Source organism: Tauraco erythrolophus, chromosome 3, assembly GCF_009769465.1.
Source record: "Tauraco erythrolophus isolate bTauEry1 chromosome 3, bTauEry1.pri, whole genome shotgun sequence".
In the NCBI taxonomy this organism is placed as follows: domain Eukaryota; kingdom Metazoa; phylum Chordata; class Aves; order Musophagiformes; family Musophagidae; genus Tauraco; species Tauraco erythrolophus.
The window spans coordinates 32,721,102-32,834,052 of record NC_141467.1 but is presented as its reverse complement, the minus strand read 5'-3'; the positions used below and the strand labels follow the sequence as shown (position 1 = coordinate 32,834,052).

General features: G+C 41.4%; 7 protein-coding genes and 1 non-coding gene across 13 annotated transcripts in view; 5 read left to right on the top strand and 3 right to left on the bottom strand.

The window, feature by feature from the left end:
• Positions 1-668: 668 nt before the first annotated feature.
• Positions 669-741, bottom strand: TRNAK-CUU (transfer RNA lysine (anticodon CUU)). The gene has a single exon. It is a non-coding gene; the product is annotated as a tRNA-Lys (tRNA).
• Positions 742-1,802: 1,061 nt separating this feature from the next.
• On the bottom strand, positions 1,803-4,959 carry CCDC127 (coiled-coil domain containing 127). Of its 2 annotated transcripts, none has more exons than XM_086609124.1 (3): positions 4,787-4,959; positions 4,123-4,251; positions 1,803-3,440 (listed from the first exon to the last, which is right to left on the bottom strand). In XM_086609124.1, exons 2-3 carry the CDS (start codon positions 4,241-4,243, stop codon positions 2,767-2,769), a joined length of 795 nt encoding a protein of 264 aa, XP_086465250.1. In that variant the 5' UTR covers positions 4,244-4,251; positions 4,787-4,959; the 3' UTR covers positions 1,803-2,766. The 2 variants fall into 2 exon arrangements, with proteins under 2 accessions (XP_086465250.1, XP_086465249.1); XM_086609123.1 differs by lacking the exon at positions 4,787-4,959 and adding an exon at positions 4,739-4,769.
• A 133-nt stretch (positions 4,960-5,092) lies between these two features.
• Positions 5,093-20,421, top strand: SDHA (succinate dehydrogenase complex flavoprotein subunit A). Of its 2 annotated transcripts, none has more exons than XM_086608503.1 (15): positions 5,093-5,159; positions 8,376-8,462; positions 8,772-8,933; positions 9,342-9,485; positions 9,623-9,787; positions 10,806-10,954; positions 12,245-12,369; positions 13,401-13,569; positions 14,163-14,358; positions 15,164-15,335; positions 16,546-16,664; positions 17,045-17,156; positions 18,263-18,393; positions 18,913-19,026; positions 19,916-20,421. In XM_086608503.1, the coding sequence occupies exons 1-15, from the start codon at positions 5,097-5,099 to the stop codon at positions 20,000-20,002; spliced, it is 1,995 nt and encodes a 664-aa protein (XP_086464629.1). In that variant the 5' UTR covers positions 5,093-5,096; the 3' UTR covers positions 20,003-20,421. The 2 variants fall into 2 exon arrangements, with proteins under 2 accessions (XP_086464629.1, XP_086464628.1); XM_086608502.1 differs by having other exon boundaries at positions 5,093-5,162.
• A 1,071-nt stretch (positions 20,422-21,492) lies between these two features.
• On the top strand, positions 21,493-39,542 carry FH (fumarate hydratase). The gene is made up of 10 exons (XM_086609122.1): positions 21,493-21,612; positions 27,630-27,764; positions 28,524-28,634; positions 31,923-32,099; positions 32,948-33,130; positions 34,120-34,285; positions 36,101-36,304; positions 37,158-37,285; positions 38,608-38,761; positions 39,327-39,542. The coding sequence occupies exons 1-10, from the start codon at positions 21,493-21,495 to the stop codon at positions 39,467-39,469; spliced, it is 1,521 nt and encodes a 506-aa protein (XP_086465248.1). The 3' UTR covers positions 39,470-39,542.
• Positions 39,543-39,761: 219 nt separating this feature from the next.
• Positions 39,762-50,444, top strand: CHMP5 (charged multivesicular body protein 5). Its single transcript, XM_086609120.1, has 8 exons — positions 39,762-39,848; positions 44,953-45,057; positions 45,824-45,870; positions 47,453-47,546; positions 47,628-47,699; positions 48,786-48,894; positions 49,275-49,387; positions 49,880-50,444. The coding sequence occupies exons 1-8, from the start codon at positions 39,780-39,782 to the stop codon at positions 49,928-49,930; spliced, it is 660 nt and encodes a 219-aa protein (XP_086465246.1). The 5' UTR covers positions 39,762-39,779; the 3' UTR covers positions 49,931-50,444.
• A 404-nt stretch (positions 50,445-50,848) lies between these two features.
• On the top strand, positions 50,849-71,791 carry BAG1 (BAG cochaperone 1). Of its 3 annotated transcripts, XR_015222073.1 has the most exons (8): positions 50,849-50,907; positions 54,048-54,176; positions 54,325-54,407; positions 55,050-55,163; positions 55,668-55,775; positions 55,934-56,070; positions 61,206-61,271; positions 67,889-67,926. XR_015222073.1 is itself a non-coding variant. In XM_009983237.2 (7 exons), the coding sequence occupies exons 1-7, from the start codon at positions 50,865-50,867 to the stop codon at positions 70,452-70,454; spliced, it is 630 nt and encodes a 209-aa protein (XP_009981539.1). In that variant the 5' UTR covers positions 50,849-50,864; the 3' UTR covers positions 70,455-71,791. The 3 variants fall into 3 exon arrangements, 2 of the variants coding, with proteins under 2 accessions (XP_009981539.1, XP_086464627.1); XM_009983237.2 differs by lacking the exons at positions 55,934-56,070; positions 61,206-61,271 and adding an exon at positions 70,365-71,791 and having other exon boundaries at positions 67,889-67,951; XM_086608501.1 differs by lacking the exons at positions 55,934-56,070; positions 61,206-61,271 and adding an exon at positions 68,868-69,045 and having other exon boundaries at positions 67,889-67,951.
• A 2,828-nt stretch (positions 71,792-74,619) lies between these two features.
• On the top strand, positions 74,620-86,628 carry ZNF830 (zinc finger protein 830). The gene is made up of 10 exons (XM_086609119.1): positions 74,620-74,741; positions 74,872-74,971; positions 76,122-76,242; positions 76,770-76,803; positions 78,144-78,358; positions 78,709-78,799; positions 79,481-79,544; positions 82,542-82,622; positions 83,976-84,052; positions 85,944-86,628. Exons 1-10 carry the CDS (start codon positions 74,620-74,622, stop codon positions 86,125-86,127), a joined length of 1,089 nt encoding a protein of 362 aa, XP_086465245.1. The 3' UTR covers positions 86,128-86,628.
• Positions 86,629-95,691: 9,063 nt separating this feature from the next.
• The window catches only part of LOC104380555 (poly(rC)-binding protein 3), a 53,795-nt gene continuing 36,535 nt past the window's right edge, over positions 95,692-112,951 (bottom strand). Inside the window, exons 11-12 of one of the 2 annotated variants that reach the window (XM_086609117.1) lie at positions 101,913-102,082; positions 95,692-96,040 (exon numbers count right to left, since the gene is read on the bottom strand). In XM_086609117.1, coding sequence (XP_086465243.1) covers positions 95,692-96,040; positions 101,913-102,082 — 519 coding nt within the window. Of the gene's footprint in view, positions 96,041-100,533; positions 100,631-101,912; positions 102,083-112,951 lie in introns of those variants that run through there. The other variant, XM_086609118.1, reaches the window with a different exon arrangement.

Below are 112,951 nucleotides of genomic sequence, written 5' to 3'. Positions count from 1 at the left end.
GCTAACCAGGTACCAGCCAGTGGGCTGGGAGGCAGTGGCAGTAGCACAGTGACATCTATAATGGAGTGTCCTGGTTTTAGCTGGGACTGGGTTAGCTCTTCTTTTTAGCAGCTAGAAGAGCTCCGTGTTTTGGTTTTACTCAGAGGCTTGCTCTGAGAAGAATGCTGATAGCAAGTTGATGTTTGTGGTTGGAAGTGAAACTCCAAGGACTTTTCAGTGTGCCAGAGTGCAGAAGCACGGCGGGATAAGGGGGGAGCATAGCTGGGACAAGGGGGCCACAATTCCCCTTGTGATTTGTGGTGAAAGTTAAGATTGAGGGCCAAACTGGCCAATTAGTATTCCATATCATGCAGCGTCATGCCCAGTATAAAAGTGAGGGTCAGCCGGGAGGAAGGGCTTTTGCGCTTTGGCTCTTTCGCCGCTTCTGCTCTTTTGCACTTCTGCGCTTTTGCTCTATTGCCTTTTTTTTTTTTTTTTTTTTTCTCTTTCTCCCTCTTCCAGTACTCCCACTCTCGGAGTACTATCTCTCTCTCTGCCCCTCGCATCCAGGATCGCAGCTTCGGGACGAGACGGGCTGTGGATAAGAGGGGGTGGTGAGCATCTACACTGTGTATTAAATCACCTGTGTTAAATTGTTCTTATCTCAACCCACGACAGTCTTTAATAGGCGCCCAACGTGGGGCACGAACCCACAACCCTGAGATTAAGAGTCTCATGCTCTACCGACTGAGCTAGCCGGGCTCAAGCGATTAAAGACTGTCGTGGGTTAGGCCGCTCCGGCAACCAAACCCCACACAGCTGCTCACTCACTCTCCCCCACCCCCAGGGATGAGGGAGAGAATTAAAGGAGAAACGGGAAACCCATGGGTTGAGATGATGTGAAGGGCTGGAGCACCTCTGCTATGAAGACAGGCTGAGAGAGTTGGGGCTGTTCAGCCTGGAGAAAAGAAGGCTCCAGGGTGTCTTATAGCAGCTTTCCAGTACCTAAAGGGGGCCTACAGGAAAGTTGGAGAGGGACTTTTGACAAGGGAGTGTAGTGATAGGACAAGGGGCAATGGATTTAAACTGAAAGAGGGGAGATTTCCATTAGATATAAGGAAGAAATTTTTTACATTGAGGGTGGTGAGGTACTGGAACAGGTTGCCCAGAGAAGTTCTGGATGCCCCATCCCTGGAAGTGTTCAAGGCCAGGTTGGATGAGGCTTTGGGCAACCTGGTGTAGTGGAGGATTTCTCTGCCCATGGCAGGGGGGTTGGATCTAGATGATCTTTAAGGTCCCTCCAACCCTAACCATTCTATGATTCTATGAGATAAGAACAATTTAATACAGATGATTTAATACACAGTGTAGATGCTCACCACCCCCTCTTATCCGCAGCCCGTCTCGTCCCGAAGCTGCGATCCCGGACGAATGCGAGGTCCCAAAATAGAGAGGGGCAGAGAAAGAGATAGTACTCTGAGAGTGGGAGTACGGGAAGAGGGAGAAAGAAAGAAAAAAAAAAAGGCAATAGAGCAAAAGCACAGAAGCGCAAAAGAGCAGAAGCGGCGAAAGAGCCAAAGCGCAAAAGCCCTTCTGTCCGGCTGACCCTCACTTTTATACTGGGCATGACGCTGCATGATATGGAATACTAATTGGCCAGTTTGGCCCTCAATCTTAAGTTCCACCACAAATCACAAGGGGAATCGTGTCCCCCTTGTCCCAGCTATGCTCCCCCCTTATCCCGCCGTGCTTCTGCACTCCGGCACACTGAAAAGTCCTTGGAGTTTCACTTCCAACCACAAACATCAACTTGCTATCAACATTCTTCTCAGAGCGAGCCTCTGAGTAAAACCAAAACACGGAGCTCTTCTAGCTGCTAAAAAGAAGAGCTAACACTGTCCCAGCTAAAATCAGGACACGGAGGCACACTGTTGGGTTACAACCAAAACCTCGACTGAAGAAAACATATTTTTAACATGTCTCCAGTATGATGAGAATATAACTTTGAGTTTATACACTCTCTAGTATTCCAGCATGGATCCCTAGCTCCAATGAGACTTTCACTGATCTGTTTCTTTATGTGTTATTTTAATTAGTGTCTCTCAGATATTTCATTCGTAAAGTACTGTTTGTAAATAAAGCTGGAAGACAATGCAAGACTGATGAATTTGAAACATGATCATACTATTCCCTCCCTCAGAATATTAATAGGTACATTTATACACACATATTCACACATATATATTTATATAAATGTACGTATATACACATAAGATTTATGTGACAAGCCGCTTGCTCAAACACAGTTTCTTCCAAACATCTGTCTCAAAATCAGTCTTGCTTAAATAAACAAACAAAATAAAAAAAAGATAGCATTGATACACCAGGTAAAACATCAGGGATAAGGAGCACAATGTGCTACCCCACTTGGGAGAGACACACCACACTTCTCTGTTGACAGAATATGACCATCAACTAGGTCAATCAGTCTAAATGGAGTTCTGTTTTGCTGTTTCTGATACCTATGGAAGCTGGCGTATCTCTATACTACACTGCAGTCTGCAATACAAACAGACTCACAGAGTTTAAGAGCATGCATAGCTCACTGGAGCATGTTGTTAGACAGTAAAAGGAAAGGCACCAACACTGCACATGTCCCATGCAAATATAAGTGCAATAAGGAGGAGAATCGGAAACACAGTTGGAGAATTTAGCAGCTTCAGACTACAACTGTGATTGTCTCTACTGTGCACGGTGGATCACATAAAATCCCACTACTTCCCCTACTTATCGTTTTCCTAACATGGCCTTTTCTGCCCTCTTGAACTTCTGTAGTTCAATAGCTAGTTCCCAGTGTCTCAGATACAGCCACATAAGTCTTCCATTTTGACTTTTGTTTCTGTTCAGCAGATTGCCACAGTAGTTATCATGTCTGAAAATATCTTTTAAGCCACTTTCCATATGTAGAGCCATAGCAACAGGATCAGTTGCTGCTTTAACTAGCAGATTTTTCTCTATTTCTAGTCTCTGGCTTCTAGGTACAACAAGACTGCAGTAGATGTCCTGTCTTTCTTTAAGTCCCTCTTCAAATTCCTTTAGTAAAATATTGGCTTTCTTTTGCCACTCTTCTTCCTTTGCCAGACAACTCTGGTACAAGTTACCTGCTGCTCCTGAGTGCAAAAGGACTTGTTTTTCTTGCTCTAATTTCTCCTTCTCCTGTTCTAAGATCCTTCTTTCCTCTACTAGTTTCCGACTCTGGGACACGAGGGCTTCACGGTAACTCAGGGTTCTGTTGCGTTCCTTTTCAAGCTCCAACTCCAAATGAGCAACTGTGCGACGATTTTCTGTGATTATATCCCGGTATTTGGCTTCCAGGTCTTTTTGTAAAGATGAACGTTTTTTATCATATTCTTTTTTTTCTCTTTCTATTTCTTTTTGACATTCTCTGGTCCAGATCCAACCTATCATATATAAGTAAGATGTCAGACATGAGCATCACACATATAACATTGATGGGTATGATTAATTAACTATGCCTCTGAAGAAGCTATTAGGTGGTAAAAAACTTTCTTTCCTGCCCTTCCCAGTGATACACACTTCTATTCACATGTGTATTCACAAAATTTATTTCTGTGGGTCCATGTTTTACAGTAAGTCACTTTAAATAATAATGTTTGCTTTGAAGTAAAATCTCCCCTAGTCTTTTACTGCTAATACATACGCTTCTTGGATTAAAGAAGTAAAATAAAGTTATGGGGAAACAAACTGCAGGTTTGCAATGCAGGAACTGCACTGAGAATTTTTCAGGTCCAGCAAATAAATATACATCAGCAGCTCCTTGGGCTGTTACCTCTGGGCTCTCTAGCCCACTCTTTTGTCCACCCATATGTCCAATCTTTTCAGAGAGCTTTCTAAATTGGAGATGAGGAAATATGGACTTGATTCCATGCGTAAAAAATGGCCGTTGCCTTAATACTATGAACGGTGCTTACTGTTTATAACATCATAAATGAGCAGACCAGAGGAAACACCTAGATGGGGTATCACTGTACTGCTTCAGAGATTCCCCTTGGACTGGTGGGCGAGATGCCTGTGCGCAGCCACTCTCTCCAGCTCCAGCAGACAGGCCTGGGCGCTACTTACGGAAGGCGGCCAAGCCCAGCATGGGGACCAGCAAGGCGTAGTTCCATCTGCTGCCTTCATCCCCAGGCTCTCGTTGATTTGGCAGGATGTTCCAGTTAGGAGGGTCATTTAAATTGTTCATGAAGACACCTTAGATTTGCAGGAGAGAAACACGGCTTTAGCAGCACGCAGACCAGGGCCGCTCCCACAGCCACCCTCTCGCCCTGACCACAGCCAACTCCGGGACAGGTATTTCTGCCCGAGGCCCTCAAACGGCGGCCTCGTCACTTGGGAACTTTGCACGGACGCGCTTTGGTCCAGGGAGAGGCTCCCCGGCCTACCAGCCTCGACGCGGCTGGCACCGCACCGCAGTGTCCTCCCCCCCACCCCACCCCAAGCCCCGAGCCCCCGGCTCTATCGCGGCTACCGCCCACCCCCTCGGCCGGCCGGCGGCACGTTAGCTGATGCTGCCGCCGCCGCCAAGGCCTCCAGGTCCCTCTGCCCTGCAGGCCCCGGCCCCGCCACTCGCCCAGCGCCGACCCGGGGCGAGGGATCGGGCCTGGCATGGGGGGGAGGGAGGGCGGGGGCGGCGAGGCAGGGCAGAGCGACGGGGCCGTGGAGCGGGACAGCGACCTACCAGCCCGACAGCGCGGAGCCGCGGCGGAACGTTGTCGCTGTCACTCACCTGCCGGCCCCGGGCTAGCCCATTAGCCTAGAGAAACAGGGGGAGAGCCCGGAGGAACAACAAACGGACTCGCCCGAGTCCCAAGGGCTCCAGGTCGCCTGGCCCCATCCCAGCCCGCTCCGGTGGCAGGACGAGGGGGAGGTTCGGGAAGAGACCTCGCGGACAAGCACACGGACGCGCACAACACACTCGCCCCGTAACTCCCCTCTCCCAACACAACTGGCATCTCCCGCTGAGCCTCGCGGGCAGCGCCGCCGTTAGCAGCGGTCCCGCGCATGCGCCCTCGTTCGCGCCTCCGGGCCCGTGTGAAATGGCGGCGACGGTAGCGGCTTCGCGGAGTTTGGCGAAGCGCTGGCTGCGGCCGGCGGTGCGGGCGGTGAGTGCCTGCCCTCGGCTCGCTCTGCCCTCCCGGCGGAGGGGAAAGGGTCAGGCCGTGGGGCTGGGGGGAGAGCTCCTTGGGGACGGAGGCGGGCCGGGGGACCCCGCGCGTCTCCTGACCTTCCCCTCAGCCGTGGCGAGGGAGCGCGCCGGGCTCTGGCCTGGCCGGGCACGCTCTCTGCCGCGGCGTCGTCCTTGGCGGCCCGTACGGGCTGCCTCCCCGTGACCTTGGCAGCGAGCAGCTCTGCCCTGGGGCGGGTCCGCGGCCGGGCTGCGGGAGCGAGGCGGCGAGGGCCGTGCGGGGCTGGCTCGGTCCCTCCGGTTCTTTCTGCGGAGCGGGGCTGTCCGTGCTGCTTGGCTTCTGGAGCAGCTTACCGGGAGGTAACTGGCTGTGGGCATGGCTGGGCCGCTTCTCCAGCCTTGGGAAGGGAGCGCCGTAGTCTCAGGCTGTGAGCAGGCTCCCTGAGGGACGGAGGAACGCAGCGGGTGCGGGATGTGCTCGGGAAAGGCTCTGGAAGAGTCTGGCATTTGCGGCACTTTCCAGTTACCAGTACCTGGGTAGGAAGCTTACCGCTTACCTCCCGGAGCTGGGAGGCAAGCCAGTGTGTCTCTGCATGTTGCTTAGATCTGGCTAGCGATTGTTTCCAGGACGTGCTGCTTACACGTTTGATGGTTTTGTTGTAGCCGATCTGTAAGTGGCCCTTAGTGAAGGCTTGTTTCTCTCCGTGGTGAAGTGCGAGTTTTCAGTTTCTTCCCGCTCTTCTCACCGTGTGTCCATGAGCTTGGGATTACAAAGCTAAATGCCCAGGAAAAGGAACTTTTAAATGCAGCTGTGGTTGTTCCTGTCTTATAAAGCAAGTGCAAAAAAGACAACCCACTGAGAGGGAGAAAGGTGTGAAGAGTGGCATTATGGTTTAGGTGGCAGTGAACTGGCACTGATTTGACCTTTAATTTTGTAAAGGCCATAATATTCCTGGTAGCATAACAACTCAGGATTTGTGTGATCAGTGTTTCTTTCAGGTTTAGTGTAATGTCTCTTTCAGTTTGTGGACTTCTGTTGAGAAGTCCACAAACCGAACAAAGCTTAGTGGCCGCAGAAATTTTTCTGTATAAATCTAACAAAAACGTATATGTGGATGGGCATAGCAGTTCTGAAAACTTTTGCAGAAGCTTAGATGTGAAAAGAAAAACAATCTACTTTGTGTGGGTTTTTTTTAATAATATTTTGCATCAGAGAACTATGGAAACATATATTTGATATTTATATTGACTTCAGAAAATAACAAAGTTTTTTAAAAGGAAGTTAGTTGCAAGACATTGTGGCAGAGTTCTGACTGGAAATTGCAGCAAGCTATTTACTTTGAGAAGAGGGAAAAAAGGGGTCAATTTCTTTTAGAGCTTTAGGGCATAACCACAGTTTATAGCTCATGGGGGTTTTTGTGGTGGTGTCTTTTTCCCCTCAGTCATTCGCACTTTCTTTAAGCAATACTAAGTATGTACAAATCTATTTGTTGTGAGCTGCCTTTACATACAGTACAAATATTGTTTGAATTGCTTTATGCAATAATCAAATGTATTCTTCATCTATGAGAAGTAATCTGTTGCAGTAAAAAGACCTGTACTGTTGCTGGAACAGTATTTTGGAAACAAGGAGTAGTAGTATATACTAGAGAATGCATGACTGATAAATCTAAAGTGTGTGGTGTAGCCTGCCATGTCAATTAAGAGTTCTGCTAGTCTAACTTCAGTTGCGCTCAGGCCTGTGAAAGCACTTTTGCTGCAGAGAGGACACCCCATTTTAGCTTGATCTGTGATTGTTGGGAGAGCCGGTTTGGAGATCAACTACATCTGATACTTAGCTTTCATCTGGTTGTCAGTGAGCTAGTTGATCTGATTCTGTATGTGAAGTATTAATGAAGATGATTACTACTGGAATTAAGATGGGCATGGAGTTGCCCCAAAGCATCATAACACAGCAGGGTGGAAGGGGGAGAGTAACTGCCCAGAGGAGGTTACTGGTAGAACTCCTTATAAATTAGGTATTAAGATTGGTCCTATTTAAAAATGGCTGTAAAAAACAGAAGTGTGTCAGCAAATATGATGACGCATTAGATTCACTGTTATGCAAGAAGATAATTTGAAGAACCTGGTATAAGAGATAATGAAACTAGGTCAAGGAAAGTGGATGACATTTTGAACTGATAAGGAGGGAAGACCTGCTTGTTAGCGTATTATAGGGTGATTGAACCATGAATATAACAGTTGCTGGAAAAGGCAGATACCACTCTAGTGCATTTTAGGATATATTTCAAATAGCGAAGTGCTGATGTCACTGCACAGGTCGCTAGTATGGCTTTGTGTTGCTGTTCTCATCAATCATACGTAATCAGTTAGGTGTGTTTTTTCTGAACAGTGTAAACAAGGAATACTAGGTTCTAAAACTTGGATATTCACACTGTGGAAACTTGAATTCTGACTATTTTAACCTATGAAAGCAAAGACTGGATGCTGGGTGGGTTTGCATGGTGGAGTTTTTTGTTTTGGTTTTGATTTTGAACATGCCAGGGGAGAGGGAATAGCATTACAGAAGGGGGAAACTATGCCCTTATGCTTCATTTATGTATTAATAAATGGTTCTAAATTGGCCCCTAATTAATAGAGAATGAGAAAAAGAGAAATCTCTCTGACTTCTGAAGCAATGATGAGCTGGAACAGCTTTCCCTACCACCTAATTTTTATCTTCATTACTCTTGACCACCTGAAATAATTCAAATTCTGAGCATTGCCTGACACGAGAGGTACTTTATTAATTCCTGTGGTTCCCATAAAGCTCTCTCCATCTTTGTTTACTTATGAAAAAACTGTAAGAATACTACAGCTTTAATTGCAAACATATTCTTTTGCCAGTGCAGCCTCAGATTGAGTCTGGTTAGTTTTAGTGATGTAAATAACAGTATGTGACACACTGTTACTTGCATCCAGTTCTCATCCAGTCAAAGCTTTTTTTTTCCCTTTTTTTTTCTGGATATGAATATAGCAAAGTCAGAACTTGATTGCATGTAGCTCTAAAATACGTTGATACAATATTCTTGTATATGTGGTACCAGTGGTAAGCAGAAGTTTGTTACAGACGTAGGGTAGCTGAGAATGCTGAAAGTCTTCCTTGTGGAAACATTTGTTCCATAATAGTTTTCTTGGCTTCTTTCCGTAGTGGCCAGCGGCATGCCAGGCTCTCGCGCGCAACTTGCACTTCACAGTCTATGGAAAGAAAAACGCTTCTACAAAAGTTTCTGATTCGGTATGTTTGTGCTTCTTTGTATTTTAAATAACAGGTTAAACAATGCATGTAATGGTTGAGGGACGTGAAACAACCAGATATTTGGCTTTTAGTGGAGTTTTGTATTCCAGTACGTAGTGAGATTGAGTTGCTGTAACGGATTGCTTTTTGAAATGAGAGTTTCCACTCAAGAGAGTATATAACGGATGTAGCATTCGCTACAAGAGTCTGTTAAGGACATTAAGCCTATGCTGCTTGTGTCTCCATGAAACTGAAGTTTGACCTAGCATGAAATACTTGTGATCATAACAGGCTGATTTATTTTTCCAGATTTCTACACAATATCCTGTCGTGGATCATGAATTTGATGCCGTCGTCGTGGGTGCAGGAGGCGCAGGTCTGCGGGCTGCATTTGGTTTGTCAGAGGCTGGATTTAACACAGCATGTGTTACAAAGCTGTTTCCGACCAGGTCTCATACTGTTGCTGCACAGGTGAGAAATGAGGTAGAACAATTGTTTAAAAAATTCCTGCTGTCAGAAAGCCGATTTGGATATGCACATGAACATCACGTTTCAAGGCCATGTTTCCTTTTATAAATATTACATGTGTAGTTGAAACTGTTTTGGAGGGCGATATATGTTTAGAGTCTATTCAGTGCTTTTTCACAGCATTCAGTGTAACTCTACAGTGTCTCGTTATGCAAAGCTGAACAAAAGAGCTATTGTGAAACTGATAAATTGCACGGGTTTTTCACAGCCGTGTTAAATCTGACTTTACTGTGCTTCTTGTACAGAGGCATAAATGGTATGTGATTTATTTTTTTTTTACAGAAATGAGGAAAACCTACTAAAACTGTACTTTAGTAATATAATTGCAAGAAAACGCATTTTCATTTTCAGGGAGGAATCAATGCTGCTCTGGGAAACATGGAGGACGATAACTGGAGGTGGCATTTCTATGACACAGTGAAAGGGTCCGATTGGCTGGGTGACCAGGATGCCATACACTACATGACCGAGCAAGCCCCAGCCGCGGTCATAGAGGTGAGAGTCACTGGAATTGATGCCGGCTATGAGTATTTATAACACAGACTAGCTTCCAAAGAGATCTTCTTACTGGGAACATAGTAAAGTAAAGTAACTTGTTGGATATTTCTGATGCTTGTATTTGGGTTCAACAGCTTGAAAATTATGGGATGCCATTCAGCAGAACTGAAGAAGGAAAGATCTATCAGCGTGCATTTGGTGGACAGAGTCTTCAGTTTGGAAAAGGAGGACAGGCTCACAGATGCTGTTGTGTTGCAGACAGGACAGGACACTCACTGTTACATACTCTGTATGGCAGGGTAAGGAGCTGTGAAGTAAACTTAGTTTGGGTTTTTTGTATTTGCACTTAATGATTTTTTTTTTTTTTCTTCCTTCCCCCCTGGAGTTTGGAAAACAAACAAACAAAATTTGTAGCTGGTCACACATGAATGAGGAATCCATGGGAATGACTGGTAACAGTTATGGATTTCCCGCCTTCCTGAAGCAATATGGAAGCATGTAGCCTAGATGATGCCTGTTTTTTGTCAGGAGTACACAGAAATAGAATAAACTGAAAGATCATGATTATGATGGCTCTTGTGAAGACAGTGGGTGTTAGTGTACACAATTCTTCAGTGTAAATACTTTTGTGTCTGCTAACTAGACCCAAAGAGAATTTATGTAAATCTTCGCCAAAAAACGTTCTTCAAACAATCTGACACAGCAGCACTGGAAAACTCTGAAAAGAGATACAAGGCAGCATTTTCTTTCACTCTTCTCCAAAGCAACTAGTGTTCTTGCATCTGTTCCTATCAATTCTACAAACCACAATTGAAGAAAGATTCGGTTCTTTTAAAATGGTAGTAAGCTACTTGAAACCTGAAATTAAGTACTTAGTAGCTAATGTTTTTTTTATTTACTTAGTAGCTAGCTCTCCTTCAGGAGCTATGTAAGTGCTCAGTGCTGCCAAACACTGTTCTGATCCTTGAGGGCATGAAAGAATGTTTGACTTGACGCCTGCTGCGTCTGCTGGTATACTGTGCTCCGGGAGATGTATTCTGCTTCTCTGTGAGAGATTAAGTAACACGTGCTCGTACATGCATTGAGCACCACAGCTGAGTAAAGTGTTGCCAAGCGAGTAGGGAAATAACAAGTCTTGCTGACTAGCTATGACTTCTCATACTTACCAAACCACTTAATTCCAAGAAGTATGGTGGGGGTAGTTTTTACATGGATACAGCCCATATGCATTGACAGTTTTGAAGAGAGGTTACTTTGGTTTCTGTATTTTTCTTAAAGTTCTTTTGTTTTGTTTTGTTTTTTTAAATTTTCCTACAGTCTCTAAGATATGATACAAGCTACTTTGTTGAATATTTTGCTTTGGACCTACTTATGGAAAATGGAGAATGTCGTGGTGTTATTGCCCTTTGCATAGAAGATGGCACTATACATCGTTTTAGAGCAAAGAACACTGTCATTGCCACTGGGTAATGTAATGTTTAGAATGGCCAGAAACCTGAGAGTGCTACTAGTTGGAAGTCTGTGTGTTTGTGCATGTATTTGAATCCATTGTGTTGAGATGACACATTAGCTTGAAAAACATAATTTGTATGTTTATCTCCCCCCCCCCCCCCCCCCCCTTTGATCAAAAGCAATATAACTGAATTCAGTTGTTCCCTCTGAAAGAAGGCAGCTAGTAGTTTTGTAACCAAGTATAAATTTAATGTGAGGTCTAACTTTGAATTTTAGAGCAAAGACATAAAATTGAAATGTGTAAGAGCTATATGTGTGATCCAAATGGTCTGAGGCTTTTAAAATGTGCTATTTTAAAGCAGATGTTGTCGCAACACTGCCAACGTGTAGGTATCTGTAAGGTTCTGAGTTTCTTGTAGGAAACAACTTTTTTCAAAATTCAGGAGAAATGTTACATTAAGATACCAAAATTGTAAGTCTGATTGTTGTAGGATGGGATTACTGGATGAGTGTAACTTAACATTACTTGGTTGTAAAAGTTAGTATACCTTTATTGGAATGCTCTCCGCACTAGACAGCAATAAGCAGCAGAAGTCTCTTACCTGTTTCACTACAACAGATGCATTTGTAAATATCTTGCATAGCAAAAGATTGAGTTTGGTTGTCTATATAATTTGACTTTATTAAAGCCAAGGCTGTTTTCATACTTAAGTACATTGAGGTACATAAAACATGTAGATTGGTACTTCTTCTGAGAGTTTGTCCTGAAACTGGGGGTATTTCCAGTGCTCAATAACATTGGAAGCTAACGTGTTTGTTTTAGGCATGAGAATTAACTTTTAATATGTAATTTTGGGCAACTAAGTTTTGAAATCTGAGAATATAAAATTAGGGCCATATTGAGGATTTAAACTATTATTATATGCTGTTTTTGATAAAACTGCTAGTAGTAGTTCAAATGGAGTCTAATGCTGTTGGATCGTATTGAGAGAACTTTCTCAAGTAACTCTGGCAAAAGGCTTCTGATAGTAACCGAACGATCCTGCTTTGGAATTGTTACTCTTTTTCTTGGACCTTATGTCACCAACCATTTTTCAAATATGGTTGAGCATAACAGAGTAATACCCATTTTGTGTTCTTTTGTTTGAGCTTGGTACAGGAGATGGCAAAACTTGCACATTAACTTGTTAACCCTTTGCTCTATTTCGACTATTGTACAAAGAGCATAGTTGAGTGGTATGTTCTGGTGATTTTCTTAAATTTTTTTTTTGACTGCTAATTCTGTTAACTTTTGTGTCCTGTAGTGGGTACGGCCGCACTTACTTCAGTTGTACATCTGCTCATACTAGTACGGGTGATGGCACTGCTATGGTCACGCGAGCTGGTCTTCCTTGCCAGGACTTGGAATTTGTACAGTTTCACCCTACAGGTACAGAATATGAAATAATGCTTACAACTTTACTTTTAATTAGTTAAACGGATTTTTTCTTTGTCGTTTGAAAATGTGCTGGGGTCAGTTCACACTTTCCTGCAGCACTTCATTAGTTCATTAGTTGCTTGTGACTGGTGTTCAGGCTTGTCTGTAACTGCCATGGAATATAAATCTGAGAGTAAGACTTACAATACAAGACAGGTCTCAGCTGTTTTAATTTAAAGACCAGTTTTAAATATTTTAAGGTTCTGTCTTTACTAACAGATTTTATGAGTTCCAAGTTGAAACTTCACCTCTTAAACTTATGTTTCCTCTTGCCCCTAAAATATTAAAGGGTTTGATATTAGCTATAGGAGCAATGGGATAGATGCAAATGTTAGGGAGTTGTATACTATATAATCTTTTGTGGAAGTGAGGTAGGTGACCTAAAGGTATATATTTAGAACTGTAGCCTTATAGCACAGGATCAGTGTCTAAACAGGACAACAATGGTCACAGACTAAAAAGTGAAGATCTGCTTTTTTTGATTGCCACTAAATAAATGCGGAGTTTTCACTTTTGAGAAGCAGTGAATTTTTCTAATTGTTCACTTAATTTTACAATGTAATAATTGTTTTATCATAGAGATCCAATGGTTATTTGACTTAGCTAAGGTAAGATAACTAACTAAGGTGAGATAACTAACTTGTAGTCTACTTCAAAATCTTGAATAAAAGAATTGCTCGAAGTCTACAAAATGTTTGTAAAATTCTCATTACGTATTGATGGCTGCAGATCTCTTCTAGTTCTAGTAATTTAGATACCATGAGTGTTGAAAATCAACTTGCTCACCTTCCAGGAAGAGTGTTTGAAAGGAGTAACAGTAGCTGTTTCTGAACAGCCTTGGGGGACAGTTATTAGTGGAATAAAATCTACCCCTGTGACTTGTGTGCATTATTTTAAGATTACCTTGTTATTCAATCTTGGTCATCCTGATCATGAAACTGTCTTGAGAATATCTCACTTGATGTTATTTTCTTTTTTTACAGGTATCTATGGGGCTGGCTGCCTTATAACGGAAGGATGTCGCGGAGAGGGAGGTATTCTAATTAACAGTGAAGGTGAAAGATTTATGGAGAGATACGCACCTGTTGCTAAGGATCTGGCTTCCAGGGATGTAGTGTCTCGTTCTATGACCATAGAAATCCGTGAAGGAAGGTTAGTTAAATATTCCAGTAAAGCTGCAGAATAAATACTTAATCATACTAGGCTATATCAGTACAATAGTTCATTCAGATAAACACCTGATAATTCATGGGAGTGAGCTTTAATGACTGTTAGCTGAACACTGTGTGTGTAGGGCAAAAGTTTTGTTCGTTAATTCCTAATGATACTAAAAGGGAACACAAGATGTTAGGGGTCTCCTGTTTGAATTCAATGCACCTAAGAGACAGTTGCTCAAACAAGTTTAATGTCTATGCTTTTAACTGCAAACAATGGAAAGAATTTGGTGCTCTGTTCCCTTGATTAATCATCTTCAATTTTTACATGTTTCTGCAGTGATATAGTGGTTTTAGAGTCTTAAATACTGTGAATTCTTGTGAAAAGAAAGCTGGGAGGTAAAAGTAAATGTAAATTCTGCCAGGTTCAGTAATCTTCTCAAATATGCTAAATACTTATTTTTGTGAGATAACCTTTGAAAAAAATTAAAAGTTAAAATTTTTCACAAATGAAACAAATTGGATTAGAAATATTACTGGTGTTTGCAGAATTCCTGTTATGTATTCCGGTGCTGACTTCTTTTTTGGTAGGGGTTGTGGTCCTGAAAAAGACCATGTATACTTGCAGTTGCACCACTTGCCACCGCAGCAACTAGCAACTCGTCTCCCAGGAATTTCAGAAACAGCTATGATATTTGCTGGAGTTGATGTCACTAAAGAGCCTATTCCTGTTCTGCCTACTGTGCATTATAATATGGGAGGTATTCCTACTAACTACAAAGGACAGGTAAGTAATAGATCGCTTTTAGTTGTGTGTTTTTTTTTTTTCTTTCCAGTATGATAATAGGAAATGATTTTCCAAATATAAAAGCATTAACAGTGTTTTTCATAAATGTAGGGATGCTGATTAACATTAGCTTAATATTAATGATATCAGAGTACTTAAAACACTCAATCTGGTTTGTTTTTGTAAATAACTTGAGAACTATGTTCCAGTCCATCTGGAGATGGGAGTTCCAAGAAACATCTAAAATGAAGTTACCGTCATTTCTGGCAAGAATTCTCTGTTTATCAAGCTGAGGATATATAGTTGATCAGGAATCAAACTAGGGCTCTGTTACAATCTATAACTCAAGTTAATGTGTATTAATTCTCTGTACCTTATGTGATCTCTACACCAAAGCAGATTCTTCTAACTTACACTAATTAGAAGTCAATGCGATGGTGTCAGCTCAATTCTTCTGTTTCACTATATTGTACTTGCTATCTTTTTAATGTGAAATTTTCCCTAAGAAATGTGTGCAGATTAGATTTTCTTCCTGTGCCTTCCTGACTTGCTGCAGAACTGCAAGGAAGAAGAGTACATGGTTCTGTTTCATAAGCATAACTAAAGAAATCTTAGGTTTTACTGCCATCTGTATTTACATAGCATTACTATTTACCCTTTAGGACCAAAGTATTTATGGTTTTAGTGTTGGAGAAAACTTTTAGATTGCTGTTTCATCCTTACATGCACATGGCCTTTGCAAATAAGGAGGCTTGCACTGTTATAATCTGTTCAAGAAATGAATACTAATTGACTGAAACAACAGGTGATTACACACGTGAACGGCGAGGATAAAGTGGTACCTGGTTTATACGCTTGTGGGGAAGCAGCCTCTGCATCTGTCCATGGCGCAAATCGACTTGGAGCAAACTCACTCCTGGATTTGGTCGTCTTCGGTCGTGCTTGTGCTCTTACAATTGCGGAGACATGCAAGCCTGGTAAGTCTCACAGTTTGACTCACTTTTATAGAGATGTTTGCCTTTATGATTTCACTTTTGCCCAACAAAAGAGTTGTTTCTACCTAATTCAAATTTAAAATGCTAGACGTACGTTCTTAGTTGTTAGAAAAGGCAGAAATCAGTGCTGCTGCTTTTTACAGGCATTTTCTTTGCAATGCAAATGATTGACATTAACATTTGCTTTGTGAGTTGATCTTAAAACTAGAATTGGGTCAGTGCTACTGGCAAAAACAGTTTTTCACAAAAGCAAAACAGAATATTGAAGACTGACTTCTCTATATCCTGCGCTGTGTTTTCTAAATCAAAATGGGCTCTGTCTTACACTTGGCACTTTATTATAGTGGAATTTGTTGCCACCTTGTTGATTTACAAGGTGGACTGCATATGTAAATGATAGATACTAAAAATCATAACATCTCATCCCCTGTATGTGGATTAGCACTGCTGAATGTTAGTTTTAAATAATTGGTTCAGTAACAGTTACTGAGCTGAAGAAAAAAAACCTGACCAATCAACAAAATACTGTAAGAGGCCGTTATATTGCCAGAGCAGCTGAAGTCCAGAAGTAGTCATCTGTCATCTTGCTGCTTAATGTCCAAGTTAATAAGACTGTGCATAGTCAGACTGAAAAAACAAAGTGCAGAGTGATGGTTCCTGACAGAATCAGCTTGGATCTAGCAATGCCTGGCTCTGGCTTTTTACAAACATTTATTTGAATCAGTCTTTCTGTGGTTCCTTCCAAGTTTGAAGCTGCAGGAAGGACTTTATTAGTCTGAATGCAATGCTACATGAGAGATGAAGTGTGCTGGTAAGCTGCTTAACAGGTCCAAGAGAAGGTGGGACGTTTGGGGGTGAGTAGACAAGGAAAGTATAGAAGAGCTTATTCCATAGTTTAGAAGAATTTGCATCAAGTGCTGTTTTCAAGGAATTAACAGCAGAATTTAGCCAAACCTATGAATTCCCTACTGTCACAGGAAACAATGTGATTCCAATATTCCACTGAGAACTCTATTTCTAAGTGTAGGGATACTGTTGGTGGGAGTTCAGGAAAGGTACAGTTAACTTGTACCTCAGAGGAACAAAACAGATTGCGTTTTAGTCAAATCTGACTTTTAGTAGTTACTTATCTATGAAACTGCCAGAAACCAAAACCAGTCACCTACTAACCTTACTGAAATTTTCTTACTAGGAGAGTCAGTTCCTTCCATCAAACCAAATGCTGGTGAAGAGTCAGTTGCTAATCTTGACAAATTAAGATTTGCTAATGGAACCATAAGAACTTCAGAAGTGCGACTTAACATGCAGAAGGTGAGCCTGGTGAAGTGCTCAAGCGTAAGGTGGGAGAAGCTGAAAGCAAAGGAGGTGGTTTGGTCACTTTGTGAAGTACACTTAAGAATTTTCTTTGCAAAAGTAAAAAGCCGTGTGAGAAGATTTGTGCACAGTAAAGGCTGTATCAGTTTTGTTAGTTTCCTTTCCTTCATGGTTATTCCTCTTGGGTAGTTTACCCACTGTACAATAGAGTGGGGTTTCCTCTGTTTGGGGTGAACAGAAGAATGTTTTTTCTTCAGGCTGCAGACATGTCTGAAATCAAAACAGCTGTATGTCAAGCTCTGTTGGAACTACTGAAGCTACCTAGGATATTATGCATATTCAGCATGTGAAACTGATGTTGTTTTACTGTCTTGCAGACAATGCAAAACCATGCTGCTGTATTTCGTACTGGTTCCGTGCTCCAAGAAGGCTGTGAAAAACTTAGCCAAATTTATAGTGATCTGGCTCATCTAAAGACATTTGACAGAGGTAATTTGATAGCAAAGAATAGACCTTTGCCAGAGTACTCTCTGAGAAAAGTGGCTTTTTTTCTTCTCTAAACTTTCTTACATGTTTATGGAAACTTTTGGCTGAAGACTTTTGACCATTTTGAATCTTTGAAAATACTTTGTAGAGCCCCACTTGCTAAACATGGTAATCAGTAAAGCGCTTGATCTTACTAGTCGGGTACTCTTTTCAAATAATCAGAGACTAAAATCAGATTTAACTGTATAAGATACTAACTGCTCTTCTTTCAGAACATTATGTGTAGTTGTTTGAGTACTTTGTAATTATCTTCTGAAAAGGCCAGGGAGTTGCAAAAGGTGGAAAGATGATTCATAGGCTGAAACATTCAGTTTTCCTTCTTCAGCTGAGCAGATAGTGCTGCATACAGATACTGCCATGTCTTGCAGTGTATCTTAGGAGACCTTGTTTGATTAAGTACAACTGATGATGCACCTTTTGTTCACTGACATTGTGTATTTCTCTCCAACAACTGCTGTTGGACACGTATCCTAACACTGAAAGTAGAACTGGCTTTCTTGGACAGCTCTCACCAAGCATCAAGAAAAGTGTTACGATAGCTTAGAATGTAGGGGTCAAAATGAAGATACATTCATGTAAGTGAACTTGGGTCTACCTTGGAGATACTTAAATGAAGAACGACCTTGTATAACTTGCAGGTGTTTTTTTCCTCTCTCTGAAGGTGGGAAGGAAGGGAAAGCCCTGTTGTCTGGATCTGCTAGGGGTCTACTTAGAGCTACTATCTAGCTAGATCTTGAAATCCAAAATGAGGTATGGGGACTGAGTTGTAGGTAAGCATGTATGATGTCATTTTGTCTCAGTAATATACACGCAACAGGGACACCTGGTAGAACTACTGAATTATTCTAAGATTCATTAGATTGTTGGGGTGTAGGTATTGCTACTGAGCCTCACAGGCAATAGTGAATGGTTCAGTATTGCAGAGCACTGTGACTGCAGTAGGTGGAGCATTGGCTAGTTCAATTCTCAGTACCAGCAATAGGACAGAAGTAAACTGAGGAATAACTTGTTTGTAGAACATCTTCCATAGTATTTTAATATTTTACTAGGTATTGTGTGGAACACTGACTTGGTGGAGACTCTTGAACTACAAAACCTGATGCTTTGTGCTCTGCAAACCATTTATGGTGCTGAGGCTCGCAAAGAGTCACGGGGTGCTCATGCCCGAGAGGACTATAAGGTAAAAATATATTCTGTGACCTGGCTGTGGGATTGAATTTCCTTGTTATGCATTCTCAGATGGATTATGTAAAAGTTGTAATTTCTTCAAAGTACAGTCTTCAGAGTCTTGAGTTAAGATAGTGTAGTATTTGTTCGGGGTCGCATCTGCTCTGTTTTGTCTGTTCTTATATATATAATGACCAAAACGTGCAACATTGGGTAACGATCTTGAGAGAAGAGTAGGTCCATGTGTGCATTGCAATGATTAGAGAGGTCTAAACCAGGACTATAGTATGAATAAGGTCATGAATGCATACAGGACTTCAAGCAGAAAAATTGTTCAATGCAAGGAACGTTACCTTAAATACCAAGGCTTAATAAGGGCTTTAAAATTTGACATGGGCAGTGTTAAGGTAAAGCTTGCTGGCTATTAGGAGTCACATTCTATTACAGCTGTAATTGGAATGCAACTAATCGTGGTCATAAAGTGGTTTGCAGATGCAATTTTTGGTCTATACTGACCTAATTTTCTCCTTAGTTACGGGTAGATGAGTTTGACTATTCTAAGCCACTCCAAGGCCAACAGCGAAAGCCGTTTGAAGAGCACTGGAGAAAGCACACGCTTTCGTATGTGGATGTCCCGTCTGGGAAGGTACGTTGAACCTGATGCTTGAGGGTCTTTCTCACTGTCAGCAGACAGCTGCTCTCAGAGACAGCTCTTGATATCATGATAATACTGCAAATGATTGTCACTCTGAAGTACCTGATAGAGTTTAATGTATTTAGAGCAAAAAAAAATTGAACATTTATTCTGTTGTTGAACAGTAGGACGTAACTGGGAGAAGCTACTGTGGATCTTTGGGAAGTGACTTCACGATTTCAGCTGGAATTTTTTTTCCCCTTGTATCAGACTAGTTCAAAGGCTTTTTTCTTTTCCTCTGATGGTGGCAAAACCTGTTGGTGGTGTTTAGCGTACAGTTTTTATGGTATTTCAAAGATAGAACTGAAATCTGACTATAAAAATGTGAGCATTGTTTTTTTGTATCACTTTGTCTGCATCCTCTTTGTTTCATTTCCCCGACTTCCAGCTTCCTTAAATCTAGTTTGAGGACAAGCACAAACACTTCACTTGCTGAACTGCTGCTGTGGCCAGATAGTGGCACAGTTCAGTCTCCTAACTGATCCATTGTGGTCTCAATCTCCAAGACTTTCCTAAAAGAACTAAGAACTAGCAATCTTTAGCCAAAATGTTACTTTTGTCCAAAAGGCCTTTTTAAAGTAGTAGTATTCTGATACCATTTCTGGTCAGGCTTTGCTTTTAATGAATTCAGTCAATGGTAACTTGGTGGAATTCAAATGTTCTTTGTAGGTTACTAACTGGTCTTTTTCTATGGAAGGAGATGAATAACGGAGAAATTGGGTTAACAGCAATGAAGTCATTGTGTTACCTGTGTCATTCACTCATTCCTGTTAGCTAGGCTGTCATGTTTAGATACAAGAGGTTGGTTTGTCTTAAAGTTCTTTGTTCTCTTTTACTTTAGGTAACCTTGAAATACAGACCTGTGATCGACAGAACTTTGAATGAAGAAGATTGCTCAAGTGTCCCGCCTGCTATTCGCTCATACTAGTAACTTGAATTCAACTTGCAGCCCTCTCCCAGAGGAGGCTAGTGTACATAAGCATAGCGTGAGCAAATCAACATCGTATTGTCACTGTCAATTAATGTGAAATGCTGACTAAACTTTTCTCCAGCTTGTATTCTGTTGTGTCTTACCGTACAATTATGAAAATGGAATGCAGGACAGCTTGTGTTCTTTCACTCATCTGTCAAAACTGACAGGGAAAACACAAAATATGTGTCTAAATAAAGTGATTAGAAGTCTTGTATTTGAATGTGCTGTTATGTATATAATTACCATACTTTTATTTGTATAGTTATTTCCAGATTTTCAGAACAAGAAATGCATTGCAAGAGTTTTAGACGAGATTGAGATGCTGAATTTTATGATGTGGGGACTTAAAATCAAGCATCATAATTGCTGATTGTAAGTAACATGAAAGAAAAGACGATAATGCACTAGTAATTACAACTTTGTTTTTCCTTAAGCCAAAATTGTAAAAACTGTCATACTGTTGCTTTATTGAAGGAAACAAGATACTTCTACTCCAGTTACTTTCTCAAAATATACCATGAATGGAATATATTCTTAATAGCTGATCTCTACTTAATCTCCGGAACTTCTGCAGATGTTTTTGTGGTTATTTCCTAGACTGTCTCTTCTCTCAGAGGAACCAAGGTGCAGTTTTGCAGAAGACTTACCTAAATATTAAAGCTTACCAGACTCAGACTTAAGTTGCATCTTGGCACTAAAGCATCAACAGAGCAGTTTCTAGCAGCGTTTCTGTGAACAGCTCCCGGTTCTTGAAGGACTGGAGCATAACTATGCAACTTGTAACTGAATGGAGCATTTCTTAATTTTTGACCCTTTTTTTTTGTTGTTTTATCCAGTAGCAAATGTTGGTGGTTGTTGGAAAAACTGAAATGTTGCTAGTGGTGGTTGGAAAAATTCAACGCACTGTATTTCACTGTTGTAGTGTTTCTGTACCTTGCACCAGGGAGTTGAGACTGGACTAGGTGAAATGTAGCATGTTGAAGGTTGTCGTTAAGGGCGGAGGAAATAATGTTTCATACATCTTAAGATTACAATAAAGCCGAAGAAGTTAATACCTCATTTCTCTCGTCTGGAAATTGCTGTTCCAGGGGCTTCCACGCTGCCCTTGGCACAGGGCAGGGACGCGGCCGTGGCAGAGACGGGAGCGCAGCGCCGGCTGCAGCCCTGCTCGGTGCGGCGGAGGGCTTTCTTCATGCCGGGCGGAACCCGCGCTGCGAGCAGGCCCCTCCGCCGGTTCTCCCGGGATCGCTCCCCTCCGCCTCAGCCCGGCTCCGGCTCCCGCCCCGCCCGCGGCAGCCGATTGGCGCGGCGGAGCCTCGACGGCGACGGACCCCCCCCCCCCCGCCTCCGCTTCCGACCACCTTGACGCCCGTCCGGGGCGGGCCCGCTCTCTCCTCTCCCCTCCCCGCGGCCGGCCCCCGGCAGCGGTACCCGCCGCCTCCGCCATGCACCGCTCACTCCGCGCCTGCCGCCGCCTCGGCTGCTCCGCCGGCCTCCTCGCGCGCCAGCCGCCTCCGCGCGCCGCCGCCGCCCGGTGGGGTCCGCCGCTGCCGCGCGCCGCCATGGTGAGCACCCCGGCGGGGGCGGCGGGAGCGGTGACCTCTAAGTACCGCCGCCGCGACTCCTCCCCCCGCGCCCGCCGGCGCTGGAGAGGGGACCGGGAGCGGGCGCGCGCGCTGCGTGAGGCACCGGCGGCCGCCGGCAGGGCCGTGACGTGCCGTGCCGGGCCTTGGGGCTCCAGTCCGGTGTGTTCCTCCGTGGGGAGGGCGCCGGCAGCGGCACTGGGGAAGACTTTTGCCGCCGTCCCCTGTGAGGCTTGCGCGGCCGTTTCCTCCTTCCGCCGGGGAGGCTGCGGGGCCTGTTCCCGCCGGGGAGGCTGCGGGGCCTGTTCCCGCCCGGCGCCGTGCGGCTTGCGGCAGAGTGCGCGGGCGGCGCCGCGGCCCGGCCCGGTCCGGCCCGGCCCAGCCGCCGCTCGGCTGCGCTGGCGCGCCCGGGTGTGCAGCCCCGAGGCGGTGGTTGCTCCCGGGGCGGGCTGGTGGGATCTGCGGCGCGCAGCTGTCCGGGTGCGCTGCCCCGGGGACGAGATTTACGTGGAGAGCGCAGCCGCTCGCTGTCTCGGCGTGGCCGCGGAGGGAGGTGAGGGATGGCGCGACGTGAGGCCGGGTAGTCAGGAGAGATGTCACTGCAGGAGCTGCGGTGACAGAGCTGTGACACGCAGCAGCTTCTTCCACAGAGATTTCACAGCCTTTTTTAGAGCCAGTGAGATACACATAAGAAAAAACTGTATCTTCACAGAAACGGGGCTATCTGGAAAATCCTTGAGGTTACCTGAAAACTAGGGAGCTTTCAGCTGAGGACTGTCTGTTACCTCTAGCAGGCATCCTCAGTCCCTGCTCAGGGATAGCCAGTCAGGCTGAAACGTGAGTGGGACCTCTTTATTGCACCGCAGTTCAGTGTCGAAACAAAGATACTGTTCGAATAAGGGACTTCGGATCTCAGTACTAATAGCTAGGATGTTGCATGGAAGCCTTAGTCCCAGGTACATCTCTGTAACTTCACTCCTTAAAACAAGGTGGTAACTTTAGACTGTCAGATGAATTTCAACAGAAAGTGAGGTGTTTAGGATTTTATTAATTCATTAGTTTACTAAATTAGTTAATAATTTTAACTAGAATATTAGTTTCTAATACGTGATACTGATTAAGGTGTAGAACATGGCATTTAAAAGAACAAGCCTCCCAGTGAGTGAATAAACTGCATGGTGAATGAAATGTACCAGTGTCAGAGCAGACTGTGTAACTTGTAAGACGTTGGCCTGTCAAATGGTTCCCATTTTTTTATGTTTCTGTGTGGCATCGTGCAGGAAAAAAAATTTACAGATCATGGCCTTTGTTTGCTCCCTGAAGACCTGGTATTTATGAAAGGCTGCAATCTTACAAGAAACATGTGTTTTGATCTTCGCTGGTCAGAAATATCACCTGTCCTGTAAATAGGCATTATTAATTGCCTGGGTTTAAATAACAGCAGTAGTTATAGCAAAGCATCTTTCAGTGAATTTGGAACTCAAGCAGCTGAATTTTCTTACGGGAATTCTTACAGTGTTATTTCCAAGAGGACCACAAAAAAACCTACTAACCAGTATTTAAATGTAAAAAAAACCCCACCACTTTTTGATGTTTGTAGGGATTTTTCAGCAGCAAGAGTTGTTTCGAAACACCTTTTGTAGACACAACCAAATGTGCATGTTGTCCTTTAGTTTGACAGTTGCATTGCCGTAACTTAGAGCTAAATTGCACAAGATGTTTTAAGTTGAATTGTGATCATAATGGTCCTTCTTGAGGTGGATGTTGTAAAATACTTGGGTTTGGTTTCTAAAGAGTAAATTTCAGAATTTGTGACTCGATATTGTAAAGGAGAAATGGCACTTAAAAATGGAAGGGTTCTTCATCTGTTAAAGCAGAGCAGTTGAGCACAAATTCCATTTTCTGCTGGCCTTGAAAGATTGGTTTTGACATGCTAAAAATTATGATTCTTTGACTTGAAATAGTTATATCCAAAAGTTGCTGCATCCTTAAATCAGAATATAATTTCCACAGGAAGTATTATCGCAGCATTATTTGAGTATCTTCAGTGCGTTATGGTGCAATCAGTTCAACCTGATTCGTTTCCTGCAACAAGGCAAAAGTACAGTTATATTTGCCTAACTCTGTAAGCTTTGGACTATGGGTTTTTGGGATTTTGGAGGGCAGAGCACACCTTGTCAGGCTTCTTTAAAAAAAAAAAATATTTGTTTTGTAAAGGTGAGGAATAGTAGTTCTGAGCTGAGACTTGGCTGTAGCTATGATAGAAACTAAGTGAGCACAGGAGTTTGCCTTGGCCTGTGGCAGAGTCGCTTGGTCTCCTTTTGGCTTCTCCTGTGGCCCACTGGTGTGGGAGTAAAGGGTTGACCCGAGTGTGCTACCGTTGCACCATTTTACAGCAGGTTCCCTCAGGGAACATCTGCGGAATCCGCTTTAGACCCAGGAACTGAACCTTCAGCTCAGACACACTCAAGAGGGTGAATTCTGTCTAAGAAATAGGGGCAGCAAAAATTCAATCAGTGACATCTGCAGGCTGCTACATTTTTCTGAAGGTAATGCTGAAGTCTAGTTTGGTTCCTTTAGTGAGTATGAAAAATGTCACTGCTTTTTACCTAGTGTCACTTGTTACTCTGTTAACATACCACATCCCATAGTAAATCTGAAACCAGGACCAGCACCTTACTCCATTAACTTCATTGGAGTTTGTGAATGTGCGTAATGTGGAAATGGATGGGATTTCGTTGTTAACAAGTACTTGTATGAGGAGGTACTGATCCTTTTTATCTTTGTTTCACCATTGTTGACATTGGAATTGTGTAAGTTTGAGAGATCAATGGTGCAACTGCTAGCTTTTCTTTTTGTCTAAAAGGTTACAGGTATGTCCTAGTTTCAGCTGGAATAGAGTTAATTTTCTTCTTAGTAGCTAGAATAGCACTGTGTTTTGGATTTGGTATGGGATTTGGTATGAGAAGAATGTTGATAATATATATACTGATGTTTTTAGTTGTTGAGAAGAAATCAAGGACTTTTCGACTTCCCACGCATTGCTAGTGTGCAGGTGCACAGGAAGCTGGGAGGGAGCACAGCCAGAGCAACGGACCCAAATTGGCCAGTGAGATGTTCCATGCCATGTGACGTTCTGCTCAATATATAGATGCGGAATGGCCAGGAAGTGTGCTCTCTTTTCCGGGATTGCGGTTTCGGGATTTCTCTCCTCCAGAATCACTAGCCAGGGACAGGCTGAGTATTGGTCAGCGGGTGGTGAGCAACTGCACTGTGCATCACTTGTTTGTATATTCTATCGTTATTATCATTACTGCTACTACTATTATGATAATTATTATATTATTTTATTTGATTTCATTTCAATTATTAAATTGTTCTTAACTCAACCCACGAGTCTCCTTACCTTTACCCTTCCAATTATATCCTCCGTCCCCTGGAGGTGGAGGAGGGTGAGCGAGCAGCTGTGTGGTGTTTGGTTGCCAGCCGGGTTAAAACCGTGACAAGGTAGTTTAACTTTTTGGATATTGTTTGAGTGTGGATACTTCTGGTGATTGAACGAGTGACGACATCAAGAGCTGGGCTTGGAACTGAATTGGTTCTGCTTATCCGGCTCTAGGAAAAGCTTGATATTGTCTGCTTACACAAGGTGTCCAGATATCAAAAGCAGGGATCTCAGATGCATCAATGATGTCCACTGTTGGAATATTAATATGTGCAGACGTGCAGTAAGACCCACAAGCATCCCTATAAAACATTTTTGGTAGTAAGATACAAAATAAGTGTTGATTACGTTCTGTTTCTTGTTAGCATGTAAATGAATGCTAAGTGATTAAAATAGGATAAAGAGGATTAGAGAACATAGGAATAGCATGTTAGTCCACACTAAGCTTTGTATTCATGTGGGGTCAGTGTCTGAGAGAGCATCAGCTGAAATAGAAGGTGTGGGGAGCGGGACAGTGATGTGAGAGGCAACCCTTTCTCTTTGTGGGCTGGGCTGCGGTTTCTTCTGTGTCACAGAGTGCCCTGAGTGAGCGGGGCGGGTGTCTTCGGTATGCAACTGCTGGAGTACCTGATGGCAGAGCATCTCCACCTGGCTGGGAAGGCTGCTTAGGACTGTAAAAAGTCTGGAACCACCCCCTGCGCCACTACTGCCTGCAGCTTGCCATCTGTGGTGATGCACACCTGGACTGGCTGCTGCCAAAAGTCAGTGTTGCTGGGGAGGGTGATCTGCCCAATACCCAGCTGTGCTCCTGTCCCAGAAGACTGAGACTCACCAAACAAGGAGCAAGTAAAACGGACCAAGAAAAGAGAGGAACAGTCCAACTTCAGAAGGGGACACCTATGGAAGAGTAAGAACTATGCAGACTTACATGATTGTTTCCTCTTACTCTGACCCAGACTCCTCATTTTCATGTCAAGGATTTCCCGAGTCAGTGGTTTGTTTGTAAAATAACCCAGTTTAGATCTTTCTTATGAGTGTGCTTATCTCGTCTTCCCTGAACTCAAGCAAACTTCTTGCATCTGCAGCATCAGCTGGCGAGGAGTTTTGTTGGTCTGCTACTTACATGAAGAGCTGCTTCCTCTTCCTTGCTTTGAACCTGACTCCTACTAGCCTAATGCCGTAGCTGCTGCTTTTGTTTTGGAAGAGGCAATAAGCAGCTAATACCCATCACCATTCTACTGATGCTTTTATTGACCTCAGTTTTCCTTCAAACCCCACGTTGTCTCTTTTCTGAATGAAGAAGTCAGTTGTCTTAAGACAGCTGTTCCTTACCTTTCATCAGCCCACTGCCTTTGTTTGAACTGTTTCCAATAATATGCTTTTTGAGATAAAAGAACCAAATCTGCACAGAGACTTCCGAGTGGCACAGCGATGTTTCTTCTTGTATCTTCTGCTTTTTTAAATAGTTTCTAGCATTTGCTTCTCTTCTTTTGCTGCACTGCAGCACTGACATGATGCTCTGATAGAGCTATCCCAAGGATTCACCCCTGAAGGTCATGGTTAGGTCAGAGCCCGGCATTGTATGTGTATATACCCTACTTACGGAGCTGGAATTCTTTTACTTGCTATGATTAAGAATTAAAAAAAACTTCTTCCCCTTCCTGAAGACTCTGCAAGAAGGTAATCTCCTCTCCTGAGGAAGGATGAACACCTTTCTCACAGAAAATTGAGACTTTGCTCACCAAGGCATGAGGAGAGGAAGAATAAACTGCTCTTGTTTCCTGTCCAGTCCTATAATCTTTATAGAGCTGGATGTGAATGTGATCGCATCATCACAAATGAATGTGTTGTTTCACAAAAAGTAAAAAATTACTTTTTAGTTAGTGTATGTCAAAATTAATTCATCTCTGGCTGCATCAGATAATAATGCATGGTAGGTGTATACGTAATGCAGAAATACTGCCTTACATAAATACTGCACAAAATATTCCTAGATGCAGTTTCTTTGTGTTGCACAGCGACTTCAGTTGAGGCAACTGTGTTCCTGGTTTATTAGGCTTAAGAAGATAATTAATTGTCAGTAGCTTGGTACTGAATTAGTCAGTTGCTCTCTTCGAGTATTTTTCTTCTGTCCCATGTGCAGTGTGGATTTCAAATAGGGATTGTGTTACATGTCTCTTGCCTGGGTGGATACCACCTGAATTCTTACCGTGCTAGTTCTTCAATTTGGTTTTACCAGAACACCAGTTCTGTAAATTGTAAGATAAGTTACTAATTCTTTGAAAAGAAGACCTCTTAAGTCTTGCAGTGCTGCCTGTCACCAGTGGGTCTGCCAGGCTTCACAATGCTAGTAGTTGTGACTTCTAGTGAGACAGGTGCTGAAACTAGAAAAATGTCTTAACTTTGAAGATATAATTAGAAAAATGTCTCTGACTAGCTACGTGTCTTTGTTTTGGTTTATCCCCTTCTTGCACATTTTTTCTTGACAGTATCTGCTTTCAAAAAGGATGTGCTGTTTACCAATGTTTGAAATATATTTTTTTCCCCCCCGTAGTCCACTCAAGAGGCTTTTAGGATAGAATATGATACCTTTGGTGAACTGAAGGTCCCAAGTGACAAATACTATGGTGCCCAGACTGTAAGATCTACAATGAACTTCAAGATTGGAGGTGTTTCAGAAAGAATGCCAGTAAGTAATTTAAAGCCATGTTCCCTTTTTCTCTTTAAGTATGTTTTAGATGTGAGAGCGAATACCTTTTTCTTAGACTTTTGCTCGCGATATGGACAACTTTGAATTTTAATTAAAGGTAGAAATTCTGTGACAAAATATTGTTCTATGTTAGAAATATTTTTTGTTTCATTTAAATGAATGTTGCTTTTGAATAATTACTTTATTGTGTTGCTTAAGGATAATAATAACCAGGATGAATAGAAATCTGTCTTTCATTTTCCTGAAGAGGAAAGACTGAATGGAATAGTTTGTTTTCTACAGTGTTACGTAGTTTGTTGTTGAAGATGTTCAGTGCAGCATGAGTTGAAATGAAGTTACTTTTTCACGTGTAGCTGTGCATAGAGCATTAGTGTACGTGCGCTTTGTCATGCGCTGGCTTTCCATGTACTGAAACATATGTCAGTTTGCCCTCAAAAAAGCTATTTTAGAAGTAGAACCTTTTCTGTTCATTTTAATGCTTGTAATCTGTTTTGATACACAAAGCATACCTGCGTTACAAAGGAAGGATAGGCTATGTACTACTTTCTGTACTGCTTGGATAAATGATACTGTTAATGGGAGAATAGGTCATGTGACCTGGTTGCTTTTTGGTTTGGTTGATGGACTGTTGCTGGATTTAAGTTCAGAAGGAGTTTGGTTTAGAACTAGACCTCTGCTATAGGTTCCTAAAATGTCTTTCTTTTTGGAAAAAAAAATGAACTTACTCTTGTGTCACAGGTTCAAGTTATAAGGGCTTTTGGCATCTTGAAGAGAGCAGCTGCTGAAGTAAATCAAGATTATGGCCTTGACCCAAAGATTGCTAATGCTATCGTAAAGGCGGCAAATGAGGTAGGAACAAATTGTTCAAAATACTGGAACTGTTGTGGGTTTTCTGTTAAGCTTTTTACAGGAAGCTTGGAGAAGACCTCTTGCATTCTTCAGATTGTTAGAGGAAGGCATTTGTTGTTAGTAAATTTTGTTTTTCAGGTTGAGAAATTGTTTACTTAATATAATGTGGTACCGTTTTACTTCTTACATTTATAGCAATGATTGAATGTTCAAATATGTTTTGATACTTATGAACAGTGTAATTTTTCCCCTCTATTAAGATTACTCGTTACTTGCATAGTTGTTAACTCTTACCAGATGAACAGTATAAAAAAAACTAGGAGGGGAATGGAATCTTGGTTCATTCAGCTAATGTGAAGTGTGACATGCCAAGCAAAGCTTTTTTGTTTTGGAAGTGTCCAATTTGTTAAGCAATTGCATCTTGGTAATGTAAAGACCATCTGCAATCTGAATAGTTTCTCTGTTACTAGTCTGTTTCCTCTTCAGACTTAAGCTTACTAGTAACTCTGTGCTTTCTAAGTATCACTCTTAAGGCTAAAGAGGACATGATGTGACACACAGAGGCCATTGCCTCTTTCTCGGGATAAATGCCACCCAAGTGCACAGAGTTGTGAATGACCAGTATTGGAGGTATGGTAATACCAGGTGTCTTGTTTTGTGAAAATCAAGAGATACATTTGTCTAGAAACATTGTTCTACAGAACTTTCTTGTTCTGACTAGCTTCAAAAATATTTCAGTATTTGCAGAAGCCTTATCCTCTTTCTACCAACCTGTCCTAGTTTTAGCTGGGACAGAGGTGTTTTTTTTTAACAGCTAGAAAAGCTCCATGTTTTGGTTTTACTCAGAGGCTCACTCTGAGAAGAACGCTGATAACAAGCTGCAAGGACTTTTCAGTGTGCCGGAGTGCAGAAGCACGGCGGGATAAGGGGGGAGCATAGCTGGGACAAGGGGGACACGATTCCCCTTGTGATTTGTGTGGAACTTAAGATTGAGGGCCAAACTGGCCAATTAGTATTCCATATCATGCAGCGTCATGCCCAGTATAAAAGCGAGGGTCAGACGGGAAGAAGGGCTTTTGCGCTTTGGCTTTTGCGCTTTGGCTTTTGCCGCTTTTGCTCTTTTGCGCTTGCTGTGTTTTTCGCTCTATTGCTTTTTTTTCTTTTTTTTTTTCCTTTCCTCTCTCTCTCCCAGTACTCCCACTCTCGGAGTACTATCTCTCTCTCTCTGCCCCTCTCTATTTCGGGGCCTCGCGTTCGTCCGGGATTTGCAGTTTTCGGGACGAGACGGGCTACGCATACGAGGGGGTGGTGAGCACCTACATTGTAGTAAATCATCTGTATTAAATCACTCTTATCTCAACCCACGGGTTTCACGTTTATCCTTTAATTCTGTCCCTCATTCCTGGGGGTGGGGGAGGGGGAGTGACCGGCTGTTTGTGGGGGGGACGGTTTAACCTAACCCACGACACAACTGTAGGAGTGTAAGTCCCAGGACCCAAGAGCTCTGTAGAACTCCAGAATATGTCCAGTCTCTTCCTGTGGTTTCTAGAATTCTCCTAGTTAAAGGTAGATCAGAAGTTTTGGTGGCTAAATGCTACTTAGTTTAGTTTCATGAGTTCTGAAAGTTGTTTGGGCTTTTTTGTTGAGTTTTGAAAGCACCTCCGCAGTGATATGATTTCCTTTACCTACAGATTAATTTTCTAATATAACTTAAAATGAAAGAGATGCAGCAAGAAATCAAGTTACTCTTGGAGGTGGGAACTTTCCCCCTGTATAAGATTGAAAATACCTAAGATCCTTTCCTGAAAAGCATGATTCCAGGACGACTGATGTATCCTGATAATTTGGTGATAATTATCTAGCATCAGAGTTGTGACAACAGATCCTTTGCTTTGCATTCTCAAGTTTTCTGAGGCTAATATAGATGGGGTGATACTTCTGATGGGATTTTGATACTATCACACACATTTAGAAAAATCTCTAAATGCACATAAGGTTCAACAGGCTCCAAAAAATGTAGATCAAACAGGAGAGTATTTGTACCTGTTGTTCTGTTTTGATTTGAGATGGTAGTTGCCATAGCCTGCCTACAGAAGATGGAAGTTGGTATAGCCATCTTTGGCTGATCAGGATTGTGTTCCTGTGGGTAATCAGCAAGTCAATACACGCGAATCTTTTTAAATCCATGTGATCCTCACACTTCTTTATATGTGCAATCTCTTCAGTTACAGTTGTGGTACAGTAAAGGCAGTCACGAGTTCTTTCTAGGCACCTCTCAATTAAAAGCCGTGTAGGTCCAGGGCAGCATTAGGGAAAGCATGCGTTACGGGAAGGTGGTGTTAGTTAACCGTCTGCTGGCTTATTGTGTTGATGCAAAATCTTGTATCTACAGGTATATGTAAGAGGTCTGGCACTTCCCTGTAAAAAATTTATTTCTGGAGAAATTTCAGAGTGCAATTATACAAATATCATGTACTGCATATGCCTGACAAATGACCTTTGGTAAAAACACCTTTTCTGGGGGACTATTTCCCATACAGAATGGACTTCTGAATGCCTCTAGTTCAAATTCTTGTATAGTTGTGATCAGTATTTGTGATGAAATTGTGTAGCTGTTGAACTTGGGATTTTCTAGGAGAAAGTCCTGTGCCCATGCTGATGAGGAGTTTGTAAATGGATAAGCAATGTCGAAAAACTGATGTTTCTGACATCCAAAGGATGGTCATGGCCCAAGGAGACACACACATTCAATCAGTACCCTGAAGCACCTTACGTGCTCTGACTGAGAAACTACTTAAGATATTTCCCTTGCCTGGGAGACCTTAATAACCTGAGCAAGTAACTGTGGAAAGGAGAACCAGCACATACTACCTCTAGCCCTACCTAGGAAGATTAGAATCCAAATGCCTTTAAAATTTGGGATGGAGGGAAATTTTCGGACTTATAAAATCATCTGCATTGTTGGGGAAAGAGAACGTATAACCTAAAAGACTTTCTAAAAATATTTTCTCTCTATGACTGTAGAACATGAAATTAAATAATATATTTCTTTATATTTCAGAATTCAGCATCTTCAAAAAGCATAGGAAAAGTTTTTTTCCCTTTTAATACCTGGTATTACATCAAACTCTCTTAATTGTTCTGGTATAAATTCACAGCTGTTATTTGGAGATTTGCAAATATAATGGAGAACATTATTTGAACTATAGCTATAAAATGCTCAGTTTTGTGCTTTTTAATTTTTTTTCTTCTAGTAGAACAAATTTTCATTCTCTTTTTCCATTATAGGTAGCTGAAGGACAATTAAATGATCACTTTCCATTGGTGGTGTGGCAGACTGGGTCTGGAACTCAAACCAATATGAATGTCAACGAAGTCATCAGCAATAGAGCCATTGAAATAATGGGAGGCAAACTGGGGAGCAAAACCCCAGTACATCCGAACGATCATGTTAACAAAAGCCAGGTCATTATACTTGTATTATACTCCTTTTAATGTCAAAAGTAGGGGTTTTTTTAATTGAGAATTTGGAATTCCCTTACGGCCACTGTTAAGATTTTAAAAAAAAGGAAAACAAAAATTTAAAAAAAGGAATTTTTGTACAGCTTTGGCAATTATTTTTGAGGTTTTTCAGTTTAAATGAACCTTAAAATGTTGGTCAGTGACTGTGTGAGCTTTTGAGATTAAAAATTTTGAACTCATTCATGCTAGATGAATTCACACATGATGGAGTGGGCAGAGGTGGCCTGGTAACAACCATTGCTACTGTAAACATGTTGTCTTAAAGAAGGTAAATAGATGCAGTTTCTGAAGGGTGGGTACTTATAACTGTTTTCTTCAGCTTAGCTAAAGTTTAAGCCACTGACTTGGTTGTATCCCTTCCTGGTCCTTTGTGCTTACTCGGTATCCTGGGCACTATGGATTTAACATTACCAAAGCAACACACGGGTGTTTTAAAGTCACCTACAATTCCTTCAGAGTCATCCATCCATTTGTTACTTGTCTCTCATAACTACTTTAGCAATGCTTTTTGGTTTGGTTTTTTTTTTGGTCTCAATGTTGTTGTGGACAGTCTACTCGTGTAGTTAACTTTCTGTGGGTATAGTTATAAAAAGTTGACTTTATCAATAAGATGCTGGACTGGAGTTTAGAAGATTGGATTTTTCTGCAGATTGACTTCTGGAATACTCCTAAATTCCCTACTCTTAGTTTCTTCTTGTTTATAAAATAAAGAGAATAAAGCTGTACATGTACATCTTACAGCAACAAAGGTGAGAAGAGCTTGTAAATAAATTTCTTGAACTTCTTCACAGAGTTCAAATGACACTTTCCCAACAGCAATGCACATTGCTGCTGCCCAGGAGGTTAATGAGGTGTTGTTACCTGGACTAAAGAAGCTACAGAATGCACTTGAAGCAAAATCCAAAGAGTTCTCCCAAATCATAAAAATAGGACGCACTCATACACAAGATGCTGTTCCACTTACGCTTGGACAGGTAAAAAGAAAAATAATTCTGCATTTGTTTGGAGAATTCTTGTAAATATATTGGAGGAAAATGAGGCAAACTTGAGGAGGCCTAAGTTAAGTTGGTAGCTTAAGAGAAGTAATAGGAAACTGGCTGAATCTCAGTCAGAGTATTTACATCTTTATTGGAGTTTGCTGGATGCTGTACTCTACTGCATCATAAATTTTCTTAATTTTTTCCATGTGTGTTTTACTTCAAACAGTAGTAAGATGTAAAAGATTTTTAAATCATGTTCCATTACCAGATAATGCATGATATTTCTATTATGTCGACACTGGAAGGAAGGTAGGTAGTTTGTAATTTCTAAGTTTATATAAATGAGCGTTTGTCAACACAAAAAGCTACTAAGTGTTTTGAATTAAAATGTTTATGATACATGATTGTGTGTATATATATATGATAGCAAATCTTTGTTGTCTTATTATCAAGAATGGCTTATATTACATTAATTTGGTAATGAATTAACTTAAACTGAACTGATAAAAATCCATGTAAAATTTGTGGGTTTTTTCCAAGAATGCATAGGTGGGTTTTTTACTAACTAAAATTAAGTGAGAAAAGCCCAGGGTCTGTTTCTCTAATTGTACCTTAGAGAACATTAATTTAATCTGAGAGCTGATGTACCTTGGATTCAGATCCTGCTAAGTACACAACTGAAACAAAAGGCAAGAGAAAGATGCATTGTGAATACGTTTTTATATATGTAGGTTGTTGATACGTGTAATCATTCATACTGTGAGAGCAGTCTTCTAATGTATGTAAATTTTTCCTATTAGTGAAAACATGCTAAGATTTAGCGTCTGCATGAAGTTCAGTGCCTTCAGGTTTTTAAAGAAATTAGTCCAATCATGTCAAAAATCTAAATAATTCCAGATGCTTATTCTTGGTTGTTGTCTTTGGTTTTTTATTTTATTTTCTTATTTTTATTTTATTTTCTTGTTTTTTCCTTTCTTTCAAAGGAATTTAGTGGCTATGTGCAACAAATTAAATACGGTGTGGCTAGGATTGAGTCAACCATGCCACGAGTGTATCAGCTGGCAGCTGGCGGGACTGCAGTTGGAACAGGACTGAACACAAGAATTGGCTTTGCTGAGAAAGTGGCTGCTAAAGTGGCTGAACTCACAGGTGAGGAACGGTATTGCAGAGTTACCAGTAAAGCAGTATATGTAACATACAATTGAACTCAAACTAAATCTTTCCATTTCCATACTTCTTATAAGCTCAAATTGTATATATATTTTAACATGAAACTTTGTTAATGCTGTATGTTATATGCCTTATACTTAGGATTTTTTGTGCAGTGTATTTTTATAATTGTACTCAGTACATTGAAAGCGACTGAAATTACCATGTTTTTCTGAGCAAGGCTTATTGGAGATGGATAGAGTTTCAGGCTTCTGTGAGTAGCCCGGCGATAACGCTTCTGTCTTGGTCTCTGCTCTGCTCTCTTAATCTACAGTGACTTGGCACAAGAAAAGGGAAAAAAAAAAACCTCCCAAAGCCACTGCAGTTTTCATGTGAAAGAGTAAAAGCCAGCTGTCTGATTTTTTTTTTTTATGCTGTCTTTATAGATCTTAAAACTTAACTTACAGACCAATTCAATGTTTTGATCTGTAAACCAGTTCTTCTGTGTCACAGCAGCAATTTTTAAAACGCCCCCCAAATTTTCTATGTCTTGCATTTAAATTTGCTGTAAAATCTGAACATGCTTATCAGCAGTATTTTTGTTTTAGTCGATCTATTATTCACTGTCTTGTAGAGGGTCAAGACTTTCTTGTACCCTGACAGGGAAGAAGTAACTTGTCACAAGCAACAGCTGCTGGGAAGCAGTGCAAGGCTTATTTTGGTGCTTGAAGAAGCCATCAGTGGTGTTAGGAAGTTCTCTCATCTTAACGCTCGTTAGATGTTCCGTATGGGCAGGTTGTACGAGTTTAAAACACGTGGGGCAAACTATTGAAGTTCCACATGTTCTTATAGGGGAGTTTATTGGGAAGGGCAAAAGGGAAAGTTTGGAATGATCTCTGCAGCTGGGAAGCCAGCTGTGCAGTTCAGAAGCCTGTGGAAATCAGGTGTGATCTGGTGTTTGGCAGGAACTGCAGAATGCTAGAAATTATGGAGATTGTGCTGCTTTTGTTTCAACTGGTGATGTAAGCTCTGACCAGTAGTTTTGTGGGGCATGAGTCCAGCCCACAACCAGTCCTTAGTGATGTCCATTACCACTGATAACATTCTGCTGAGACTTTTCTTCCAAGGTAAAGCCCTGAAGAAATGTTTTTTATTGTGGAACCTAGCATCAAATCTCAGGCATTTAATTAACGTAAACACTGCTGTTGCTTCTACTGCTCCTGTGCTCTTGCTGTTGGCAGCAGTTTCAGGGATGCTCCTAAGTCTGAATCAGCTTTCACGTGTTCTGTCTGGCTTGTTGTTCCCTTCCAGATGCATCTTTTTTCTTTAAGTAGATAATTCCATTGTGATTACTTTTTATTTATCCTAATGTCTGCACTGTGCTGCAAAATACTCCAGTACTTTTCATAACTGGCAGAAAGCAACCCAGCAGTTGACAATCTGAATAATCTAACTTGCTTTCATGGAAGAAGTACGTACGTTTGGGCTAATTTGTAAGAGATTCTTGATATTCACAAAGTACTGTGCTGCAAAGCAATGCTTAGTATGCAGCACAGTATAGAAGCTTGAAATTTGTACCTTTTTTGTGGGGAGACGGTCAAATTTCATATTCGTCTGTATTTAAGGGGCTTTTATTGTGTCTTTTGTATGGAATCTGTTTAAGAAATAGGTTTGTGAGGAACAGTCTAGAGAAGAGAGATACGAACCTACAGTGTTGTTAACCATTTTTTATTAAACAAATTATGTGTTTGATTATCTGATTTATGTCTGCAAGGAAGCGTCTCATAGGTTTAGTATTTCCTGCCCTCCCTGTAGGTTTGCCTTTCGTCACTGCTCCAAATAAGTTTGAAGCTCTTGCGGCTCATGATGCTCTAGTTGAACTCAGCGGAGCTATGAACACAGTGGCATGCAGTCTGATGAAAATAGCTAATGATATTCGTTTTCTGGGTTCTGGACCACGCTCTGGACTAGGAGAACTCATCCTACCTGAAAATGAACCAGGAAGCAGCATCATGCCAGGTACAGAGAAAACATCCAGAAAAATTGCCTGTTTCTTTTGTTTTGGATCACTACCTCTTAACAGATGTTTACCAAACACTACCACCAATGTCAATAAATCCATGATTCAACACTTCTGTCAGGTTTTATCTTCTGCCACATTCTACCAAAATTTGTGTTCATAAAAGTACTTGTTTGCACAGCTGTGTGTTGGCAACTATGAGGCAGAGAGCAGTATTGTAAACGTATACCTTTAATTAATAAAGGCATACTTCTCATAACCTTGTTTTAGACTTGCAAGATTTCTACAGTTTTTATGTAAAGGCTTTTCTGAAACAAGCTTTAAATGATGATCTATGAATTGTAGCGATATTGTGATGTAATTTGACTTGTCCCTACTTCTTAGCACGATTAGTGTTACGTACTCACATACTCCCTTCTGCAATGATCCCATTCTATGGGAGAATAAGAAAGGAAGGAATAATATTAATAATAATTCCTTGCCTCTCTCCTAAAAAAGTATGTGTATGTGAATATTGAACATCCAAAACTATTCTAAGTGAATTCTTTCTATATGATAAATTATAAAAGAAACAGGTTGTAAGCATATCTTACTTTCAGAAAAAAACAGATAATGAATGTTATTCTTAGGACTATTTTTAAAAATCCTAGATGAATTACTGGAATAGTACAGTCAATATCATTTACAGAAATTATTTCTTTTCTCTGGTGCACAGATACAGATGAGTTAGACATCTTACCTCCTACAAACATCTGTTGAATGTGATTTGGTAAATGAGGAAAGTACTGATTTTTTTTTTTTTTTAATAATTTTTCTTCCTTGGTAACCTTTTTCTTTCCCTTCCACAACCAGGAAAAGTGAACCCTACCCAGTGCGAAGCTGTAACCATGGTGGCAGCCCAAGTTATGGGAAACCACGTTGCTGTTACTGTAGGAGGTAGTAACGGACACTTTGAACTGAATGTTTTCAAACCCATGATGGTACGTTCATAAAGGACTTTTAAATTAAATCATTGTTTGTACAATCAGAGTCTCGGGAGAAAGTCTCGGTGAATAATGGGTCAATACAAGCACCAGAGTAGCTGATAAAATGTAACAACAAATTTTATTCTTTTGTATGGTAAGACCTTGCTATTTTGATAGGGAACTGGCAATGTTTTTTACAGGAAACTATCTTACACAGATAAGCTTTTATCTTAAAAATATATGCTTATCATCAGTCTAAGGAATTGGGGAGAGGAACACAGAGAAAAATTTTGTCCAAAGCTGAAGAGAATTTGGTATTTTAGCTAAAGATGAGATTTTTTTTCTTTAGCAACTATCTATTCCTAATATCCGTTACTGCTGAATACTAAAGGATTATATGCCTTTGGCAAACGAGTAATGTAAATATTAGTCTTAGACGTCAGTATTTACAATAATGTCTGCCTTCTACAGTGTGCGCAGCACACACCACGTTACACACTGTCTCTCAGATGCTGAAGGAACAGTACAGGTATTAGTGTAGGGATGATAGTTTAAAGAGAATAAAGGTGACATGGAAAAGTTCCCAATATTAAATAGAATATTTGTCATCTTGTTAGAAATAAGAGGCACAAAGGAAGTAGCGTGTCATATGTTATTTTTCTACACAGCCTATACTGACTGATACTGCTTTTTTATTATGCTAATAGGAAATGATTGGAAAAAAATTGAAATCTTATAATAAAATCAGTATTTATCTCTTCCTTACTGCAGCTATTTAGGGTACTTTTTTTTCCCCCTCCATCTGAACAAACTTTTTTTGACCAAAAAACCAAAAATCCTCTTGAACAGCCAAGAGATGTACCTAGCAGAAGATAAATTTTGATAGAAACAGACACCTCTCCAAAAAAAAAAAAAAAAGTGGCATGTTACAGATTGTGGGAGTAGAGGACTAATGCCAGACATTATTGTACTTTACATTTTCAGATGTCTTCTCTTGATTGGTACTGGGGAGGGGACATGACAATGAATCAAATGCCTTCGAGTATTTTTTACTGGGGTATTTGTGAACCGTTACAACAAAATGCTTGAATGTACTGTGGTCGTCTTTACGCAAGGGGAGTTCTGCTATTGAACGCTTCCCACAGATTCTTTTAAATAGGAGCAGCTGAGCTTACCCTGCAAAAGGAGGAGGGTGTGTCTTCTGCCAACAGCCCGTTAAGGAAGTGGGTGTTGCTGGGAGTGGGGGGCACTGGGTATGAACAATGTGGCAAACTGTGCAGCCGTTAATGTCAGAGTGTAATAGTTGGTATTTCTTCCTTTTATTTTTTTTTTGTTAGATTAAAAATGTTTTGAACTCTGCAAGACTTCTTGGAGATGTTTGTGTTTCTTTCACTGACAACTGTGTAGTTGGAATCCAAGCCAATACGGACAGGATCAACAAACTAATGAGTGAATCCCTGATGTTGGTTACAGCACTTAACCCGCATATAGGTAGGCTTAAAGCTCAGAAACTTCTCAAAACGTTACACTGAAATACTTTAGGGTAGCGTTATTTTGTAGACATTATTTGTATTGTGACCATGTTTAGGAAGCCAAGTTATGGCTCAGGCTAAAAGTTAATTTACTTTAACATCACCAACTGCTATTAGTGTTGAAAAAAAATGCGTGCTCCTTGCAGTGGCCATACCAGTGCATTTTAAGAATAATTCTGACCAGAGTCAAAAAAAAAAAGGAGATTTGGAGAATTTGTGTACCTGTCATCCTGATTTGACAGTTTGTGACAATGAAAAGTGAAAGATTATGAAATGAGATTTTTCTTTTTGAAGCAGAAAGTTGCATAAAGCTTTGATCTAAATGCCCTGAGACCAGAGTGACAGAATTTACCTTCCCTTTAAGGAAGGAGCTGATGCAAACATTTGGAGCACGATTACTGCGGGCTGAATTAAGCAGTATTAGCAACACTTGGCAAATTAATTCTCAGCGGGCCACGTGTCCCCCTTTTTCCTCACCTTCTGAACCCGCAGACGGCTAACTTGTGCGTTTGGTTCCATGCCAGGATACGACAAAGCCGCCAAGATCGCCAAGACGGCACACAAGGAGGGGACGACGCTGAAAGCAGCCGCTGTCAAGCTGGGATTCCTCACCGAAGACCAGTTCGACCAGTGGGTGAAGCCCAAAGATATGCTGGGTCCTCAGTGACTCCTGTGTCAAAAAAGAGAAGTGTTCTTAACGTAAAATATAAATAAAATAAAACAAAACAAAACAAGGACGATACGCTTCTGTTTCACTCCTCAGCCCTGCCTCGGCGCCGCGGGGCCCTTTAAATAGTCCTGGTAGCGCCCCGAGGTGGCCAATCACAGCTCGACGGCATAGAGGGGAGGGCGGAAGTCAGGGGGCGTGTCCCTGTGCAACTGCTTCCGCCTTCGCCGCGGCCACGCCTTGGAGGCGGCCGGCGCTGGGCTTCCGGGTCAGTGGGGATCGCCGCGACCGGGACCGATTTACCGCCGCCATGAACCGCTTCTTTGGCAAAGCGAAGCCGAAGGCGCCCCCGCCCAGCCTCACCGACTGCATCGGGACGGTGAGTACGCGCCCCGCGGGACGCGGCCCGCGCCCGAGGTGCCGGCCGGGCCGGGCAGCGCCCTGGCCGGGGCCGGCACCTCGGGAGGGACTGGGGAGCGGTGGGGTCGCCGCGGGGGCGGCATGGCCCGCCTGGGCTGTGGGATGCGCCGAGCCGGGCCGGGCCGGCCGCCCCCGGCGGGTCCAGGGGCCTGGCCCCAGGGCTGGGGGCGCGCCTGCAGCGCCGTGGCCCCGCGGGCCCAGCCGCCGCTCGCGTGGGTGCGGAGCTTCGTACGCGAGTTGCTGCGTGTTTGTGAGCCTGCCGGTACGCGGGGCGTGCGGGGTCCGCACTGACCCCGCGGGCGGGGGGTGTGTGTTCGGAGTGCAGCCTGCGAGAGTGTGTGTGTGTGTGTGCGTGCATGGTGGTGTGCCCCTGTGTGCAGCTGTGTGTCCGTGTCCGAGTGTGGATCCACAGCTCCGTGCGGGGACCGAGTGTTTGCGTGTGTACGCGTGCCTGAGTGTACGTCGATACACGCCTGTGCTTTGGTGCAGCATGTCGGTACATATGCATTACGCGTACGTATGTATTACATATGTACACGTGCACATGTGTATGTTGGTGTGCGCCTGTGTGTCAGCACAGCATGTGCAGAAGCATAAATGTACGGTGGGAAGTACATTTGGACATATATGCACCTATCCTGTATTTGTTTCCTATGTGTCAGAGCATATCCCACAGCCCCAATGGGTTCTCATTACATTCTCATGGATATTTTTAGTATTTCCATCTGCGGACTTCACTGCTTTGATTGCACTAGCTAACTCCTGCCATGCCAAATTGCGGGAAGGCAGGGACAGGAGTGAGGGAACCAGTCCCTCTGTCCAATACAGAAGGTGGGAGGGCAAATGTCACCTTCTGATGAAGATTGTTCCTTCTGCTACAGGTGAGCTTGCCATAGGGTCAATGGCAAAGACATGTGCAGATGGATGGTCAAGCAAGCCCAGACCTAGTAAGAAATGCTGAGGAAATATGTGGTAGAACACTCTCAGTAAGGTTGGCATCCTGAAGAGAAAGTTAAGGAAAAAGTTTTAAGATTATTCTTGTAATTTCATAGTCTTTTTAGGCCTTTTAAGTCATGACGAAAACTGTGGTGTGTTTTTACAGCTCTTTCTGTTGTAAACTAATTTTAAAAGGTGAAGAATGAGGAAGTGTTGAGTATTTGTCTTGGTGGTTAGCAAAGTCGGGTGGAAGGTTGGTAATGTTTGTGGTATAAATGGAGGTTAACTAAGCATTGTCCCTAGAACCTGACAACAAAAAGTTTCTGTGGAAAATCACCATTTTCCTCCCCAAAGATTTATTTTGCTATCCAGTGAAGGAACTCTCTAAGTTAAATACCTACTGCTTGTCAGTGCTGCCTACACAAACCCACATGCATTGGTTTCTTGTGTGTGCCAAGACGAGGAGAGAAGTGGTCATAGTTAGTGTTTTTCCCAGTATGTTATTTTATTGGTGAAGAATTTGTATCGCTTTTTAGCAGTATTAAGCCCAAACATACCTCCGAGTGTCTTTAGTTAGAACATTAAATAAGGCATGTTCTCAAAAATCAGGATTAACTTTCCCATTGTTACAAATAAATGCTTCAGGGGATGGCTAGGACTCCGAAATCCGTCTGAGATACTGTTATTAATACTTAAATTTGCCTTTTTGGCCATATAAGCTGAAGACTAGGAAACCTTCTTTCCTTCACAGCAACCAACTCCGTATTCGTCTGTTAGATTTTTCAGGGCTGATTTTGCCAGTTCCAAGTTAACGTGCATTTTCTAGTGTTGAGGCAAATCGGAACAAAGTTTAGATATGCCAGCAGGCTGCCTTCTACTAAGAGATTGTTCAATCCCCGTGGATTTTTGGGGTACATGAAAATGCAATTTAAACAGCTACTGTGACTGGCAACACCAAGAATTTAGGATTTTTTCCCAAAAAGGTGGTTGTCACCACCACCCACCAGGAGCTCCGTGCAGTTTTGATCCTCTTCTAGTTGTTTGTAATTACACATTCTGGAAATTTCGTTGTACGAGGCAACAGGTTAACTGAAAAGTAATTTCTGGTTTATTTTACGTATATGGTGACTTGGCAACCAATAGTGAGTTACAGGGTGGTTTTAAGATATGAAATCAAGAGGCTGTGTTGGTCAGCTGTTGAGACGTGAAGGGCTGGCTCCCAGCACAGCTCTTTGGCATGAGGAAGTCTGTTATAAACTGCTGTTATTGTTACGGAGCTCCGTGTTAGCTTTTTGCCCTGTTTTGGCACCTTTTAATTTCTGTGGATGGAACTGATGTTTAAGACTGTATAATAGTAAGTGTGAGGAGAAACATACTTCCTTTTACAAGTTTGAGGTTTATGATTTAACTTTTTATGCCAATTTACATGAAATAATCTGATTTGTGAAAAACTTGCTGTATTTTCAGTTCATTTTCACAATAGTGAAGTCTCTAGTGTTAGTCCTGCTAAAGGACTAGAGATATCATGAGGTTTTCTTCTTAAATCACATGTAAATTATTATTGAAGAGAGTTATGTGAGATATTAAAAAACTTGCACTATTTCTTTGCCATGTTAAATCCAACAGTTTGGAGACTCAAGTAACGTCACTTCCGTGTTGTTTTCAGTCTTAGACACATTTCGTTGTACCTTTAGAAAGAGCCAAATTGCTGTGTAAAATTTCTTACTGTGTCACTTCAATGGTAATTAGCCACTAAATGGCAGTTAGGAATTACTGTATTTGGTGAGCAATGACTGATGTTCATAGTTAACATTTCTAAAAACGTAGACAACTCTTAGGCAGTAATTATGCCTATGTTTTGGCATATGTTTTCCTTCGTATGCAGAAGCAGTATCACTGAACCCAGTAAGATAAACACACGAGACACTCTTTTTTTTTTCCTGTGGTAAGAGAACAAGCATCACCTTAGGATATCTAAACAATTCAAAGTTATTGCCTGTAAAGAGCTGGTTCTGTGGGATGACCAATCTGAAGCGTTTACTGAAGCCCAGGAAACACTTCTCCCTGCTTTTCTTTGATGGCTGGTTGCTATCAAGTTTGCTGGCTGGCTGTGTGATGCCCTGTGTCTCCTCACTTACTCTCCGCGGGTATATTCCCGCTCTGCTTTGCAGTTTCTGCTCGCTGTCTGGCTGCGCCTGCCGTGCTTGCCTCCACATTGCACTAAGTGGCAGATTTTTTTAATTCTTGCTGGCTGAGCATGGTCAGATGACTCAGCTGTCATGAGACCAGTAGGAGGAAGGAACTGTGGCATTAGAATTGTTTTTTGCTTTTTCTTCTTTGGAAAAACCGCCAAACTTATGTTTTTTTTCAGAGTAGTAAGTAGGAAACATAGGAAGAAAAGGTTAGCACTTGTGACAACAGTGTCGAAATTCAGTCTTATATGTGATACTTTTTTTTTCTTTTTTGTATTGAAATAAGCTGTGATTTTGCTTAAAAAGGATTTGGGATACCACAGTCGCTTTCTTTTGTTTAGACTGGGGCCCTTCCGTGGCTGTGAAACATAGCTCAGTATGTCTTATTTGTGAACAGTAGAAAGCAGCTCTTCAAGTCCTAATACACAGTCCAGTTTTCTTTCACATAAATTAGATCCATTCTCTCCTCTTCTGTCCGTTCTCATTTTTAAAAACTGTGGTCCTGTGTAATGTATGTGTCAAATTTTTGTGTAATTAATTGATGTAGGAGGATCTGTCTCTGTTTCCTGCTAATGCTGCTTAAGAGAATCATTATATAAATAAGCCAAATAACGAGTTTTCCCCTATGAAGGAGGCTGACCTCAAAGATGCATTTAGCCGATAAAGATCTTGAGGAGATACTACGCTTTGAACCTACAAGAGTTTTAAAATTGCAAATATCTCTCTCTTGCTACTGGTAAGATATTTGACACAATAGAAAGCTTAATACAGTGTTTTCGATGCCAGCTGTGCCCAGGCACTTTAATGTCTTGTGTGAGTGTTCATATCAAATATTCTCCTCAGGATGCCTCTGGCGAATGCATGTTGCTGTCATAGAGATTTAAAAGGATCACAAAAATGAAAATCTGCATAATTATACATGTTTAGCCACACTGTTAGCAAGTCATAATTGTAAATGTGCTCTGATTGGTCTCATGCTATAATTGGAATGTCATTATGTTCTAATCCCCAGAGAGGCTTCTTAGAATTAGAAGTTAATAAGCTTTATTTTATTGTTTCCAGAGAAATGCTGTGATAGTCAGTTCATGTTAAGGAGGCTTTCTTTGTTATTTTATGAATTTGTGTATGCTATTAGAATGATCTGCATCCATGTTTCTTTAGGTTATTATCATCTTTAACCCTCTTATGCAGAAGGGTTAAAATATTTCCATAATGACAGCTCTGTGATATGCTTTGCACCAGGCCTATTAAGGTTGACTGTTCGAGGTCTCTTACTGAGCTATGGAGCTACTATTGGGATTTGGAGCAAAAGTGCAGAAAGAATTCAGGGTAGCTACCAGGTGGAACTGCTGTGTCTTGGCTCCCTTTGCAGGAAGTTTTGGAAAAAGTGACTCTGACAGTTAGACACCTTTGAAAAACTGGTTAAATCTGGACTTCTTAAACGTAACCAGTAATCTATGTCTCATTCTGAAGCATTAATCTTCTCTGCCTGCCAAAAACAAACCTCTAGCCTTGGTGAACACATTCCTGTCCCTTTTGCATTGCTCCCGTATCTGTCAGCATGGTACACCTATGTTTTGGGGTTTCTTTTCAGTTCCAGTTTAGTCCCTGGCACTGTATGTTTTCAGAAGTTCCTGAATAGAGACTGACTTGAGTGGGTGTGCAAGGGAGCATCTCAGAATGATGAGAATGTGCTACCATGGCAGAGCTTCCTGCAACCTCGGAGTATTTCCTGTGCTCCTTGTAGGAGGTGTTTGTTATTTGATTCTGGTTTTGGATTCACTACAAACTTTAAGCTGTTTATAAAACATACTGAGTGAAGAAACAGTTCTGTTAGAAGCATAATAAAACTAAGACTGTTGTTTTTATTTTCTAATACCTGAATAAAATCTTAATGAATGCTTTTTCGTTTATTTTTCCTGTCATGTATTAAAGGTGGATAGCAGAGCTGAATCAATCGACAAGAAAATCGCTAGGCTTGATGCAGAGCTAGTGAAGTATAAGGATCAAATGAAGAAGATGAGAGAGGGGCCTGCAAAGGTAAGTTCTGTGGGATTTAACCGTGAGAGGATGTGACTCACGCTTCTTGTCATGGAGTGGAGTGATTTAGCCAGTTCAACAGGTTTTTAGAATTGCATCTTGCCCTACTGATGGGATATAAGATCCTGCAGGATTATTTTTTTCTGAAGCGTCTCTTAGACATGCATCTTTGAACCATGTTTTCATTGGGTTTTATTTCTTCCAAAGTGTAATGTAATTCCTCAATCAGAAGTAACTTCCTTCCCTTCTTCCTTCTGTTACCTGAATTAAGTCTGTTAGAGAAGCTGTTTTGTTCATCAGCCAAAATAAAAAGGTCTGCACTATGCAGAAAGGGAGCAGGAAAACCTGTTTTTGAAAGGAGATGAACATATAATATTAAATGTATCTGATAATAAACGTATCTAATATAAACAGTATTGTTAAGGTACCTTTTGTGGTATTATTTGATGATGATTATTAAAATGTGTTGATGGAAGATGGTTCTGATGGACTAATTTTTGTGTTCTGCTTTTTTTTTTTTTTTAAAAAAAAGAACAGTTAAAAAGCCAGAAATTTTGAAAGAGTTTTCTGTTAGAAGCTTTACATACAAGCCTATTTGGTTAATCACTAATGCAGGACAAATGCTGAATATGGCTATTATTAAACTCTTTGCACTAGTAACTGAGGAATCTTTTGGCAAACTTAAATGCAATGCATTAGGTTTAAACAGTCTAATCAAGAGTAAAGTCAAGTATTTTTCCTAATGTAACAACATTGTGTCTTTCAGAATACAGTAAAGCAGAAAGCGCTGAGAGTGTTAAAGCAGAAGCGAATGTAAGTTTAAACCTTCCTCAGTTTGGGATTAATGAAAGCGTGTTTTCTTTAAGGAAGGTGGCACACTTTCATTTCTCTTTTCTAGTACTCTTGCTTCTGAGCATTCTTTAAAGAAAAACGCTGAACAAGCTAGCCAACCTTTCAGGAGCAACTCCTTACAGATTTTGTGTCAGCATGTTTGTGCCGTATTTGTATATGAGTTTTTAAATTTGGATTGGGACAAACTGACCTAAATCTGCTCATTATTAAAGCTATACTTGGCTCCAAAACTTTCCGACAGAGTGCCTCATTTTATACTTACTGATTTCTGTAAATTGTGTACTTGATGATCTTGGTCTGGTTCACTGGAAATTTACCTGTTCTCTGTGGACATCCTTTAGGACTTGAGCACATTTAGCACAAATAATTGTGTCTAGGCAAAAAAACCATAATGGGCAGGATAGATGATCCTGTGGTCTGGTCTAGTCTCGTATACTGTCTTGAAAAGTGTCCAGCAACAAATACAAAAGAAGGAATGTCAGAACATGGCAAGCGTTCAGGAGTGCTTCACTGGGATATCTTATAGTCCCTGAACTGCAAATCTCTTGGATGCTATCTGAGCCAAAGCTCATATCATCTTGTATTTTATATCCCTCAGATGAATTGTACCTCTACAGATTTGCTCAATTACTTGTTCAGTATTTGTGAACTCTTACCATCCAAAGTATGCTGTGGTAAGGAGTGCAATAGTTTAGGTAGATGTTGTGAGAAGGGCTGCTTGGTTTTGTTTTTTATTTTTTCTTTTTTTTTGCCTGTGCTGCCTGCTAATGTTTCTTGATTGTTGTTCCCCTAGTTGCAGTCACCGAGCTCCTCATAATAGGCTATCATCATACCTCTGTCATCTCTTTTCTGTCTTGTTGAACAGTAATGCGTTTGGTCATTCCTTGTCCAGGAGCTGTTTTGTATTTGGATCATCCTTGTAGACCTCCTGCCTTGGATGTTTGAAGGAGGACTCATTCTTCGTTTTTATGCTTTTGTTTTTATGTTTAATGTGACATACTTCACATTCTTGATTGGATACAAGTTTAGCTTTGAGAAGAATGGTTTATTGGTTTTCAAAGCCTCCCTTTTCTTTTTAGTTAGCCTTAACATGTTGTTTCATTTGGCTACTTTATCCTTCCCTTCCTCCTTGCCCTGCAGAGTTCCAGTGCAGAGCCATTGTGGTTTGGATAACCTACATCTCTTCCATCCTGCTTACAGCATTACTGAGCAGTGGCATCCATCTCTAGCTTATAGTGGTTAAAACTTTTGCTATATCCTCACCTGCTGTGTAAGCCTCTACAAATACGGTATTGCCATCAGTTAGAACAGAAGCTTAGTTCAGGAATACCTTTGTCAACTTTAAATATACAGAAATGCATAAGGGGCAGATTTTTATGAAGCTGTTCTGCTGCGATTGTTTATAATAAATTTAAAAAAATAAATCTGTTCCTATCTTTAGACTACTGCTGCTAATTTTTTTTTTTTTTAAATTAAGATTTTTCTTTTGTGTGGCAATAAGTAGTGTGGGGTTTTAAGCCATTATTTGTGTTGTTTTTAACAGGTATGAACAACAGAGAGATAATCTATCACAGCAGTCTTTTAATATGGAACAAGCTAACTACACTATTCAGGCACTGAAGGATACAAAGACAACGGTACCAGTATATTAATCTCACCTTTTTTCAACTTGTGTATGCTAACATCAGATACAAGCATGTTGTTTGGCTCTATTCTAGGTTGATGCAATGAAACTGGGGGTGAAAGAAATGAAGAAAGCTTACAAGCAAGTCAAAATTGATCAAATTGAGGTGAGCATCTATAGTTTAAATTATTAAACAACAGAAACAATGTACTGAAATAGTGATGGGTGGACTGTGTAACTTAAAGGTAAGCTGACTGTTTTAATTCGCATGAGTTTGCCTCCCTTTTTTATCGGACCACCATCATAATTCCTTCCTGATTTCTTTGGTACTGCACAATCAGTTGTTGGCTTTCTTGCACTGATTGTTGTTTCCTTCCTGGGATAATCTTTAATATCTTCCTTCCTTTCCTCGCAGTTCAGCAGAAATGTTGGTGAATGGTTCCTGCTATGGCTTTTTTTTGCCCCCCTTTTTCCAGCCCCCCCATGTTAGCAACATGCAGATTAGTCCTTTGCTCCTGCAGGTCAGGGTAGTGCCTGATTTAAAAAAAAAAAAAACAAACCCACAAACGAGACCAAAAAACTCCCACCAAAAACCAACCAACCAAACTTAATTTCAGTTCTTCAGAAAATAAAAAAAAACACAGTAAGATCTCTAAATATTTAAAGTATGTTGCACTTAAACTCTTATCAAATGCCAGTGCTGAAGTCCTTTACGTTCCCTTTCCTATGCTGTTTTTATATGTGGACTGCATTGTAAACCTTTAGGCAAGTATTGTCTCCTTATTTGTACCCAAGTACAGCGCCAATAGATATGCTAAAGTATCTTCTAAATTGTGCTGTGGCACAACTCAGGTTACTGCTTATTCTTCAGACAGTAGATTTAGTTTTTCTAGATTTCGTGCTCTTCTCTTTTTCAAGATAGTGCTGAACTGTGGGTAATTTATTAGAAGTTTTCCATTTATCCTGAAGAATAGTTAAAAAAACCCAATAGAGTTCTGCAGAGATGTTGTTTCAGGGTTCCTCTTTTCCTACCTCATACCTTTATTTTAATTGGAACAGTAATTAAGGCCACAGTATACTACTGAATGCATGTGTCTTGACTTGTATTACGGCTGCTTCAAAAAATGTTTTATGCATTAAAAAAATTTGAGTGCCTAGTATGTTGGCATTATTAAACTGAATTTGATTAAGCTCTGATAAATTTAACTAAAACTGTTAAATATAGACCAGTTGAAATTGTTTCTTGCTTCAGGACATACAAGATCAGTTAGAGGATATGATGGAAGAAGCCAATGAAGTCCAGGAAGCACTGAGTCGTAGCTATGGGACACCAGAGATTGATGAAGATGACTTGGAAGCAGGTTAGGATGGTGTAGGATGTACTGAATGTACTGTTACTGAATGTAAAAATCATCATACAGTGATTTTTAATTTCATTAGTGAAATACTTTGTGTGTTTAAAAAAAAAAAGTTTTAATCAGTTTTTAAACATAAAAGCATTTCCTTTAAGAGCAGTAACGAGTGTGAGACAAACATGAGAGAGACACTAGTGGAATGCTACAATGAAGGAAGAAAGGTTCTCTGTGTTTTGTGTGTGTGTATTCCCAACTGATGACTAAGTAATGCTAAATGAGTATGAATGTAAGCATTCAGTATGACTCCTGTTTCTCTGTAAGAGCAACTTGTCTTCTGCAAAAGGAATTCCTTGCATAATTTTTCAACCAACATAATCCAATTTCAGAACTGGATGCGTTAGGTGATGAGCTTTTAGCTGATGAAGACAATTCCTACTTAGATGAAGCTGCATCTGTTCCAGCAATCCCAGAAGTCACTCCTACTGACACAAAAAACAAAGTGAGTCCTTTCCTGTTTAATCACAAAACCCATTTTTGTGTGTGTTTTTTTTTCTTTTTGGATTAATCATATTTATGTTGGTTGCTTGGTGTTTGGAATTCTTAGTATTTTGAACAAAAAAATGTACTTAATGTTTTATGTATTTTGGATGCTATGGATGAGAGAATATAATGTACTGAATGCTCTTTATTACATTTTGAAGAGCTAAATGGCATTTTGTAACTCCTATCTAACACTGTCAGACTGCAAGTAGAATTTATGTGTACCATTACAGCTCCTAGTATAGTTATTCTTAAAAACATAAGAAAGTCTTCTATATGTTTGCTTTCGAGGTTTCATAGTGAGGAAGAACACTGATGCTCTTATTTTGATGCCAGCTGTCACACAGTGACAAAGTGCAGATATATCACTTCATAGAAATTGTAACGAAACCTTCGTAAAATATTCTGGTTGGTGGAACGTTAACCTGTTGCTTCTTTTTCTTTCTTACAGGATGGTGTATTGGTGGATGAATTTGGATTGCCAAAGATCCCTGCAACATAAATGTTTCAAAAGCACAATGAATATAATGAACTATACTTTACAAATCAAATTAAGATTTTTTTTTTTTTTTTAAATCCTGGAGAACTCGTCCTTCCAGTGTAACCTTAATATCACTACATCCTAGAATGCAATATGAGTGGCTGGTGGTGTTCTTCCTCTGAAGAAAGTTGTTCTCTACTACTGACTTTTCGATTAATGGAAAACTTGGCACAATTCCCTTCAGTGGAAGCAGTCAGTCTAATAGGTTTTGATTTGTGTGTCTTATGGACAATAATTTGTGAAGAGTAGTGGTGGCTGTTGATAGCTGAGGTTTATTTTGACTTCGTATTATGTTTCTTGAAACTAAGACTTCTATGTTGCTGCTTACTCTCTGTAAAATAGCTCCCTTATTACTATGCTTATTTGATAAAAGGATTGAAAGCAATTTTTAAACTACCGCAGTCTTGAGACTTTTACGCTGTCGTACTTGTAACCTTCTTGAAAGCTGTAATAAATAGGGTTATCGTTAACGTTATGAATTGAGTCATAAAATCACGTGGATTAGCTGTGAGCCTTTTGCGTGGCCTTTCTGGTAATTAATTTGGCCTTCATCTCCTCCCAGAAGCATCTCGTGCTGCCTTCCTCAGCCGTGCCTCCTCGCCGCGCTGCCGGGCGGTCACGGCTGCCTCGGCCGGAGGGGCCCTGAGGAGGCGCCCCGCGCCTCCTCAGGGCCCCTCCGGCCGAGGCAGCCGTGACCGCCCGGCGCTCCCCGACCTGAAACCCTTCGTTATTTCCCGGCGGCTGACGCTGTCTCCCCGCTGATGCCGTCTGGGAGGCGCTTCCCGCCCGCCCAACTCGCCTCACGTTCCCTTCGGCCGGAGGGGCGGAAGTGACGCGCTCGCGGCGCGCCCCGGGGAGGCGCCCGCGGAACGGGTTTTCCTTCTGGCGGGGTGAGATGGCGGCGCCCGGAGCCCCGGTTACAGTCACCGTCACTTACAGTAAGCGGCCCACGGCGTTTCCCCGGCGCTGTTTACCCCAGGCTGGCCCCGGTGCTTCAGTCGCCGCCGGGACCGTGCGGGTCGGGGGTGGGTGGCTGCCTTCCCGAGCGCCCGCCGCTCCGCCATGCCTCGAGGAGACAGAAAATGTCGGAGTTGCCGCTGCCGGCGCGGGGCTGCGGCTGTCAGCGGGATGGCGGCAGCGTCCCCGGCCTCGCCGGGCCTGCCTCGGCCTCGGGGCTGGGCACGGCTCATCCTCCGCTCAGCCTGGCCTTGATCGCGGCTGCTGCGATCAGCGGTTTCACCGCTGTACCGGCCGCATCTTCCCGCTGTCTCCCTCAAGCTGGATCGCTTAAGCTGATCCAACAGAAGGAAAAAGAAGAGTAGCTTTTTTCCACTGTCAACAAGATGATCGAAGTTGGCAAACGGGGCTAGATCTTCTGTAAGGTGGGAAGACGTGACAAGGCTGTCCTTGCCAGAGAGCGCAGAGCAGGGGTCACTTTTTTTGGCAGTCATCTTCGTTTGGATAAAATATATCGCTGCAGTCAGCAGCGGGTTAAAATCAGGCGCTGGGCTCTCTTCTTGTTTGTGGAATAAGCTGGAACGTTCGTGGTTAGCGAGAGGCAAGATTGCCACAGAAAGTGTGTGTGTGGGGGGGGGGTTTCTTCAGTATGACAGGTGGGTGCTGACCTGATGAAACAGGTTATTCCAAGGCCAGCTGACGTGATTGAGCTTTTTTCCCTCGGGAAGAGAGGTGGGAGGAGGGAGAAGAACGTGGAAGGGAAGATGTGGTTAAGTCTGCAGATAAATATAAAAATTTAGTGCACAGAAGTAAGAATAGCCTGGACTCCACAGGTCTTAAAAGTAAGAGGGGAAATACCGTGGTTAAGTGGTGATGAAGTGGATCCAGGTGAGGCAGTAGGATGAATGAGAAGGACAGTAAGATGTTAAATCAGCAGGGTATTGATCAGCTGATTTTTGTTAGCAAAACTTGTTAATTTTTGGGTTGTTATGGATTATTTTTTAATTACTGAATAATAAATTGTGCTGCTGTTCCTTTTGCACTATGTTGGCGATGTTCTTTCCACCTTTAGAGTTTATTGTTTATTTCTGCTTGCTCATTCGTGTTTTCAAACTGTTACTGGTTTATTTGATACGTTATTTTGTGAAAATGTTTCCTTTATCACCTGGCAGTTTTATCTAAGAGTCTTTGGTGAGGAACTTTGTCGAATAATCTGTTTGGATCTTCCTGATTCGTGTGCTTATTGATGCCTTCAGAGAGCTCCATTTGATCTGAGGCGTTCTCTCATCTCTGCAAAGATGACAATAACTTATCGATATTAACGTGTTTATAATTCCAGCATCTTGCTGTTTGCCAACAGCCTACTTATCTGAGAATGTTTTTTTGTCCTTCCTGTTGTTTTCTTACCTGGTAGTTACTTTGCCATTAATAGATAGCAAATGGAAGGCATCCTTCATCTTGGACTTCAGCTGTCTGATTTGTACTGTTGATGTCAGATCCTGGTTTACTACTTAGCACAAATGTTTTTATTAAAGTTTTGCATGCATGAGTGAAAGTGGGGAAAGATGGAAATAAGAGTTAAGAAAGAGAGTGGTAGTAGACCCTCATGTATCTCTTGACAATCTGCAAGAAATTGAATTGACCTGTTTTTTAAATTTATTTAGGCTTTTTAAAAAAAGATTTTGGAATTTTACACTAATGGTTACTTTAAATTAGTATTGCCATTTACTAAAGCAAACTGGTAAGCTGTGATACCAGTTCTAACCCATGAGTTTTTTTCGTGGTCATTTCACTCTGCTATGAATTTACAGTAAAATTTTTGTTACAGTCTGCCCGAAGTGGTACTCATCACTTGTAATTAAAACTGTGTCTATTTCTAGGCAAACGTCACTTGTTGTCTTCTCCATTTGCTTTTTCCTCTCAACTGCTGATAGGCACAGCCCTTACACAAAGCAGTTGTATATATCAAAACAATGTTTTCAAATATATTGAGGTTAGGACCTAAATTTTTTTGTTTGATTGGTTGGGTTTTTCTTCCCAAAACAAATTGAGAAGAAGGTCGTTTTATGGAAAATGCTTCAGGGAGAATTTGTATAAAGTGATTTTGAGCTTAAAACCATTTTGGAATTTAGAGATGTTGTTGGAGCTTGCAAATTTTTGTGGCCATTGTCACTTCTCATATGACTCTGGGAGGCTGGAACATTTTAAAATTGATGTTTCTAGCACTCTTCTTTGTAAAAAGATGGGCACACTTCAAATTAGTGATAGGAGAATAGTTTTCTTTCTGCTATTTGATAAGAAGTTCTCTCTTCCTGCAAAGTAAAAAATGCCTGTCTTGGTTTCCCTTGCAGCCAATGGTGGCTGATTCCTGTGGGTGCTCTCAGATTGACAGGCCTTAAGTGTGTGGGAGCAGAGGATTGTAGAAAGGGTCTATTGCAAAGCAGAGATTAATAGACGTACTCCTTTTTCTAAGAACTTCCTGCTGTTTGCATGCAAGTGATCTCAGGGAGTCTGAATAGGATGCTCTGTAAGCAGAAGGTGACATATAGGCTGAGATTTCTCAAAGTGGTTAAGGCTGGATGTCAGCAGTATTACGGGGAGAAATAATTTTTGGACTGTGAGAATTCTCTCAGCTCGCTGTTGGAGGGGAGACACGGTAGACATAGATCACTTGCTTCTCTTGTATGAGGAGTAGGGAGCAAAGGAACCGATAAATTGTCTCAGATTACTCAAGACTCATGCTATTAAAAGTTCCTACAAGTAGGAAGTGGAATACATCATGAAAGCGTGGGCTTTCATGCTTTAGCTTGTGGGATGTCTGGACACCATCCGCGCTCTTAAAAATAGGTGAGGAATAATATTTAGCAGGAGCATTATGCTGGTAGAATACGTCTGATCCAACTCTTCAGGCTATTAAAATGTAAAACAAAACTTTGAGCTGAGGTAAGTCTCTTCAAGAGGAAGGAAACACGATAGAATCCTTTGGTTAAAAATTATGATTATGCATGAGAATCAGTGATTCGAGAACTTTCTGCATTAATGTAAATAAATATTAGAAACGGATTCCCTGTAGTACTTTCTAGCTAACAATAAGTATCTCTGTTACTGTGGTTTTTGATAGGTAATGAAAAACACAGCATTCAGGTTGCTTCTCAACAAGAAGATGGTGAACCTACACTACAAGACATGGCTGTACTTATTGAACAAGTCACTGGAGTTCCAGTTCCTTTTCAGAAACTGATATACAAAGGTAACTTGTAAATCTGTTCATGTTTCTTACAGATGATACCTTTCATCTTAATCACTTTCAGGCATCCATGTTTTGAATGTCTTCAAAAAGACATTCTTGTGCCACTAACTATATTTTAACTGTTTCTTCCCTCTCATTTTCCATTTAGGGAAGTCTCTGAAAGAATTGGAACAACCGTTGTCAGCACTTGGTGTTAAAAATGGTTGCAAAGTCATGTTGATTGGGAAAAGGGTAAGTGTTGCCTTTGGACCTGTTGGTGATTCAACTGCTGAGCACAGAAACAGATTACAGCATAAACTTAGTCTCTGCCTATCCACAAAGTTGGGTTCAGTCTCACGTTGTACTGCAAATAACTGCAGTTTGTACATTTCTGAAATTACATTATTAACTGACTTCTGCCTTGCGTTATTGACAAACTCCGCCTAATCTGTTGCTCGTCAGTGCTCATGAACCTTCTGTGCTTCTGAACTGATGACCTTATCTGCCCATCTTGGTTTTCTGGTTTAAAAAAATCTCCTACAACTGTAGCTGCTGAGTCTGCTGGGTTATTTCTAGTGAAATGACTTGTAGCTGACTTTGTCAAGTAGAGGAAAAGGTAATATCTTCAAACCTCTACTTCAAAGATGGTAAGCTGACAAAAAAAAATTGTTTGCACTTTTCCTCTCTCCCTTCAAATTCATCTCATTTAGTGTGTTTATATACATTGCCGCTTTGACTGCATTTGTAATTAAGTGTTGGAAGGTGCTTATTTGAATAACCACAGTGTTGTACGTGTTTTAAATCAGCAAAACCCTTTGTGTCTATATCACCACTGTTACTGCTTTTTAGCTGCATTGTTCCATGGTTGTGAATGTTGTACTTTTGAATACACAGAATAGTCCAGAAGAAGAGGCTGAATTAAAGAAGTTAAAAGATTTGGAGAAGTCAGTGGAGCAAATAGCTAATAAGTTAGAGGAAGTTAATAAAGAGTTCACAAGTATCCAGAAGGTATGCCAGTTTTGTATCATTTTCTGTCTTTGCAACAGTTTTGTAGGTGTATATGTATATTTAAAAAATACATTTTAAAGGTTTTGTGTAGTCAGTAATAGGCTGCGTCTCTTAACTGCCCAAGAGGCTTGTAAAATTCTTACTGAATTTCAAAGGCTATTATGAGTTTGCAAAATGGAGGCATGATGATGTTTGGGAAAAGGTAAACATTGTTGCATATGGAATAAATGATATTCTTTATATCTGGAAAAACGTAAAGAGCTCTCTCAAAGTTTGAAAGAGAATGTCTGTTACTTGTTTAATCTTTTAAGTAAACCGAGCAGATTTTATGTTTAGCACTTCAAGGATTGATAGAACATGGATTGAGATTGGAGTCCCTATCGTACTTGAAACTACAGAAATAGTAAAAGATGTTTTCTGCTGTGGTAGATTGACAGATTTTCTAAACTGAGTATTCTGTATGGTATGGAATAATTTTGTCTTTCCTTCCCTTTTTTTCCTCAGGGATTTTTAGCAAAGGATCTCCAAGCAGAAGCACTGAAACAACTGGACAAGAGGATAAAAGGAACTGCAGAGCAGTTCATGAAGATCCTGGAACAGATTGATGCCATTGTAAGTAAATAAGCACAGAAGAGGGTCAAATCCCAACAGAAACTTACTGTTAAGAATATATCTATCTTGTAATTATTTGATATTTTAGAATACTAAAAAAATTATTTTGGCTTTGAAAATTGGTTAATTGGTTTGATAATTTTTTCTTTAATATCCAGTTCTTGCCCCGTATGTCTCCAAAAGACTACTTGGCAGCATCTGTTTCTAAATGGTGACATTAATGCCTGTGTATACATCCCCATTCTACAGAAGAGCTTCATTTGGGGCAGCAGCCTGTTAAGACTACATGAAATGGGTATCCTTTACTCAAGTTTTGCCCTTTTAGTTTGTCTTGGCAAACTTTAATGTTAAACTTCATGATAACAGTAAAGGTCTGGAAAAAACCCACCAGTTACGTATTCTATATTGCATAAGAACAAGGAGGTCCTGAAGACTGAAGAATTTTGTGATCAGTCGTATCTGAACTGACAGTACTTTTATTTGAGATGCCTGCATATTGAGGACTGGATTCTTTGGAGTGTACTGGGGTATATCCAAGTACTTCACAGTCATTAATGAATCATAACCTTACAGCATATTTCCAAAGTATAGTATATATCTTCCTGTATCATGTAGTAGCTGAGAGCTAGGTGAGAATAAGGGACTTGGGCAGAGTTAAAAGAAGATTGTGACAACTAGGGTATTTCCTTATTCTCTTTCTCTGTCTGCTGGTCATTCTCTATAAACTTCTTTATACAATTATGTTGCATATCTTGATCATAATATCCTGCTCTGGAGGAAAAATGCTGCTTTTTTGTGGTAGTGATGTCTTTGGGTCTACTTTGTACAGTGACCCTTTATGGGATTGTTTCAGAAAGATTCCGTACAAATGGAAATAATTAGTGAACCACATGTAGTTTAATTGATGGACACTTTGAAAAAGTTCAGCAGCAGAATAAATCATAAAGTAATAACGTGAATTGTCCATCATCAGATGCTATACAATATGGATGTGGTCCTAGGAATGGTGGGGAGCTCATTAACTTATTTTCTCCTTTCCTATTGTGCACCTTGGGTGGTAAACTAGCCTTTGCTGTTTGTTACAGCCAACAGTTCTTAAATACTTTTTTTTTTGAATTGTCATATGCGAAGTATTTTAAAGTCTTGAAATTTCTCTCTCCTTTTCTGCCTCATACATATAGAGGGAAATATTTTGCTGACACTTCTTGAATGCTGTTAGACATACAGACTCTGTTTGGAGTGGCAGATTTACTATGAGTTATCATGAAAATAGCAGTAAGGTGACAGCTGTTTCAGTTGGATGGGATTAAAGCTTATTTCCGATCCGTTCAATTTCTGATACTAAGTCCTAGAAAAAAGTCCTTAGAAAAAAGTCAGTACTTGTATGCTGGTGTACAGTCCTGGAATGCAGCAAGCAGCCTTGAAAAAACGTTTTCACTGCTTCCTATTTAATCCAAACTGAGTTTCCCAAGTTTACTTTTGATTCAAGTACTTTTTGCATGGCTTAAACAGAAAGCATGCTATTATCTATCTCCATATCCAAAATACTCTGAATATGTACTGGACAAGGGACTTTAAGGTTTAGTGCAAGATTTTAGAAGACTTGTAACCTAGTGACTTCATGTTTAGATTTAGTAAATAATGGAGTCCCTGTGCCTCAGTTTTGTCTCTTGTGGAAGTGGAGCAGCCAGAGCTAAAACTAATTATAATTAGGATCTTTAATATTTTTAATATTTGTTTGTTACTTTGTTGTATTAAGAGCCTATGACGTTGACAGGGCTAATTTTTTTTAAAGCAAGAAGTCAGTGAGGGTTTTATTATCAGTGATTGAAGTTACGTTACACATCCCAAAGTCCATATTTATGTGTTGTAATGTACAAAGGCAGCTGTAGTTTTTGTCGTGAAAACTGAACTCCTGTGAAACTCCTGTGAAATCTTGCAGATGAGATGCATGTAGCTGGGTGGAATCTTTACAGAAAATGTTGCTGTTCAGTGTACTGGTATTGCACCAGATCAGACGAACAGGTCACCAACTTTCTGAGGTGTTACTTAATTGTCGTGTGGTTGTGCAACACACAGAGGTAGCAACACAGAACAGTAATGAGGTGTGTATATGAACAATAAATGAGATCCACTGAAGTAAAAAGTGGTAAATAGAAATGCAAAGCAAAAAAGCATAAAGCTTCCAAAAAGTATTTAATCTCTCTCTCACAATCGTTTTATACAGTATTTAGTAATCTTTTGGTTAGCCAAGTAAAAATCAAGTTCTGACACATCTCTTGAATGCTGTTGACTGTATCGATGTGCTATTGATTCAATCAACAGCATGTTAGAAAAAGGTACGGGGAAGAAAAGAGGCTGAGCGAGCTGTTTTCTGCTAAAAGAGAAGAATGGATGTGTTGTAGAAGTGAAACATACCAGCAAGCTCATGCTGTAAATGTTTCAGGTTGTTTCTTTGGCAAAATTGTTGACAGAGCTCTTTAAAGTGTCTTGGCTGTCATACATTGTTTAGATCAATCAAAAACATCTAGCTTGATACAAAATGAGTTTTGTGTGGTTATAGAGAGCTAAGGTTGAGGAAGCCTGCATATTGTTTTCTGTCTGTTCTAGGGGTGTCTCCCTCTTACCGTTAGCACACAAGCTCATTGTTAGAGGATCTGAGTTTGGAACTAACTCCTTTTTACTAGACTCCATGTGCAACAACTATGAATTTAAAAGAAGGGATTTAGGAAGTGGAGAAGTAGGTTAGTAGTCATACAGTATTGAGGTGGGAGAGAAAAAATACAGTGTTGTCACTGCCAGAGGTGTGAAAGGAAAGTTTTGAAGGGGTGCTTTTGGATAGAGTATCTCTAACTTAAACACTTTAACGTTAAATGTGTTTGAATAGCTACTGCTCCCACAGCAGGAAAGGTGGAGGAGCATCTTACAAATTTTTGAATGCTGTGACACAGTCAGATGTTCCCATAAGCCACAGATCTTTGAAGTTTTCTTCAGGTAGAATACAAATTGAGTCATGTTCAACAGTTGAAGATTTGTGTGTGTGCATCACCAGAAATGCCGTTTACTTCAGCTGTTAAAATATTTGGTCCAGGAGTAAAAGCCAAAGTAGACTGCTTATTATAAATCTCAGTGAGTAGAACACAGAAAATCCTTGACTTGATCAGCTGACACAGTTTTTTAAACAACTGAAAGGCTTTTTCTAGGGAAAAAAAAAAAAAAGGAAAGCTTTTCTGAGATCAGTAGGAAAATTTAAATCCACAGTCATGACACTATGTACTTCTTGTGAGCCTGCTCTAGTTTACATGAAGTCTGTCACTGCTGTTGTAGTCTGAGAGGATACTTTGTTCTCATGATGATTTCTTATTAAATGGCAGATTTGTAATCTAGAAAAACAATATTGCAGAGAACAGATTGTTCTAACAACTGAAAAAAAAAAAGCTTTCTCTTCTGAAATACCAGTCACTGATTTTGTTTACATAAATTGACGACAAAATCATCTGTCAAATTGCATATATCAGTATTCAGGACATTGGTAACATTACTGACTCATAATTATGTTCTGGTGGCCCATCCTGCTTTCTTGAGGATATCTGTTTTGTTGTAATTCCTCTGTAAAACTTCCTTAAGTTACTGTACTGTGCTGATGGAGCTTCTTTCACTGTCTCCTCCTCCCTGCTATACTTGTCATCTGGCTAATCAATACTAAATTAACATTTCAAGGATTAAAAGAAAGAAGTATTCTGAAAAAAACCCAGTATTGTGCCTGTAACAAACAATTCCCAGGCTTCTGGAAAGTTTTACCGCTTAAATTAAGATGAGAACTTATTACTAAACATTTTAATTATCTGGATAAATAAACATTTAATAAACATTTTTTTTATTATAGTTCTAAAATCTCTCAGCATGAGTCATAAAATCAAAGCTCTGAGGAAAAATTTTTCTAAAGCACAAGGAGCATGAAAATACTGTCATCCCTCAGTAGGGGCAAAGCGCTTAGTTACCACTGCTGCATTCAGAAAACCTGTTGACAAATGCTGCCATTTAACAGCTGCTTTTAAAGAAGCTGCTCAGATGTCTGCTGAGATGAAAAAGATGCAGTGTCAACATAATGTGCTTACCCAATTTACCAAATATATTTAACAATAAGTTTTTTAAAAAAGTGAAGGGCTGATAATAAAAACTAGATGCTAAAATACTATATGTTGTTTGGGATTTTTAAAGAAACTAACGAAAAAGCTTCTTGTTAGATGGATGGAGTGTCAGCAAAAAATCCTTATTTGCAGCTGATGAGCATTGATGCCATGTGTAGCAGTGTGAATTTTATTTTTTTTAAAGCAATTTGATAACAAACCAAAAAATGTTTCTATCCATTAATGCTAGTGACGGCTAGTGTATGAGGTTGCCTATTTTAAGAATGGTGTCTGTTTGAGTCTGGTAAGATAATCATAAATAATAATTTTGACTAGCATTTGTTTTGTTTATTAACTGACTACCCTGCTGTAAGGTGGATTCAAGCATCAGATACTACCTGCTGGGGTCTATGGTTTGGGAAATAAGAACTAACGAAGCAGGAGAACAAAGATGTGGTCGTAATACTGAGCTTAAACATTATTGGAAACAATTCCAAAACAAACAGAACTTGAGCAGAGCTGAAGGTGATGTTCTGTGGCAAAGGGAGGTGGTTTTATTAGGAGATCAGCCGGGAGAGGGGAAAGAGAGACAAGAGAGTCTGTATTTCGTAAGAAGTAGTGCTCAGGAGAGAGGAATGCTGGGTTTGTAGTTAAAAGAGCACTCATGAATAGAGAGGATCAAGAGACAGGAAAATGGATATGCATGAATTTATTACTGTGTAAATAGCGTTTAGTTTTAAGGATCTCTTGTATAAAGCATGAGTGTTGTGCGTACAGAAGAGGAGTTTTCGGGGATGTAACTGTGTGTTTGCAGTGCGTCTTATCAGTGTATCTGCAGGGTGAGAAGGGATGTGGTTAAGCAACTCTGAATTTGGGGTGTGGGGTGGGAGACAGCCCCTGGTAACAGGGGAACTCGGCCTGTCTTTCTGGATGGATGGGCGGAAGATGAAGGATTTATGCCCAGGAGTTATACAGAAGTTGCTGGGGTGAAGCCAACACTGCGATCGCTTTTGAAAGTTTAAGACCATGCAGACCAAGGACTGTTAGACTTGAGCAGGGTTTTGTCACAGAGCAAGTGCAATGCAGAGAGGAGACCTGCTAGAAAAGTAAGAATATGCTGTGCATTAGAAAGCCGTGTACTAATCCAGACTACTGCTCTGCAAGCAATGCTAGCAGCAAAATGTCGATTTGGCAAAGAGTTTTACGTAAGCACTGCCTATGCTTAAGCTACTCCTTCGTTAATTAAATTTGATTTTAATTAAATATTGAAATGTTATTGTGACTTAAGGTTTATTGCCAGCTTCACCTGTTAAACCCTGAATAGTTGGACAACGTATTCCTGGAGAGGAGACGTAAGCTGACTAAGGTAAAACAGAGAGACTGTGAGATTTAATTTAATGTTAAGATTTGTAAACTTTACTAATTTGATTGCAAAGCACCCTTTTAAGCAGCTTGATAAGTTAGTACATTTAGGCCTTCCAATTCCGTGTCTCTGCCAAGGGGATTACAAGGTGTGATTTTAAAAAAAAAAACCACAAACAACAGCTATGAGAGTGTGCAAGCAAACATAGGAGTTTGCACGCAGAGATGTAATTAAAAAGAATAGTTTTGAAAAATGTTGTCATAGAAATAGTCTAAATGTCTTCTCTACACTTAGATTTCAAAGTTTGCTCCAGTCACCAATATCTGTTTTAGAAACAGACTCTGTGTGGTAAGCCCAGCTGGAGTTCCCTGCTATTGAAAGTTAACTTAGGCCTGTTCTGATGATAGAAAATTGTTTGTTATCAGATTGGTAGGAATACTTGCATAGGCCAGAATCTCTTTGAGAAAATACAGCCTGAAACAAGTACTCGGCAAAGGGAGATGGGCAGTGTAGCTGAGCTAGTGCATAATTTCATTTTTAATTTGGTTATTAAGAAATTCCAAGTCATGGAAAACTTCAAGGCATAGAAGAATTTCTGTGACAGTGAGATAACATCTTCATTTTCTGGTGAGAATCAGCCATTAATAATTAGGTCTAACTGATCTTCGTTTTTTTCAGGCTACTACATATTTGGAGTCAAAGTAGTACGCATCACATGGTCTCTTTATGTTAAATGTTTCTTGTCATGTTTTGTTTGTTTTAAAAAGTGAATTGTGTTGCTGAAAACCAAGGGAAAAATAGGAATGTTTTATTGTGTGATTAACAGGGTCCTATGTCTAAGATCCCTTAGCATATTTCATATAACTTTGTAACTTTTTTTTTAAACTTTTTTCCCCTGTAACAGCTATAAATACTCTGAAGGCTGCCTTTTTAATTTGTGAACTAGAACTGGTATTTAAAGAGAATTCACCCACAGCTTTAAATTAACCTCGTAATTGTTTTGGAATGTGTTTGGAGCATTCAGTTGCTGGGAAAAAAAACCCAACAACATGTAATACAACCTTTGCACAGCATCCTATTTATTGGGAGGAGACATGCAGGTTTAGCATGCTACAGTGAGCAAGGGCTTATTGCAGGACACAGTACTAGAAAATAGACTTTGTGAAGAGCAAAGTAACTTCCAAAATGAAAGATTTAAAAAAGCTGTGCTTTGGAAAATGGACATATGCCACCTAGTAAAAAGGAGTTTTAATTGTAGGCAGACAATTGTTGAAAAAGTAGTAATAGCTTCTGAACCTGTCCTGTGATGCAAATCCAAGGAATTAAGGTTACATTACATAAATGAACAAAGTGATGAGTGTAGAACAAGCTCCTCTAGGAGAATTTTCATTGTGCGTGACAGTTTCCTGACGGTGACTTGGTAACTTAGTTTCAAATACTACTTCTCTTTCTCACAAAATAAGATAATTTGGAAAGTATGGATAGGTGATGGAATGCATCTTAGGACAAACTGAAGAGTGGGTTTGGTGATAAGAGGATTAACATCAATTAGAAAAAAAACCCAAACCCATAACTTTTCATTTTTAGACATTTCTGCCCCTGTTTGTCAGAAAACACTGCACTAGTTCGCATTGGGAAGGGTGTCTCCCTTAATCCACATACTGACCTCTCTTGTGTCTCTGATGTTGATAATTTTTCCACCTAAAAGAAGTATGTCCAGTTCCTGGTTCTGTTTCAGGAGGTGCAGTGTGATGTAAAAGTTGTCTGCAAGGGAAATACCTTTTCTGATCTTAAAGGGAAGTGTTAAAAATTGTTATGAGTTTTATCCAGCTTAATGCTGCTGTTCGGGAAAGGTGGTACTGGAGCAACAGAAGTGGAAGCTGGAACTACAGTAATAGAAAATTCCTTCTCTTACCCGTCTTCCAAAAGCAAACTAACAAAAAACCCCAAAAAACTGACCCTGGGAAGAGGTTAGTGTAGTAGTAGTTACTCCGACTTCCATACTCTCCTAGGAGACAGGAAGCAGCATTGCGCATTTCTTCTTCTAGCTGAGTGTAGGAGTGAGAGGGATTTTAAATCTGAAGTTTATGTGGAAGTAACATCACAGAATCATAGAATAGTTTGGGTTGGAAGGGACCTTTAAAGGTCTTCTAGTCCAACTCCCCTGCAATAAGCAGAGACATCTTCAACTAGATCATGTTGCTCAGAGCCTCATCCAGTGTGGTCTTGAACACTTCCAGGGATGAGGCATCCACAACTTCTCTGGGAAACCTGTTCCAGTATTTCACCACCCACATCGTAAAAAATTTCTTCCTCATATCTAGTCTGAATCTACTCTCTTTTAGTTTAAAACCATTACCCCTTGTTCTATCACAACAGACCCTACTAAAAGGTCTGTCCCCGCCTTTCTTATAAGCACCCTTTAAGTATTGAAAGGCTGCAATAAGGTCTTCCTGGAGCTTTCTCTTCTTCAGGTTGATCAAGCCTACCTCTTTCAGCCTTTTGTCACAGGAGAGGTGTTCCATCCCTCTAGTCATTTTTGTGGCCCTCCTGTGGACCCGCTGCAACAAGTCCATGTCTTTCCTGTGCAGAGGACTCCAGACCTGGATGCAGTACTCCAATGGGCTCTCACCAGAGTGGAGCAGAATCGCCTCCCTCGACCTGCTGGCCACACTTCTTTTGATGCAGCCCAGGATATGACTGGCTTTCTGGGCTGCAAGTGCACATTGCTGGCTCATGTCCAGCTTTTCATCCACCAGTACCCTTAAATCCTTCTCTGCAGGGTTGCTCTCAATCCCTTCATCCTCCAGCCTGTATTGATACCGGGGATTGCCCCAACCCATGTGCAGGACCTTGCACTAGGCCTTGTTGAACCTCATGAGATTCACATGAGCCCACTTCTCGAGCTTGTCCAGGTCCCTCTGGAGATAGCATCCTGTCCCTCAGGCACGCTCAGCTTGGTGTCATCTGCAAACTTGCTGAGGGTGCACTTGATCCCACTGTCTGTGTCATTGATGAAGATATTAAACAGTACTGGTCCTATATGGACCTCTGAGCGGCACCACTTGTCACTGATCTCCATCTGGACATTGAGACGTTGACCACTACTCTCTGGTTGCAGCCATGCAGCCAGTTTCTTATCCACCGAACAGTCAATCCATCAAATCCATCTCTCTCCAATTTAGAGAGAAGGATCTTAAGGGAGCCTGTGTCAAAGGCTTTACAGAAGTCCAGATAGATGACATCTGTAGCTCTTCCCTTGTCCACTGATGTAGTCGTTCCATCATAGAAGGCCAGTAGGTTAGCCAGGCAGGACTTACCTTTGGTGAAGCCATTCTGGCTGTGTTGAATAAACTCCCTGTCCTCATGCCTTATCATAGTTTCTAGAAGGATCTGTTCCATGATCTTCCCAGGCATGGAGGTGAGGCTGCCAGGTCAGTAGCCCCCAGGGTCCTTCTTTTCTACCCTTTTTAAAAATGAGTTTGACATTTCCCTATTCCAGTCACTGGGGGCTTTACCTGACTGCCATGACTTTTCAAATATAATGGAGAGTAGCTTGGCAACTACATCACAGCCAGTTCCCTCAGGACTCTGGGATGCATCTCATTAGGTCCCATAGCCTTATGTAGGTGGTCACCAACCTGATATTTTACAGTGGGAGGGACTTTGCTCCTCTAGTTCCTGTCTTGTGGTCCATCTCCTTGAGAGATGTGAGAAGAAAGGTTGCCAGTGAAGACTGAGGCAAAAAAGTTGTTGAGTACCTCAGCTTTCTCCTCATCTTTTGCTACCAGTTTGCCAGTCTTGCCCATCAGGAGGGTACACTTTCTTTGACCTTCCTTTTCTGGCTGACATACCTGTGGAAGCTCTTCTTATTATTCTTTACGCTCCTTGCCAAGTTCAGCTCCAGCCACGCCGTGACTTCCCCATGGGCTTCCTGACCCCATCCCTACACAACCAGGCAGTGTCCCTATACTCTTCCCAGGATACCTGTCCCTGCTTCCACTGCCTGTGCATTTACTTCTTGCTCTTCAGTTTGACCAGCAGGTCTTGACTCAATGCTGGTCTCTTGCCTTCCTTGCCTGATTCATTACACCTGGGGATCAAGAACTCTTGTGCTCTGTGGAAAGTGTCCTTAAAGATCTGCCAGCTCTATTCTGCTCCCTTGTCCCTGAGGGCTGTTTCCCAGGAGGTCCTATTGACTAACTTCTGGAACAGCTGGGAGTTTGCTTTCCAAAAATTCAGAGTCCTGACTTTGCTCTTTGCCTGACCCATATCCCTCAGCCCAGGCTGCCTCCAATCTTGATGTCTCTGATGAGCTCACTTGCCTTGGTGACCATCAGGTCCAGTATCACATCCCCCTCTGGTAAGGCTGCGTGTTACCTGGTATAAGAAGTTGTCCTCAATGCACTCCAGGAGTCTCTTGAATTGCTTGCAGCTCACAGTGCTGCTTTTCCAGCAGATGTTGGAGTGGTTGAAGTCCCCCAGCAGGACAAGAGCCTGTGAGTGCAGTGCCTACTGATGCTGGAGTAAGGCTTCATCAATAGGCTCCCCTTGATCAGGAGATGCATGTATAGTAAACAACAACCTCAAGGTTCCCTTTGTTGCCTTGATCTCTAATTCTTACCCATAAGCTTTGAACTTGCTCGTGGCTATTCTCCAGAGACAGCTCTTTACAATCCATCCATTTCTTGGTGTAGAGGGCAACCTCTCTGCCCCTCCTTCTGTGCCTGCCCCTTCTGAACAGCCTGTGGCCATTGATAGCCACACTCCAGTTGTGCGATTTGTCCCACCAAGTTTCAGTAATGGCAACTAGGTTGTAGCTTTCTAGCAGCATGGTGGCTTCCAGCTCCTCGTGTTTGTTGCCAATGCTGCGTGTATTGGTGTAGAGTCACTTCAGCTGGCCAGAAGTGTCACCTTCTTAGAGGAACACCCCTTAATTCTTTTGAGGTATTTCACTCATGTTTCCCTGTTGGCTCCTGTTATCTCAGGAGCCCCTGGCTCATCTCCGTAAGTGTGCTCCAGTGTACCCAGCATGTCTCGGAGCAACAGGCTGAGGGCCCTCGATAGCACCCCATCCCTCTAAGCCTGCCGTGTCATCCCACAGCTTGCCACAGGCAAGCCTGGTACCATTCCGCTTCCCCTGCTAGCTCGTGAGCAAAGATCCTCTTCCCTCTTTGGGAAAGGTGAATCCCATCTGACACCAGCAGGTCAGGTGCTGTCTAGGCCATCCTATTATCAAAAAAACCCCAAAGTTGTGGTGGTGACACCAGCCACGGAGCCATCTGTTAATAGACTGGGTGTGTCTGCGTCTTCTGCAACCAGAAGGAGAGAGGAGAAATAACCTGTGCTCTAGGTTCCCTTACCAACTGTCCCAAGGCCCTGAAGTCTCTTTTGATTGCTCTTGGAAATGTAAGAATGTATCCTAGCTGCATGCCCATTTTTTCCTCACCCACCGTTCTGGGAAAGCATGCTAAGCCTGATGATTATTATTTTTGTCTGATATCACTTACAGTGTGCTGATTACTGCACAAATACTGGAGCATCACTGAGATCCTGGGATCTCAGTGATGCCTACAGTTTCACTTCCTGTGGTGGACTTTTTTTTTTATGTGGAGTCTTGTGTATTTTTAACTACTGCGTTTAAAACCATGTATGTTTGGCTGGACATGAAAAGAAAAGAGCACCTTTTTGGGTTTTTTTTTAGATTGTTATAAACTCTTATGTATCTAAACCTCCCTGCGGGGCTTGCATTTTAGTTGAAACAAAACAGTGTAGTATAGGGAAACCTCTATTCTTGATATGGAGTTAGGGTGGAAAATAAAAGGCATACTAGTGAGAAGCTCTTAAGATTTTTATGCATCTTAACACTGAGAGCACAGTGTTTCTAAGAATGTTCACATAAACTTTATATAATGATAATCATCTGTACAGGTGATTTGAAACAGTTTTTACCTGTTTCAAAGAAACATCACAAACTGGAGCAACACTCCCCACCAACATCCCAATTTCATATAGCTCCAGCAGGACAAAGCATGTAATATTTGCCAAGATGACAAATGTGAATATATTGGGTGTTGGGAGTAGTACAGAAAATAATGCAATTTGAATTAAATTAAAAGCTGTCAGCATGTAATAATTTACATTTCTTGCCTTCCATGAGTAGATTGCAGAGAAGATCAGATGTACAGCTTAGACTGACAGTGTCTGCAGTACTGATGATTATACAGTAATGATGGCAAGTGATTGAGTTAATGTGTTTGTAAGAAATTAATTCATCTTATAGTCTCTGGAAAAAAACGAAGTTGAAGCTCAGCAGAACGGTTAACATACACCACAGTAGACAAAAGCAGTGTATGTAGTCTGTTGCCTTATGTTAGCTAAAGACACATGGTAAATTTGTTAGCTCATTTCTTTACTGTCAGCGTGCTACATCCCTAACTATTTGAATTTTTGAGTTTTTCTTTTAAATTCTTTCTTGTGTAATCATCCTCACTGAGCAGGCATGGGATTTTCAGGGTACCTGTTCAGAGGATTCTTTGATATATTAAATTTACAGCAAAAACTGAATGTGTTAATTTCAACATTAAGCTGCATCAGCTTGTTTATTTCTTTTACTGCAGAATCTGCCAGAGAATTTCAGTGATTGCAAACTGAAAAAGAAGGCATTGGTGAAAAGGGTTCAGGTGAGGGTTTTTTTATTTTTATTGTTTTCCATTAGTGCTGGGCACTTGTTCAAACCAAGAGTTTGTGAAGATGACAGCTGTTCAGAGCTTAGATTTTTTCAGTGTTTGTTCTTACATTGGTATTTCTTATGACCTCCCTTTGAGAGGTATTTAACAGCTTCCTAAAACAGAATAAAAAAATACAGATTTCCGTAGTTCATGCTCTTTTTAGGTAATGTTTGTAGTTTACATCGGTGGTTGGCCTTGTGGCTGCCTGGTGATGTAGAGTAATTCTGATAACTCGTAAAAGAAAACAGGATCATTCTTCCTTTCCCGTATCTTGGTGGCCTGGAGTAATGAATGAGGTCTGGGTACAAGGATGCAGTCAACGGCAACTCCTTCTGGACCTTGCTAGAGGTGTTCTTTGGAAAACCTAGCTTCTATTGCAATGTACCAACTTTCTATGGAGAGGAAGTCATTAAAGTAAAACCTGTACAGAAGAGCAGCTGTGCTGGGCGGTGGGTTTTTAAATTGCTTTGCCATTGTATGAAGCTTATAAATTTCTAGGCATTATTTCCTTAGAGACCTTGAAGTGAAGGTTTGTTAATAAATACTGTAATTCATCCTGCCCCCACCTCAAAGTCAAACTGCTGTGAATGAATGGTAATTTTACTCATGTTACTGGTTTTATGTGCATTATGCTAGCTCAGTCACAGGTTAGACTCCTGAAAACTGTTTGTGAAAGTACCTTGCATTCATATATGGAGTTGAAAGGTTTTGTCTTTTACTGTAACGTTATTAAATATTTCCCATTAATGTTTCCCAAATTTTGTTAAAAAGCCATCTATTTTAGAGGAAGTCCTATCAAGAAGTATTTCGTAGTAGAAATGCTTTTTGTTATAGCTTCAGGGTCAAAGCCCTTTCTACTCTCTTACAGAGCTAAGTTCAGATAATGCAAATTAAAATGAAGATGATTGCTGGCATAGATATGTTATGTGGACCTCTGAACATGCTCTTGATTCCATGTGCCTAACCAAAGCAGCAAAACTTTCTAATAGAGGTATGGCTATAAACCTCATGGCAAACTACGAGAGCTCCACTCTGGGCTGAAGTTATTGCAGAAATAAGTGGGGCTTTGTATAACAACTGCTGTTAAAGCATAAACCAGGCTCTGTTGAGCAGAGATCAGAATTATTGATGTGCTTTTACAGGCACAGTGCTCAGCAGCTGTAGATTATGAACCCTTTGAGGACTGCAGAAGAATCTAAGGGGTTTCAGACCAGAACAGTCAACAACAATTTGTTTTTCCAGAGAAGAAAACTATGGCAAGTTATGCTTATTACTCTTAAGTATTCATGAAAGCAAGGAGGAGCTATTAACTGCCTTCTGTTGCTGGCAATCACGTATCTTCCAGAATGGGGAGACAGATATAAAACACTTGAAGCCAGCAACTGCAATTTTTAACTCCTTGATTTTTTTTCATCCCTCAAGTCCTTAGAAGTGAGTTGATGCTGGCTCAGGGGATTGGTTGAAGACAGATGATTCAAAACAGTATGATGGTTGAGAAACATTCACCTGGCACAGTCGTTTGCTGCTCTAGAGGGAAAGAGATTTCTTAGTGTCATTTTAATGTAAATAACATGAAGTATCTGGTTTGACTTTTAAAGTCCAGTGCAGACATAGCAAAACTGAGTGCAAGACGGGACTAGAGAGTGGGAGAGTCTGCTCAGAAACTACAGTGTACTGACATGCGTTGGAAATGGCCTAAAAGAATTTATTGGCTTAAAGTGCTGCCACGTTGTGCTGTGTACAGCACAAGCAAAGAGACCAGTGGCTGCTGGCTCTTAATTGCTGTGTGTGGGTTGCTGTACTTGTAAGAATATGTGGGCAGGTTCTAAAAAAACTTAAAGTGTTGTGGAGTGCTCTTTGTGGAAAGGAGCCTTCTGTCTTTTGAGGCACACCAGCTACTTACTGATAAAGCTGAGAGTTCATGTTGCCCTGTAGTCCTGAGAAACAGAAGAGGCCTTGGTTTAATGAAAGCTTGTTTGAGATTTGACTGAGTAGGTTTGTCACTCCCACTCTCAGCTGCTGAAGTATGTGTTTTAGAAAGGAGTTTAGAAGTCATGTTCCAAACTGAAGCACTAACTTGTCTGAACCTTTATGATCCTTATTGTTGTTTATGAACTTTGGATCAACTCAAAGTACTTCAAGTGGCTGGACTGGTAAGGATGGGCAACAACGTCAGTGCCGTGTCAGATATCATTTCTGTTGGATTCTGGGTGAACAAAATTGTGAGTAAGCTATTATCAAAGTTGAACTGGAAGGTGGTTGTTGACTTCGTCAGATTCATGAATCAAACTGCAGTTTCTGTTCTTTAGAAGCCTCTACTATTGCTGCAATTGCATCCTCAATAACATTTGTTTCTTATTCTCAGGTTTTGCTTGCCCAGTGTGATACCATTGAAGGAAATATTGGTCAAGAAATGGACAAGCTACAGTCAAAGAATTTGGCACTGGCAGAATGAGGCATTGCCCTACATAATTAGGAAACGTAATTGCTCTATGAGCAAGAAGAAAAGTTTGCTCTTTGTTTTGGAGCACGTATTCAGCTTTTTCTTTTTCTTTTTTCTTTTTTTTTTTTTTTCCCCGAAGCCCAGTCTGTTAGACTGGTACTAGTCAATTATTTCTTGCTGGTTGTCTTGTTTGCCACTTGGCTAGACATATTATTTTGAAAAGAAAATCCTTCCTGAAGAATCGCAGAAATAATCTTTGTGGTGATTTCTTATGTATCTTATGGACGAATGTTATCTAAGTTACAAAGTTTGCAGTGATAGACTTTGTCTGGTATGTCTTTGAATTTATTTACAGCTCAAATCAAAGAAGGTCTATAATCGTACAAGCGCCGTAAGTTGCAATTGTAGAACTTTAGATTAATTTAAAAAGGCAAACAGAGGCAACATCTGGGAAAGTTGAACATTCTAGTAGACAGTTCAGAGCAATAAAAAAACCCTACGCATTTGTATCTACTTAATATTTGTATGCATTTATAAATATAAGAAAGCTTGACTATAAGGGAGTCGAACCTATTTTAGCCTTAAATTGTCATAATAAATGGAATGTACTGTAACATGTATGGTACTTAATTTTGAGTGGTGCTTTAAGTTGTTACTGAGCTCCTTGATACGGATGTTTTTTACATAGATTTCTGATGTACTGTGGTTTTTATAGCTTCTTCTTATTTTTATTGTTTGTGTTCCATCTTGAGTTATGGTGGGAAATGGAATGAGATTACTCATGCTGCTCATATACCAAGGGTTCAGTTCAAGCAAGGTATAACTAAGGAGCTATTTTTTATACTTGTTTTCTGATTTCACTGAATTCATGATGCTATATTTAATGGAAAGGTGCAGTGATGATTTCTAGTATGTTAAGGTAATCAGTGAATTTTTATAAGATGTTACAAAGTGACACAACTTTATTTTAGCAGTGCCATGTGACTGAGGGTTAAGGCTGATTCTCGCAGTCAGATACGTGCCGTGCTTAGCCTTCCTTCTCTGTTAGGTGAAAAATAAGAAAATAAGCTTTTGCAGGAGATAGTAACTGTCAGCAGGTGCAGCCAACTTTGCAGTTGTTGGTCTAAGCCCTTAACTAATGTTAATGTACCTATAGTGGGAGTTGATTTTCACGGATGCTTCCGGTGGGTAGGTCAGTCACACACACAGTGGCTGGTGAAGCAGTGACTGGTACAGAGTCTGTTTCTGTGGGAGAAAAACTGTTTTGTCAGACTGAGGATGCTTAGAAATGGCCTTTAGGTAGTGAGCCTTTATCCATATGTGACTGGTTTAAGATTAACTGTCCTTTCAAGATAAAAATAGGAAATATGGATAAAAAAAGTTAACTTCTAATAAGTTACAAACCTTAAATAATACTTAAAGTATTATTATTAAAGTGTTATCTTTGGTGTTTGTAATTGGAGGAGCATTTCTTTAGTGAAAAACGCTATTGGACAAATGAAGTGATAGCCCTGCATTGGAAAGGATTCCTTTTATTCTGAAAATGCCTTTTGACCATACCAAGATTGGAGTTGCCACATATTTTATTGTTAACTAGTGTCTTTCAAGGTTGTATTTTTTCCATATATAACTCTTCTAAGCATCTGTGGAGGATTTTAAGGTGTAAACTCCTAGGAAACTTTTCTGTCATGTTAGGAAATGGTATATTTGGTAGGACTGTGGATATTTTTTCCTAGGCTACTAGTCAGGTCATGCTGCATTTTCCCAGCGCTTTAAGGTTAGAGGAAGAAGAGTTGGGTGTAGCCATTTTTGTGAAGCCCTACCTAGCTTGGTGCTGCTTCTGGGCCAGATTCAGCTGACTCTTAAACCACCAGCAACACTGTTGCCTAATTCAGGGGATGCAAAATTACCCCTGTGCTGGAAAGGATGTTCATCCTCTCAAGTGTAAGTCCCCTAAGGGTGCAGAGGTGCATGTGTAATAAGCAAAGTATCCTCTTGTGCCCATGCGGTGGTCGTGGCTAGGACTGTGTCCGTTTCTACTGCATCTTCATGTTCTTCTCTCTTGAGTGAGAACACTAAAGCTATAGGCAGACATCGTCTTCCCAGCACTCCTTCCCAGAAACTGCTGCTCCTTGAGATGTGCTTGTGTGAGTACATCCCCAGCCTGTCTCAAAGCTGGGTGGATTAACTTTAAGATGTTCCGTAGTAGATCTTTTGATAATCCAGTATTTTGAGGCAAAGAGAGTGATGATGAGCCTCTCCCACTAGCACATCTGGATTCAGCAAAGGGTGGGTGTCCTGAGCTGAAGTTACCTTATTGTGGTGACTCCTGGTATCAGTGTTTGGTTTCTAGGACAAAAGTGTAAGTGTATGAAGACAAACTTTTGCAGTATGAATTTTTTTTTGTCTTCCAAATACAAAACGAGTTGATTCATTTTGGAAAATGGGTGGTTGTTTTTAGAGTTATCAAAGACCTTCTAGAGTGGATAGACTTTTATCCTTAGTTTTGAAAGAGGAGCCCTACGCTTCATTTTTCCATAATAGCCTTAAATTTCAGTAACAGCAAACTTCTGTGCTTTTGAAAAGTACAGCAGACTACAATTGCGTGAGGAAGGAGAAGGAAAATGAGATTTTAAATATTTTTCAGAATTTGTAAAGGTAAACATAGATCTCAATCAAGCTTAAGCTATATTCTTACTGATCCTGTAGTCTAGGTGTACTGTGAATGCCTGTTTAACTACTGAATCATTTCCTCACCCCAGCCATCTGCCCTGATCATGTCAAAAGAGAAGTGACTCCCTCCTGCCTTAGTTGCACTTATCCCGTCGTCTTCCTCCAGTTGCTGCGTTGCTCTGGCTGTGTTTATGCACCTCGGATTTGGCATCCGGGCAAAACATCTTACCACAAAGTTTGTCTTCTATGAAAACGGAAATTGAAGTACACGCTTCCTTGCTCCCTTTTCTCTCGCAGTGCCTGTAGGCTGGTGTGAGATGAACCAAACCCAATATTCAGGGAGCCGCAGAGCCTGGAGCCATGGGACGGCTTGCTCTCGGAACAGTGAAACATATGCTGCCTGTAATGGCATCCTCTGTGACCAAGTCCTCCTGAAGGTATTGTCACTGTAAACCTGGAGTAACACTTACTTTGTCGTTTTAATGATCGATTGTGATTTGGAACAGAGTACTTGATTGACACCATGGAAATTGGGGCTAGATTTTTTTTTTAAGTTAACTTATTTTATTGTACTATCTTAAATGAAAAGGTAAAAATAAAATATGGAAAGTTCTCTGCTGTCCTTGGTCGTGATGCAATTACTGAATGCTGCAGCAGTTGTGCTGTATTTTAGCGGGAAGACGTGCGCTACTCTCCGTGTTGCGGCGTGCGGGAAGTGTTGGGGCAGAGCAGCTGGCCGTGCCCGGCCTCCCGGAGCGATATGGACTCAAAGCCTGCAACATTGCCGTGACTGGCAAGAAACTGAGGCTTAAAGGCAGGGTTGCTACATCTGGATGTAGGGGATGTACTGTATTGGGGGTGTTTATTATTTTTTGCTTATTTTGGGCCCTTTTTTCGAGCACTTTTTTTTGAATTTATTCAGCGACGTGGCCCACAGCTGGATGATGGTACCTGCCTCGTACTGATGGCTCTCCAGAGGCTTAACTGCTGAATAACCTGATGAAGCCGGAGGATTTAATTCTGCTCCTTTGTTGAGATACTTTTATTGCTGCTGCTCGTCCTCCTGCCCGCCTCTGGGAGCCTGGCCCCGCCCCCCCCTTGGGCCGCCTGGCCCCGCCCCCCCCTTGGGCCGCCTGGCCCCGCCCCCCCCTTGGGCCGCCTGGCCCCGCCCCCCCCTTGGGCCGCCTGGCCCCGCCCCCCCCTTGGGCCGCCTGGCCCCGCCCCCCCCTTGGGCCGCCTGGCCCCGCCCCCCCCTTGGGCCGCCTGGCCCCGCCCCCCCCTTGGGCCGCCTGGCCCCGCCCCCCCCTTGGGCCGCCTGGCCCCGCCCCCCCCTTGGGCCGCCTGGCCCCGCCCCCCCCTTGGGCCGCCTGGCCCCGGCCCCCGGGCGGAGGCAGGACTGAGGCTAAGCCCCGCCTACCCGGCGCGCGGGGCTTAGCCGCGGGGCGGAGCTGCAGCCTCACGCTGGCCGCCGGCCCCGCCCCTCCGCTCTGCTCTGTGGGAGAAGATGGCGGCGGCCGGGGTGGGCTCGGGGCGGAAGCAGGTGCGGCAGGAGGAGCTGCGGCGCCTCATGCGGGAGAAGCAGCGGCAGAACGCGGGAAAGAAGCGGATCGACTCGCCCTTCGCCAAATATCCTCGGCACCGCGCTCCCTGGCCCTCGCCTCGGGGCCTGTCCGGCGCGGCGGGGCGGGAGGAGGGGGGGCGGTGAGGGGCGGGGGCCCGCGGCGCAGCGCCCGGCTTTCCTTAACGGCGGCGCCACGTACAACAGCCTGGGGCACCTGAGCTGCGCGCTGTGCAACGCGCCCGTGAAGAGCGAGCTGCTGTGGCAGACCCACGTCCTGGGCAAGCAGCACCGCGAGGTGAGCGGCCCGGCGCGGGTGGCGATGGGGTGCGAGGAGCGGTGTTGGCGCCGGTGCTCCGGCTGCCCGCTGCGGCTGGGCAGTGCGGGTTTGGGCTGGGCGCCGGCCGGGTTTTGTTGTTGAGCAGTAGCTGGGCACCGTGTGAGCAGGGGGAGGGGGCGGGGAGGTCACGCCGCCGTAACGGAGGTTGGAGGTTTGCTGCTTTTCGAGGTGTTGGCTGGTAGACAAGGTTGAGCATCTGCCGGGAGGGAGCGGTGTAAAAACAAGCCCGATTGTTTCGTCTTGTTTTGTTTCCTTAAAACCTATGTAGCCGTTGAAGGACCAGCACTTGAGATAGTCGTCCCGTGTCTTTCAAGGGGCGTGCTCTTAAGATGAAGCTGTTCCCTCGTTAGCGACAACTTTTAACTGTCACTTGTCCGCAGCTCGGACTGGGAAACCCTGCTTGGGATTGCTGTGTTGTCTGTGTGTTACCAAGAGACAGCTTACACGTGGTTGTGAAAGTACCCTTTTTTTTTTTTTCTTTATAATTTAGCAGGGAAGATAAAGAATTTGTAAGAAAAAACCTTCAGGGAGCTTGTAACTTGGATGCAACCTTAAATCTGATTTTTTTAGTCCTTTTAAATTTTGCTGCTTCTTAGAGATTCTTAGAGATTCTTTGCTGATTCTTAGAGAGTTTGCGTTTAATTTTAGAAGTACTGAGAAAAGGACCAAAAGAACTGAGGGGTTCCTAGTCCGTTGCCTGCATTCTGAGTAGATCATTGTGGCAAGGCACAGTCACATGTCTTTAATACTACCGCTGTGTTTTAGTTTTAAAACACTTCACACTCCAGGACCTTAGGATGAGTCCAGCCTTCCTGCTCATTCCTCCAGTGTCTTACTGCTGTAAATGTCCCTGATCTTAGTCTTTCCTTTCTCATTCATACAGCCTCCCTTGTGCAAGTGTCTGTTCCTTTGCCCCCATGTCACATCGTTTAAGAGGCTGACAGAAACATTGGTCTTGGTTTCAGTATCCAGGATGTCTTATTTCAGTGATCTTGTTCTAGAAAAACATTAGCTCACTTTATTAAACTGTTCTAAAAGCACTGTATTTTAAGCTGCAATTCAGAAGTTCCCACTAGGAAAACTTCCCGAATTTTGTACTTCTTTACAGAGAGTTGCAGAATTAAAAGGCACAAAGCAGACAGCAACTGGTTCAGCTGCAAGCACATCATCCCATCCTGTCAAAAGAAAAACTGTTGACACAGAAAATACAGAGTTAAAGAGAGTAAAAGGTAAGGAGAGAAAAATACTTATCAAGCACTTGCCAGAATCTAGACGTTTATGTCTTGAATATTTTTGGTTTGGATTTTTCCCATGGAAGTGAGTTAATGGCATCCTATTGCCGCTGAAAAGCGAAAAAGTCTGTCTTGCTCTTTTTCTGTGCGTTCACTGATCAGGAGAAAACTGCACTTTTGGTAGTTTACCTAGTTTTCTTCTGGGTTATTGGGTTAAATTAGGTCATGGAGCTGGGGGGTTGATCCAAAGAGAACCAGAAAGGGTGTAAGTTAAACAGTAGAAGCTCTTGCTCAGAAGTGGTGCTATTCCTTTTCGGTGGGATCAAGCCACTGCATACCATGCATGAAAATTTGTGCTAAAGGAAAGATAATTATTTTTTTTCCCTTGGTGCTACTAAACGTGTAGATATATGAAATATGTGAAAGTGTGCATTTGTGAACTTGCTGCTGTAGTAGGAGTCTGTTTGAGGGATATTTCTTTTAAAAGCATGGATTGTAAGAAGTGACTCTTGCCTGTTATACAGGTACAGACGAAAAGCCACATACATCTACATCTGGGTAAGTAGGTCTTATTACATAGGAGTTTTTGTAACTGTACCAACTGCTGCATTCTCACCCTGTTCTTCCTTGTCTCTCCTTCCTAGCCAAGGGTAAAAGTTCAGAGAATCAGCAGATCCCTGCTTCTGCTCGTTTTCTGATGTGGGTGTATATTCCTGAACACGGCAGCACCTTCCTCAGTGCAGATGAGAAAATCATGGTACTAACCACCTCTGACAAAACAGGAATTACTTTACTATCAGACTTTTAAGGATTAATACGTGGCAGTGTTATGAAGTTTTCTAGAATGATGATAAGTAGATCGTGGCATGCAGTCTAATCTTTAATGCTAGCATACTGCAGAAGAGATGGTAGCCTGAAACGAAGGCAATTTTAAATGTATATTTAAATGATAATTATTCACAAAAACTACTAACAAATGTCATCAACAGATCTTTATTAAGATGTTTTTGTGGCTTAAAATGCATGTAAGTGCACATCATGCAGTTGAACTCTCACAAATATAGGAATGTATTTGACTTCAAGGGATTGGGTTAAGTATCTTACTGCCACTGAAGATTTCTGACTGTGTTTGGACATCTTTATGGGGTTGGTAGATGTCACATGAGGCAAGCAGGTCTCCTGTACACTTCTTCACAGGATGAATTATTACTATCTTGCATAGATATTACATGCTGTTATCTGGACTGTAGGAGACACATTGTAGAAATTTTGAGTGTGTGTGGCAAAATTGACAGTTGAGAGGTTTGTTCATTGTTAAACTGATCAATAGGATTATTTGAAAATAAAACCTTGAAAATGTTTGGCTTGGAGGACGGCAGCTGTTCTAAGCAAATCTAGGTTTTCTCATTGCTGAGCCTGTGTGGCTCTTCTAAGCTGCAGTTCTGAGCGGCAGTAGGTGCCCAAAATAAGTAGTTGTTACACATGAAGGTTATCAAGGTTTCCGTGACATTAGTATGGCCACTGATCTATGAATTTTGTATCAGCGTGTTCACAGCACATGTACTGGTGCAAATAACTTTGAATGCGGAAGTTGCCATTCCTCCAAATGCACTTTGTTATGGGATGCTTTTATTAATATTTCTGATACTGAATATTCAAATACAAAAATAGAACCGAAATGTGTTTTCAGAATTAACCTGAGCATTTCTGAGGTACTTCAAGTGAAAGCAGCAAGTATGTGCTGCCTCCAGACAGTGGTTACATCAGTAGTTGGCAGTTTAGGGTATCGCACGGTGTCTAAAAGATTGTATCGCTCACAGATTGAACAGACTTCGGCTGCGAGACCCTAACTGATGTTTGTCCAGTTTGAAATAGTTATTTTATGTGTTCTTTACTAGGCTACCAGCAGATTTTTTTGATGAAACAGAGCAAGATAGTGCAAACAAACAGCTTTCAAAGGGTCCAGGTCCCAGTCTATTGTCAGTAAATTATGACGACGATGATGATGATGATGAAGAGGAAGAACAAGATCAATCAGACACATCTTCTGTTATGCACAAAGCTGAAATTCCACCTCCAACTCAAGACGTAGTAGCTAATTCTCTACCTGCAGGTAATGTTGACTGAAATAGTAAGTGATTCAGTAGGGAGAAGCTATGTTTTAACTGATAATGGAAGAGTTTTAATTTATTTTCCTAATTATTGCTATTAGCGGGTTAGAGTGTGTAATATTGGAAGTAGAGAAAGGAGATTCTTTGCTAATTTGTTATTATGTGGTGTTTTCTCAGCATCCTTCTTGATTTTATGTTCTAATTGTTTGAGGCTGTTCAAGTAAAATAATGTCTGGCTGTTCTTCCCTTGATTCAGTAAGGTATTAATTGAAATTCCTGTCTAGTCAGAATTTTATGAAGAAACTTAAAACAGTTGTTCTTTTTGTTCATAGGCTTCTGTCCTTTCTTACAGACTTCTTTGACAGCAAAACTACGGCTGCTCCTATAGTTTCCCATTCAGGATCCATACAGAAAGCAGAGATACAAGAGAAGGTAGTGGAAAGGTAAGCAGTCAAATCAAATATTGATAGATTTGGGAATTGTAAATAAACGTCGTTCTTCCAGGAAATACAGGCTGTGATCACTTAGAAATCTGTCATATTGTTAACTTGTTTTCAGAATAGTTTGTATACATGTCAGCCTGTAGCACTTTTTTCAGACAGGTATTTTGCACCCCAGAGGCAGGGTAAGAAGTGGAGCGATGCCATACAGCATCTGTTCGACATCTCTATTTGCAAAATTTTAACGCAGGGTACTTTGGAAGCTTAATGTCAACCACTGCTTGTAACTGTTTAAAGAAAAACATTCACTGCTTCTCTAGTAATGGTTCAGGTCAGTTGAGCACTTTTTTTAGACAGTGGTTTAGGCTTTCAAAAGTAGAGACTTTGCTGTTAAAATGTTTGAGCGCTCAGCGTACTGGGAAGAGTAGTTTAAGAAACCTAAACTATGGCTCTTGTTTTGACGGCGAGATTTAAACCTGTCTGTGCAGTTCCTTGTAAGTTAAGACCAAACTGAAGAAGCAAGTTTTGATGGTTGTAAGTAAAAACTGAGGGTGTAAAAAAAACTTGCTCCATTTCTAGGTCCTTTTATAAAAGATTATGGATTTTATTCTGGACTGTTTTTAACTCTACAATAAAGCAGGTTGTAAAGTCTTAACTTGAGATAATAGTAATCAAACATTTCAGGAAAGAAAACACTGCTGAAGCTTTGCCAGAAGGTTTCTTTGATGATCCTGAAGTGGATGCAAAAGTAAGTGATCTGCTCTTTTTATGCTGCAGGATTTATTTCTGCCAGTTGTAAAGATTTTCTGAGTAGTAAGGATGATTTTCCAGGTGATAAGTCATACCAGAATGTAAGAACATGCACTATTTAGAATTGAACAGAATAGAATAGTTCAGTTAGAAGGGCCCTACAACCATCATCTAGTCCAACTGCCTGGCCAGTTCAGTGCTGACTAAAACTTAAAGCATGCTGTTAAGGGCATTATCTAAATGGCTCTTAAACACTGACAGTATTGGGGCATTGACCACCTCTCTAGGAAGCCTCTTCCAATGTTTGACCACCCTCTTGGTAAAGAAATGGTTCCCAACATCCAGTTTAAACCTCCCCTGGCGCAGCTTTGAACATTTGTTCTGAATTAATTAGAAAACATGAAAAGGGATGGAGGCAGGCAGGAAGAGCTTGTTAAATCATGTCTCAGAAAGTGTTTTTGATTGTGATTCCTTTGTGGCTTTTAAAGAAAGCTAAAGAAATGTTATTTGTTAGTTAAAATGCTGGACTGAGATTTGGACAATCCACCTGTTAGCTTTATTTCTTTGAGTCATCTCAGGAAAAGCATTTCACCTAATTTGTACATCCAATTCTGCTTTGGAGTTGACAATATAAAAATAGTTCTCTAATGTCCTTTGAGAGATCGTGTTGAAAAGTGTTCAGAGTTACTGTGTGGCTGATATTATACATCCTTTTAGAATGAAAATAGTTAGATTATGGCACACACTGTAATCTCTAGTACTGGCATACTACAGCAGTGAACTTGGTCTTCAACCCTGTCTTTTACAACTATGGGGTATTTGATGTTCAGAAAAGAAATGTGGGTATTCAGTGTGTTTCTTAAAATAAACCTCACAAGTAAAAATCTTAAAATTTTGATCAAAATCATTCCTACTTCCTTCAACTTGCACAGTACCAAATGATGATCAAAATAAACACTGATATTTGAAATACAAACTTTTTTTTTTTGAAAAATTTGTCACAGCTTTGATGGCTTTCCCATTTTCTTTATTGAAATAATAGTGCTGTAGGCTCAAAGTCTTTTTTGTTTTCCTTGAGTATATTTCCCTATTGTTCACACTGTCGAAGGCTGCTGGTGTATTTAAACTGGATTGTGAAGTCAAGCCATGATTTCTGATTTGGAGACCTTCCAAATAATACTTTCTCATGTTCAGTTAGTCCCACTGTCCCTATTATAAGTTTAGGTGTCTCTTATTTGCTCTGCAGGATTCTGTTGGCACCACTCATGCCCACATGTTGGCCTTTCTGAATAGTTTTGAATAATGACATTTTGAATATTGAAATATGTAGCTGAAAAGAAAGCCACGCCGTTTTGTGGGGTTTTTTGCATATAACTAATTGGAGTGTTAAATTTTTCAAATACTTAGTTACACCATGAGTTAGGAAGCAGGTACAAAGTGGGAGCACCTAGCAGGCAGAGGAGAATCTGCTTGTATCTGTGAGGGCACTGCTTAGTGATCTTTGTTCTGGTCATCACCTCAGCTGATAAGATCTGCAAGTGGACACATGTTCTGATAAGCTCTTCCTTGAATTGCTTGCAGGTGCTCTTCTTTTTAATCAGCCCTCTCTAAGTTTAGCTGATATGCAGGGGCAGGAAAATGTTTGTGACATCGCTTAAATTGAGATGGCTGCAGTGATTCTGTGTTGGAGAATTTTTTTCAGAATTAACAGTAAGCATTTGGAAGGGAGATTGTGGGCTTGAAAAATGTTGGTTCTTTTCATCAGGAATTTATAAAGTCTATAAATTCTAGATTAGATAAATATTTCAAGGAAAAATAATATCTTTAGTGTTTAAATTTATTGTAAGAAATACAAATAATTATGAATTACAAAAGACAACCACAATGCGTAATAACACAGTACATACACATATGATAGAAATAATCACAGAACAGAAAAATGAAATGATCACTATTACTTCCCAGTATGTAGTTTGCTTGGAAGCTTCTAATTTATTCTATAAACTTAATTCATACTACTGGATTTTGTATAATCATTCAGGAACAAAATATACCAAACTGATGTCTTTACCATGATGATGACTGATGTGTTACCAAAAGAGAGGAATGGATACAGGAAAAATAAAACTAATGCAAAAAGATGATGTCATGAATTATTCTGTTAAAACTGCTTAGTTCTCCTAGCTATACAATTTCCACGCCGTCCAGAGCCAGGCGTAACCCGTCATCTAACGTATGTTATATGCCACATCTTCCAGTCTTGAATTGTAGAAGTTCTGGTTGCACGGGTAGATTATCTTGTTTACTTGCTTGCATTAAAAGCACAATCTGGTTTTGATCACCTTAGTTGTAGATCTTAAATACATTCTTTCTGCTACTACTTTTTCAGTCTTCTTGCCTTAGTAATTAATACCAGCTACCACAGAAGAAAAAGCTTTGCATGTTGTTAAAATTGGTATGTAGCTGTACTATTTCTTCTGTTAGCCAACAAAATTAGACTAGATTTGAGATGCAGTCAGACTATTTTAACACCAGTCAGATTAATGCCCGAATCATTTGATACTTTATGTTATGCCAAAGGCAAATAATTCACTGCTTTTTGGCTTGATATGGCTGCTATATACGATTGAACAAGCAGCTTACAGAAGAATTTAAAAGTTGTTACCTGACACAGTGAAATTGCAGACCATCAAATTAACAGGCTTAGTCACTTTTGTTAATCCAAACATTCCGCACCATCCGTTCTTAGTCAGTTATTCTTTAATGCTACAGTCCAGGATGTTGTTTTAATCCATGAGTAGAGTCAGATTTTTTCCTCCAAAACCATTGTGCAGCTGCACTCTCTTATTCATATACATTACTTAAACTGAAGTATGTCGACCAGACTTTTCTGAGAACACAGCATAATTTATTCTGTTTCTCCAGGTGTTTTACAGTACCCCAAAGTGTTACTAGACATAAATTGTTAACGAGCCTGTTTTTTCATGTTCCTTAGGTGCGAAAAGTTGATGCTCCAAAGGATCAAATGGACAAAGAATGGGATGAATTTCAAAAGGCAATGCGACAGGTCAACACAGTAAGTAATGGATTCTATTTTTATTGATTCTAAATACTATACACAATAAGGAAAACAACAGTTTCATGCAGCTCTGCAGAATGACTGACATCTGCATTTGTCAGCTGTTTGTTGCAATGCAGTGTGTGGTTAAATGCACTTTATAAATGAGCAAAAGGTTCCTTCTGTTTTCCACTTAAGGGAAATTAAATTGAAAAAAAATTTTGATCAGGATCCAGTCATCAATATATATCTAGTTACATTTGTTAAATTGTATTTAAATAAAATAGCATATACCTCTGATCAGCGTCCTGTATCCAAACAACATAATTTTAGGCTCTTCAATAGATGAGATATATTCATGTTTTAACCTTGAAAAAAATGGAACAAAACACCACCCATTTTGTGTGTCTTTCTCAAAAAGGATCTGTAGGTAAGTAACCTGGGTTTTATGGTTAATTTAAATGTACCAGAAAGGAACTCCAAAATTTGGGAAAGTAACAGAAAATTTTGTGTGTGAGAGACTGGCCACAATTTTTCTGTACTTCCGTTTTTTACTGTTTAGCATTGCATGGGAACTCTTTCCGGAACAGGTTTTTATCTGCTCTATTATCCAGTATAAAACTGTCACTAAAGATGCGTGGTGGTCTCACTCTTTCTTTCAAATACTAGAGTATTTGGTAGTTTTTGAGTTTTAATTGTAAATAACCACTCATATGCCAACTGCTAAGGAAAGTGGTGCAAAAAAACTTATCATTGCTCATTTTAAAGTGGTCAGCACTATAAACAGAGCGAATGTTCGTACAAAAGCAGTGGTGGATACATTTTGCTAGCATTAGCCATTCAGATAATTCTTCAGCTTAGAAGGAATCTTCTCAGTTATGCGTGGACCATTGATTGCATAGCATCTCCCAGACATTCAGATTTGAGAAAGTATATGCTGAAAAAAATAACAGGTTAGAAACACTTCGGGATCTAGTGGGAATACTTAACCAATTCTTTCAATAAGCTTGTGTAATTAAGTCCCAGGCATTGGGATATAGCTCCTACTTCAGCCTCAGATTTTGATGCACGTAGTTTGTTTATGCTTAGTTCCAAATAGTAGCGTATTGAAAAATTCGAAAGGTTAACCGCAAAGCAGTCAAACTACTTTTAACTTTTAGTTTTAAGAAAAAGCATTTCCATTTCCAATTAAACCAGATTATTTTTTTCCTGTATTTGCCTCCCAGAGTCTTTTGTGAAGGTGGGAGTATACGTATAGGAGATTGACATTGACTTGAGGTAGAGGGAAGGAAGGGAGGACACGGACATCAAAAAGGAACAACAGTGGAATTCAGGATGCAGATGAATTATCTTAGTGCTTTTCTGGTTTAGATTTCAGAAGCAATAGTGGCAGAAGAGGATGAGGAGGGACGACTAGATCGTCAGATTGGAGAAATTGACGAGCAGATGTAAGTAGATCAATTTTTCCTCAAACTTTCTGTTCTCCAGCAGTAATGGATCGATATTTGACTAGAGTGATAAAAAGATTTTCAATTTTATTCTTCTCTGATAGTGCCTTTCATTAATCACCTAAATATTTGAAGAAGACAGACTCCCTCAAATTGCAGAATGATACCTAATAAAAACATGAATTTTGGTGCAAAGTTATGTGATTATTTGCAAAGAGAGAATGTGCTAGAATCACTGAAAATACAGCAAGCAGGCACACGTAAAATGAAGCAATAGAAAGCAAATTCTGTGAACAAACTGTCTCTCTTCCCCTCTGTCAAATTTCTCTGAATTCTGATTGATGTAGAATTGATGTGAACATTTTTAAAAAACAAGGTCTGATATTCTGCAATGCAATTACAACGTCAATAACGAGATCTGTGTTTTGACCATCCATTTGCTGTACTGAAAATGCCCTGTTCTGTGACTAACTCTCCTTCTTTCTAATAAAAGTTTACTTAAAGAATTTATTGAATGATGCACTTCATTACATGAAGTGAGTTTTTTGGTTTTGTTGAAATGGTAGGTGTATCAGCTAAATAACCATTAGTTTAAACTCTAAGTAACCTGAAACACAGCTTAGGGGAACAGATTGTTACCATCATCATGTAGCTTAACCCATTGATTAACAGTGATTATGGCAATGCTAGTGACTGAAAAGAAAAAGATGGATTCCGATTTTAATGAACCTTGCAACAAAAAAAAAAGACACTGAAAATTAAAGCAACACTTAAGCCGTCTGGCCAGATTTACATGCTATAGATAATCAGCGTATAGTAACAATAGCGTTGGGTTGAAACTGAGCTTTGGTAGTACAGGGATGTCTTGTAACAATGTTCATGTCATTTTGGAGAGGGTTTGAGCTAAACCTGACTGTCTTTGGGCATTCAGTTTTACCAGTAGCTTAGGATGCTGTAGTACGTAGAACCAAATTTAGAAATTTGTAGAGAATTTCAAGTTTGTTACCATAATTATTTTTCCCAAAATAAAAGTTCAAATAGATTTTTCAAGACTGTTTTTATAGCTTTGTCTTCTGAGCGTGTTTAAATGCGGGCTATTTCGAATTAAATTCAAGATCAAATTAATTCCAGTGACATTCGTGTTTGTCTTAGCCTTCAAATCCTCAGCTGTGACTGCCTGTAAGTATTCGTATGGCAGATACGCAAGGGGAAACAGGGTCCAGATAATAGTCTTTCCATGTTGACTCTTTCTAGCAAATAGGAATGAAAGAAGCAAAGATGGATTTAAATCAGGCTGATACTACTTGGCATTTTCAACAAAATACCCTGTTAAAATGACTAGAATAATAGTTATAAAACATATTTTTAGGACATAGCTTTTGAAGTAAATGGAAAGCTGAAATTCGTGGATTGCATTTACTTAAAATGTTCTGTTACAGCACACAATAAGCAGAAGGAAGGATGTGAACACTTGTGCTGCTCTTTTATGTTCAGAGATGCCACCTCCAAGTTATCAAAATTGATAGCCCATTCATATCTCACCTTTCTACTGTATATGAAAACCATAAGCGGAGCAAAGAATGGCATCTCTTCTTGTGTGGAAGTGATATTGGTTCTGTGCTTTGTAAAAAATGATTTGTGGTGGTAGCGGAGTTGCTAAATATTTGGATTAGATCTGCTAGAGAATTGACCGTGCCTCTCCTCTGGTCGGTTTCCACATTTTAATACAGAGAAGGTGCACTAGCGTTATTGAAAGCTTATTTTTTCAATTGATGGAAAGCTGTGGAGCTTTTTTTTTATCCAAAGTTGGAGAAGAAAAATCCAGCACTGTGGAAAATCCAATTAATGTGGAAAGGCCACAAGTATTAACAGGTGGTTTACTTTTCAACAGTGAATGTTACCGCCGTGTTGAGCTTTTGCGTAACCGCCAGGATGTGATGAAGGAGAAGTTAAAGGAAGCCATGAGATTAAGAGCAACTCAAGAGAAAGAGGATGAGGCTGTCGGTAGCGAAGATGAAGAAGAGCTGCAGGATTTGCTGTCTCAAGACTGGCGGGTGAAAGGGGCTTTGTTGTAGCATTTCTGCAACGTGGTTGACATTCTCTTTATCTGTGATGTTACTTCCGTTGTTAGGAGTGAGATGCTTTTGTTAAATATTTATTTAAAAAGGATGGTGAGATGGCAAAGAGCCAAGCATATTAAAAAAACCCACATCGTCATAGATTTATGATAGCGTATTACTCGCTGTAAAAACTGTATATTGCAAATGTTTTACAATATTGTATGTACCTTTCCTATTAAAATTATTGGTTTCCTACCAGAGATATTTTAACAGGATTAATAAGTAACTGAAGAATCTCTAGGGTTTTGGAAGCATTAGATATATCTGGTAATTTTGAGACTTGGATTATTGTGTATAAAAGTAAAGGACTAGCAAAAGTGATAGCCTATGGAGTTTTCCCAGATTGGGAGGTTAGGGAAAGGAAAATATTGTGCATTTATGTTATCTTAAAATTTATAAGTGCTCTTCTGTCCATTGCCCCAGCTCCCAATAAAATACGTACATTTTTTTTCAGGATCTGTTACAGTTTCTCTGTGTGTGTAAGAGCCAAGCTCAGAAACGCTGAGTTACAGCTTCTCCACAGTGCGTGCTCTGTGATGTGCCATAGGCAATGCTGAATATTTTTCTTTATAGTATCTTGTTTTGCTTAGTGCAACCACAGGGTAGCATACCTCACATTTCTTGAACCAGAGGGATGAAAGCACAATGGTTATATGTTTGCATAACTTAAACGAAAGGGTGACAAAATGCCAGAGAAAGGTACTGCACGAGAAACCAATGAGGTAAAATCATTTATCTAGCTGCAAGTACTGGAAGTTTTCTTAAGATACTGTCTTAGGCACGGAGACCATCTAAAATTGATTTCTGTTCTGATAAACACAGATGAAGTAAAATCAAGAACAAACTTGACAAGACTGGGACATGGAAAGCAGAACTACCTTGAGCTTTGGTAAGTATCTCTGGGGTTTTTTTGTGAAGCATATTTTTTTTTACTTTTGCATCTCTTAAAACATTTCAAATTTGCTGAGGACTTCTGAAAAAATAGGAGAAATGTGTGGTTTAATTTCTATCAAAAAGTAAAGTTGTGAAGGATCAGCTTAACATTTTTCTGTTTTTTAAAGATTCTAGTTTTAAAACAAGTTAGTGAGGTTTTAAAGGGAGAAAACAAGCTTTGTTCTTATGAGAGCATTCTGGATACTTACCTCAAAGATGGTTATTAACCAAGCAAGAAAGAGAAAAACTAAACCTAGAAGTTTGTTTTGCCTGTGTGGGAAGAAAGACTTGACATGGTGGGAGCCTTTTCCATATTGTGAGATGCTTTTTTTACCACTCCCGGTTTCCATGATTCTTGAGTTCAGCTCTTTCTATTTATAAAGCTGTCAAAATTCAAGCAATGGTCTTTAGCTGTTTGGTGCAACCATTTATTTCTGCTGACATGCTGGCTCACAGCCATTGTGTTTTGGTTGATTTAATAACAGTAAGTTTGACACAACGCTGCAGTCTTACATGAATTAGTATTGTTGTTGAGATAGCAACACTCAGAGTATTGAAATACCGACTACAGGAACTTCAGAGACTACTGAAACAAATAATGAATGTTTTGGCAAGTTGGACCAAAATGGAAATAAAATTTCCTTCTATAGCGTGAAACATTTGAATATCAGAGTATAAGGTGCCTGTCCTGCTGTAGTGAAAGATCTCTGGATCTGTTTATCACTATAAAGAGAACTTTCAACTGGGAGGGTGGTACAGTCTTACCAGATGGACAGGTTTTTTCAAAACAAAAGACATTCCCCTTTTCACTCTCAGAAGAGCTAAGTTCCTAATTGTTCTACTTATCTTTGCCTTTCACTCGCTGATGGAAGCGTGCTGGCTTCTTAACACTGAGCTTTAGAACCACTCTCTGCATTTTGCTTAACATCAAGAGACACAGATGTGACTAAAGTCAGGTTATACTCAGCGTCACGGACATATAGTACATGTTTTTACAGTGTAAAAGTGTTAATCTCTGAGTTTATAACTTACACTTCCGTTTTGTACGTATATCTGTAATTACTTTCATTCTGTACATGAATCTGCAAGTCACGGTTTCAAGTGCAGATAAATAGGAAAGGAGCTGAGCATTAAAACAGTTCAGATGTTTTATTCCGTTGCCCTCCTCTTTAGAGATACCGAGTGGTAAGAAGCTGAAGGCAGTGAGGTTAGTTACAGTGGAGGGAGCTTGTACATTCAAATCCAAACCAGTGCAGCCCATTGTTTTAAGTATTATTGGCAATAGATGGCAGGAATAAATACTAGATCACTCATCACTCTGTTCATTATCCTTGCGTAACTTCTGTTGAAACAGTAAAGACAATGGCCCAGCCAGTGGCTTATGTATTGCTGAGGAAGTAACTGGCAGCATTGGTCCCTCTTGGTTGTTGCTTGTTTGAGTTGAATTTTTTTTTTTTTCCTTGGAGGAATCTCATAGATCCACAAAGAGTTGTACACAAGTTTTATACAGCTTGTTGCGTACAGGTGTACATTTCTGCACCATTTGAAACAAAACTTTTAGAGAGCTTTGTGAAGAAGGTAGGAGTGACTTTGCTATCTCTATGCTACGTGACCGTGGATGCCCGTGTGCTGTTGTGCCAAGAAGGCAGGAAATCATCCTCTTTTTAGCAATGAAAGTAGCATGGCTGTAAGGGAGAAGACAGAATTATCCCAACCTTACTGAATAGTCAAGCTATTGTATCAAGGTAAATGATCTCTTGTGTCTTAGAAAAAATATAGGCGTAGTTAATTTATGTTTTAAACCTGTCCTCAGTTTTAGAAAACAATTTTATGAGCATCTGATGAACTATTCAGCTAGATAATTAACAAGAGCAAATAATTGGTTTTGAAAATATGTACTTCGTTAATTTCTTTCTAACTTTCTTGAATTCTATTTTTAAACAATAAAGATGAAAGTCCTAATAACTAGCTCTGTCCATAGCCACTATTAAAAATAAAGTTTTGATCTCTGGCACAGTGGAATTCAGAAGAATATTTTTAATTCTCTGATCTCCAGGACTTCCAGAAAACTGAAGAATCAGAATTAAGGGGGAAGACTTAGCATTTGTAATCCTTATTTATCCATATACCAATGGAGAGTGCTGCCCAAATTTAAGAATTGTGGAATTTCATGCCACCGAAAATAGTTGCGATTCCCAGCTTAGTGGTTTTGAAACTGCTAAGTGACTTCCCGTGTTTGAAATGGAGGTCCGAGGAGCTGCTCTGCAGGGAGCAGATAGCCACAGCTGCTACTCAGCTGTTGGTAGTTTGCTGTTCTCTGGCAAGTGCCAAGAATCACCAATGGCAATCTGTGTGCTAATTTCTCTCTCGCCATGGAATAAATACGCTGCTGCTGTCATGACTGAGGAGTAGGCGTGGAAAAAGGGCTGCGTTTGGTACAGAGGAGCCCAAAAGCGATTGCGCAGAATCAACCAAACCACAATAGCAACAACAAACAAAACAATGTTCTCATTTACTGACATGATCGATTGTTGTTCCTCCAGTAAAGCATATAATTTTAAAATTTGCTTCAGAATCGTGAATACTATTTAAAAGGAACATTAACATTAGCTTTGGTCAGGCCCCCTGCCAATAAATTCAATTTGAGGAGAGACAAATTTTGCTTATTACATGCCATTGTAATTAAATTCTCTGCACTTTAACATCTTAAAAACACTGAGCTAGAAATAGCTCTAATGAGAAAAGTCATATTACTCAAATGTTTTCAGCACTTAAAAATACTTTTTCTTATAATCAAGAAAGCTTGCACTAGGAAATCAGACATTCAACCAATAGGAATCATGCTGTAGCTGTCATTAGCAACCATAATGTGAGTACATAATGTTTCAGAAATTCCTTTTGTTAGGTAACATCAGATGAATTTGACACTTCTCTTTCGTTTCAGTTACTGTCTCAAGACATGCTAGTCTGTAGAGCGACAAGACGCATGCAGTGATGCAGGAACTGATTTAATCAACATAACTGCGTTCCTTCCTGGAACCAAGGTGCAAGTACACTTCCATGGCAAGAAAGGCAGTATGTACTTGTATCCCTAGAAAGTGTCACTCAGGCCAAGAGATTGAATTTTTCTGGTGTCAAGCAGTTTTTTTCAGTATCTGCCTTCATTTAATCTTCTGTTCATCACCTCACTTAGAACTATCCTGGCCTGTTAGCTGGGAAAAGAAATGCCAGCAATTCCCATGTGTAGACATCTAAGGCAGGTCTTTCTTCCAAAAATACAGTTGAGGGACTAATGCATTGCATAATTGGTGGTTACAGCACTTACAGAGGGTGTAAGAGATCTGAGTTCAAATCCTTCCTCTCTATGCTGTCCTTTGAACCTACAGTTTCTAGTTGAAACAATCCTGGCCTAACAATTGCAGTCTTTCCTGTAGAAGCTGCGCCACTGGAAAATGATTGAATTGGTGAGCGTGTCTGGCTTGTCTGATAGTCATGACACTCGCCTGAGAAGGGGCAGGTCCTGTTCCAAGTACGTAAATAGTGCTGAGATACATTCAGCTGAGATTGAGGCTATGGAAGAAGCCGGGTTTGGACCTCGCCCATCCCAGAGAAGCACTCTTATTTTCATGCTGTCGGGTATTTAGAAATGAAAAAACAGGGACGCTTCTGTTTCTGCCTAGTTTGGGTGGGGAAGGTTCAGCCCATGCTTTAAGACTGTCTTGTGAAACCTCACAGAAACACCTCGCCCATGCAGGCTGGTGAGGAATGAGGTGCCTTACTAGGCACCTGCATTCATGGTCCCAGTGAGGTTTATGCTGTTAGCTTCCCAGGAGCCTTGACTGGCACAAATTAGGCACCTTGGGCCCATAGATGCCTTCTGGCTATGTCTGAGGACAGAAAGGAGTCTGGGTATTAGCAATGGGCTAGATGATGTGGCTGAATACCTCTAACTTTGTTTTCTTTCTGGTTGACTATTCCAGCCAGCATTCCTGCTTTCTATTTTTTCACTAGAGAAACACAACAGAGCTGCTCGAATTCATTTGAGATGTTTGCCAGAACTCTGATACCAATTCGATGATGTGAAAACTGCAAAACTTGTGTTATCTTTCATTTGGAAACTCTCAGTTGTGTGCGCAGTGACCTTTTCATATTGGGTGCATGCTTCCACTTATCTGCCTTTGAGCATGAGTGGCTTAGTTTTCTATCGTTGATAATAATATTTTTTACTCCTTTTTTTTTTTTTTTTTCCCTCCAGATGTACCTTCTTGTGTTTTGTTTTCCTGTTTTGTATATTAAAGCTATCCAGGAACTTTTTCTTGCCTTTCAGAAATCTTTTCCAACTAAAATAATGAAATTGAGTCCTCAATTAGCCTAGATTTTATCACATTTCTGCCTGTAGTTTTTTGCAAAAGTCCTCTGAAAAGACTTTTTTCTTTTCTTTGTCCACGTGTCTTTATTTTACCTCTCCTCATTCCACACGCAAACATGTCCCTGCACTAGTTTGTTTAAATCTCAGTCTGTTCTAGCCAAGTCTGCAAGGCACAGGGGAATTACTTGTGAAAGGTGCTGAACACGACGGAGCTGCTGCTGCCTTTTGCCTAGCAGCTTTACTGGGAGACCAAAGCCTAGACCTACTTAGTGCTGAGCTGCAATAATGCTCTCCTTTTCCCATTTGCACCAGCCAGGCTAGCCAGAGAAATAGCTTTTGCTGTTGAGGAAATGAAGAGTATGGAGGTCTCTGCTGTGAAAGCAGCTTCATCTCTCCTTTCAAGAGTAAGAAATAAAATGTATTTTAAGTAATATAAATACATCTTAAGTAACAATAACACAGAATTTTATCAAGGTTAATACTGCAGCCTATAGTTCTTCCAACCTAAGGACTGGAATAGCTAATTTGACATTGGTTAAGGCTTCCTGCGTGCTGGGATGCGACGAGATATTCTGTAACCTTCCTGAGCAGCCTTTATTGTCAAGAATTGCTCTGTGGCTGCATCTGTATTGAAAAAGCTTTTGACTTCTACAGGTTTCCAGGTCTGTATATATGTGTTGGTCATACTGTAGTTCGAGGCTCAGAATCAAGACTCAGATACAGAAAAGTTCTCTGTACCCTAGAGTCCAAGGAAAATAACAGTGATATGCCCCACAAGTACTCATCTGGGGCAGTGAGGGGGATCAGGACCCCAAGCTAAATAGCAGAAGACAAGAATAGACCTTAGTAAAGCAGGGATGAAGGTTGTAGAATTAGTCTCATGTCATTAAGGATGCTACTCACTCGCACTGCCAAAACCTCTGCTTTCTCATGAGGATAAAGCAAGTAAATGTGAAAGTATTACCGATGCCCTAAGAGAAGAGGTGGCCAGAGCGCAGCCAGAAGCCCTATATGCAGCAACATCTCAGGGCCAGCCCCTTTCTTGTGAAGAGAGAACCTGACTGCAGTCCTTCAGCAGACCCAAAGGAGGAGCTGAATGGCTCAAGCAGTGTGTCAGAGCAGGATGAGACACTTCCTGAGCCAGCTCTCCATTCTCCCTCTTTAATGCGGATTGCCACACTTCTCCCAGCTGCTGGGCTAGTTTCCTAGAGGGGTGGAAGGTGCTGTCTAGAAGCCTCCTCACTAAACGATGCTGCTGGGAACGGGAAGATACAAAGGGTCTTAGCAATATTGTACACAGTACCCAAGTTTGTTCTTTTGCCGTTTTTTTTTTTCTTTCCTCAGTATCTGATCTTAAAATCAGTATGGGAAAATACGAAAGATACAAACCAGTGACTTCTTGTAGCAAGAAGCCAAATCCTGTCTTTTCTATGCAGTGTGAGAAGTCCTCCCAGAGCAAGTTTGTTAAAAACCAGATAAAGTTTTGCAGAAATACTGCTTACTGTACTAATTACACAACCTGGCTCCATCTAATCGTGAAAAGACTCATCGTCCCTGACAATGGGCTAATGTACTCCTAACGTTGCCAGTATTGAACAGTTGTTACACTCTTCCCAATGAGCACTGGGACCTTAAGCGTGATGATATGAAACCTTTAATCATTAAGGAAAACAAGCAGTTTGTCTATGATCTTAGTTTGACAATCCATAAAATAGTGTTTCTCAAATGACAAATTAGCAACTTGGTTACAAAGAGCAAAGTTTAAACAACACAACAGTTGTATGCACAAAGCTACCACGTCTGTTTTTTTAAATCAGGAAAAAAATTTATTTATAAAAACGTCTCGTTTAATTTACTGTTGAGTCTCTAGCTGAATACAGTGGTTTAGAACACTAACAGCCCATGCTTTTATACAGATTAGCCAAAGCATGAACATCAATGGAAATTAACCCCCGAAAATATCTTTGCTTTGCTTTATGTTATGAGCCACAACAGTGTTAAAACTGGAACAGTAATGAAGCAACACAAGAGTTAGGAAGCACAGTTGCTTAAAGAGTAAAAGAAGTATTTTCTTTTGATGTCTCAGAATAATAAGAAAGTTAGAAATGGCAGAAACTCCTCTGTAGATTAGTCCATAGAAAGCATTGTCTCATGGGGCTTTGGAAAAGTCCTGTCTGGTGGCTAATGCACTAGGGCATGATGAGATACATTACAGAGCCCCCAGGCCAGTAACTTCTGAAGACAGCCTAAAACGTAGGAACAAAAATGAGGAAAAGAAAAGGAAGAAGAAAAAAAAAAGGCAAAAAAAAAAAAGAAAAAAAAATCTTCTCACTATTAAAAAAATAACACTTGAGTACAACCAGCATAGAACAGCATTTCAATGCAGGCAAGTTTTCTCACACAGAGGTTGGTGGTTTGGGTTGTGTGATTTTTTTCAAAATGTCAGTTATTGAAACAGTTACAATAGTCCAGAACAATTTTACAGCAGTTTTCTAGAGCTGTTAAATAGCTGAGGTACCTTGACATTATTTCCAGTTTTTCCTTCATTATATACAAACCAAAAAAAAAAAAAGCAGCCCAAAATGAAAAAGAAAAAAAAAACAAACAAAAAAACCCAACAAAAACCAAACAACAAAACCAACCAAAAACCCCATTTGGATAAGTGCAAACTGTAACAATGACAGTTCTACAAATGATTACAGTGACAAAACTTAGTGCAAAGGTATTAAGGTGAAGAAAAGCCCACAGAATACAGAAATGACACAAAATACTGAGATAGTACTTAGCCCTATACAATGATAATAACAACACACTTTGAAATACCATGTTTTAAAAAGTATTGCATTTGCATTGTGTTTTTAGTTTATATTAAAATGCACTGAATACAGTTCAATTGTTAAAGCTTTGTGTCCAAGGAGTGCAAAGTGGATGAGCATGGCGGGCTAATGGGATTCTGGAGTTGGAAGTGGTGAGGAAAACAATATTGCATTACTGAGTTATGCAACAGAAATTAAAAAGAAGGTGGATGGACAAACAGAAAATGCAGTTAAAAACTAGTTCCAACAGCTAGCAACCAGCCATCACAGCACCCAGCTCTCTTCGGTTTGGCTGCAATTAGGTGTCTGGTTTTCATTAACCTGAACGTCGTTAAGTTCTTGTTAAAGGGATGTTGTCTGTCCGGGCAGCAACCTTTCAATGTCCTTTGATGAGCACTAGATTTTTTTTTTTTGTAGTTACAGTACAATCTGATTGCACTATTAGGGGTGAGCTAAATAGGAACGTATTTAGAGAAACCTAACAAAAAACGGTCGTTTTGGCTAAACAAAATCTCTGCGGGAGCGGGTACCAGGACAGTCTGTGCATGTCTGAGTTGTACTTACTAGTAAGTACTTACTGAAACAAGTACTTTGTCGGTATAAGTAAGAGTAAAACATCTGGGTGGAAAAAAAAAAAAAGGACCCTGCTCTCCTTCCCTAAAGTGGAGTTCTGAAACTTACGTTTTCCCAAACCAGAGGAAAATTGTTGCACCCTTTAAAAGAAGTGAGTGGAACATCACAGGCGCCTGATATTTTTTTCTTTTTGTCTTCCAGTCATTTTAATTTAGGAGTTTTTCTCGAACCAGAAAGCTTCATTTATTGGACACAGAATTACCTGAGCTTTGGTACTTTCTAGCCCCCATCTCCTGCTCACAGGAGCAGCAGGATGACCGTGGGGAGCCAAGACTTCAGGTGGGATTTCAGGGGCTCTAGGGATCATCAGCAGTGCCAGATTTGCAGGCTCTAGCAATAGAAAAAAACCATAAGAAGTGCCAATTTGCCAAAGAAAATCGTTCTGCGGTTGGAGGGATCCCTTCAAACGGCTATTACTGTATTTATACGGGACCCGGCTGTCAAAATTTTGCCTCTTTTGTGTTTTTTCTTTCTCGCCAGGTGTCTCCTTGCCGGGGCGGGGGGCACCCTGCTGTGCCAGCCCTGGCAGGGGGCTGGTGTCGGCGGGGAAAGCCCCCGGCGCTGGCACCTGCCTGCTGTTGGAACTAGTTGGAAGGTGGTGCCTGGGTGTTAGTCATTATGGAGAGCGGAAGACGACTTGAGTCGGCAACAGTTAACGCTAGCGATCGAACAGAAAAATAAAAAGGTGCCGTATTGTTTCCTCGATAACTAGGATCTACCACAGACTCTCGGGTAGAGCTGGCAAAGCTTGCTTTGTGTCTCATCCCTTCAATATGGAGCAAACTTCTGGCGGTCAGATTTCTTAACCCCGCTCGTCGAAGGAATTTTGGCAGTGTAAGCAGACAAACTCCCCGTGGCCCCCGCGGCGGCCGCGGCATTTAGTGCCAGGAGTGGGACAGTTTTCATGCCAAGCAGACTGGAGACAGGAACGGCATAGTGGGTGGTTGGCAGAGTTGGTAGGGGAGGGGGGGTACTGACGGTAACGGCGGAGGCGGCCGCCAGCACGGCCATGGAGGTGGGGGTGGAGGTAGGGGTGGCGGACTGAGAGAGGTTCATGTTGAGGTCAACAGGGGTCGTGACGGAAGCGGTCTGGGTGCTGACTTTAGCCATCTCTAAGCTGCAAACGAAGAGAGGAAGAGGAACAAACAGGTTGGGAGGGTCCAGCCAGGGTGGTGGGGCCAGGAGGAGGAGGAGGAGGAGAAGGAGGAAGGGAGGGAAGGAGGGACAGCAACCACGAAAGGGCAGGATTAGATCGGTGGACGAGGGGGGACAGACGAGAGGGAGGGAGAGGGGGGAGAGAGAGAGAAAAAAAGGGAAAATGAGGGTCAAAGGAGGAACATGTTATGTGTTAAAGAAGAGAAATAACAAAAGGGTTTTTCATGATCTGATGGCGGAAAACGTTACTGAGACTCTAAAGTTCTTTCCAAAAAGAAGAAAAAAACCAAACAAAATAAAACAAAAAAAGAGGTCAGGGAGGGGAGGGGTGTTTGCTAGTTCGTTTTACGTATGAAAAAGAAATCTAAGGAATGCAGGTAATGGCAAAAAGATGGAAAAAACAAAACTTAAATGAAAACTTAAAATAACTATGAAGTTTACTCCCCAGCACTGATAGGGTGAATTTCGCTTTTCAAAATTATGGTATTTTTGAAAGGGGGACGCGGGGGGTTTTGGTAATTTTTTCAATTTGTCAATTTTGTGACATAAATAGTACCCTTTGTCGTTTTGCTAGGATGAGAGGAGAACGAGCAATGATTTGCTGCTTCCGTCTAAGGCATAAAGTTTTGGTTTGGTTTTCATTTTAGAAAGTCAGTTTTTCATTTCACTCACTGCGAGGTCAATGTGCATTTTTCATATAAAACAAACCTGATTAGCCAGTGTGTTCGCTTCGGTTTGTACTTTCCCCAGACTTTTTTTTTTTTTTTTTAAATCACAACAAAATATTTATGCAATCTAATTATAAGGAAATTAAGGAAGACCGAAAAACACCCCGGCTTCCACAGCAGCGATATCCTTTCTGAGCATATGGCAGTGGTTACAGCGAACATAAGAGCTTACCAGCTGACAGACAAGGTACTACATGGATACAACATACACATCATCAGACGGACCCCGCCAGCACAAGGAAGTTCAGATCGACCCAACCTCCGAGCCCAAGTCAGCAATGGGCTCTCTGGAGGATGTAGGTATCAAACCACCTTCACTTTAGTCTAATTCCACCCAACAGCAAGCAAGACGAGTTTGGCCCATGTACTTAGGCTTTTCTGTACATTTTTAGACATTAAAATACAGTAATTCCAAGGACGCGTTTTTTTTTTCAGATAACAAAATGTTTACCTAGGTAAATCCTCCCTTTGCCATGCATTTCTTGAAGCTTGTGCACTGGTTCTTGGGTCGGCAAACGACCTAAATACTACTTTCAGGATGCGTTTTGCATGTGACCAGCCAGGAGGTATCATGGCATAGCATATCAGTAGGACTATTGGTTAGAAAATCTTTGCTAGCTACAGTTATATGTGTATTAATTCCAAGTTTGTGTTTTTTTTTCAGTAATTACTAACTTGTCAGGCTCCTGGGCTTTCTCCTGAGGTGAGCTGAGGAGCTACAGCAGCTTCTCCCTCCCAGAGCGGAGCTACCATGAGGAGAGCCCCAGTGGCTGGCCAGCTGTGCAGAGGACCTGCATGGCGGAGGACCTGCCACTTTCTTATCAAGTCCCATCAGGCCTGGGGGAAGCTTCCCAGCACACAATTTGGGCTGGACCCCTTGGCACTCAGGGCTGGGTGTGCAGGGTTAGAGAGCAGCTGTAGCCAGGCCACATTTTGGGAGGGAAGTGCAGTTGTCCTACTCCAGACTTGGGAGAGCCTCACTTTTCCTCCCCTTAGGCTTACGTGTGGTTTTGAGAGCAACAGCCCCTGGACAGAGAAGGGCAACGAGGAGAAGGCCTGCCCGCTTTGCGCAAGGGCAAGGATGGAAACGATGGACCAGCACTATGTCAGGGATGGGGACGTTGGACTAAAGCTTCCCAAAGCACTGCTGCTGAAGGTGGGTCTAACAGATACCTGAAGTGAGTCTGAGCTGAGGTGAGGAGTGTGGAGGAGAGAGGGAAACACTCAAGCATCTAGCTCCTCTCTTCCCTGAAAAAGGAAGAGGGGCTCTTGGAGTATTAGCTCCTTGGTGGCTTTTCCTGGGAAACTGGGAGGCGCATGGCTTCCCTAATGGACTGGGAGGGGAGGAGGATGAGTGGATGAAATGCAGACCCGTTTGTGGGTGGTAAAGCTTTGGTTTTCCTACCCCGTGGTACTTATCTGTCCCTGTGGTTGAGCATCTCAGAATTTTTCTAACCTTTGCAGCAGAGTTGTTCTTTGCAGAGAGAACATTCTTGTGCTGTTGGCTGTGCTGCCTGCCATCTACTCACGCGGTGGGGATTTACATCAAAAATACTGAATCAGTGAGTCCAACCCCAGTGCACATCCTCAACTTGGGGTGTAGGAGTTACATGGTGATAGCTGAGTAGACCTTAAAGATTCAGTTTACACAGTTGGATTTTTTTGTATTTCTAACTCAGTATTACAGAAAGATAATGCAGGACCCAGTCTTTCAGTGACTCCAAATTTGTCTACCTTGCATTTAACAAAACAAAAAGAAATCCTTATTGATATGGGAACTATTTGAGCCCGAGCTTTTTCCTGCACCAGGAGGGAGAACATATCCCACAGGCTAAATGCTGGTGTTGGTAGCTGTCACTCATACTCCCTGTCTCTGGTGTACTCACACAGGTACAATCAAAGCTCTAATCTCCCCTGCTTCACGTTTATTACTGGTGGTAACGTGTAAGGCGAAAGTACGTCAGGTTAGCTATCAGCTGTCCTGTGACAGCGGCCGCTTCCCAAACTTGTTAAAGATGCAACAAAATTGAACATGAAAGCAGATGAGGCAGCCTTCATACAGAATTTCATGGTGCCAATTTTACACTGTCCCATTGAAGAACTACACTTTATGGTTATACACACTGAAGGCCACATCCTGCGTTACCCGAAACTGGCGAAAGGAATAAAGCTCGAGTGTGGCTTTGGGGGCTCTGTTAGCTGTGTGAATGAACCTCTCATCAAAATGGCAGTAAAAATATATTTAGGAAATTGCTCTTCAACAAGGAGAAAGTGCTGCTGGCTACAGTTCATTTGTAATCCAAAGTCAAATATTACACAGGAAACCTAAACTGCGGTTCACTCTTAATAAAAGCTAGAAGATGGGATTGGATAATGAAAATCCAGTTGCTACAACAAAGATCAGTTAAGAGACAGAAGATTTTACAGGAAAAAAAGACACTTCTACTGCAAACAAGCTGGACACGTTGTACTTGTACAGAGGTCAGCGCTCAGGTAATCAATACAGAATTAAAACAATACTTTAGGAAGTTTTAAATCTCTGTCTTGATATTGTATCAATGTATTTATATAGCTATAATTGAGAGTATATTACGTACATATTCAACACCAGGTTGCAATAAAAGTCTTGAAACAACTTGATAAATTATTCTATAGATGGCAACTTTGGTTGGAGGATAGATTAAAGATATACACAGATTGTTTCAGGAATACAGTGGATAGATTTTTTTTTTGTTCTTACAACCTATGCTGCTGTGAGACACTGATTTATGCAGAAATACTGGCCCTGGAAACCCAATCCGCAAGGATGACAGATCTTGTGGGAGAGAGGGGAAAAAAAAAAAGTCCACCTTACCCTGAATGCTTATATGGCTTTTATTTACTATAATTATTATTTTGACATACCGATTATACATTGGGCAGTCTAGGTACTGTACTCAGCTCTTCCCCAACACTGTTTCTTTCATGCCAACATCCTCAAAAGAAGTCAGCAGTACTTGTGACAGGTTTAGAACTGCCAAACACTGAAATTGGCTCCCATGGTGCAGAGGCAACAGCAGCCGAGATCTGCCTCTCAAAAACCTGCCCAAGCACCTAAACCCCAGCTAGAGCAGATCTCCGTCTTGCCTGAAAGTTTCTCGGTTCTTCCTCCAGTGCAACTGCGAACTCGCAGTGCTGCTGTGGTGGCACCTAACTGAACAGGAGTTTCTCTTGGGAAAAGAGAAATCGGAACAGCATCACTTCTTAAAATGAAAAAGCCGCCTTCATGTCCTATGTTACCTTAGAGCTTAATTTATTATACATTACTTTAAGAGTCTTCATTTACAAATGAAGTCACTTCATCTAAATACAGTTTCAACACATGGTACATAATAATATATGATCATTTATTGTAGATGATGATAACAAATGACCTCTATCTAGAAAGTCAACAGGAAGAAAATGTTTTGTTTCTGGTTTCACAGGATATAGAGAGAGTATCCATGGTATATGACTGCTGAGAAGTTTTCTTCTTTGCAAAAGTATGTTAAAAGACCTCATATGTAGCCCATTCCATGAAAAGAACCGTTAAATAGTATTGAACAGAAGTGTGAGAGTTCACAGGCTTTTCTAAAGTGAGTCAAACAGAGGTTTGTTCACTAGAGTTTCTGTCTCTGGTGAGCCGCTCACTGCAACTCCGTTAATAAGTGCATTATTTTATTTGCATGCTTTAGCTGTCTTGAAGATCTTAAATTGTTATCTTCTGAGATCCAGATGCATGCCATATGGTGTTTGTGCAACTAAAAATGAAGGGGTCTATTCTCGTCTCGATGTGTGGGGAATCCCTGAACACCAAGAGAAGAACATATCCTTAAGGGTTAAAGGAGGGAACACATTTTTATTTGATTACAGGGCTTACGGAAGTGACTTATATTTGCTACAAAGAATACAAATCAAAAGATCTGTAGGTTGTTTTAGGATTCTGGAAACAGCTTATCTTAGGCTTCACAGTGCCACCCCTCAATATACCTTTCCCTAGGAAACTACTTTCAAACTGAATTAGAAAAAGTAGTATTTTTGTTTGCTGTAACACGAGAGCTGCACAAACATCCTTTTCCTCCATTAAGACATTTACGGTGGCTTGCAGTGGTGCACTACAGAACTGAGCTGGAGAGGAGGTTCAACCATAGGAGACTGTAGATCTGCTATGACTACAGCCCCCCCAGACCGTCCTCCCCCCCCCCCCCAAATCACATACATACTTTCTACTACCTTAACAGCAAACATAGTTAAACGCAAAGCTTGATTCGTATCACAGTATTTTGCGGGGTGCAGGAAGAAAAGGAAAAAACCCACCCTGATAAAATACATAGATACTCCCTCGCAATATATTGCCTTAGTCTACCATTTACAAGTAGATCTATGAGACAGCACTATATCCATTGCACTATCTTCTCAGGATAATTGCAAATAAAGGTGGCAATGATTTTAATATTTTTCTAAATAATCACATCAAAGCTGATAGAGACTTAAGCCGTCACAGCTTAGCTGAACAGCCAGTGCGTTCATTAATTCTGGCACCAAGAAGCAGAGAAAGAGATAGTTTCACCCCGTCTCATTAGGGAATGCTTTTTACAAATTTGTGATGCTGTCTCTGAAAAAATAAATCCTGCGCCTCTTTAGTAAGCAAATGTCAGTTTAATATCAACTCTGAGTGGCAATTTCCAGTTAGTAAATTAAATCTGTTCTGCAATCTGTTTCACTATATTTGCCATTTAGGACAGTAAAACAGGTCTGTGAAAAGTATTTTCTTCTAAAGAATTTATGATTGTCATTTAATTTATCCACCCATATTTTAGGCGCATGCCAATGTGAGTATTCAGACTTTTTCCGTTTTTGTCATTCAACATGTACCTGCAATCGCACCACATGAAGCTGCTTTCCATATAAACCAACAGTAAACGCAAGTTCTAATGATACGAGCTTTACAAATCATTAGGAATTGAAGAATACTGTGCAAAATGGACACTGCAAAGCAACTTTCTGGATCTATCCCGGACAGACATTTTGCCAGAGAACAGGCAAAGCAATCTCGCAGAAGCATTATCACTTACAAAGCAAACTTACCTTGCATTAATGAGGTACTGTGCTAAGCTGATGTTTGCAGGGGATCCTGTGATTGTAACTTGTCGTTCTGCGGAGCCTTCTGTGGCATTAGCAATCTTGATCTGCGCTCCTGACATCTGCCTGATTTCATTTATCTTACTGCCTTGTCTGCCAATAATGCAGCCTATTAACTGGAGCGGGACAAAGACTGAGATTAGTGCCACAGACACAAGCAAAAACCACTTAACTGCAATTTGTAGTATTGATAAAAACACGGTTATGAAAGACTCGATATCAAACCAAAAGATTTTTGCTGTGCTGTCTGGAAGGAGTAACTCGCACGGTCTCTTGGCTCTACGGGCATACGTCTCTCAATCAAATGTCACTGCTATGTGGTTATCAACTCAATATCAGGTTATTTAGCTGTCTTCCATGGCAGCAGATGACAGCATGCCATGGTGCTGACGAACACAAACACAGCCCAGCCGAGCTTGCCAGTGGCAGCAGCAAGGCAGGAACAGCAGCAGGAAGTCAGACTGACCAGCCAAAGCTGCCGCTGTACGATGCTTTGCTAGTCCTAGGTGTGTCTACTAGTCCTAGGACCTCCCTGGGCAGACGTGGTCTTCGCTTGGCCAGGTACCACACTATTAAAGTCAGTGGGATTTACAGCTCTGTGACTGCAGGCAGAAGCAGGCGTAGGAAGAGACTGAGATTCGTCTGCGTTCCTTTACAGAAACTTATAGAACTCACATTTTGCAAATAAAACTGAGCCTGAGGGGTGTATCTGTGTGTCCCTAGGTTTTTTTGGTAAAACCCTCAGGTTTTTTTTGGTAAAATTGTGTTGGTGTTATCATCAATTAATAGTGCTTTAAAGGTTTCATAGATTTCATAGATTTCTAGGTTGGAAAAGACCTTAGAGATCATCGAGTCCAACCGTCCCTAATCCCCATTAAACCATATCCCTAAGTAGATCATCCACCCTATTCTTAAGGTTGCTTAAACGCTCTTGGCAGAGTCACAAGCTTTTTGGAAGCTGTGTGCAAGACCTCAAGAAAGTGTTTAGCAGCATGTGTAATGGCTGCAGCTGTAGCTGGGTAGGGGAGCGTGACAGCTGTGCCAGGGCATTGCTCCTCTGGCACAGGGAGCCCCCAAAAGCAAGCGATCCCCAAGCAGGCAGCTGAGGCTGAGATGTTTTGGCCCCTGGAAGGGTGAGGAGGGGCACTTTTGCTTTGTGTTAAGGAAAGATGGGTGATAAGAAACTCAGCAATGCCCCAAACCAGTAGAAAATGGGAATGATGCTGTACAGTTAGTGTTGACACTGGGCTGATGTTGCCAGTTTGGCAGAAGGACGTGCCAAGACACAGATTGCCTCCCCCTCCCACCCCTCCCACTGCTTCAGGCCCTGATGTGTTATCGTCTCTGTTACTTGGAGTATCTTGCCACAAGCAGATTCACTTTGCCCAGACAGTTTATCGAAGGAAGGAGCCTCCCCACCTCCCCAGCATAATCCTTGCTTCACGATCAGTGACAAGCAGAAAGCCAAAGTGAGCACCCAGGCAGCTGAAATGGAGACTGAGCACAAGAGGAGTGTCCACCACAGGGAAAAAAATGGTGTTTCAGGCAGCGCGCACAGGCTTTCCCGTCCTGTTCAAACAGGAGGGCCTCGCTGAGCTCTCTGTCCTTATCCCAAGGACCTATCTTACAGTGTGACTGCTCCTGCCAGTGCAGAGGACCTACATGAGCTTCACCGGGAAGCCTTTAGCCTGTCTCCATGTGCACGCAAGCATGGCTGCATACACGGGCTGTTAGCAGTGCAGTGGTCCCTAAGCGTCCCCTTCCTAAGCCTCAGTCCTACTGGCCTCCATGGTCTGCAGGTAGTGAAGGTGGAGCAGGAGTGACCAGAGCACAGGTGGTGGGGTTTGGTTTTTATCAGTGGATGCCATCAGTGTGAGGAAAGCAAAGGCAGTCCTACCAGCACATCATTGTATAGCAAAACTAGCAGCATTAGATCCACTCTTATGTTAAAACCTGGTGAGACCTCCATTATTTTGCTCCTGTGACTCATATGCATGCCATACTGCAGCTACAATTTACCCAAATCTTGTCAGAAGCGTTCACTACTGCAGAAGCAGAATGGAGCACAGAGGGAGGGAAAAACCTTGGGTTGTCTTTACTTGACTACTATCCAGAGTTCTTCACTGAGATATGAGAATGTCTTGGGATGGTCACCAGGACTGGATGCTGTCAGCATTTCCCTTTGCCACAACCAGGGTCTAATTGTTTCTGAGATGATGATCTTCATAGAATAATAGAATGGTTTGGGCTGGAAGCGACCTTAAAGTTCACTGGCAAGTGCTCTAGCCACATTGTCCAAGTCATGGGAAGCAAAGGCAGGAACTGGGAGAATGAAGAACTGCTCACTGAAGGAGAAGATCAGGTTCGAGACCATCTAAGGAATCTGAAGGTGCACAAGTCCATGGCACCTGAGGAGATGCAACCACGGGTCCTGAGGGAACTGATAGATGAAATTGCTAAGTCATTATCCATCATATTTGAGAAGTTCCCACTGATCGGAAAATGGGAAACAGACGCCATTTTTAAAAAGAGAAAAAAGATAGACCCAGGGAACTACAGGCCAGTCAGTCTCACCTCTGTGCCCAGCAAGATCATTGAGCAGATCCTCCTATAAACAATGCTGAGGCACATGGAAAAAAAGATGACTGATGACAGCCAACATGGATTCACTAAGGGCAAGTCATGCCTGACAAACTTGGTGGCTTTCTACACCAGGCTTACAGCGTTTGTGCATAAGGGAAAAGCAAATGACATCATCTACCTGGACTTGTCCAAAGCATTTGACACTGTCCCGCATGACTTATTTCTGAATTGGAGAGACATGGATTTGATGGATGGACCACTCAATGGATAAGGAATTGGCTGGATGGTCGCACTAAAAGAGTTGTGGTCAACGGCTCAATGTCCAAGTGGAGGCCAGTGACGAGTGGTGTTCCTCAGGGGTCAGTACTGGGGCCAGTGCTATTTAACATCTTTGTTGGCAACATGGACAGTGGGATCAAGTGCACCCTCAGCAAGTTTGCAGATGACACCAAGCCATGTGGTGTGGTCGACTTGCTGGAGGGAAGGGATGCCATCCAGAGGGACCTTGACAGGCTGGAGAGGTGGGCCTGTGCAAACCTCATGAAGTTCAACAAGGCCAAGGGCAAGGTCCTGCACGTGGGTCGGGGCAATCCCAAGCACAAGTACAGGCTGAGTGGAGAATGAATTGAGAGCAGCCTGGAGGAGAAGGACTTGAAGGTGGTGGTTGATGAGAAGCTCAACATGAGCCGGCAATGTGTGCTTGCAGCCCAGAAAGCCAACCGTATCTTGGGCTGCACCCAAAGCAGTGTGGCCAGCAGGTCGAGGGAGGTGATTCTGCCCCTCTACTCTGCTCTCGTGAGATCCCACCTGGAGTACTGCCTTCTGCTCTAGGGCCCCCAACATAAGAAGGACATGGACCTGTTGAAGCAGGTCAAGAGCAGGGCAACGAATATGATCCGAGAGCTGGAGCACCTCTCCTATGAAGACAAGGTTGAAAGAGTTGAGGTTGTTCAGTCTGGAGAAGAGAAGGCTCTGGGTAGATCTTATGGCAGTCTTCCAGTACCTAAAGGGGGCCCACAGGAAAGCTGGAGAGGGTCAAGGGGAAATGGCTTTAAACTGAAAGAGGGCAGATTTAGATTAGATACAAGGAAGGAATTCTTCACTGTGAGGGTGTTGAGACACTGGAACAGATTGCCCAGAGAAGTTGTGGATGTACCGTCCCTGGAAGTGTTCAAGGCCATGTTGGATGAGACTTTGAGTAACCTGGTCTAATGGAAGATGTCCCTGCCCATGGCAGGGGGTGTTGGAACTAAATGATCTTGAAGTGACTAGTCAATAATCTGTCTGTTGCTACTGATGATCTTCTGAAGCAGTGACCAGATTTAGACTCTGTGAAGCAGCTGTTATGGTGCCTATCACATCTTTAGATTCCTCTGACACTTGTCTCCCGATGTGCAGATCTGAATATGTTTCTGGTTGCTTTAATAATTATGTCCTAAGTGTGAACATAAAAATATAGACTGCACATATTCCCTCATTCTGTCCAAAGCAGAAGGGTGGAAATCTGATAAAATTTCTTGGTGTAAAAAACACGCAAAAATATACAAAAATGTATTATTTGGAAGAATTTCAAGCAGTCCGGTTTGCAGACATGGCTGTAATTGTGGCATTCAAAGGAGAACAACTACGTGGGACTGCTGGTTCTTCAAGCACATTGTGAGCACACTGTAGTCTTAATGCATCTGGTTCATCAGCTCCAAGAAGGCACTTGCCAGGTCACTCAGGAGGCAGCCCCTTGTATGTGCTGGGGTTCCTCCAACTGTTGGAGGAGTTACGACCCTTTGCTCGTAACCTAGGTGGGTCAGCAGAAAGAATTTGCAGTCTCCAAGCTGACTTTGAGTTAGGCAGTGAGGATTCAGTCCAGATCGGTCAAGGACACTGGTGTTGCAAGTATCCGGAAGAGAGGCTCGGTAACCTTTAGTCTGAAGCTCTCCAAAGTCATCCTTTGTTGCTGTGACAATGGGCTGCTTGAACATGCTCTGCGAGCCATGACAAGATACAGAATACACATCTGGGGTGCTCGGGCTCTCTTTGGGGTGCCTTTCCCATTACATATTACTTATGCTGAAATCTGTGCAGTATCTGAATATTCAAGAGCTGATGGGTTCTGGAAGAAATTCAAGGGACTGGTTTTCATCTACAAGTCTTTGAGCAGCCAGGCCATGGACATTTGGTTTTACATAAAAACACCTGCCCTTTCTTGCTGTGAGAGGAGGCCATGACAAATTGCATCTAAACATGTATCTCTTTGCAAGACTGATCTTTCTAACACTGCCAGCTGATCCCCTGCAGTTCTGTAGCTGGCCATTTCACACCATTTGGCATGCTATGTGTGTTTCAGTCCCATGAAAGTCCCTCATCACGAGGGCAAGCTTTCCCAGACTTTGAAAGTTGCTGCCTTGCATGCAATGCTGTGTGTTTCACAGACATGGGTTCGCTGCTTTTCCAAGCTCAGTAGACAGAGTTAAGGAATGTGGAGGACAACAAACATGTAGCTGTTCTCAAGGACTTGAGGTGCTGCATTATTTCTGACGCTCACCTGCTTGCTCAACATACAGTGAGCCTTACTCTCACTAACAGAAGAATAAATAAAGAGGAAATTCTGCAGAAAATGTGATAAAGCTGGCCAATGAGGAGAGCCAAGATTACTATACACTATACCAAGCCCGCTATGCGCTAGACTATAATACATATACTATAAATATTACACATACAAACACACACATATATGTATGTATAAGTATTTTAACCCTCTCAAAACTTGAGAGAAGCAGCTCAGCTCAGATGTGCACCTGGCCCAGCAGCCCGTCTCTGACTGTGGCAGTAGCACACGCTAACTGAAAAAGGATAAAACCAGTGTGAGGTGTAAAACAAAGTTTCCACTGGTGTCCCAAATTGCCACCCAAGGCTTACACGTTACCTGAGCAGCAGATGGTATCTCTACCTTTGTGCTCAGTAGTCCAGTGTCTGACAATTTGCTTTTGAAACTGCCTCTTCTTCTTCCGCCCAAGAAGGGCCATAGCAGTGACCAGCAGAGTTTGCTCATGTGTGGTGTGTAAGTATCACCATTGGTCTGTACACCTCAAAATTTCGGCTGACGGCCACTCCTTCTTCTACTGTGAGCATCAGGGAAAAAAACGTTCCCTTTTCACTTTCTCTGCACTGCGTCTGATCAGTCTTCCCCACCTCGGTGTACCTCATTTCTCCTCATTCAAAAAAAACCCAACCAAACCAACCCTAGAACACAGATTCTGCTTTTTGACTTTTTGTAGTTTTGCTTTGTCCTTCAGTAAAGTTCTGCTGGTACCAATATAAACAGGACAGAATGTCCAGGAGTCTGGACTCTTAAAGGGGGGCTTTGGAAGGTCTACTGTGATTCCTTCCGCCCCAAATTCTTGATGCTGATAGTTTCTCCCTGTACACTATGCCATCTCTGGTTTTGGTCCCTCTCTTCCATGTTTTTTTCTTCCCCATAATGCTAATTATAAATACTAAGTATACATATTTTCCCCCATAATGCTAAAGTCACTGACAGTCTAAATACAGCTTCCTGCTGGATGTTTCTTACAGATTTGTTCCTCTATGTCCATCACACTGCATTATTTCTCTGCAGCACTGGGAGCAATCATACACTTCCTTTTTGGTTTATTATCCAAGTCCAATGCTGCAGAGTATTCCTTTCTTATGATGAATATAGTGCTGGGTCAAGGAAGTAGCCTCTGCTACCTGCTATATGTTGTCTGAAGCGGAGGGGTTGACCATACCTGTCCACAGGTACACGTGGTTCCCCTTGGTACCCCACTGCTGACCCACAGCAAGTCCATTGGTTTTGGCAAAGCCTCTGCATTACTTGAGCAAGCAGGTGCTTGTCTTGAAGGAGACTCTTCAATCACTTTTCGTAAAGATATAGGCCTTCTTACTTCCAGGTTTGTGTGGTTGTTTTTTTTGTTTTGGTTTTTTTTTTTTTTTTTTTAGCTAGAAATGGCAGGTGCAGAGTCCTCTATAAGGAGAAGTAATCTCCTGATGTACAATTAAGTAAGTTCTTTACAGACTTACTACAGGGCCTGGAAAGAGATTCTTAAATACTCTATGCCTCTTAAAAAACAATAATCATAGAATCATAGAATGGTTAGGGTTGGAAGGGACCTCAAAGATCATCTAGTTCCAAACCCCCTGCCATGGGCAGGGAAACCCTCCACTACACCAGGTTGCTCAAAGCCTCATCCAACCTGGCCTTGAACACTTCCAGGGATGGGGCATCTACAACTTCTCTGGGCAACCTGTTCCTGTGCCTCTGAGTGAAAAATTTCTTCCTTATATCTAATCTAAATCTGCCCTCTTTCAGTTTAAAGCCATTGCCCTTTATCTTATCACTATATATCCTTGTAAAAAGTCTCTCTCCAGTAAAAAGTCCCTCGATGATGATGATGATGATAATAATAATAATAATAATAAAAATAATAAAAAATAATTTCACTTTCCTTGCCAGGATAATGCAAAATCTGGACTATAATAATTCCACAGGTTTTGCAAGAAGGCATACAGAAAACTGAGAAAACATGTTCAGGAAGCATCCTTCTTACTACTTGTTTTGTAACCCACATTACTCCGCAGATTTGTGTGCGTTTCAATTTATTGAGGGCCCAACATCAGTTCCCATCCTGTTCCCTGATGTGAGCAGTAAGTGGTTCTAGGGGAATTACTTTTAATAGTAAATAGTGTCTTGTTCCACCAAAGGTCTCGCTTTGCTTCTGATGGATATTAAACTTGTGAATTTTTTCTACTGATTCTTAAGTTCATCTGGATAGGTCCACTTGAGAAATCAATTGCCATTTTCTTAGATTAAAAAAAGACAAAAACCAGGCCATAAAAATGATAAAAACTACTTTTTTTGATAACATATCCCCTTAAACACTGCTAATTGACGGAATCCAGTTAATTTTGTATTTTTGCTATGGGCATTATTTCTCTATTACATGGGAGGCTCTCAGAAGTAATGTAAATTTATTGAGGTTGAATCCCTTGCCTTCAGTAGAAGGACCTTTCCCAGCATGACTTGTGTGGATTATTAAGTCTTTGCCTAACCATTGCTTTTAAATGCTCTCTTTCAACTGAAAAGTTTCTCAGCCAGGGATAGACTTAGCCAGCAGCTTAGTTTTCTGAGAAAAACATAGCACTTGTTGTCAGAGCTTTTCTGGAAGAGTGATTTCACCATCTGGGGCTGAAGGCAGAGTGAGGTGCACTTCTTCTGTAACGTGTAGGTGGTGGGTGGCCTTACTGGAAGTCACAGTTGGGATCTGGCACTGCCTTAATCTTCCCCTTACAAGCTTCCCTGCCACAGGTGGTGGACTGGGGATTTGCAAAGACGAGAGCTCAGTCCTCCCAGTGACGCTGTTGGAAGAGACAGTACTATACAGACCTCCCTGGGCCATCGTGTGGAGCAGACCCTGGATTCCACTGTGGGCTACTCCGAAAGCATTTCGCACACCTGGATCCCCCTCCATTGTTTACAGGGAAGTCCTTCTGGCTCCATGGGGAAATAAAGGCGGTTCTTCAGCATGCCATTTCCAACTTGGATGGGTTGACATTTCTGTTTCTATGCAGTATTGATCAGATTTACAGCTTTCTTAAAATGTTCTTGGTGTTTTCTGAGGGGGGGGAGTTGTTCTGCTGTTACTTGCCTCTGCCTGTCTCTCCTACATATATGCAAAATACGTATAATTTTTAATGAGACAGATTTTTTTAATTATTGATTTGTTCATTTACTCTCAATGACCATTTTGGGGGATTGGATCATGAAATCTTATATCTGTTATCTATGCTCAGTCAGCTACACCCAGTGATACCATCCCTTCTGTTGTCTTCAAGACCTGCCACACTTAAGCCACTTTATTCTGGGACTTGTGTAAAATACACTTATATTGTGTAACTTAGGCAGCAGCAGAAGGCCAGGCAAGATGCCAGAAAGGAAAGAAAAGCTAACAATTACCCCTATAAGAGGTTTTGATGAGGAAAAGAAGATAGTAGATAAGGATCAAAGTGACTTCTGAAAGGCACCTGGAGAAATATCCCTTCTATTCTGTATTTGGAGATACCCAGAAGTTATGAAAAAACCCAGAAAGGCAAATGATCTGAATTCACTATTTGGAGAGGAAGCCTCAGCTTTTAGCATGTGGAAAATAACTTTCTGTAAAATGCATTTCTTTGTTCTCTGGTATCTCTTGGTTATTGAGCAACAGGTTAGTTGCATTTATTAGCATACTATATGAAGAAAGCAGCATGATGTTGTCACAGTAAGTATAAATAACAGAAAAAACATTTCTGTCATTGGGGTCAGAGGGAGTCAGGAAATTTTATTTTAATATGAAGCTATGCAAATTGTAAATGTTTATTAATTTCTACTGTCTATAAACTAGGCTAAAGTCAGAGCTCCTTATTCTCTTTACACCTGATTTTGCTCCATCAGATTCTTACTGAGGCTTTGGCTTTTTGTGCTTATTATTATCTTGATTTTTAAAAATAACTGTAGCACTCATACAGACATGCACTGACTTCTTCGGTAGCTACAGAGCATGTAAGTATTTGCAAGTCTCATGTTCTCATGCGTGCCGGAGTTTTGCCCACATAAGCACATACGAGAAGAAAGCTGAGGGACTCGTGCAGCCAGGGGATCCCTGGAGCCAGGGCAGGCAGGGGACTGGCTACGTGCAGCCTTGGGCTGTGCCACAGCCCCGTGCCAGGGTCTGCACCTTCCTTCGCCTTCAACCAGATAAATAATAGCCATGCCATGCCAACTGCCTGTCTGTCAAAACTGGGACTAGAAGGTGCTTGTCGGGAAAGCAAAGTCAAATTACCCACGCTGGGTTTGCTGCTCAACTGCTGTGGCCTCTCCCGCCGCATCCCCTTTGCCCTCTCCGGCTCTGACCTCTCTCCGTGCGCAGCACCTGACTCATCCATCTCCCTCATCTCCTCATTTTTGGCACTGGGCTGTCCGGAGAGCAGCCTTGCTGCAGTGGTGATGGGGCTGCGGGACACCGGTGTGCAGCGGTGTGCTGGGAGACGCCAGGGATGGCACTTTCTCACCACTGCAGCCCAAGGGCAGTCTGGCAGGGCACTGCCAACAGCCTGGGGCACGGGCAGAGCAAACGTCTCAGCGAGATGCACAGGGCAAATGTTTTTATCTCCTACAAAAGCCCCTGATGCCCAACAGGAAACAAGAGGTGCACACACACACACACAAACGCACATAGAGAGTGAACGTGGGCAGCGTTACGTCCTTTGGGCCCCATAACACACATCTGGACATCGTACCGACATCAGAACTCCCTTTCACCACCTGTAAGGCCCCTGAAGGCTGTTGCTGAGCCTAACCCCATTTTAGCCATGGTTTTGCTCCTTTAGCAACAACAGCAAGACATGCACTGTGTAGCCAGAAAAACCTTCTATTGGAAACAGTGTACAGGTGTCTGTTTGATTCTCAGAGGATAGTGCTGAGACAGGGCATTTCATAACTCCTTGGTGAGAAACTGATGGGTTTTTTTAATTTTATATTGCACTACAGGACACAAGGCCAACTTTCTCCCTCTCTTTCTCTGCTATGAACCCTGAAAGAAGTGAAGTCAGAACAGCGACCTTGGATTTATACCACTGATGGCAAGAACAACATCTGCCTGGAAGTGAGATTAAAAAACTTGTGCTGTAAGGTTAGATAGGGTGCTCCCATAAAATTCTCAACATACAATAAATTGGGTTGTAAAGCAGGTACTGATAAATCACCAGGGCATCTTTTAAGTAACAGAAAGCTTACAAAATCACAGCACTCATAAAAGATTTACCTTTGTTTCTTTGTTATTCTGTACTTCTTTCTTACTGTAAATCATTTCCACTGAGTTTAATAGGGCTTACACAATACTGTGAGTATCTCTTAAGTAATATAATTGCTATTTGTGATCCCACTCATGCCTGAAAGCTTTTTTACTGGAGGGGAAATGTTCCATTTTCCAAGTGACTCATTTGAAATGAAAACTGAAAAAAACCCACCCTGGTGACTAAAACGGGAAGGCATTTTTATATGACATGCAGCGTATCAGTTGGGCATTTTGAGTAGCTGTTTTAAGATTCAGCACCATATTGCTCATGGAGACTGGGCCTGTCGATCACAGCTGGTTCAGAGTTGCTGAAGCAGGAATGTTTTGAGCCCTTGTTTTTCAAATAAACCCTTATATTGCACCTTAACATAACCGAAGTAGCTTTTTTGCTCAGGAAAAATGCCATCTCAGATAAGCGTGGAGCGCCATGGAGACTGGCAGGGCACAAGTCATGGTGGTGCAAGCTTTCCACTCCCCTGGCATGGAGGACTCCAGCCCAAGCCACAGCACACGGGGCAGCACGATTTTTTCCAC

Excerpts from the sequence above, each read along its gene's own strand:
- CCDC127 (XM_086609124.1), bottom strand. The coding sequence starts at position 4,243 with ATGAACAATTTAAATGACCCTCCTAACTGGAACATCCTGCCAAATCAA. Across the intron at positions 3,441-4,122 it reads GCTGGGCTTGGCCGCCTTCC|GTTGGATCTGGACCAGAGAA; the intron begins GTAAGTAGCGCC and ends TATATATGATAG.
- CHMP5 (XM_086609120.1), top strand. The coding sequence starts at position 39,780 with ATGAACCGCTTCTTTGGCAAAGCGAAGCCGAAGGCGCCCCCGCCCAGC. Across the intron at positions 45,058-45,823 it reads TGAGAGAGGGGCCTGCAAAG|AATACAGTAAAGCAGAAAGC; the intron begins GTAAGTTCTGTG and ends TGTGTCTTTCAG. Across the intron at positions 47,547-47,627 it reads TGAAGGATACAAAGACAACG|GTTGATGCAATGAAACTGGG; the intron begins GTACCAGTATAT and ends GCTCTATTCTAG.
- FH (XM_086609122.1), top strand. The coding sequence starts at position 21,493 with ATGCACCGCTCACTCCGCGCCTGCCGCCGCCTCGGCTGCTCCGCCGGC. Across the intron at positions 21,613-27,629 it reads CGCTGCCGCGCGCCGCCATG|TCCACTCAAGAGGCTTTTAG; the intron begins GTGAGCACCCCG and ends TCCCCCCCGTAG. Across the intron at positions 28,635-31,922 it reads TCGTAAAGGCGGCAAATGAG|GTAGCTGAAGGACAATTAAA; the intron begins GTAGGAACAAAT and ends TTTCCATTATAG.
- SDHA (XM_086608502.1), top strand. The coding sequence starts at position 5,097 with ATGGCGGCGACGGTAGCGGCTTCGCGGAGTTTGGCGAAGCGCTGGCTG. Across the intron at positions 8,934-9,341 it reads CTCATACTGTTGCTGCACAG|GGAGGAATCAATGCTGCTCT; the intron begins GTGAGAAATGAG and ends TTTCATTTTCAG. Across the intron at positions 19,027-19,915 it reads TGGATGTCCCGTCTGGGAAG|GTAACCTTGAAATACAGACC; the intron begins GTACGTTGAACC and ends CTTTTACTTTAG.
- BAG1 (XM_009983237.2), top strand. The coding sequence starts at position 50,865 with ATGGCGGCGCCCGGAGCCCCGGTTACAGTCACCGTCACTTACA. Across the intron at positions 50,908-54,047 it reads TACAGTCACCGTCACTTACA|GTAATGAAAAACACAGCATT; the intron begins GTAAGCGGCCCA and ends GGTTTTTGATAG. Across the intron at positions 55,776-67,888 it reads TGGAACAGATTGATGCCATT|AATCTGCCAGAGAATTTCAG; the intron begins GTAAGTAAATAA and ends CTTTTACTGCAG.
- ZNF830 (XM_086609119.1), top strand. The coding sequence starts at position 74,620 with ATGGCGGCGGCCGGGGTGGGCTCGGGGCGGAAGCAGGTGCGGCAGGAG. Across the intron at positions 78,800-79,480 it reads CAAGAGAAGGTAGTGGAAAG|GAAAGAAAACACTGCTGAAG; the intron begins GTAAGCAGTCAA and ends CAAACATTTCAG. Across the intron at positions 79,545-82,541 it reads ATCCTGAAGTGGATGCAAAA|GTGCGAAAAGTTGATGCTCC; the intron begins GTAAGTGATCTG and ends CATGTTCCTTAG.